General features: G+C 42.9%; 4 protein-coding genes, 1 long non-coding RNA gene and 3 other non-coding genes across 11 annotated transcripts; 4 read left to right on the top strand and 4 right to left on the bottom strand.

The window, feature by feature from the left end:
* Positions 1-13,382: 13,382 nt before the first annotated feature.
* LOC120030033 (cerebellar degeneration-related protein 2-like) lies at positions 13,383-29,067 on the top strand. The gene is made up of 6 exons (XM_038975350.1): positions 13,383-13,550; positions 23,923-24,035; positions 24,471-24,619; positions 24,793-24,957; positions 25,311-25,518; positions 25,754-29,067. The coding sequence occupies exons 1-6, from the start codon at positions 13,481-13,483 to the stop codon at positions 26,513-26,515; spliced, it is 1,467 nt and encodes a 488-aa protein (XP_038831278.1). The 5' UTR covers positions 13,383-13,480; the 3' UTR covers positions 26,516-29,067.
* Positions 29,068-29,397: 330 nt separating this feature from the next.
* trnar-ucg lies at positions 29,398-29,470 on the top strand. Its single transcript has one exon. It is a non-coding gene; the product is annotated as a tRNA-Arg (tRNA).
* Positions 29,471-29,820: 350 nt separating this feature from the next.
* Positions 29,821-29,892, top strand: trnam-cau. Its single transcript has one exon. It is a non-coding gene; the product is annotated as a tRNA-Met (tRNA).
* A 154-nt stretch (positions 29,893-30,046) lies between these two features.
* mrpl58 (mitochondrial ribosomal protein L58) lies at positions 30,047-34,416 on the bottom strand. Of its 2 annotated transcripts, XM_038975362.1 has the most exons (6): positions 33,968-34,414; positions 33,596-33,620; positions 33,428-33,487; positions 30,735-30,817; positions 30,431-30,600; positions 30,047-30,220 (listed from the first exon to the last, which is right to left on the bottom strand). In XM_038975362.1, the coding sequence occupies exons 1-6, from the start codon at positions 34,133-34,135 to the stop codon at positions 30,136-30,138; spliced, it is 591 nt and encodes a 196-aa protein (XP_038831290.1). In that variant the 5' UTR covers positions 34,136-34,414; the 3' UTR covers positions 30,047-30,135. The 2 variants fall into 2 exon arrangements, with proteins under 2 accessions (XP_038831290.1, XP_038831291.1); XM_038975363.1 differs by lacking the exon at positions 33,428-33,487 and having other exon boundaries at positions 33,968-34,416.
* A 64-nt stretch (positions 34,417-34,480) lies between these two features.
* Positions 34,481-34,553, bottom strand: trnar-ccu. Its single transcript has one exon. It is a non-coding gene; the product is annotated as a tRNA-Arg (tRNA).
* Positions 34,554-49,279: 14,726 nt separating this feature from the next.
* Positions 49,280-53,622, bottom strand: LOC120029951. The gene is made up of 3 exons (XR_005473611.1): positions 52,728-53,622; positions 49,596-49,774; positions 49,280-49,494 (listed from the first exon to the last, which is right to left on the bottom strand). It is a non-coding gene; the product is annotated as an uncharacterized LOC120029951 (long non-coding RNA).
* Positions 53,318-64,681, top strand: LOC120029950 (WD repeat domain phosphoinositide-interacting protein 3). Of its 2 annotated transcripts, XM_038975260.1 has the most exons (11): positions 53,318-53,559; positions 56,029-56,103; positions 56,338-56,367; positions 56,965-57,066; positions 57,281-57,368; positions 58,939-59,033; positions 59,416-59,606; positions 59,748-59,833; positions 61,526-61,627; positions 61,970-62,091; positions 63,967-64,681. In XM_038975260.1, exons 1-11 carry the CDS (start codon positions 53,493-53,495, stop codon positions 64,071-64,073), a joined length of 1,065 nt encoding a protein of 354 aa, XP_038831188.1. In that variant the 5' UTR covers positions 53,318-53,492; the 3' UTR covers positions 64,074-64,681. The 2 variants fall into 2 exon arrangements, with proteins under 2 accessions (XP_038831188.1, XP_038831189.1); XM_038975261.1 differs by lacking the exon at positions 56,338-56,367.
* Positions 64,682-68,995: 4,314 nt separating this feature from the next.
* On the bottom strand, positions 68,996-79,991 carry foxk2a (forkhead box K2a). Of its 2 annotated transcripts, none has more exons than XM_038974753.1 (9): positions 79,513-79,991; positions 76,866-77,060; positions 74,567-74,717; positions 73,722-73,868; positions 73,191-73,384; positions 71,324-71,526; positions 70,972-71,232; positions 70,651-70,848; positions 68,996-70,496 (listed from the first exon to the last, which is right to left on the bottom strand). In XM_038974753.1, exons 1-9 carry the CDS (start codon positions 79,791-79,793, stop codon positions 70,285-70,287), a joined length of 1,842 nt encoding a protein of 613 aa, XP_038830681.1. In that variant the 5' UTR covers positions 79,794-79,991; the 3' UTR covers positions 68,996-70,284. The 2 variants fall into 2 exon arrangements, with proteins under 2 accessions (XP_038830681.1, XP_038830682.1); XM_038974754.1 differs by having other exon boundaries at positions 68,996-70,493.
* Between the last annotated feature and the right edge of the window lie 23,615 nt (positions 79,992-103,606).

The following is a 103,606-nucleotide window of genomic DNA, read 5'->3' as shown; positions in this document are numbered from 1 at the left end:
TGTGTGTGTGTGTGTGTGTGTGTGTGTGTGTGTATTAGTTATTGATTTCATTAGTCCCCTTGCACTTCTCAATGTCAGCATGATACTTTAGTGAGTGCTGCAGTCTAGGCTACCCTGGGCGGCAGGGTAGCCTAGTGGTTAGAGCGTTGGACTAGTAACCGAAAGGTTGCAAGTTCAAATCCCTGAGCTGACAAGGTACAAATCTGTCGTTCTGCCCCTGAACAGGCAGTTAACCCACTGTTCCTAGGCCGTCATTGAAAAATAAGAATTTGTTCTTAACTGACTTGCCTAGTTAAATATAAAAATAAAAAAATAAAAACAACAAAAATAAAAGGTAGATTTGTAAGTCGCTCTGGATAAGAGCGTCTGCTAAATGACTTAAATGTAAATGTACGACCATGGATCTAACAACACCCCAGTCAACTCCAAGAAGCACAGTAAAGGTGGAACTGTTTTTCCCGAAAAATTTGTATTTTACCTCAATAAAAGCTCCCCTGTGTTCCTCCTTTATTTACTGTTCCATCTGATGTATTGGAGGTGTGGTCTCCTTCACTACGGAAGGGTTCCAGTAAGAATGGAACAGAGAACAATGTGGCTTCTCCTCTGGTCTGTTTGTGTTTGTTCTCTGTAATAGAGCCCTGAGCTACAGGGAGTGAGGGGTGTGTGTTGGTCAGTCAGAGGCAGACCTTTCAAAGAAAGTATCCAAATGTTTATTTACATCTCCTTTTACTTTCTATTGTTGTTAAATGTGGGAAAATGTGAAAGAATGTTAAGCGGGAAGGAATTCCCCATATGTCGTTTTTTATAGAATGCCTCCATTGTTCTTAAATGCCTGTTTGTTCTATGCATTTCCCTTTAAACACAGGATTACATGACCATGGTACTAATTGACGTATTACATCTTGGCACTTTCTCTGGCAAAGCCACAGTCATGGACATGAATAATGCTCTCTCCTCCTCTGCCGTTCTCATCCTTTCATAGCGTCATGTCGTTATGTCATTGTCAAACCCACTGTCATCGATAGAACAGGGAGAGGTGGTGTGAATGTGGCTATTCCAACGACGGAAGACGAACTGTATGTGAGCGTGTTTCTGCCATCCTTCATGGTAAATACTGTTTTCAGTTCTGTTTGCCTACTCACTGTACTGTTGCGTAACTAATTGGAAGACGGACACCGTAGCTCAGTGGAAAGAATAGATGGAACACTTTTCTCACAGAATAACAGCTGAAGAAGAAAGTGAAGGGAGAGAATGAGAGGTTTCAGGTAATGCTAAATACTGAAACCTCAATTCAAATTCATAGATATTACAGACAGTTGTAAGAATCTACAATGGAAAGAGTGGGGTTGAAAGGTTCAATCGAGGTAACAATAAAGATACAGAATGCTCATTCAAATTCATGGCCATCACCGACAACAACCAATTAGTTGTAACAATGCAGAGCAACAATAGGCTGATCTGCATTGACCTCTGTGTGATCAGGTCAGTTTGGGGTGAATGGAAGCCACAGCAGCAGTAGCAGCAGACTGTTGAGTTGAATCAGTATCATCCAGGCTTTTGTCTGGGCCAGACCGTGGCGGTTACACGATACCCTCTTAACTCTTTAACCTCTGACGCACTCACACACACTGGGCCTCTGAGACGTACTGCCCAGGCAGGGTGCGTGTGAGAATGGAGGGGGTGCTGGGGGGTTCTCTGTGTGTGTGTGTGTGCATGAGTGCAAGTACTAGTATGCTTCTAAGTGTGTGTGTGTGTGTGTGTGTGTGTCCAGGGTGGTAGAAGGAGGCCAGTGAGGTGGGGGCAGGGTTGTATAAAGCCTGTCTTTGTGCAGGTGGTCCCGGCCCTCTCTAGCTCCTCTGAGTTTCCAGTCTGCTCTGGACAATGCTGTCCCTGTATGTAGAGCATGAGTCCACAGTCTGGTCTATACCAGAGCCTGAGTCCACAGTCTGGTCTATACCAGAGCCTGAGTCCACAGTCTGGTCTATACCAGAGCCTGAGTCCACAGTCTGGTCTACACCAGAGCCTGAGTCTACAGTCTGGTCTATACCAGAGCCTGAGTCCACAGTCTGGTCTATACCAGAGCCTGAGTCCACAGTCTGGTCTATACCAGAGCCTGAGTCCACAGTCTGGTCTATACCAGAGCCTGAGTCCACAGTCTGGCCTATACCAGAGCCTGAGTCCAGAGTCTGGTCTATACCAGAGCCTGCTGAAGTGAATTTGGTTCCAACTGTAGCCATCATGGTGATTAATGGTAAAGAACCAAATGGGCTCAACGCTCAGGTTTCACCCAAAGTTGTGAGGATGATTTGGGACCAGACACACCCAGCCCACGTAGGCCAGAAAGTCTTCATGAAACACGGAGCATAAGGAGAAAGACAATAGTATGATCAAATGTACATACTGTATACCGTTACATCTAATAGTAGGGTAGATTCTATTGCTGACTCTTTTAGCACTTCTCTCTCCTTCCAAGTCTCCTTCCTTCCTTACTTGGGTATCCTTTCCTCTGCTGTATCGAGAAATAGGCAGAGTGGGCAGGGTACACGGATACTTAGTAAAGTTCTGTCTCATGTTGTATTAATGACGTTGTGATGACAGTCAGGGTTCAGCCAGGACTGATCGAAAGGCAGGCTATTGGTTGTATAATCTATTAATCATGTATGAATATGTAATACAGTCTGAATCATAATGTGAGGAAGTGTCACCTGTGATCTGTTTACTCATGGTGTCAGTGTGACAGTCTACCAGGCTGTTACTGAAGGAGTCATGTAGCCTGTTGGTACTGTGGGGTAGATTGGGGAAGTGCCACATCCTGTATAGCCAAGGCGCACACACATACACAGACACACAAAGACACTTCTCAAACACACATCTCCTTCCTTCCTTGCTGTGGGACCCTTTACTGGGCAGAGAGAGAGAGAGAAATGTAAAATGATGCTGCATGAAAAGACTACAAACAGAAGCTCCTCAGGAACAATACAGAAACACTAGACAAGCACCCCCCCCACCACCAGAAGGAGGAGGCACAGCGGCAGGAGAAGTTGAAAGCACTAGAGCAGATGAATGGCTCCCCAGAGAAGCCAGCAGAACAGCCCACCCAAGATCCTGTCCACAGAGCCTGGTTTCATAGACTAGACATAACATAGTAAATGTAAATCCAGGACACTCAGGGCTCTATTTTAACAAACCTAATGCAATGGTAACTATTTTGAATGAATTATTGATAAGGCCTAAAAAGACCACAAATAATTCTAATCAAAACAACTTGTTTTAAATAGGCTATGTCACACTTACGGGCACCATCATTTCTCCCCGTGGGCATGTAATATTAAAACAATGCAGACTATGGAGAGTTTAACGGACATCCACACTTTTCACAGTAGCTGGACAAAGATCCAATATAAAGAGAAAGGGAGAATGTCCGCTCACCGGTGTACTGCTCCCAAATAGGCCTGTGTTTTATGAACATAATCGGAACCATCTTACAGACCAGATTGCATTCACACATCTCCTGAAGTTGCATTGCAAGCATGGCACGGACGTTGTCACTATAATACCAGGAAAGTGAATCATTCTAATAAGATTGTTTGTAAAAAAATAAAAATAAATTAATACATGTAAAATGTAATGATATAAAATCGTCAGGATAAAAACGACACGCATTTCTGTTGAACCAGCCTTCGTTATAGCGGGCCTACGGGAGAGCTTGGGTTTGGAACATATGAAACGAAAATCCAGAAATGTTTACAGGTTACATATAACTTCGAAACACGAGTTTCATGTATTCACAGAGGTTCTCATCTCTCGTTTCATGATGGGCATGGACACGTAGCCTACATCGTGGAGGGGTTTTACACATGTCCAAAACGGGACCTGCATGGCTAAAATAAATGGGAATGCCAGCTTACTGTTTTACTCCTCTCAAACATTATATTTTAATATAGCTTTGGTGATGAAGATTTATTTCCAAGCTGTCTCCGGAGCCAAACCCTTTATCGACAGTCTTGACTACTTCGCGATTGCATTGGGCAGACAAAAAAAGCCTTCATTGAAAGGAGGGGAGGCCATGCTTGGTTTTGAATCAAATAAAACATAATGGGAAAAAACATTTGATTTATGTTTCTAAATATAAGTGTACATGCAACAAAAGCACATTAGGCTACTCTTGTTTCATGCACATATGGCCAGTGTGCATCACGGCTGGATAGGCTGCTTTTCCACTGTCAAAAAGCATGCCATAACAAACTCCGTTACCGCTAAAACTAGCTTATGTTTGGTCTTAAATATCCCTATCAGCGCCACCTGAAATGTGCACTTTGGGTCATGTTTTTAAGGACATGCCTAAAATATTTCTACCCCGCCCATTTGAGTGCCAGCGAGCTGATATAAGACAGGTAAATTGCCGAACCTGGAGTTAGGACTGGAAAATGCAAGTGTCCCAGTTTTTTACATGACGAAATTGCAAACTAACATGCGTTTGTCACCACTCACCATAACACCAACCGAAAATAGAGCCCTCAAATTAGTATGATACTTTACTTTTGGTATGGTTACACAGTGGTGTAAAAATACTTGAAAGTACTTTATGTCGTTTTTTTAGGCATCTGTACTGTACTTTACTTTTTATATGTTTGACTACTTTTACTTCCCTACATTCCTAATGAAAATTATGTACTTTTTACTCCATTTTCCCTGACACCCAAAAGTACTCGTTTTCAATGCTTAGCAGGACAGGAAAATTGTCTAATTCACACACTTATCAAGAAAACATCCCTGGTCATATCTACTGCCTCTGATCTGGCGGACTCCCTAAACACATGCTTCGTTTGTAAATTATGTCTGAGTGTTGGAGCATGCCCCTGGCTATAAAAGGACATTTTAAAAACAAGAAAATGGTGCCACTTTTACTTTTAATCAAGTATGACAATTGGGTACTTTTTCTGCCACTGTGGTTACATAAGACAGATGGTTACTTGAGGCAAAAAAATGAAAGTAGGGTGGTTGGCATATCGCAAACATCTAGCAACCCAAAGGTTGCGAGTTTGAATCTCATCACAGAGAACTTTATCATTTTAGCTAATTAGCAACTTTTCAACTACTTACTACTTTTTTTGCTACTTTGAAACTACTTAGCATGTTAGCTAACCCTTCTCCTAACCATAACATTAACCCTTCTAGCTAACCCTTCCCCTAACCTTAACCCTAACTCCTAACTCCTAAACTTAACCCTAAACTTAATGTTAGCCAGCTAGCTAGCGTTAGCCACCTAGCTAGAATTCGTAACATAACATAGGTTTTGCTAAATCGTAACATATTGTATGTTTTTGCAAATTTGCAACATTTAATGCAAATTGTCATTTGTAACATATCATACTAAATGGAGTGTCTGCTTTACTTACAGAATAATACAAAATGCTCTGAGACCAGGTTGTAGCGTAACAATACCAAACGTAACATATCCTACTAACTTGAGTGTCCCGGATTTACATGTTCTATGTTACGAATAGTCTATGAGACCAGGCTGTTGGATTGGGCTACACATAAACTATTGATCCTCTGTGGCAAAATTATAGGCCTACCCCTGTTGTAGTTTCTGAGTTCTTTAATTTATTTCTATACAGACAGCACTAATTCTATTACTGAAATGTACTGAAATGTATTTCAATTTATCAGGGGTGCCGTGGCACCCCCAACACATAGCTCTAGTACGAATAGTAGAGGAAGGTAAATAAACAGATAAATTAAAATATTTATGAAAAAATGAAGGAAAAAAAAATGTACAATGTCGTTTGTGCGCCACTGGTTGCCCTTTTCTCATGGCAATGGGCCACACATCTTGCTGCTGTGATTGCAAATTGTATTTCGCCTAACAGATATGGGAGTTTATAAATGTTAGATTTGTTTTCAAATTCTTTGTGGGTCTGTGGAAAATATGTATCTCTAATGTGGTCATACATTTGGCATGAGGTTAGGAAGTGCTGCTCAGTTTACACCACGCGTTGAAACCGGTTCAATGAACATATATATATTTTTTTAAGTAACAGAAATGGAACCAGGAACGAAAGTGATCTATACTGTTCCAGAACAGAACCTTTATTTTATAAGGATGGAAACTGGTTAATAACGTTATTTTACATTCTAGGCGGTTTTTTCTCGTCCCACAAAACAAAACAAAAAACAAAGCAACTATACAAAGCCCTCACTCGGTCACTCAAACTTATTCCAGGATCTGCCTGCAAGCTGAACATTCTTGCCAGTGTCTGCATGTTTAGGCTACCTGCCCATCCCCCCTCCGAAGCATAGGCTACTGTACTGACTTTACTAGCTTGATTCAGAAGATGGGGAGATTAGCTAGAGAAGAGATTTATTAGCTAGAGAAGAATGGATTAACTTTTTCAATGCTAGTTAAGGATACTATAGGCCTAGATGTCACTTTTCACGTTGTATTTATAAACTACAAAAAAGGCAAGATGTGTTTTTAATTCTGGTGCCACTCTGCACACAAAAGCTTGTTAGCTTGCTAGCTCAAGTTCGTTAGCTAGCTAGCTCAAAGGACATTCAATGGTCCTTCATAGAAGCCGCTCCTCGTAGGTATAATTATATGGACCTAATTCAGATAATGCATGTCATAACAAGATGCATAGCACTTCAAGACTGCTCCTCAACCCTCTCTCTCTCTCGCTCTCTCTCTCCCCAGCCTTAAAATTTCAGTTACATCTTGCACCATAGGCTACACTTGTCTGTCCATCACGCGTGTAAACAACTAGCTTGCCTGCTCTATCCGCACTGATTGGTGAAGTAATTTAATGAGATAAATGTAAAAAACTGTTGATTTCAAGAAGTTAAAAAAGGTACAGAAAGGAACAATATAAACTGGTTCTTTTTTTTTGTTTGAACCGGATTAGAACATTGGTCGGAACAGTGGAATGAAAGGAAAAAAATATTGGATCTGTTCAGAACGAAACGATTGGAAAATGATTTTGGTTCCAAGTCCTGGTTTACAGCTCTTTTTGTGGGCAGTGGGCACATAGGCAGACCTGGCTCTCGAGAGAAGACAGGCTATGGCGGCCTCTCTCAATAGCAAGGCTATGCTCACTGAGTCTATACATAGTCAAGGATTTTATTCCTTTTGGGTTAGTCACAGTGGTTAGGTATTCTGCCACTGTGTACTCTCTGTTTAGGGCCAGATAGCATTCCAATTTGTTCAGTTTTTTGGTTGATTCTTTCCAGTGTATGAAATAGTTTTATATTTTTCTCATAATTTGGTTGGGTCTAATTGTGCTGCTGTCCTGGGGCTCTGTGGGGTCTGTTTGTTTGTGAACAAAGCTCTAGAACCAGCTGGCTGAGGGGACTTCTCTAGGTTAATCTCTCTGTAGGTTAGGGTTTTGTGGTGGAATGGTCCACCACCCAAAGGACATCCAGCCAACTTGGCACAACTGTGGCCTAACTGTGGGAAGCATTGGAGTCAACATGGGCCAGCATCCCTGTAGAACGCTTTTGACAAATTGACGCTGTGCTAAGGGCAAAAGGGAGGTGTTCTTAATGTACACTCAGTGTACATGATCAACTACAAATCTTAGAATCAATTATTAAAGATGAACAGAACCCACTAGATTCTCCAATTACATTGAATGAACTACAGGACAAAATACAAACCCTCCAACCCAAAAAGGCCTGTGCTGTTAATGGTGAAATGATAAATGAAATAAAACAAATTCCAATTGGCTGTACTTAAATTCTTTAACATCATCTTCAGCTCTGGCAGGTTCCCTAATATTTGTAACCAAGGATTGATCACCCCAATCTACAAAAGTGGAGAAAAATTTGACCCCAATAATTACCGTGGAATATGCGACCCATGACGCGGTGCACATAGTAAATGTAAATCTGGGATACTCAAATTAGTATGATATGTTACGTTTGGTATTGTTACACAATTGGCCAGTGTCGTCCGGGTTAGGGGAGGGTTTAGCCGGCCGGGATGTCCTTGTGAAACGTGACAACTAGGCTTATAGTATCCTTTACTAGCATTGAAAAGGGTAATCAATTCTTCTCTAATAGAAAAACCTCTTTCCCTATCTTTTCACGCTTGTAACGTCAGTACAGAGGGTATGCTTTGGAGGGGGAGGGGCGCATAGCCTAAAAACGCGCACACACACTGGAAAAGATTTTCAGCTTGCAGGAAGATGCTGGAATAATAAGTTTCTGAGTGACAGAGTGAGGGCTTTGCATAGGTGCTTTGTTGAGTTTTTTTGTGTGACTAGAAAAGAAATGCCTGGAACATAAAATAACGTTATTAACTGGTTTCCGTGCTTTTAAAATAACAGTTCTGTTCCGGAATAGTATGGATCACTTTCGTTCCCTGTTACATTTCTGTTCCTTGAAAAATGTCATTATTTTCCGGTTTTCTGTTCTGTTCCCTGAACCGGTTCCAACGCGTGGTGGAAACTGAGCAGCACTTCCTAACCTCATGCCAAATGTATGACCACATTAGAGATACATATTTCCCACACATCACACAGACCCACAAAGAATTTGAAAACAAATCAAACATTGATAAACTCCCATATCTGTTAGGCGAAATACAATGTGCAATCACAGCAGCAATATTTGTGTCCCATTGCCATGACAAAAGGGCGAACAGTGGAGCACAAACAACATTGTAAATACCACAAATATTTATCTATTTACAGTGCCTTGCAAAAGTATTCATCCCCTTTGTCTTTTTTCCTATTTTGTTGCGTTACAACCTGTAATTTAAATTGATTTTTATTTGGATTTTATGTAATAGACATACTCAAAATAGTCCAAATTGGTGAAGTGAAATGAAAAAAATTACATAAAAATGGTGCGTGCATGTGTATTCACCCCCTTTGCTATGAAGCCCCTAAATAAGATCTGGTGCAGCCAATTACCTTCAGATGAGATAAGAGACATTACTGTGCAGCCGGATTCATCGACCTGGCCAAGGCTTTCGACTCTGTCAATTACCACATTCTTATCGGCGGCCTTGGTTTCTCAAATTATTGCCTCGCCTGGTTTACCAACTACTTCTCTGATAGAGTTCAGTGTGTCAAATCGGAGGGCCTGTTGTCCGGACCTCTGGCAGTCTCTATGGGGGTGCCACAGGGTTCAATTCTCAGGCCGACTCTCTTCTCTGTATACATCAATGATGTCGCTCTTGCTGCTGGTGATTCTCTGATCCACCTCTACGCAGACGAACACATTCTGTATACTTCTGACCCCTCTTTGGACCCTGTGTTAACTGACCTACAGACGAGCTTCAATGCCATACAACTCTCTTTCCGTGGCCTCCAACTGTTCTTAAATGCAAGTAAAACTAAATGCATGCTATTCAATCAATCACTGCCCGCACCTGCCCGCCCGACCAGCATCACTACTCTGGACGGCTCTGACTTAGAATACGTGGACAACTACAAATACCTAGGTGTCTGGTTAGACTGTAAACTCTCCTTCCAGACTCACATTAAGCATCTCCAATCCAAAATTAAATCTAGAATCGGCTTCCTATATCGCAACAAAGCCTCCTTCACTCATGCTGCCAAGCATACCCTCGTAAAACTGACCATCCTACCGATCCTCGACTTGGGCGATGTCATCGATAAAATAGCCTCCAACACTCTACTCAACAAATTGGATGCAGTCTCTCATAGTGCCATCCGTTTTGTCACCAAAGCCCCATACACTACCCACCACTGCGACCTGTACGCTCTCGTTGGTTGGCCCTCGCTTCATACTTGTCGCCAAACCCACTGGCTACAGGTTATCTACAAGTCTTTGCTAGGTAAAGCCCCGCCTTATCTCAGCTCACTGGTCACCATAGCAGCACCCACTCATAGCACGCGCTCCAGCAGGTATATCTCATTGGTCACCCCCAAAGCCAATTCCTCCTTTGGTCGCCTTTCCTTCCTTTCCTGCAAAAATCACTGAAGCTGGAGACTCATATCTCCCTCACTAGCTTTAAGCTCCAGCTGTCAGAGCAGCTCACAGATCACTGCACCTGTACATAGCCCATCTATAAACAGCCCATCTACTGTATCTACCTCATCCCCATACTATATTTATTTATTTACCTTGCCCCTTTGCACCCCAGTATCTCTACTTGCATATTCATCTTCTGCACATCTACCATTCCAGTGTTTAATTGCTATACTGTAATTACTTCGCCACGATGGCCTATTTATTGCCTTAACTCCCTTATCTTACCTCATTTGCACTCACTGTATATAGACTTTTTGTTTTCTTTTTTCTACTGTATTATTGACTGTATGTTTTGTTTATTCCATGTGTAACTCTATGTTGTTGTATGTGTCGAATTGCTATGCTTTATCTTGGCCAGGTCGCAGTTGCAAATGAGAACTTGTTCTCAACTAGCCTACCTGGTTAAATAAAGGTGAAATATATATATTTTTTAAAGAAGTCACATAATTAGTTAAATAAAGTTCACCTGTGTGCAATCTAAGTATCACATGATCGGTCACATGATCTCAGTATATATACACCTGTTCTGAAAGGCCCCAGAGTCTGCAACACCACTAAGCAAGGGGCACCACCAAGCAAGCGGCACCATGAAGACCAAGGTGCTCTCCAAACAGGTCAGGGACAAAGTTATGGAGAAGTACAGTTCAGGGTTGGGTTATAAAAAAATATCCAAAACTTTGAACATCCCACGGAGCAGCATTTGAATCCATTATTTAAAAAAATAGAAAGAATATGGCACCACAACAAACCTGCCAGGAATGGGCCGTCCAGCAAAACTCACGACCTGGCAAGGAGGGCATTAATCAGAGAGGCAACAAAGAGACCAAAGATAACCCTGAAGGAGCTGCAAAGCTCCACAGCGGAGATTTGAGTATCTGTCCATAGGACCACTTTAAGCCGTACACTCCACAGAGCTGGGCTTTACGGAAGAGTGGCCAGAAAAAAGCCATTGCATAAAGAAAAACATTAGCAAACACGTTTGGTGTTCGCCAAAAGGCATGTGAGGGACTCCCCAAACATATGGAAGAAGGTACTCTGGTCAGATGAGACTAAAATTGAGCTTTTTGACCATCAAGGAAAACGCTATGTCTGGCACAAACCCAACACCTCTCATCACCCCAAGAATACCATCCCCACAGTGAAGCATGGTGGTGGCAGCATCATTTTGTGGGGATGTTTTTCATTGGGCAGGGACTGGGAAACTGGTCAGAATTGAAGGAATGATGGATGTGCTAAATACAGGGAAATTCTTGAGGAAAACCTGTTTCAGTCTTTCAGAGATTTGAGACTGGGACGGAGGTTCACCTTCCAGCAGGACAATGACCCTAAGCATACTGCTAAAGCAACACTCGAGTGTTTTAAGGGGAAACATTTAAATGTCTTGGAACGGCCTAGTCAAAGCCCAGACCTCAATCCAATTGAGAATATATGTTGTGTAAATCAAGTGATACAAACCCACAAAAAATACATTCTAATTCCAGGTTGTAAGGCAACAAAATAGGAAAAATGCCTAGGGGGTGAATAATTTTGCAAGCCACTGTATCTTCCCCTACTAGTTGTACTACAACTATTTGTACATTGATAAAACACTGTACATAGCTGAAAATATAGCACTTGACATGTCTATCTTTTTTATGTTAAATTATAATAATTTTTTGTTGATGTTGTTTTGTGTCTTCTCACTTTTGTTCATTGTTTATTTCACTTGCTTTGGCAACGTAAACATGTTTCCCATGCCAATAAAGCCTCTTTGAATTTAATTGGAGAGAGAGGGGCCTGAGTTAGAGGGGGTAAACTATAGTTGAGAGCAGAAAGACTTGATTCAAACCAGCCTCCCTCCCTTTAGAATTCAAAGCAGCTGGATTCAGACTGGCTTTGTTGACAACAGTAGAGCAGAGCTGAGCAGCTTTGCAATTCAAATGGGTGATTTGTGTAATGAAAGCAATGTGTGTTATTTCCCGCCATGAATGTATCACTGTAGGCTCAATGATGATCTAATAATATAGCTCCCCTCTCGCAACCAATGCTGTGACCTATTGCAAACTAAAGGGTGACATCCCTACAGACAGAATCCTCAGATCTCTATTCCTAATACTGTGTAGTAAACACACATATCTATCTCTTTCTGCCATACTTACAGCACTGTGACCATATGTCCTGTCTTTACCCTGGCCTGGGGTGACCAAGCCCTTTTACTCAATCCCTCTCACACGGATAACTAGGGAGCTAGGAGTAGCCCGTATGCGTAGATCTAGGACCAGCTCCACCTCCCCCAATACTAGGGAGAAAACCGCACAACTGACCTTAGATCAGCGTCTGGGATCTATTCTCCTTTTTTCACTAAGCGAGATTAGGTACCTGTGGTCGGCTCTTGCTATCAATACTGCTGCCATAAACTCACAGAGCTAAAGCTTTCATTGGGCAAAGTGCACTGAGTAATTAGTGTTCAGAGCCTGAGAGACAGAACCACATCCAGCTGAATAGACTGTTTTGGTGGTGGTTGCTTGAAGTGAAATGTTAGATTGCCCCCTAGTGGTGCTATATGTGTGACACTCAAGCATTGCAATGAAATAGTGTCTGCTCTGCTGTATTGCCTGGGGGGGGGGGGGATGTGAATGATCTTCAATAGTGTGATTCACTGCTCCTCAATTGGCCCTCAGGCAACACAGCTACAATGGCTGTATTTCAATGCATGCATTTCATACATGTAGTGCACCGTGCATGCATAATAGTGTCTATGTAGGCCTACACTCACTTATGGAATCATAGTGAACAGAATTGTAATATTTTAATCTCTATAAGCATGGCTACCTCTACTGGAACACTTGGGAGAAATGTGAACACCATATGGACCGTCTCTACATTGCCTAATGTTTATGTGTATATGGCCAACATTTACATTCACCACAGCTTTGCCCCAGGAAGAGAAGGGAGAGAGACTATTGCGACATCTGCCACGTCTAGGCTACACAGCCTGTCTCTAGCGGTCTTTGGAACAGGATGGGACAGGGGGTGAGAGAGGTGGGAGTGACAGAGAGAGAGAGAGAGTGGGAAACACACAAGTGTCAACAACTCAGTTTTATTTTAGACCAAACAAGTCCCCTATAAGAAACAATAATTGGGCAATTAAGACGTGATGTTTTAAAGCAGTGTTCGAGTCTCTCGTATGTGTGTCATTGTGTTTCGTTTAAAAACTGTGAAACGACACACTATCTTGAGAAGGTTGTTTGGCAGTGTTTTGTGGGACTGGGTGACTGCTGCCAAGAATAAACCCACGTTGTTTGTTTATCTGCTTCATCTGCCTAGATGCGGTTAACGTCACAGCTCTCTCCTCATTCGAGTGTGGCGGCAGTTGCTAATGTTATTCCAGAGGCGGGCGGGACAGTGAGTGTATGTGTGTGTCTGACTGTGGACCTGGTTTGTAACAGAGTTTTTTTCTGGGCTGCAGGACAAGGCGGATGGGAGTATCCGTTTTTCGATGCTAGGAATGGAGGAATTTGTTACCGAGGAGGAAGAGCCATGGTACGACCAGCAAGATCTCGAATCGGGTAAGTAGCGACGCATTTCTGGGGCCGCCGTTTGCAGCCAGCCGCATCCGCAATGTCAATGCACTTTTTCGTTATTGGTGAGCTCAGCTGTTCTTCTCAAACAAAGGCCTTTTTGATGACGGGAGGCTTCTAGATCAGCTTGCGATGTTAAATTTGTCCGTGCATCTTGACAAATGAAATACCAATGCTTTCGAAATGTGTAACCGCACTTGAATCTTTTGCTACTTTCTGACAACAATACATTAAAAGGATGGATACCAAGGGCCTTTGTGACGGTGATGGGAAAAATCGTTTCCTTCTGTGGTTGTTGTCATATTGCAAGAAAAACCACATACACGATGCTGGCTGGACACAGTGTTCTGTTGGCGATCGTAAACAATGGATTACAATGTAATAAAGGAACAATAAATAGAAGACAATAGATGTCGGCTGTCATCATTGCAATGCAATTGTTCTTTGTAGGTTGCTTATGGCAAAGTCTCAAACATTGTTTGTGTGCGAAAGGCATTTATTTGTACTAACATCCATTGTCCCACAAAATGTTGTAGGCCTAATTGACATTGGCAGCATTTGCCTTTAACCTAATGCAAATTGACAAACACTTTCGGCGACTATATAACCTCTAACCCCATCTTCTTACCTCTTTTCACAACATCAACATAACAACATTAATGGGATAGTGCAGGGCTTCCTATAGCACTTAACCTTGTTTATGCAGTCAATTAGGTTGCATTGATTTCCTCATTCAATCATGACATATTATGTCTTCCTTTTAGAATGTAGTGGCTTTCACAGCCAGTAGACTGTCATGTTCACGTCTCCATAATTCAATAAACAAGGAACATATCATTTTAACAAGAAAGTGATTGGTTGGGACAAAGAACATACATGAGGGCCAACACAGACAGGAAACATGCTTGACTTGCATATCCACTGGGATAGTGTAGATAGCTATTTTCAATCACTAGGCTGTTCCCCAAAGATATTATTGCAGTAGCCTTTTCAACTACGGTCCAGGCCTTGTGCATCACCTCTGTTCCACATTAATTCTATGGGACCATACTATTTGCATAATAATAACCTACTTCGTCTGTGCCTTCATACTGTACTATATAGATTGTGTAATGCCATAATTCAGCGGAACTGCTATTAGTCTGAATTTGATTTGAATGTGGTTGGCACAATAAGCTTCATTCATTCGGTGTGGCAGGTAGCCTAGTGGTTAGAGCGTTGGGCAAGTAATGGATTGGATTGAATCCCTGAGCTGACAAGGTAAAAATCTGCCATTCTGCCACTGAACAAGGCAGTTAACCCACTGTTCCACAGAAGGCCATAATTGTAAATAAGAATGTGTTCTTAACTGAGTTGCCTAGTTAAATAAAGGTTAAAATTACACTAATTTAAATGCATATTCAATATCCCAAGCTGCTGATAATGTATCTGCTGAGCTGTAGCCAATCATAGCTTGTCAAAGTTCTTGACAGATTTAGGGCTATTTCATCTCACCCCTCTTCCCTACTCTCTCTCTCCCTTCCTCACTCCATGATTCTTTTTCTCTCTGCCTTGCTCCCTGGCTCTTACCTTCCCTCTCTCTCTGTTCCTCTCTCTCAATCTCATTTCCCTCGCTCCCTGCAATCCTTTCTTTTTCACTCCACGCTCATCCATAATCTCTCTATCACTTCATCTCTTTGTTCCAATTATTAGGATATCTGCCACAGGCTGAGAGGAGATGATGTAATGCTTTGATGCTGCTATTGATTTGACCTCATGCACACAGACACACCATACACACACTATACACACTTTACACACACTGGTACTGTGAGAGGAGAGGGGGCTGGAGGGGGAACTGAGTGTGTGGACACATCAGTAGACCTGAGGATAAAAATAATGGCTGATGTGTCTTCACTTTACTCAGAACGAGGGAGAGGGAGGGAAAGGAAGAATAAAGAGTGGTACAGAAAGAGAGACAGTGGAAGATTACAGGATAACGACAGGATGAGATATGAGAGAGAAGGGAGAAAGCTAAAATGAGCACAAGGCCCATGTCTCTCCATGTATCTCCCACTCTCTGCATCCACCATCCCGCTCTACATCTCTCTGGTGCAGCCTGTATTTTCGGTGCCCCATGGCACACAGTGTTCCTGGCCTCTCAGAGCAGTGCCAGGTGTTGTATTTTGTGTTAGCTCAGAATGCTGAGCTCACCTCTGGTAGTGATACTGTGAGGTGCCAGCAGTCTATCAGAGAGGAGAACACACCGCTGGTGTTGGATTACCCTGCAGACAGAGGCACAGGCTCCATCATCAGGGGTGCTATTTGGCCACAGGGTTTAGGCAGAATGAGATGTGGTGAAAAAAAATAAGATCAAGAAGAGAACTTCCATGCTAAGCAAGGTAGACATTTGATGATGCAATGAGGCGATTTGCTTTTCTATACTGTAAGGAATCAGCAAACATGATGCATCTACAATACACAGACTCAGACATTACCATGCATAGTAACACAGAGTAGAAAAACATATCAATGATCAGGGGTTCTTCAGCTGTCCCCATAGGAGAACCCTTTGAATAATCCTTTTTGGTTCCTGGTAGAACTAATTTGCTTCCAGTTAGAACCCTTTTAGGTTGGAACCAAAAAGGGTTCTACCTGGAACCAAAAAGTGTTCTCCTATGGCACATGTCTCAAACTCATTCCACGGAGGGCTGAGTGTCTGAGGGTTCTTTGCTCCCCCTTTGTACTTGATTGATGAATTAAGGTTACTAATTAGTAAAGAACTCGCCTCACGTGGTTGGCTTGGTCTTAATTGAAAGAAGAAGAAAAACTGCAGACACTGCGTCCTCCATGGAATGAGTTGGACACCCCTGTCCTATGGAGACAACTGAAGAACCCTTTTGAAACCCTTTTACTAAGAGTGTAAGGAACCCTTAGTAAGACAGACCAAGGCTTGCTCTAGCCCAAACTCTGTGCTCAGCTGAAGCTATGTGACCAGCCCAGCTGAATCTTTAGGCCTGTTGGGACCCATTGGTTAACAGGGCTGGACGTAATCTGATGAGAGGGTTGTTATAGAATGCACCTGCTCGTATTACATGCAGCTTAATAACACTTCAACAACCACCTCTCTGAGGCTTTAAATACACTTTGTTTCCTTGTTATCTTGCAGACAAAAAATGGTGTTGAATCATTTGTATATAGAGTTTGAGCTTTCTGTGGTATTGACTGCAGTGAAGTCGTACAGAAGGGTTTGGTCTGCTATACAGCTTATCTGCAGAAGAAGAAAGAAGGAAGGAGAGAAGGAGGAGAAAACAAGGAGAGGCCACGTTTTCCAGATTCCTGTGAATCCTATTGGAGATATGCACCTACAAAAACAACATTCACTGCTCAAAAAGGACAGGCATATTCCAAGCCAGGCATGTTTCCTTTCACAAGTGCACTGTACACATGCGCGCACACACACATAAATGCACGCACGCACGCACACACACACACACCCAGCACTAAGCCCCAACTGATTTGATGACAGGGCTCAGACAGTGGCTCTGATACCCAGACAGTACAGTATGTTCGTATGTGTGTGTGTGTGTGTGTGTGTGTGTGTGTGTGTGTGTGTGTGTGTGTGTGTGTGTGTGTGTGTGTGTGTGTGTGTGTGTGTGTGTGTGTCTGCACGCTTGTTTCTGCACTGTAAAAAAAAACACTCACAAATCTAGTTGTTTCAACTAATTATTATTAAGTAACTGGTTCCACAGACGTTTTAGTTTACTCAACTTTTCGGTGAAAGTATTACCTGACCAAACAAAAAAAATGTTGGCCCAAACTTAGCTCCAACTTCAGAAAACGTAGGCAAATCTTCTGTCAATTTAATGTGTTTTGCTCAACTTGTCTCAACTTGTCTCATATGATCATTCAACTAGAATGTATTATTTGTGCCTCTTACCTAAAATGAGCAGTGCAACCGGTTATACGTACAACATTGTCTACTTACATTTTTGCTAACATTGTGCATGTTCAATTATTTGTCAACAAGTCCACACCTGGGATTTGAACTCAGAACCTCTTGGTTCATAGTGTTCTGATCTTCCTGCTACACCACCATGTCTGTTTCAATTATCAGGTCATCTGATCATCCTCTCATCATTGATTTTAATTGACTTATTTAAGCATTTTTAGGTTTTTCTGAATAGTTGTCTGTTGGTTGGGCGTATTACTCTGTTTTAATGTTACTCCTTAAAATATTTTTTCTTTAGTGTACTTTTAGCAGAGCTGAGATTTAAGTGCAAAGTGTAGCAATACATGTGATGCCAGTCATTGACACAGACATGGTGGCGTAGCAGGAAGATTGGAATGCTGTGAACCAAGAGGTTCTGAGTTCAAATCCCAGGTGAGGATATGTTGAAAATGTAAGTTGAATGAATTGTGTTTTAAAATTGATTATGGGAGTGTGAGTAACTAGTTCCTGAGGTAAGATGCCCATATAATATTTTTTGTTGTTGAATGAACATATGAGACAATTTGAGCAAACACAGCATTTAAAGTTGACAGAATTTTTGCCTACATTTTCTCAAGTTGGAGCGTTATATTGTTGTTAGGGGAAGGGTCACACTCCTGTCACAACCCACTGACATGGCACACAGCTACAATGTACAAGAAAATCTTGGGTCAACTAAAAATGTTAAGTTCAGGTAACACTTTGAACAAAAAGTTGAGTAAATGAAAAAAAGTTTGTGGAAACAGTTACTTAATAATATGTAGTTGAAACAACTAGATTTTCTTGTACATTGTAGCTGTGTGTCATGTCAGTGGGTTGTGACAGGAGTGTGACCCTTCCTCTAACAACAATATAACGCTATTCAATCTACAAAAGCATTTCCCTCCAGTATACTTGCAGCCAATGTGTGTTCCTGCTTAGGCCCTCAAGAAGACATCCCCCAGTCAGTGTAACTGATACTGCTAAAACATGAAAAAAGAAAACCTGGAAAACTATATCCAGGAAATACACATAATCCATTCCATTGTGACTGAGTCATTGGGTCTGGGTGGTGATGTCATCCTTCATGCGTCAGTTGACTTCCTGGTTTCCTTGTTTGGAGACAATGGTCTGTAGAGGGTATTGATTGGGATGTTTGGTGCTGAGAAACAGTGCTTGCTACTCTCTCTCTCCATTAGATACCAATACCACACAGCAGTGAACAATGGTGAATGTAAACAGTGTGTCAGTGATTGGGTTCTGTGGATTTTCCAGGCGGTATTTGGTTCTGAGTTCTGTTGTTTGAAAGCTAGGAGATCTGGCGTACAGCAGCCAGCAGCAGAGCTTACATGTTTACATAATTCAATTTCCCCTCTTGGAGGATTTATGAGAGTAATGCTATCCAGGGCCCAGTTTCTCAAAACATTTCATCCAGAGCAAACTGATCCCGTGTTGTGTTAAATTCTGCTTCCCCTTTAGATGTGGTCTATCCTTGTTTGTGGAAGCAGAAAACTGAAAATCTGTAACATACAAGTGAACTGGTTTGAGTGTGTCAAGAACTGCAACGCTTCTGGGTTTTTCATGCTCAACAGTTTCTCGTGTGTTTCAAGAATGGTCCACTACCCAAAGAACATCGAGCAAATTTGACACAACTGTTGGAAGCATTGGAGTTGAAATGGGCCAGCATCCCTGTGGAACGCTTTCGACGCCTTGTAGTCCTTGCCCCGATGAATTGAGGCTGTTTTTAGAGCAAAAGGGTTTGCAACTCATATTAGGAAGGTGTTCCTAATGTTTTATACACTCAGTGTACGTCTTTCTAAAATGGCTTATTATGTTCTATAATGCTCCCTTAGCCACATTTTAACAAGCCCTATTCTATTCGACACTATTATTATTTCAGACTGCCTTATTCTAACCGAGCAGTGGGACAGCACTGAAGCTGCGTAACTACAGATTCTATTTCTATGACTGAAGCAGCCTCCTAATTTAATTAGATCAGCTTTAATATTGCAGATAGATTGTAGCTTCCATCAATGTAATTGTAAATGTAATCATTTCCAATCCCCAATATATATATTTTTGTAAATATATATATATGTTTATATACAGTACCTTCGGAAAGTATTCAGACCCCTTGACTTTTTCCACATTTTGTTACGTTACAGCCTTATTCTAAAATGCATTAAATTGTTTTTTCCCCCTCATCAATCTACACACAATACCCCTTAATGATAAAGCAAAAACTGTTTTTCAGACATTGAAATATCACATTTACATAAGTATTCAGACCCTTTACTCAGTACTTTGTTGAAGCACCTTTGGCAGCGATTACAGCCTCGAGTCTTCTTTGGTATGACGTTACAAGCTTGGCACAGCTGTATTTGGGGAGTTTCTCTCATTCTTTGCAGATCCTCTCAAGCTCTGTCAGGTTGGATGGGGAGCGTTGCTGCACAGCTATTTGCAGGTCTCTCCAGAGATGATCGATTGGGTTCAAGTCCGGACTCTAGTTGGGCCACTCGAGGACATTCAGAGATTCATCCCGAAGCCACTCCTGCGTCGTCTTGGCTGTATGCTTAGGGTCGTTGTCCTGTTAGAAGGTGAACCTTCGCCCCAGTCTGAAGTCCTGAGCGCTCCGGAGAAGGCTTTCATCAAGGATCTTGATCCTGACTAGTCTCCCAGTCCCAGCCGCTGAAAAACATCCCCACAGCATGATTCTGCCACCATCATGCTTCACCGTAGGGATGGTGCCAGGTTTCCTCCAGACGTGACGCTTGGCATTCAGCCCAAAGAGTTCAATCTTGGTTTCTCAATCTTGTTTCTCATGTTCATGTTCTGAGAATCTGAATACTTATGTAAATAAGGTATTTCTGTTTTTTGTGTTTAATAAATTAGCAAACATTTCTAAAAACCATGTTTTTGCTTTGACATTATGGGGCATTGTGTGTAGATTGCTGAGGAAATTGTTGTATTTATCCATTTTAGAATAAGGCTTTAACGTAACCAAATGTGGAAAAAGTCAAGGGGTCTGAATACTTCCCGAAGGCAATGTACGTATATATACACATACATACATACCCACAAATTTATAAATACACATTCATATACACATACATATAAATATTGTTAGCGAGTTTAACCCTTTGAGGAGTGACTTAGTGTTCTCTTCCTGGATGCTATCATTCAGAATGGATTAAATTGACCATAGAATTTATATTGGAATGGTAATTAGCAGTCATGAAATTGGTCAAAAATTGGTCAAGTAATGTTTAACAAAGGATTGAATATGATGTACATAGTCCTCAAAGTGTTAAAGCCCATTCGGTGGTACCTGTGTATTAGCAAAGGCCCCACAGGAGTTCATTTAGCTGTGAGTGCAGCAGGCAGGTCTGTGTATTAGACCATGCTGAGGAGGAGCTGGCAGCAGCTTGCTTTTCTCCTCATTAGTTTAATTGAGGCAAGACAGGACAAGACAGGACAACAAGAGAGAGGAAACAGCATGGTTGAAAAGCAAGCGCTGGAACAAAATGATGTGTGTGCAACATGTTTCAGTAACACATCCAATGTATGCATTTACTGATTGAAGAAGCAGTTCAAATTCATCCACTTTGTTTATCAGTGATCTTGATTTACAAACGAGCACATTCGGAGTCTCTGGGACGTTTCTGGACGTATTTGTGACATCACATAATTCACTTAGAACTCTGCATTCACGTGAGAGATTGTGTTTTTGGTGTGTTTTAGGTCTGTTACCTTCGATTGCGGTGCCAGTGGAGGTGCATGTTTTTTTTGTAAATCCGTAGAAAATGTGACGAGTATTCCAAAAGGTTTGTACAACACATTGTCATCAGAGCCATGCTTAATCCGTTAAAAGAGAAGGAAAGTATGCAGTGCGACAAAAAAACAACTATAAAAAACAAACATTTCAAACATTTTACCACGTTACCCTGCAGCGGCTGCCTGGAAGTGCCACTCCCTATTAAATGGATTGGTTGCAATTCATATGATATCATACAAGTGTTGCAATTTGTGTGATATGTTAAAAATCGAATTTGTGCAATATGTTACGAATTTGTTGTGTTTAAGATCACGCCTGTTCTTTCTGTTTCTGGACGCTCTTGAAAACAACAAACAGACAGTAGATCATCTCTCATTGAAGGTCAGAGGTCAGATTAGTGGAATGAACGTTTGTTATCGATCGACTGGAGTATTGATCAGTAATCACAGTGTGCATCATTCTCCTCAACCTTGTTGTCAGCTCAGCTCTGTCTCTCCATCGAGAGTGATTATATTTCCATCGAGCTGTTGTGTGTTTTCCATCTCCCAAAACGCATCTCGCTGCTGAGTCAGACATGAAAACATAGACTATGTATCCTGCTGACTCACTCTGAAATCAGAATACAGTGCAGCCCACTCCTGTTTGGGTAGGCCCCCAATGGCCCCACATCCCTTTCAATATCTCTCATTTAGTTTTTCCCTCCCACTCCGCACCAGACTAACTATACTGAACAAAAATATAAACGGAACATGCAACAGTTTCAAATATTTTACTGAGTTACAGTTCATATAAAGAAATCAGTCAACTGAAATAAATTCATTAGGCCCTAGGCTATGGATTCCACATGACTGGGAATACAGATATGCATCTGTTAGTCACAGATATCTTTAAAAAAAGGTAGGGGCGTGGATCAGAAAACCAGAAAACTGTCTCTCATCAGGACCGCCACAGGAAAGGAAGACCCAGAGTTACCTCTGCTGCAGAGGATAAGTTCATTAGAGTTACCAGCCTCAGAAAGGGTCTTCCATTCCTGTGGCGGTCCTGATGAGAGCCAGTTTCATCATAGTGCTTGATGGTTTTTGCGACTGCACTTGAAGAAACTTTCAAAGTTCTTGACATTTTCCGGATTGCCTGACCTTCAAGTCTTAAAGTAATGATGGACTGTCATTTCTATTTGCTTATTTGAGCTGTTTATGCCATAATATGGACTTGGTCTTTTACCAAATAGGGCTATCTTCTGTATACCCCACCTACCTTGTCACAACACAAGTGATTGGCTCAAACGCATTAAGAAGGAAAGAAATTCCACAAATTAACTTTTAGCAAGGCACACCTTTTAATTGAAATGCATTCCTGAGTGCAAACCCTCATACTGGCTTTCCTCAAAGAAATGAACATGACATTTTCTGTCAACATTGCTGGTAGCCATTCCTGCCGTCAGCATGCCAATTGCACGTTCCCTTAAAACTTGTGGCATTGTGTACATTTTAGAATGCCCTTTTATTGTCCCCAGCACAATGTGCACCTGTGTAACGATCATGCTGTTTAATCAGCTTATTGATATGCCACACCTTTCAGGTGGATACATTATCTTGGCAAAGGAGAAACGCTCACTAACAGGGATGTAAAGAATTTGAGAGAAATACGCTTTTTGTGCGTATGGAAAATGTTATTTTGGGACCAACACTTTACATGTTGCATTTATATTTTTGTTCAGTGTATGATTTCCATAAAATGAGAGAGTAGGGTTCTCTGTCTCGACTGAATGTCAATGCCATTTCTTTTTACACTACCAGAACAGTGGTTAACAACTCTGTTCCAGGGTGTACACGACTAGACGTTTTCATTTCAGCCCACACTCAATTTCACAACGTGTCACTTTCTACACATTCAAACCTCCTCCACCCCACTGCAGAGAGACTGCAGAACCTCTTTCTGTCATATAGTTTCTGTGGAGCGGTGGTGTATTGTCTTTTGAACTTGGCACACATATCAGTGACGTTCACTGACAGAGATACAAGGGTAAAAATAGAGGAAATACATCTTTAGAGAGCGACATGGTGCCTAGATGGGCTTTTTTTTTAAAAACATTTTATAATTCTCTCTCTCTCTCCTGAATATTCCCTTTCTCTGTCTCTCTCAGTCCCTCTTTCTTTGTCTCCCTCTCTTCTATCTAGGTCCAGGATGATCTTGTTTATCACTGTGTATCTCAGGAGGAATGTTTTCGTGTTTGATTGTCCTGCTTGCAGCTGTTCTTAAAACCCTGCTGAAAATGAGTCAGTGCATCACCATGATCGTAGATTAAAACATGTTACAATAGGAAAAGCGTTCTGCTGTGGCTGTCATGCGGACCAGTGCAGACTGAAATTCTATATTTTGTATCTTCACTGACATCACTCATAGATTTGGTTCCATCTGACTAGCAAAGAAAAACCTGTTCCTAATGCTGTCTTATTTAGATCATTTGTTACAGCTGAGCTCTCAAAACGAACCATCTCTTTTTCTCCCACCCCTCGCTCCCTCCAACCTATCTCCCTCTCCATCTCACATGCCCGTCTCCATCACTCATCTCCCTCCCTCCTTCTATCCCCCTCCTTTTCTCTCTCTCCACCTCTCCCTCCCCCCTCTCTCTCTAGACCTCCACTTGGCGGCGGAGCTGGGGAAGACTCTGTTAGAGAGGAACAAGGAGCTGGAGGATTCTCTACAGCAGATGTACATCACCAATGAGGAGCAGGTGCAGGAGATCGAGGTAAGACGAGGGCCAAGTGTCAACAGCTCCATGAATGCATCTCAATAGACTAAACTCTAACGTAACCCCTACCCATAAGTAAGGTGTAGATTGGATGATAACAACCGACCTGTCCCTCTGACTGAGTAGAGTCAGGTGATGCAGGATGTTGGCTCTGCTGGCTGATCTTAATATAGCAGTACATCACCCCATTGAAATGGTTCACTGTTCACAACCAAGGGGTATTAGAGTTAACATAGTACCATAGGCAGCGGAGTGGATAGAAGTGTCTCCCTTAACCAGTGATACTATGGTCAGAAAGTATCCATCCCCATAATGGCTTCGGTTAGGATTGGGTAGGGGACCATGACCCCAAATGTTCCTCTGTTTATGATCATGTGTATATGTATATGTGTGTACAGGATATCAACATACAGTATGTGTGTCTCTGTGCAGTACCTGGTTAAGCAGCTTGAGGTGCTGAGGGAAATGAATGAGCAGCATGCTAAGGTGTACGAGCAGCTAGACGGGACAGCCAGAGAACTAGAGCTCACCAACCATAAACTGGTTCTGGACAGCAAGGCCTCGCATCACAAGATAGAGAGGTGAGTGTCACACACACACACACACACACACACACACACACACACACACACACACACACACACACACACACACACACACACACACACACACACACACACACACACACACACACACACACACACACACACACACACACACTAACCCCCCTTTCTCTCTTCCCTGGCTCTCGCAGGTTGACAGGGACCATCGAGACCCTACAGACCCAGGTGGAGTCTCTCTCTGGGCAGGTGGAACAGCTCCACTCCCTGGAGCAGCTTAGGGTGCGGAGGGAGAAGAGGGAACGACGCAAGACCATCGCCTCCTTCCCTTGCCTTAGGGAACTCTGCACCGCACCAAAGTGAGGGCTAATAGCCTCCTACCGCTCCCTTTGTTCAGTAGCCGACTCAACAATGTTTATTTAGCTAAGCAATCACACTCAAATCTTTGTTTACTGGATCTCAAGGTCCCTAGGCTATGTTAGAGGAGCTTTATAGGTGGATGCTTGACTCTCTATCTGGCAGGTACAAGTAAGTTAGCTCATATTGTGTGTATCTGTGTGTCTCTATCTCTGTCTGTCTGTCTGTCTGTCTGTCTGTCTGTCTGTCTGTCTGTCTGTCTGTCTGTCTGTCTGTCTGTCTGTCTGTCTGTCTGTCTGTCTGTCTGTCTGTCTGTCTGTCTGTCTGTCTGTCTGTCTGTCTGTCTGTCTGTCAGGTATGAGGATGGGTTCGTGGTGGGCCGCTCAGACAGCTTCACCTCAGAGGCTAAACGGCAGCCAGCAGAGGAGGAGAACGAGCGTCTGAGAGAGGCTGTGTCGGCGCTGCGCTCGGCTGTGAGGGCTGAGCGGGGTCGCAGGGAGGGGGCGGAGAGAGAGTGTCACGTCCTCCTGGGGGAGTTCTCTCGTTTGGAGACACGCGTGCAGGTCAGAATCACTCCTATTTGAACTCCATTTAATTTTCCAAAATGAGTGCCTCAAGTTTTTTTATGGTTCCATGTTCTACTACGTTTGTTGAATCCAACGAGTGTTCTTTTTCATATTTTTTCCTGATTCAAATATAGCAGGGCTACCTTATTTTCCCTCTTTTCTGGGAGAATACAAATATTGATTGGTTTACTGACTGACTGACTGATTGACTCGTTGACTTATTGATTGACAGGGTGCGGAGAGCTGCCAGGTACGGATCCATGAACTAGAGTCAGAGCTCCAGGAACTCCAGCAGCTCCGACGGGCGAGGACCCTCCTCCTTTGCAGCGAGGATGACGGTGTGGGCTTCACCCAGACCCTCCTCAACAACACCCCCGAAACAGACACCATGGAGGGGGAGGGAGGAGAAGTGGGTGGAGGGGTCAGGGATGAGGGCGAGGGGGGAGGAGGCTTAAGCGGAGAGTCGTTACCTGCCTCCAGCCCCGTCAGGAAGAGCTGCAGCGACACGGCGCTGAACGCCATCGTGGCCAGGGACGCATCCGGGAGGAGAAGAGGGAGCTACGCGATCCACGCCAACAGCGTCCGTAAGAGAGGGATGTCCATCCTGAGGGAGGTGGACGAGCAGTACCACGCTCTGCTGGAGAAGTATGAGGAGCTGTTAGGGAAGTGCAGGCGCCACGAGGAGTCCCTGTGTCACACAGGGGTGCAGACCTCGCGCCCCGTCTCCAGGGACCCCTCCATGAAGGATTGCGCCATGGGCTCCACCCCTGCACCCCCGCCCACCCCCACCGAGTCCCCCTCCACCCCCGAGGCCATGGAGAGCATCAGTAAGCAGGTGGAGGCGGTGGATAAACGGCTGGGCCAGAACACGCCAGAGTATAAGGCTCTGTTCAAGGAGATCTTCTCCCGTATTCAGAAGAGCAAGACAGAAATCAAAACTACCAAAGCCACCAAAACCCCTAAAGCCAGCAAGTCTGGCAAGTCTAGTAAATAAGAATGATAGTGGACTGGCTTGGTAGTATAATGCTTTTTCCATGCTTAAAGCGCTTCAGATTGTATGGGGGCAACATACCTCATACACTACCGATGTGTAGCACTCGTGAGTAGGCTTCTGTATTGGGTATGGTCTCCTGTCTGCTTCTGTTACTAAGTACCAATCGACCAATATGCTACTAAAACCAATCTACTGCTAATGCTATCCGCTATTAGCGCCTGCCTACCTTTTCCCTTGAGATCTAACACATTCTTTCAGCTGCCTTTTGCTAGCTAACTCACAGGTAGGATAGCTGTCACCCACAACCTGTTGGACATGAAACATGGATTGAATAGGTGCACTAAACACCCAATGTTTCACAGTAAAAACAGTACAGTTGATTCTCCACCTCAACAATGACCTCTGAATTCTCCAAACACTGGATTATACTGAAACAAAAGTTATGTTGGACAAATAACAAGTCAACTCAAAGTTCTACCTTTAGACCCTGCTGTTCTTCCCCCCAGCCTACATAGCCTACTGTCCGCCTGAACAATGGACTTAAGATGCCAACAAAAGCGAAACAGAAAATGTATGACTTTCTGCCCAGAGGACATTGCGACCTTGTCTTGCACTGCGCTGTGACTGTATACTCATGACCTTAGTACTGTATTTTATACTCTAGAGATGCTTACCTTCCAGGTCCGGAGAGACATAAGCAATTAGTGTCTTGTCAGAATGTCACAGGGTTGGAACTGGGTTCGAGGTACACATTGACTCTTGGGGGTATCCTGAAAAAAGACCAATGTTCATATTTTATGTTTGTGGGGGTGTCCAGATTTGTTCTAGCAGTGCCCAGAGACCCCTGTAACCCTGGAATTGAATGGTATCTGGCTGGGTATGTCCACTAGCCTAGCGCTAGCTATAGCTGCAGTCTATGTACTGACAAGATGCAACAGACAATCCAAACAGATTGTTGTCTTTTCTGTTTCCTTGGGCATTATCAACACTCTCGCTATATTGTTAGGTAAAGGTACAACTGACGCATGGTCAAGTCAAATGTGATGTTATAAACTGTCAATATTTTGGGGTCTCATTCCATTTATGCAGTTTTTTGATTATCGGGTTGATGATTTTCACCCTCCACTACAAACAAAATGGGGGGGAAAGAACGCTGTGATTGTATTGCAAATTGTAACGTTAAGCCTAAGACACATTTTAACGTTATGCCTATTTAGACAAAGTTGCTTTAGACAGAAGTGATGGATAATTATATAGCCTAAACACCACCAGTATTACTAACCATTAAACCTGGTCTGTTAACACTAACCCAGCTCACTAACTAAACACTAACACTACTGCTGCTGCATCGCACCTTACAGCATACAGTAGGAACAATGCCCCTGTCTTGGCCACCAACACTCCAACCACCTTTCCTTATTATCATGAATGTTATAGTGGTTGCATTACTTTGAATCATGTACTCACATTGTAATGCCATACCATATGGGGAGGAGAAAATGTACACAACAATGCACCTGCAGTATACAGGAAACAGTATGTATTTCTTAGAGCTAACTAACTCAAGGTCTTAAACTCAACTGAAGCTTCAAACCTATTATAGCAGCCACAGCATTTGGAGAGAGATCAATGCCGGTGTGGTGTTGTACAAGTAAAGCTGTCGAGAGTGGAACCAAATGAGAAGAGAAAAGTTACAGAGAAATCAACAGAATAATTTAACCCATAAACTTATTTTTGTTTGCTCCACAGTGTTATAATGCTTTGAATGTGCCAGTTCCAAGCAGAGTTTTATTTTCCTCTCAGGGTCAATCAAGTGTTACTGAGTGAAGAAAAAGGGTATGATGTCTTGTGGAGGCTTACTGTCAGTCTGTCATAGCAATGTTCACTCCTGGTCCTGGAGGGCCGCAGTATGTGCAGGCTTTTTCCCCAGCCCTGCATTCCGTTGTACTGCTGGGCTGTAGCAAAAGCCTGCACTCCCTGTAGCTCTTCAGGGCAAGAAGATAAGGACACTATATCATAGTAATGGTAACAGATAAGGTTCCGATATATTCTAATAAGAGAGAACAATGCCAAAATGGAACCATTTGACTCTGTCCTTTGATGGCTCCTTGACTTTCTCTGTACTGTAATGTTTTACAGATTGCACTTTGGGGAAAAAATGTTTCTGCCTCCTCATTTCTTGCGTATTTATACATGGATATTTACTTACTATTACATGTGTATTTATTCCATTCTTGTGTGTGTCTGTGAGCATTGATTCACGATAACAACACTTATCTGCTATGGTGCCTATATGTGATTGTATTATTGATATACTGTATCTTTAGAATGAAAATCATATTTGGTTTTTATTTAGCTATCTACTCAACCTTTGTCATTCAGATGAGCATATTATTAGTTTTATTAGCTTATTAGTTAGCCTTTGGCGCCATAGGTTTGCCATTGTAGCAAGCCATGTTAACTCTCTCATTGAACTAAGAACCATTCGTGTTATGGCATTCTGTATCATTGACTAACTTGTCTGCTCTGCAATTAAAGCATTGGAATTTAAATATGACTCTTTGTGGCTGGTATTGTTATATTACGGTCGTAGGCCTATAAAATGTATACTAAATGTTAATTCATTGAATCACGTCAATTGCCTGTTGGAATATTTAATGCAGGTGCACACACAAGGTCAAGTCAGTCCGATTTTAATTTACCCGCCCCGATGATCCCCGATCCTTCCACCAATCGGCGCTAATGAACCGGCCAACCGCATCTACCTTTTTATATAATTATATTATTTCGCCCCGCGCCAGCCAACAAAAACAATACTATTCAAAAACCCTTTCAACAAAGTTATCCTTTATATATAAAATATGTTTCTTACTCTTCACACAGACCGCGTGGCCTAATGGATAAGGCGTCTGACTTCGAATCAGAAGATTGAGGGTTCGAGTCCCTTCGTGGTCGCTTTTTTTTCATCGAGATATTTGCACGACTCGGAAGTATTTTCGAGAGCAAAAAATGAATCGGGTTGTTTGCACGAATTATGTCTTCTTTTCACACTTATGTCTTCTTTGATAAATAACACTAACAAATATGCAGCTAGCTACGTTCGTTTGAATGCGAAAGTGTCAGGAATTGACACTGGCCTAATTCAGCCTAATAGGTAAACAAGTTAAATGTTCTTATTTCTCATGCTGTACACGGCCGCACAGCATTTATAGTTTATCTTGCAGTTGTGCTAGCTAGCAAGTGCCTTCAACCAACCAGTTATGGGTTAGTTTTATATTTGGAATGTCGCTGCACTTTTGTCAGATAGCAGAGTGGCGCAGCGGAAGCGTGCTGGGCCCATAACCCAGAGGTCGATGGATCGAAACCATCCTCTGCTAGTTTTTTCGTCCCGGTCACCACTCGCTTTTTCACGTAAAATCGACATCGTGGATCTCTTTTCTCATTCTTTGAATTGCTTTATTTTTAATTTATGCATTTTTTTTGCCACAACAATCACCTCAAATCAGCATGTCTCCAAAAACTCAACAAGTGTTTCATACTTTCAAACAAATTAAGTGTTCAATTTATTGGTTAAGCGAGAAAATAGACAACGAATGAATGTTTCCTTGTGTGTCCGGCCCTCAGTCGAAATTCACTCTTCTGGTCTGCTTGACTGCTGAATGGAGCTTCTTCTGTTTCAGTCTCTCCTTATTCCTCTTCTCTAACCTGAGCAAAACACATACAAAAATGTATTTATTTTAGTAATCATCCAGTAACGCCATCTGACATGGACATTAAATTATACACACCACAACACTGAAATAAATATAGCTAGATGAAGAAAACCAAATACAGCAGTACATTTTTTATCGATTTTGGGTTGAACCATCGTATCAACTAGGTGTGAACGTCAGCCACACATGAGTCATTCTCTACCTGGATGCTTTGAGGGCTATGTCCTCTGCTGAAGGCTCGTGGGGCTTTTCAGTGGCCTTGGCTATGATGTCAGAGATCTTCTGGATGCAGTCCCCCATGTTTCTCTGCTGGCTCCTGCTCTGCTCTGACGTCACCAGCAACTCCCCTGCCTTGTTGATACGGTTTTTATTCTGCAGTGGAGGAGAGAGTAAAATCATAATGCATTCAATATTCTACTTGGAATGCCGCGGAGGATATTGCTCAGGGAAGATAGAGGGGTACAAAACCAATCTACATTTTGACCGCTTTGGGGTAGTTAACGTACATTTAAGATGATCTTTTGTCGAACGTCTTCTGGGATCCAATCTGCTGTACAGACGTGGAAGCGGACCTCTGCTTTTGTGCTGACTATGAAGACAGACAGACAGTAAATCACAATACCATTTCAACAGACTCTCATACAGACTGTACAAAACAATCTATTCAGCGCACTCCAAGTTGCATTAGAGGGTATTGTGATGTACCAGGCTGGTCTCAGACTAGACGTAACATAAAACAAAAATCCGGGACACTCAAATTAGTAAGTTATGTTACGTTTGGTATGGCTACATAAGATAGGTTACTTATTAGTCAAAAAAAAAATGTGGCTTCCGGTTGGCGCAGTGGTCTAAAGCACTGCATCTCAGTGCTAGAGGTATCACTACAGATCCTGGTTCAATTCCAGGCTGTATCGTGATTGGCATAGAGCGGCACACAATTGATTGTATTGATTTTTGTTTGTTCACTATACATGTTGGGGGATGCTATTCACGAGGATATATTGTTCTGTCTCACGATTCCCGAGCATGAAAGGGCACTGGGGACTTTCAGTGTGCTGCATGGCTATATTGACAAAATACAGACTCCATGGGATCGAATGGTGGGCTTTTGCACAGATGGGGCTCCATCTATGGCGGGACGGCAGGCAGGCCTCTGCACTCTAGTTATGAATGTGTCTCCCTCTGCCATATGGACGCATTGTATGATGCACCGAGAGCAACTGGCGTCAAAAGAGCTGAGCATAGAACTCTGACATATACTGCAGCAGGTAACTTTGATTGTAAACTACATCAAACCACATCCACTGCGTGCTCACGCCTGTTCGCAAAACTATGTGGAGATATGGAATCAGAGCATGACAATGTTCTATTTCACACCGAGGCTTGGTGGTTATCAATGGTAGTGTTGGAAAGATTATTCTCATTGAGAGAGGAACTGTTGTCATTTACAATGATGTAAAAAAAAAAAAAATACAGACTTGGTTGACTTTCCGTATAATGAAAAGAAAATGTGTCTCCTTGTCCACGTAACAGACATATTTGGGAAACTGAACGAACTGAACGCAAGCACGCAGGGGAAATACAAAAACATTCTACAGATGAGTTACCGAATCAGTGGATTCAGAGGAAATAATTCTTATTGGAGAGAGTCTTTCAAAAGCGAACACTTCCCTCGACTGTGCATGTTTCTAACAGAAAACAGCATCATTAAGTGTCCCACACGAGTGATGACTGCTCACCTCCAACGCTTAGAAGAGCACTTTGAGACCAACTTCCCAATCCGTTTGACTGTAACCCTGGCTCAGTTGACATGACGGTAAGTGAAATCAAACAGTGCAAATCAAATTTTATTGGTCACATACACATGGTTAACCGATGTTAATTCGAGTGTAGCAAAATGCTTTTGCTTCTAGTTCCGACAGTGCTGTAATATCTAAAAGGTAATCGAACAAATTCACAATGACTACCTTATACACACAATGTAAGAGGATGAAATAAGAATATGTACGTATAAATATGTGGATGCGCGATGGCCGTGCTGCATAGGCAAGATGCAATATATGGTTTAAAATACAGTATATACAGTAAAGTCGGAAGTTTACATACACCTTGGCCAAATACATTTAAACTCAGTTTTTCACAATTCCTGACATTTAATCCTTGTAAAAATTCCCTGTCTTAAGTCAGTTAGGATCAACACTTTATTTTCAGAATTGGAAATGTCAGAATAATAGTGGAGAATGATTTATTTCAGCTTTTATTTCTTTCATCACATTCCCAGTGGGTTAGAAGTTTACATACACTCAATTAGTATTTGGTAGCATTGACTAATTGTTTAACTTTGTTCAAACGTTTCGGGTAGCCTTCCACAAGCTTCCCACAATAAGTTGGGTGAATTTTGGCCCATTCCTCCTTACAGAACTGGTGTAACTGAGTCAGGTTTGTAGGCCTCCTTGCTCGCACACGCCTTTTCCAGTTCTGCCCACACATTTTCTATAGGATTGAGGTCAGGGCTTTGTGATGGCCACTCTAATACCTTGACTTTGTTGTCCTTAAGCCATTTTGCCACAACTTTGGAAGTATGCTTGGGGTCATTGTCCATTTGGAAAACCCACCATAAAACTCATGGTACCCTTCGCCAGCTCATATCTGTGTGAAGCTGGATTCAGTGCTCTAGTCTGCATTAAAACCAAATATCGATCCAGGTTGGATGTGACAGCAGAGATGAGGTGCGTAATGCCAACCAAGCCTCCTGACTTTGAGAAACTCCGAGGTGACATGCATTAAGCACACCGATCTTATTAGTGGTGGTAAGATATGATACATTAGGTCAGACTAATTTGAAATTGATGGTGAGTTGAGATGACAATCTGAAATAATTGTCTGCCATTGCAAAAAAAATAAAGAAGTTAACACTGGCTACTTTTTTTCACATGGTTGAGTCGAGAGAATGTTAAGATATCAAAATGGGATTGTGGGCCAAACAAGTTTGGGAACCCCTGCCCTAACCCTTTTAACCTAGCTAATATAAGCCACTTACCTAACGTTAACAACAACACATTTGAATTATTAACGTATAATAGGTAATGTAATCATACCATATGTAACATATAATATTTCCCGGATTTTCGTTAACTATGTTACTTCTACCCCCGAGTCCAGGTTGCAGGCACAGGTATGAGAATAGTAATGATGATACCTTTGTTAACATGCTGACCACCTGGACCACTGCTTCGGCTGTAGGATACTGTGAGACGGTCTATAAGACCGACAGCATAAAATAAAAAACATCTATGTACATGCATATTGGTGAAAAGGTAAATAACCATTACATTTCTCTAATATATATTTTGGTATTTATACTTACCGACTGGAATGTTCACATGTCCATCCTGCATCAGATATAGACATGAATTTTAAATCGAATTGATCAGTCCCTGCATACGAACTACTCAACATCACTTCAAGCACTTCCACAACACAACACAACTAGCTACAGCTTGTGACGTGTAGGCTACTTTCCAGCTAGCTGCTCTTAGCGTTGTTAAAAGCAGCACATTTCCTGCAAGACATCTTGATAATTCGTTACTGGTACTTGTTACAACTTCATTTGTAGACAGCTCAATGTATTTACACTTGATACATTCAGCTAGCTAGTACGACAGTAGCTCTATATCGTGTTGAACTCTCAGCTTGTACGAGCTATATGATTGTGTGTAGCGTTGCTAAATCCACTAACCTGTGGGTTGTTGTCAGACGCTCTGTTACCATAACTAAAACTTGGACATTGGCCGAGGAGGTTTCTGTTTCTTATACACACAGGGGGCAATTTCCCTTGTAGAGTAACGGACCGAATGATTCCTGAACATCGAGAGAGTAAAAAATATTTAGCTACGGAGGTCGCCATGTTGGTTTAACCCTTTGGTTAACAGTCTGGTTACGAAGTGTTGATATTGCACAGCTAATGAAAATCGAACGAGCAAGAATGCACTGACACCGCGCAAATGTAGGTAGGACAACTGTCTATGATGGTGACAAAATGTTACGTTCTATCGAGATTTGAACTCGGATCGCTTGATTCAGAGTGCTAATCATTGCGCCATACGTCTCTAATTGTATTGCAACATTAAATGAATGTTGAATGATCTATGCTACGATTCTCTGTGAAAAAAAACAGCATGTTCACAGTTGAGAGATGGCCCACGTGATTATTTTCATACCCAATGATAACGGTTAGTTCGAAAAAGGACTTCACCCCAGATGGGACTCGAACCCACAATCCCTGGCTTAGGAGGCCAGTGCCTTATCCATTAGGCCACTGGGGCTCGACAAAATAGGAGGAAAAATGTGCATATAAATTAAAAGTACAAACGGTTAGCTATTAGTGTTGAACTAATTGTCTTCAATTAACGATTTCCATAAAGAATGGAAATTGTAGATTTTTTACGAACGGCGTAACAATTTTACCAAGGAAAGCGAGAGTTGGCTAAACCTTTTCAGGTTTGCCTGTGGTAGCAATTTTTCTTAAATCTCGAAATACACTAAATTACCAAAAGTATGTGGACCCCTGCTCGTCGAACATCTCATTCCAAAATCATGAGCATTAATATGGAGTTGGTCCCCCCTTTGCTGCTATAATAGCCTCCACTATTCTGGGAAGGCTTTCCACTAGATGTTGGGACATTGCTGCAGGGACTTGCTTCCATTCAGCCACGCGTTAGGTAGGGCACTGGTGTTGGGCGATTAGGCCTGGCTGGCAGTCAGCAATCCAATTCATCGCAAAGGTGTTCGATTGGGTTGAGGTCAGGGCTCTGTGCAGGCCAGTCAAGTTCTTCCACACTGATCTCAACAAACCATTCCTGTATGGACCTCGCTTTGTGCACGGGGGCATTGCATGCTGAAACAGGAAAGGGCCTTCCCCAAATTATAGCCACAAAGTTGGAAGCACAGAATCATCGAAAACATCATTGTATGCTGTAGCGTTAAGATATCGCGTCATTGGAACTAAGGGACCTAGCCCAAAAACAGCCTCAGACGATTATTCTTCCGCCACCAAACTTTACAGTTGGCACTATACTTTCGGCCAGATTCGTCTGTCGGACTGCCAGACGGTGAAGCATGATTCATCACTCCAGAGAACGCGACATTGCAAGCTTTACACCCCTCCAGCTGACGCTTGGCATTGCACATGGTGATCTTAAGCTTGTGTGCATCTGCTCAGCCATGGAAACCCATTTCATGAAGGTCCCAACTAACAGTTCTTTTGCTGAGGTTGCTTCCAGAGGCAGTTTGGAACTCGGTAGTAATTGTTGCAACCGAGGATAGATAATTATTATGCGCTACGGGCTTCAGGTTCTAAACGATATCATAACCTCCATCGATAAAAGACAGTACTGTGCAGCCGTATTCATCGATTGGCCAAGGCTTTCGACTCTGTCAATCACCACATTCTTATCGGCAGACTCAATAGCCTTGGTTTCTCAAATGACTGCCTCACCTGGTTCACCAACTACTTCTCAGATAGAGTTCAGTGTGTCAAATCGGAGGGCCTGTTGTCTGGACCTTTGGCAGTTTCTATGGGGGTGCCACAGGGTTCAATTCTCGGGCCAACTCTTTTCTCTGTATATATCAATGATGTCGCTCTTGCTGCTGGTAATTCTCTGATCCACCTCTACGCAGACGACACCATTCTCTATACATCTGGCCCTTCTTTGGACACTGTGTTAACAAACCTCCAAACGAGCTTCAATGCCATACAACACTCCTTCCGTGACCTCCAACTGCTTTTAAATGCTAGTAAAACTAAATGCATGCTCTTCAACCGATTGCTGCCCGCACCCGCCCGCCCGACTAGCATCACTACTCTGGACGGTTCTGACTTAGAATATGTGGACAACTACAAATACCTAGGTGTCTGGTTAGACTGTAAACTCTCCTTCCAGACTCACATCAAGCATACGAAATGCTTCAGTCTGGTTTTAGACCCCATCATAGCACTGAGACTGCACTTGTGAAGGTGGTAAATGACCTTTTAATGGCGTCAGACCGAGGCTCTGCATCTGTCCTCGTGCTCCTAGACCTTAGTGCTGCTTTTGATACCATCGATCACCACATTCTTTTGGAGAGATTGGAAACCCAAATTGGTCTACACGGACAAGTTCTGGCCTGGTTTAGATCTTATCTGTCGGAAAGATATCAGTTTGTCTCTGTGAATGGTTTGTCTTCTGACAAATCAACTGTAAATGTTGGTGTTCCTCAAGGTTCCGTTTTAGGACCACTATTGTTTTCACTATATATTTTACCTCTTGGGGATGTCATTCGAAAACATAATGTTAACTTTCACTGCTATGCGGATGACAAACAGCTGTACATTTCAATGAAACATGGTGAAGCCCCAAAATTGCCCTTGCTAGAAGCCTGTGTTTCAGACATAAGGAAGAGGATGGCTGCAAACTTTCTACTTTTAAACTCGGACAAAACAGAGATGCTTGTTCTAGGTCCCAAGAAACAAAGAGATCTTCTATTGAATCTGACAATTAATCTTGATGGTTGTACAGTCATCTCAAATAAAACTGTGAAGGACCTCGGCGTTACTCTGGACCCTGATCTCTCTTTTGACGAACATATCAAGACTGTTTCAAGGACAGCTTTTTTCCATCTACGTAACATTGCAAAAATGTGAAACTTTCTGTCCAAAAATGATGCAGAAAAATTAATCCATGCTTTTGTTACTTCTAGGTTAGACTACTGCAATGTTCTACTTTCCGGCTACCCGGATAAAGCATTAAATACACTTCAGTTAGTGCTAAATACGGCTGCTAGAATCCTGACTAGAACCCCAAAATGTGATTATATTACTCCAGTGCTAGCCTCCCTACACTGGCTTCCTGTTAAGGCAAGGGCTGATTTCAAGGTTTTACTGCTAACCTACAAAGCATTACATGGGCTTGCTCCTACCTATCTTTCCGATTTGGTCCTGCCGTACATACCTACACGTACGCTACGGTCACAAGACGCAGGCCTCCTAATTGTCCCTAGAATTTCTAAGCAAACAGCTGGAGGCAGGGCTTTCTCCTATAGAGCTCAATTTTTATGGAATGGTCTGCCTACCCATGTGAGAGACGCTTACTCGGTCTCAACCTTTAAGTCTTTACTGAAGACTCATCTCTTCAGTAGGTCATATGATTGAGTGTAGTCTGGCCCAGGAGTGAGAAGGTGAACGGAAAGGTTCTGGAGCAACGAACCGCCCTTGCTGTCTCTGCCTGGCCGGTTCCCCTCTCTCCACTGGGATTCTCTGCCTCTAACCCTATTACAGGGGCTGAGTCACTGGCTTACTGGTGCTCTAAAAATGCGCATATAAATTAAAAGTACAAACGGTTAGCTATTAGTGTTGAACTAATTGTCTTCAATTAACGATTTCCATAAAGAATGGAAATTGTAGATTTTTTACGAACGGCGTAACAATTTTACCAAGGAAAGCGAGAGTTTGCTAAACCTTTTCAGGTTTGCCTGTGGTAGCAATTTTTCTTAAATCTCGAAATACACTAAATTACCAAAAGTATGTGGACCCCTGCTCGTGGAACATCTCATTCCAAAATCATGAGCATTAATATGGAGTTGGTCCCCCCTTTGCTGCTATAATAGCCTCCACTATTCTGGGAAGGCTTTCCACTAGATGTTGGGACATTGCTGCAGGGACTTGCTTCCATTCAGCCACGCGTTAGGTAGGGCACTGGTGTTGGGCGATTAGGCCTGGCTGGCAGTCAGCAATCCAATTCATCGCAAAGGTGTTCGATTGGGTTGAGGTCAGGGCTCTGTGCAGGCCAGTCAAGTTCTTCCACACTGATCTCAACAAACCATTCCTGTATGGACCTCGCTTTGTGCACGGGGGCATTGCATGCTGAAACAGGAAAGGGCCTTCCCCAAATTATAGCCACAAAGTTGGAAGCACAGAATCATCGAAAACATCATTGTATGCTGTAGCGTTAAGATATCGCGTCATTGGAACTAAGGGACCTAGCCCAAAAACAGCCTCAGACGATTATTCTTCCGCCACCAAACTTTACAGTTGGCACTATACTTTCGGCCAGATTCGTCTGTCGGACTGCCAGACGGTGAAGCATGATTCATCACTCCAGAGAACGCGACATTGCAAGCTTTACACCCCTCCAGCTAACGCTTGGCATTGCACATGGTGATCTTAAGCTTGTGTGCATCTGCTCAGCCATGGAAACCCATTTCATGAAGGTCCCAACTAACAGTTCTTTTGCTGAGGTTGCTTCCAGAGGCAGTTTGGAACTCGGTAGTAATTGTTGCAACCGAGGATAGATAATTATTATGCGCTACGGGCTTCAGGTCCTAAACGATATCATAACCTCCATCGATAAAAGACAGTACTGTGCAGCCGTATTCATCGATTGGCCAAGGCTTTCGACTCTGTCAATCACCACATTCTTATCGGCAGACTCAATAGCCTTGGTTTCTCAAATGACTGCCTCACCTGGTTCACCAACTACTTCTCAGATAGAGTTCAGTGTGTCAAATCGGAGGGCCTGTTGTCTGGACCTTTGGCAGTTTCTATGGGGGTGCCACAGGGTTCAATTCTCGGGCCAACTCTTTTCTCTGTATATATCAATGATGTCGCTCTTGCTGCTGGTAATTCTCTGATCCACCTCTACGCAGACGACACCATTCTCTATACATCTGGCCCTTCTTTGGACACTGTGTTAACAAACCTCCAAACGAGCTTCAATGCCATACAACACTCCTTCCGTGGCCTCCAACTGCTTTTAAATGCTAGTAAAACTAAATGCATGCTCTTCAACCGATTGCTGCCCGCACCCGCCCGCCCGACTAGCATCACTACTCTGGACGGTTCTGACTTAGAATATGTGGACAACTACAAATACCTAGGTGTCTGGTTAGACTGTAAACTCTCCTTCCAGACTCACATCAAGCATACGAAATGCTTCAGTCCTTGCTGTCCCCAGTCCACCTGGCCGTGCTGCTGCTCCAGTTTCAACTGTTCTGCCTGCGGCTATGGAACCCTGACCTGTTCACCGGACGTGCTACCTGTCCCAGACCTGCTGTTTTCAACTCTCTAGAGACAGCAGGAGCGGTAGAGATACTCTTAATGATCGGCTATGAAAAGCCAACTGACATTTACTCCTGAGGTGCTGACTTGTTGCTCCCTCGACAACTACTGTGATTATTATTATTTGACCATGCTGGTCATTTATGAACATTTGAACATCTTGGCCATGTTCTGTTATAATCTCCACCCGGCACAGACAGAAGAGGACTGGCCACCCCTCATAGCCTGGTTCCTCTCTAGGTTTCTTCCTAGGTTTTGGCCTTTCTAGGGAGTTTTTCCTAGCCACCGTGCTTCTACACCTGCATTGCTTGCTGTTTGGGGTTTTAGGCTGGGTTTCTGTACAGCACTTTGAGATATCAGCTGATGTAAGAAGCGCTATATAAATACATTTGATTTGATTTGATTTCCAATCTAAAATTAATCTAGAATCGGCCTCCTATTTCGCAACAAATCCTCCTTCATGCTGCCAAACATACCCTCGTAAAACTGACTATCCTACCGATCCTTGACTTCGGCGATGTCATTTACAAAATAGCCTCCAAAACTCTACTCAGCAAACTGGATGTAGTCTATCACAGTTCCATCCGTTTTGTTACCAAAGCCCCATATACTACCCACCACTGCAACCTGCATGCTCTCGTTGGCTGGCCCTCACTACATATTCGTCGCCAAACCCACTGGCTCCAGGTCATCTATAAGTCTTTGCTAGGTAAAGCCCCGTCTTATCTCAGCTCACTGGTCACCATACCAACACGCGCTCCAGCAGGTTTATTTCACTCGTCATCCCCAAAGCCAACACTTCCTTTGGCCGCCTTTCCTTCCAGTTCTCTGCTGCCAATGACTGGAACGAATTGCAAAAATCACTGAAGCTGGAGTCTTATATCTCCCTCTCTAACTTTAAGCATCAGCTGTCAGAGCAGCTTACCGATCACTGTACCTGTACACAGCCAATCTGTAAATGGCACACCCAACTACCTCATCCCCATATTTTTATTTATCCTCTTGCTCTTTTGCACCCCAGTATCTCTACTTGCACATCATCATCTGCACATCTATCACTGGAGTGTTAATGCTAAATTGTAATTATTTCACCTCTATAGCCTATTTATTGCCTTACCTTCATTGCCCTACTCTTCTACATTTGCCACACTGTACATAGATTTTTCTATTGTGTTATTGACTGTATGTTTGTTTATGTGTAACTCTGTGTTGTTGTTTTTGTTGCACTGCTTTGCCGTATCTTGGCCAGGTCGCAGTTGTAAATGAGAACTTGTTCTCAACTGGCCTACCTGGTTAAATAAAGGTGAAATACAAATACATTTTTAAAAACTTGGCGGTCCTGTTCTGTGGGCTTATATGGCCTACCACTTCGCGGCTGAGCCGTTGTTGCTCCTACTCATTTTCACTTCACAATAACAGCACTTACCAGGAAGATCTCTTTGACCGAGGCAGCTCTAGCAGGGCAGAAATCTGAAGAACTGACTTGTTGGAAAGGTGGCATCCCATGATGGTGCCACATTGAAAGTCACTGAGCTAAGGCTATTTATTATTATTAGTTATTATTATTATTATATATTTTTTTACCCCTATTTCTCCACAATTTCGTGGTATCCAGTTGGCAGTTACAGTCTTGTCCCATCACTGCAACTCCCGTACGGACTCGGGAGAGGTGAAGGTCGAGAGCCATGTGTCCTCCGAAACACAACCCAGCCGAGCTGCACTGCTTCTTGACACAATGCCCGCTTAACCCAGAAACCAGTGTTGGAGGAAACACCGTACACCTGGCGACCGTGTCAGCGCGCATTGCGCCTGGCCCGCCACAGGAGTTGCTAGAGCGCGATGGGACAAGAACATCCCTGACGGCCTACCCCGGACACCGCTGGGCCAATTGTGTGCCACCCCATGGGTCTCCCGGTCGTGGCCGGCTGCAACAGAGCAACAGATCAACAGAGCAACAGATCTCGAGTGGCCCAGTGGTCTGTTTGTCTATGGCGATAGCATGGCTTTGTGATCAATTTTATACACCTGTCAGTAACAGGTGTGGTTTAAATAGCCAAATCCACTCATTTGAATGGGTGTCCACATACTTTTGGCCATGTTGTGTAGCAACCTACATGGTTAGCTAAATGTAATCTAATGAAGCTCAAAGTCTGTCTCTGGTGGATACTAATAATAATGCAGTTATGTCTGTCATACACTCGGGTTGCGGCTAGCATTCCTCTTTTTTTGGAAAAATGTCTTAATACTGTAGTGACCCTCAGGAGGTAGGGTGGGAAGACCCTGCCCCAACCTGGTAAAACCAGTCACTTTCATTGTTTATGCGGTTGTCATGGTAATAGAAGGGGGGCTGCACCTAGTTTTGGGGGCAATAATTAGTGGGGAGGGACCCATTTTCTCTCTCTGGTGTTTATCTCTCTGGGGAGATACCTCCTGCTGGACCGTGATTTATGGCTAGGCAGTTCAGGCTAGGTTTGTTGTTTTGTGCAGCTCCCCATTACCCTGTCCAGTGTAATATTAAAACGTTATTTCCCTCTTGGTCGGTTTGTTGTTGAATCTAATGAAGTTAAAAGATCAGAAAACCCGCAAACGCCAGAATAGAATTGAATCGCCACCTGTCAGTCACTGGCAACAGCTAGCTAGCGAACTAGCTATTTGCAACCGAATAGATCGTCATTTGGCGGCAAGCGCGTTTAAAGCTCAAAATAATCAATATTCTCTTATTGATCGTGATGATAAGCTTACCTCCAAATGAATAATGCAATACAAGCTAATGCGCTTTTCATCTCACACCTATGTCTAAATTGTTTACATTTGTTTTATTAATAATTTTGACAGTAACCATACTTTTTTATTTCCACACGTAGCAAGTCAAGTGTTTGTGTTGTCCAATCTACATGGTTAGTAGGTGAGTCAGACAGTATCGTTTTCAAGAATCTAATTAGGCTTTCTCTCAGTTAGGTGAATCAGGTCAGACTAGGATTGAGAGTGAGCTCACTGCCCGGGCCTGGCACTGGCCTTGTTCCAACTGCTCGGCATCCGACCGCAAGGCGCTACCGACGGTAGTGCGTACGGCCCAGTGCATCACTGGGGCCGAACTCCCTGCACTCCAGGATCTCTATACCAGGAAGTGTCAGTGGAAGGACTGAAAAATTGTCTAAGACTTAAGCCACCCAAGTCATTCTCTCTGCTACCGCACAGCAACGTTACAAGGTTATAACATTTACAGAAAATATAAAGGCGCTTTCTCACAGATCCCCTGTTTTGACTTCAATAACTCACACATCTCTCAGACCGTTTCTTATAAGAGGCAGAGACTAGAAAAGACTGTGGAACAAGTCTTACATCTATAAATGTAGTGGGGGAGGGGTCTTATAGCCCTTCCCCTTCTATTAATACAACATAAGCATAATCAATCATTATAATACGTCAAACATTTGGTGCAGCCCCTATCATGACCCCAAGTTGACCCCATCAATATTCCTGTAAAGATTAGAGAGGATCTCATGTTAAATACTGTTGAAGTAATATGGCTACAGGTTCATCTGCCTCACCTAAAGCCCATTCAAATCAAATCAAAGCAAGTTTATTTTATATAGCCCTTCGTACATCAGCTAATATCTCGAAGTGCTGTACAGAAACCCAGCCTAAAACCCCAAACAGCAAGCAATGCAGGTGTAGAAGCACGGTGGCTAGGAAAAACTCCCTAGAAAGGCCAAAACCTCAGAAGAAACCTAGAGAGGAACCAGGCTATGAGGGGTGGCCAATCCTCTTCTGGCTGTGCCGGGTGGAGATTATAACAGAACATGGTCAAGATGTTCAAAATGTTCATAAGTGACAAGCATGGTCAAATAATAATCAGGAATAAATGTCAGTTGGCTTTTCATAGCCGATCATTAAGAGTTGAAAACAGCAGGTCTGGGACAGGTAGGGGTTCCATAACCGCAGGCAGAACAGTTGAAACTGGAATAGCAGCAAGGCCAGGTGGACTGGGGACAGCAAGGAGTCATCATGCCCGGTAGTCCTGACGTATGGTCCTAGGGCTCAGGTCCTCCGAGAGAGAGAAAGAAAGAGAGAAGGAGAGCTGCTATAGACCACCAAGTGCTAACAGTAAGTATCTGGATAACATGTGTGAAATGTTTGATAATGAATGTGATATCAACAGAGAGGTGTATATTCTGGGTGATTTAAATATTGACTGGCTTTCATCAAGCTGCCCACTCAAGAAAAAGCTTCAAACTGTAACCAGTGCCTGCAACCTGGTTCAGGTTATCAGTCAACCTACCAGGGTTGTTACAAACAGCCCAGGAATGAAATGATCAACATGTATTGATCACATCTTTACTAATGCTGCAGAAATTAGCTTGAAAGCAGTATCCAGATCCATCGGATGTGTCACGTTCCTGACCTGTTTTCTGTTGTTTTTGTATGTGTTTGACGGTCAGGGCGTGAGTTTGGGTGGGCAGTCTATGTTTTCTGTTTCTATGTTGGTTTAATGGGTTGCCTGGTATGGCTCTCAATTAGAGGCAGGTGGTTTTCATTTCCTCTAATTGAGAGTCATATTAAGGTAGGTGTTTTCACACTGTTTGTTTGTGGGTGGTTGTCTCCTGTGTCAGTGTTTGTCGCGCCACACGGGACTGTCTCGGTTTATGTAGTCTGTTCCTGTTCGTGAGTTCTTCGTGTATTTATGTAAGTTCCATGTCCAGGTCTGTCTACTCCGTTTTGTTATTTTGTTAATCATTCAAGTGTATTTCGTTTCGTGTTTTTTTCGTCTTGTTCATTAAAACCATGTCATTTCACAACGCTGCGTTTTGGTCGAATCCCTGCTCCTCCTCTTCGGATGAAGAGGAGGAGGAAAGCCGTTACAGGATGTAGTGATCACAATATAGTAGCCATATCAAGGAAAACCAAAGTTCCAAAGGCTGGGCCTAATATAGTGTATAAGAGGACATAAAATAAGTTTTGTGGTGATTCCTATGTTATTGATGTAAATAATATCTATTGGTCCGTGGTGTGTAATGAGCAAACAGACACTGCACTTGTCACATTTATGAAATTACTTATTCCAGTTGCTAATAAGCATTCACCCATTAACAAAATGGCTGTAAAAACTTATTTCCCTGTGGATTGATTAGGAATTGAAAAAGTGTATGGTTGAGAGGGATGAGGCAAAAAGAATGACAAATAAGTCTGGCTGCACAACCGATTGGCAAACTTATTGCAAATTGACAAATCATGTGACTAAACTGAACACAACAAAAAGAAGAACTACACTATGAAACAAAGATAAATGAAATAAAGAATGATGGTAAAAAGCTTTGGAGCACCTTAAATGAAATTCTGGGAAAAAAGGCAAACTCAGCTCCATCATTCATTGAATCAGATGGCTCATTCATCACAAAACCAACTGATATTGCCAACTACTTAAATGATTTTGTTCATTGGTAAGATTAGCAAACTTAGGCATGACATGCCGGCAACAAATGCTTACACTGCACATCCAAGTATGTCTGACCAGATTATGAAAGACAAGTATTGTCATTTTAAATTCCGTAAAGTGAGTGTGGAAGAGGTGAAAACAATGACAAGCCACCAGGGTCTGACAACTTGGATGGATAATTACTGAGGATAATAGCGGACGATATTGCCGCTCCTATTTGTCATATCTTCAATTTAAGCCTACCAGAATGTGTGCCCCCAGGCTTGGAGGGAAGCAAAAGTCATTCCTCTACCTAAGAATAGTAAAGCCCCCTTTACTGGCAAAAATAGCCAACCAATCAGCCTGTTACCAACCCAGTACAGTAAACAGACTTTCAGCACACTTATAGGGAAGGACATTCAACAAGCACAGCACTTCCAGAAATGACTGATGATTGGCTGAGAGAAATTGATGATAAAAAGATTATGGGGGCTGTTTTGTTAGACTTCAGTCCGACTTCTGACATTATCAATCATAGTCTGTTGCTGGAAAAACTTATGCGTTATGGCTTTACACCCCCTGCTAAATTGTGGATAAAGAGTTACCTGTCTAACAGAACACAGAGGTTGTTCTTTAATGGAAGCCTCTCCAACATAATCCAGGTAGAATCAGGAATTGATTCTTGATTTATAGGATCCTTCCCACTATATTATTGATATGTCAAGTTATCAATTAAAAGTTTATGGAAAACGCACCTTTCCTCGTGAAAAAGTTTATTAAATATTCTACAGCTTTAATGTCATCAATCAAATCAAACTTGATTTATATAGAACATTTCTTACATCAAATTTTCAAAGTCATGTATGGAAAGGCATGTGGCATTTAACATCCTTCCTTTTAGCAGGTCTCTATAGGTGACCAGGGGATTCTCTCTAACACATGCGAATGCCTCCATGGAGCTCATAAGTGTAGCCACGCTGCCTATTTTGGCGGTTCACAATATCAGCAGTACGGTGGAGGAAGCAAGCCGTGCCCAACCAGGTACACTCAGTGGAGGACCTGTACCCAGCCGAAGAGCCCAGAGGAGTGGTTAAGGAACTGTCTCTGGGGAAGGTTCAGTGGATTGGCATGACTCCTTGAACCTGAGCCAGAACAACCACTACCCTCCCTGTCATCCCTGTCTGTAGCGGACATTATTAAAAAACAAGGGCAATTGTCTGGCATGGCGCTGTGGATGGAGCAGCAGGAGGCTATAGGGTAGGCAACAGTTGGACAGCGCACCAACCCCAACTGGCACAACATTAGGAGAGGGAGGTTGACTGCCAGCAATTATGGAGCAATGGTTAGGGCCAAGCTCATTTCTCCCTCGCTGCTAAAAAGGGTCCTCAGATCAGTCAATGAATGGGGTGTTGTCTGTAAAGTGGGGCACAGATAACGAAGAGGAGGGCATCAAGGCATTCAAATGGCTACAGGGATGGATGTACAGGAGTCAGGGCTTTGGGTCACTGGGTCTGGGATCCTGGGTGTCTCAACAGATGGTCTGGTTGGCACCACAGCAGTGGTGGAAGTCAAGTGTCCCTATGCTGCAAGGGTCCTTGCCATTGAATAGGCAGTGAAGTCAAAGGATTTCTATATCAAGGAGGGAGGGTATTACTGCCTCTGTGAAGACCATCCTTACTGGCACCAGGTCAGCTCCTAATCACTGGAAGGGACACCTTCTTCATTGTGTGGACCACCAAAACCTCCATCACCGTCCCAATCCAGTGTGTTGACCTCTGACAGACTCATATCGCTTCTCTGGTCAGTACCTATTTTCAGGGAAGCCAATGGTAGCGCGCAGTTGCGTCCCCGATGTGTCTGTCTTCACTTGTAGCCTGTGAGAAAGACACGATCACATGGTGGAGAGGGATGTGAGTGAGCAGTGATTCAGAGTGCTCAGCACTCAGGGAGAAGGACACAACGGCCACTGGCCGTAAAAGGCATAGATTTTTTTAGGGTGCATTTCGGCCACACAAAGGGGCTGCCGCTGTGAAATTCTAGGCATTATCAAGTGCTTGTCAAACTGTGAACGAGTGACTGCTGTAGTGTGTACAGCCTGCGCAAAAAAACTAAGCGGAGCTCATGCCTTTCAAGTGACTTTTTTCAAATCATCATTAGAGTCACATCATGCAGCCTTACAATGTATTAAACATCTAAACATACAGCCCAATGTTTGTAGAGCTACTAAAGTTATATTAATGATTCTAAATTAAGTAAAAATAGGAATGCCTATTTCTTTGTTAACCACTCAACACAGAATAGCCGTAAGTGCGCACTCCCTCAAATCGTTTGGAGAAAATATCCTTTCAGCTTTGTTCAATTGTATTCTTCATACTATTAAATAATGCGACAGAATTCTAATTCTAGTGTAGCCCACAGCCATTTGGCATAGCCAGATAAGGACCTAACAACTCAGAGTATGCTACTATGTTCTTCTGAAATAGACTACATTTTCTTCATATTTTTTTATTTCACCTTTATTTAACCAGGTAGGCAAGTTGAGAACACGTTCTCATTTACAATTGCGACCTGGCCAAGATAAAGCAAAGCAGTTCAACACATACAACAACACAGAGTTACACATGGAGTAAAACTAACATACCGTCAATAATACAGTAGAAAAATAAGTCTATATACAATGTGAGCAAATGAGGTGAGATAAGGGAGGTAAAGGCAAAAAAAAGGCCATGGTGGCGAAGTAAATACAATATAGCAAGTAAAACACTGGAATGGTAGATTTGCAGTGGAAGAATGTGCAAAGTAGAGATAGAAATAATGGGGTGCAAAATAAATAAATAAATACAGTAGGGGGAGAGGTAGTTGTTTGGGCTAAATTATAGATGGGCTATGTACAGGTGCAGTAATCTGTGAGCTGCTCTGACAGCTGGTGCTTAAAGCTAGTGAGGGAGATAAGTGTTTCCATTTTCAGAGATTTTTGTAGTTCATTCCAGTCATTGGCAGCAGAGAACTGGAACGAGCGTCGGCCAAAGGAAGAATTGGTTTTGGGGGTGACCAGAGAGATATACCTGCTGGAGCGCGTGCTACAGGTGGGTGCTGCTATGGTGACCAGTGAGCTGAGATAAGGGGGGACTTTACGTAGCAGGGTCTTGTAGATGACCTGGAGCCAGTGGGTTTGGCGACGGGTAAGAAGCAAGGGCCATTGATCATCATTGATGTATACAGAGAAGAGAGTCGGTCCAAGAATTGAACCCTGTGGCACCCCCATAGAGACTGCCAGAGGCCCGGACAACAGGCCCTCCGATTTGACACACTGAACATTTACATTTAAGTCATTTAGCAGACGCTCTTATCCAGAGCGACTTACAAATTGGAAAGTTCATACATATTCATCCTGGTCCCCCCGTGGGAATTGAACCCACAACCCTGGCGTTGCAAGCGCCATGCTCTACCAACTGAGCCACACGGGACCACCAGAACTATCAGAGAAGTAGTTGGTGAACCAGGCGAGGCAATCATTTGAAAAACCAAGGCTATCGAGTCTGCCGATGAGGATGTGGTGATTGACAGAGTCGAAAGCCTTGGCCAGGTCAATGAATACAGCTGCACAGTATTGTTTCTTATCGATGGCGGTTAAGATATCGTTTAGGACCTTGAGCGTGGCTGAGGTGCACCCATGACCAGCTCTGAAACCAGATTGCATAGCGGAGAAGGTATGGTGGGATTCGAAATGATCGGTAATCTGTTTGTTGACTTGGCTTTCGAAGACCTTAGAAAGGCAGGGTAGGATGGATATAGGTCTGTAGCAGTTTGGGTCAAGAGTGTCCCCCCCTTTGAAGAGGGGGATGACCGCAGCTGCTTTCCAATCTTTGGGAATCTCAGACGACACGAAAGAGAGGTTGAACAGGCTAGTAATAGCGGTTGCAACAATTTCGGCAGATCATTTTAGAAATAAAGGGTCCAGATTGTCTAGCCCGGCTGATTTGTAGGGGTCCAGATTTTGCAGCTCTTTCAGAACATCAGCTGACTGGATTTGGGAGAAGGAGAAATGGGGAAGGCTTGGGCGAGTTGCTGTGGGGGGTGCAGTGCTGTTGACCGGGGTAGGGGTAGCCAGGTGGAAAGCATAGCCAGCCGTAGAAAAATGCTTATTGAAATTCTCAATTATAGTGGATTTATCGGTGGTGACAGTGTTTCCTGTCCTCAGCGCAGTGGGCAGCTGGGAGGAGGTGTTCTTATTCTCCATGGACTTTACAGTGTCCCAGAACTTTTTTGAGTTTGTGTTGCAGGAAGCAAATTTCTGCTTGAAAAAGCTAGCCTTGGCTTTTCTAACTGCCTGTGTATATTGGTTTCTAGCTTCCCTGAAAAGTTGCATATCACGGGGGCTGTTCGATGCTAATATCATGCTTCTTTAGACCTGTCTAATATAAATCATGGATTTATTGTGAAGGTGTAGGCTATATTACATGGATTTATTAGACTTTTTAAAATGTAGATGTTCCAAAGGTCTGCATCAGTGGCTTGTGTAGCCAGGAGATGCTAAATGTGTTTATGTTAATTAACAGTAAATTACTGTGACCGCCACAGCCCTAGATGCATCTACAAATTCAATGTTTTACACAATATTGTATCATATTTGATGAGTTATTGGCTTGTCCGTCCACAGGGTCAATGTGCTGTAGTCTCTACAACCGGACGCTCGGATCACACTGGCCTAAGATGTCTATGCACTGGATGGTCTGAGGGATGCACTCCTGTTGGACTGATAAACAAAACATTTGGTCAGTGGTAGGTCTTTTTCAATGCTGTATCATCATCTTTATCTGGACAGAAAACACATTGATTATCATAACATAAGCACACATTGGACAATGTGGCAAGTGGTCCCTCAACACCCAATCCTCATGCCTCATTGTTTGTTCTTGTTCCCCATTCAACAGTGTGGCTTTTCCTCTTCTGCCATGGTGGATCCTTTCCTAGTAAATACATGGCCATTTCTCTTTCCCACCGGAAAATGGCAGCTGCAGACACGGTCCGCCCATCTGAAAGAAAAAAAAAAGAAAAATTAATTTTACTAGCTAGCTAAGTTGATTCCTAAAATGGTAACATGTACAGTATATTAAAATACAATAACCCACAGACTTGTAGTGACCAAAAAAGTGTTAAATCAAAATATATTTTGTATTTGAGATGATTCAAAGTAGCCACCCTTTGCCTTTATGACAGCTTTGCACACTCTTGGCATTCTCTCAACCAGCTTCACCTAAAATGCTTTTCCAACAGTCTTGAAGGAGTTCCCACATATGCTGAGCACTTTTTTGCTGTTTTTCCTTCACTCTGTGGTCCAACTCATCCCAAACCATCTCATTTGGGTTGAGGTTGGGTGACTGTGGAGGCCATGTCATCTGATGCAGCAATCACTCTCCTTGGTCAAATAGCCCTTACACAGCCTGGAGGTGTGTTGGGTCATTTTCCTGATGAAAAGCAAATGATAGTCCAAATAAGCGCAAACCAGATGGGATGGCGTATCGCTGCAGAATGCTGTGGTAGCCATGCTGGTTAAGTGTGCCTTGAATTCTAAATAAATCACAGACAGTGTCACCAGCAAAGCACCCCCATACCATCACACCTCCTCCTCCATTCTTCACAGTGGGAACCACACATGCAAAGATCATCCGTTCACCTACTCTGCGTCTCACAAAACACACAGCGGTTGGAACCAAAAATCTAACATTTGGACTCATCAGACCAAAGGATAGATTTCCACCGGTCTAATGACCGTTGCTCGTGTTTCTTGGCCCAAGCAAGTCTCTTCTTCTTCTATTGCTGTCCTTTAGTAGTGGTTTCTTTGCAGCAATTCAACAATGAGGACCATCAGTCTCCTCTGAACAGTTGATGTTGAGATGTGTCTGTTACCTGAACTCTGTGAAGCATTTATTTTGAGCTGCAATTTCTGAGGCTTGTAACTCTAATGAAATGTTATCTTCTGCAGCAAAGGTAACCCTGGGTCTTCCTTTCCTTTGGCGGTCCTCATGAGAGCCAGTTTTATCATAGTGCTTGATGGTTTTTGCGACTGCACTTGAAGAAACTTTCTAAGTTCTTGAAATTTTCTGGATTGACTGATCTTCATGTCTTAAAGTAATGATGGACTGTCATTTCTCTTCGCACCATAATATGGACTTGGTCTTTTACCATATAGGGCTATCTTCTGTATACCACCCCTACCTTGTCACAACAACTGATTGGCTCAAAAACATTAAGAAGGAATGAAATTCCACAAATTAACTTTTAACAAGGCACACCTGTTATTTGAAATGCATTCCAGGTGACTACCTCATGAAGCTAGTTGAGAGAATGCCAAGAGTGTGCAAAGCTGTCATCAAGTCAAAGGGTGGCTACTTTGACTAATCTAAAATATGTTTAACACTTTTTTGATTACTACACGATTCCATATTGCTATTTCATAGTTTTGATGTCTTCACTATTATTAAGCAATTTAGAAAATAGTAAAAATAAAGAAAAACCCTTGAATGAGTAGGTGTGTTCAAACGTTTGACTGGTACTGTATACTACTGTATTTCTGATTCTGATTCTCAAGAGGAAAGTTAAAACCCTCAGCCGTGAGGTCACTGAGGAGGACCAACAGTGATAAGGGAGGTTGTATGAAAGGGACTGACATGCAGGGATGGAACATAACATTTTGGGCACTGTCCAGCAGACCAAGATTTCTACTAGCCAGGGTAACATTCAAGTCCTAAATCTGTGGCATGTGAAAATGTCACTGCTATGTCAGTCTAGTTTGGCAGATTGTCTACTAGCCCAGTGTGAAAAGTACTGGACTCGGGCTAGCTTAATCCATCCCTGCTGACATGTATAACTGACTTCACAGGTCATTTGATTAGTCATGCACAACAGATGCACTCGTGGAACAAAACCATTTGTTTTCTATGTCAAAATATTGAGCCCACAAGTCCTTTGTGAGCTAGCTAGCCAGCTAGTTAACCTTAGCTCACTGTTCGTGTGGTCAGACTTTTCCCCAGACCCCACATGATAGCTAGTGAATATTTAACATTAGCTAGTTAGCGCTAATCACTAACGTTAGGCACATTCGCTAGCATGTCGCCGCCTGTCAGGGAAGTCCAACAACACCACGTTAGCTATATCCTGGCAAGCGGTACCAGAGTGCCAAGTCTAGGACAAAAAGGCTTCTCAACAGTTTTAACCCCCAAGCCATAAGACTCCTGAACAGGTAATCAAATAGCTACCCGGACTATTTACATTGTGTGCCCCCCCAACCCCTCTTTTACACTGCTGCTACTCTGTTTATCATATATGCATAGTCACTTTAACTATACATTCATGTACATATGACCTCAATTGGCCCGACCAACCAGTGCTCCCGCACATTGGCTAACCGGGCTATCTGCATTGAGTCCCGCCACCCACCACCACCTCTTTACGCTACTGCTACTCTCTGTTCATCATATATGCATAGTCACTTTAACCATATCTACATACTACCTCAATCAGCCTGACTAACCGGTGTCTGTATGTAGCCTCGCTACTTTTATAGCCTCGCTACTGTATATAGCCTCGCTACTGTTTTTCACTGTCTTTTCATTTCTTTACTTACCTATTGTTCACCTAATACCTTTTTTGCACTATTGGTTAGAGCCTGTAAGTAAGCATTTCACTGTAAGGTTTACACCTGTTGTATTCGGTGCATTAGACAAAAACTTTATTTGATTTGACATCATGACTACACAAACCGTGAACTAACATTAACTAGCTGGCTAACTCACAAAGGACTTGTCAAAATTAAAAAGGCCATTATGCTAGCCTATGCTGATTTTCTTTTTACTTGTAAGGATAGTAACGTGTGTTGTACACGTAACTAGTCGGGGGATATCTAGACAATTTTTAAAAGCATCTAGTTAACCACAGATCTTTAACCTAACCAAAATAGCTTGTTAGCAGCTAGCAAACAGGGCTTACCATATCCCACAGCTCCAGCAAAGCCTCTGTGTGGAAGATTTTCCCACCTTGGGCTTTGAGTGTGTAGTACTTTCTTTCTGTATGATAGCCACATTAGCATTTCATTTTTGTGGGTAATTACAGGCAAATATATTGATAAAAGTTACCTTGCCCAAGAGAAATTTGCTCAGTTATCAAAACGTCACGCCAGGGTAAGCCTACACAAAACACTGCCCTTATTTTAAGTGTTTCTAAAATCCCCTATGGGAAAAATGAATGTTGGAAAAACGATTGAAACCATTTTCCTGTTTGACCGCTAGATTTTATGGGAATTATGACACCTACACTGTGGGTCTCTATTACACACGTTAAACTTATTCCATGGATCCCTTGGCCAAAAGTAGTTTAATCTGTTGTTAGTATTATTAATAAAAAAATTACATGTAAAACATATTTTGAGATATGGCCGCGGACCCCCTGCAGTACCTCCACGGACCTCTCCCAACTTTGAGAACCTCTGAAAGCTGACTGCTATCGCATTGGTGTCTATGGGAGTGCCATCCCCTTAAGCAGACAACGGTAAACGGCCTGATTGAACTATCTTTATTTATCCACCATCTTTGATGAAACTCACACTCGATTACTCGGTGCTCTTTTGAGCGTCCTGGATGAACCAAGAGCTGTGTTGTTTTTCCTAACTGGCTGTCTGGCACAGGAGAAATGGTAGCTAGCTAGCATTCTGTGAAAAATTGTCTAACGTACGACTGTGATCATCTGATCGAAATAATGAATCTACTACCATCAAACGCACATGGGAACGGACTACTGTACGCGGGATTCAACCAGGATCACGGTGAGAAATTGTTTCTTCATCGAAATCTTCTTTGGTTGCCAGTTCTGTCGTCGATGCCATGCTAACGACGTTTTGAGGCTGGGCTGTAATGCTGCATTCATAACCAAGTGGGAAGGTGGTTATTACCAGTTGTGACGTCGTAAAGCAAGCTAGATCTACTTTAAACATTTTTTTACCTTTATTTAACTAGGCAAGTCAGTTAAGAACAAATTATTATTTACAATGACGCCCTACCCCGGCCAAATCCTAACGACACTGGGCCAATTGTGCGCCGCCCTATGGGACTCTGAATCACGGCCGGTTGTGATACATCCTGGAATCGAACCAGGGTCTGTAGTGATGCCTCTAGCACTAATATGCGCCATTCAGAGTTTCCTAAAGCTAACTAATTTCAGTTAGCTTCACATTCCAGCTCAGGATTCATCCATACTACGACGGTGGATATTGCATCTCCGCCTGCCGCTAACTCTAGCAGGCTTGTAACTGCCTGTACATGTCGCACATGGCTAGTCGAATGCCGAACTCTTCATTGAGACAATGCTAAAATATCAATTATTGGGTGAGTCAGTGCCACATTTTCATTTGTGCCTAAATACAAATGAAATAAAAGTTATCTTGCAAGTTCAGGAGGCTATGGTGTGAAATAGACATTTAGAAGCACTGTCTTCATTTTATTACTTATCGCTGGTGCCATCTTTGTATTTATTATGATCCCCATTAGTTGCTGCCAAGGCAAAAACTATATTTAATGATGATGCAATCTTTGCAAGAGGGAGGGAATCTGATTTAATTGCTCCTCAACTCACAGCTCAATCATTTCATTCAGGGTAAGTGGAGTTAGCAATGAGTTAGCCTGCCCTGGAGCAGGTTTGTTTACCTGGCTAAAAGGTGATCCACTTTCGTATGGCCGGCTATCCCGAGTTGAACTCAGTTGACCAAAGTTACCTCGCCAGCTCCTCAAACCTGCTTCTTGGATAACCCTCTGTTGGATGCATTCACGTGCATTGACTCGTTAATAAACTCAGATTTGCTAATGGCCAACAATCTGTGTCAACCATAAACTAAAAGTACAGCTGTCATGCTTGTAAACTTATTATATGTTCAAAAAACGTATTAATATATTGCTTTTTATAAATAATGTTTTATTTAACCTGCCAAAAATTCTGTTCTCAATGTAATTTCCTGACTAGGTAAGGTCAGCATGTGGAGCTCAGGGATGATAGACGAGTTTCCCACTAGTAATTACCAGTAGGAGGGGCGTTCAATTTGGGGTGTCAGTCGTGTGTGGTAAATACCACCTTCCCACTTGGTTATGAACGCAGCATTACACCTAGCCTAAGCTAGTTTGCTAGTTAGTTATGTCTAGCTAACGTTAGCAGTATTCAGTTGTTGTGAAATACAAGTGATTGGATTATCATTTGAGCAAACTAAATGGTATTACATGTAACTCTGATCTTTAATCATATTAAGAGCTAAATATCATGGATATGTTGGGCTCTCACGTTTAGATTTTAATAATACGCTAGCATCAGCTAACAACGAAACGTTAGCTAGCCGGAAATACAGCTGTGGGGGGTTCTACTGTTCCACAAGATAGCGCTAATGTTGTGGCTAACGTCAAATAAACATATATTCATTTACAGTTACAGTAGCTATATCCTTGCAGGGTTGTAACATTTTATAATTTTTATCTCTATGGTTAGCTAGCTAGCTAATTTAGCTACATATTTAACGTTATATGGAACAAATCATGGTTATAACAAATCTAGACCTGCCCCCTTTATCTGTGGTTAGAACTTTAGTTTGACAACTGCTAAGATACTACTAAATAGATTACTGTACATCAAAAGCTAGCTCAAGCTGTGAGTATGATGATCCATTGTTTAGTTAGTGAGTGTAGCCCTAGACTTGGCAGGGGAAAGACTAATTATGTTTTACACATCAAACTTGGTCAAGTGCACCACATACCTTCCTTTTTAAACTCATAACATATAAATAATTTAAATTTTTTGGGGGGGGATTTAGATGCAGAATCAGATAGTACAATTTCATAACAGTCTAGGCAGACAGACATGTGACAGGTACAAGCTTGGTACCAGTGTGTGTGGGTCGGGTGTAGGAGTGGGTGGGTGGCCCTAGTCAGCTTATCTTCACTGAGCAGGGAATGAATGGGTCTCCCTCCAAACAAAGCAATGACCGTTAGCTAATATTCAAACACTGCTCAATGTTCACTGTGTGCGCATTCCTCGCAGGCAACTTCAGGTTACTGGAGTAGTAGGACATGCTCCAAATCTGATAGGAAAGAGAGAACCTGACTGGAAGCATAGACTGTCCTTAGTTTATCTCCCTCATAATCATGATGTCTTTGAAGATGGATAAATATTGTGGTTATTCATTCACTGTGAATTTGGACCTAGCTTTGATCAGGGTTTTAACCACTGGTATTGTCTGTCTGTCTCCTCCTTTCAGGATGCTTTGCTTGCGGAATGGAGAATGGGTTTAGAGTGTACAACACAGATCCACTCAAAGAGAAAGAAAAACAAGGTAAATATATGTTTAAAAAAATAATGACTGTACAGCAAATATGAAACATAACATCATAATTAGAAGTGTATCAAACATATCCTTTTTGATAATCATGATTCATCATAATGTGCTTTTTTCCACGGTTTACTGTTAATCAAAAGTTATTGTGTAGCCATTTTGTTGATATGTAAATAAACTCAATGGGTCACTAGCATTGCTTGCAGTAAATCGAGGCCATTCTGCTGCACACAGGGACACAGCATTGTGACAGCGAGAGCCAAGGTACTTCCTTCCTGCTCCTGCTGTGTGTGAGATGAGATGGATCTGTCTGTCTATGGCTGGGTTGATGCTCGGGTTGGATGAGGAGGGCTATATGAGGAAGTTAATCATTCCGCCACTGAGCCCTGCACATGTGACTCCTCACATGACCTGTCCAAAGTCACAATAGGAAATTACTCACTGTCTTTAGTACTGTAGGGAAAGGATTAGCCTATAGTATAGGCCAGGGATGGCCTAACCTGGTTCTGGAGGGTTGCTGCAGGATGTGCAGGCTTTTGTTGATATGGGTCTAAATAACACCAGGACTACAGTCATTTTTATTACAGTGATGCATCATGCATGCTGGAAAGGTTTGCTTTAATATGCAGATGGAGTGAGGAGTTGTTTGCTATTTAGTAAAACTTTGAGATATTAAAACTATTTAAATTCTTATCAGGGACGGATCTTTCTAGTAACATTTATAGATCTTATTGGAATAATGGTTTGGATAATTGTGGTGGTTTTTGAGGCGACACCCTTGATTCTCATTGGCTCAGTTTACTCGCCACCCACCAGATTGACAGCTTAATGGCCAATGAGGTGATTGTATGTGTCTTCCAGAGTTCATGGAGGGCGGGGTCGGGCATGTGGAGATGCTGTTCAGGTGTAACTACCTAGCGCTGGTTGGAGGAGGGAAAAAGCCAAAATACCCACCTAACAAAGGTATGGCGTTTACTGTGTGTGTGTGGTTCTTGTGTTGAACTTTCCGTCACATATGTAATATGAGCATTAGAAATAATATATTTTGGAACCCCCAAAATGATCTCCTAGTGATAGACTTTTCCATCACAGTGACCTTATCTAGTTATTTCCTTTCATTGGTCTGGCACTAGAGACAAACGTCATCATGTCATGTTGGTCTGATGCTTTCCTCTAGTGATGATCTGGGATGACCTGAAGAAAAAGACGGTTATAGAAATTGAGTTCTCCACTGAAGTCAAAGCAGTGAAGCTTCGAAGGGACAGGTACGAACACTTCCCACCCTTTTTCTTCCCTTAATGTGTCTCTATCAGCAGTGTTGCGTGCCAGTACAAATTAAGTAAGAAGTTAGTACCACTTTAACTCCCTCTTGAAGCATTTACGACCAACCAGGAATGCAATCTTTGTGTTTCACACTGCCGGGATTGATTTCATCATCAATGGCTGCTCCTTCAGGAGAATTTTGACACAATGACACAGCAATCTGGTTGGAAGTATTGTAATGCACGGTATAGGGAACAGTGGTGTAAAGTACTTAAGTAAAAATACTTTAAAGTACTACTTATGTAGTTTTTTGGGGTATCTACTTTACTATTTATATTTTTGCCTACTTTTACTCCACTACATTCCTAAGGAAAATAATGTACTTTTTACTCCTTACATTTTCCCTGACACCCAAAAGTACTACTTACATTTTGAATGCTTAGCAGGACAGGAAATAGTCTAATTCACACATTTATCAAGAGAACATCCCTGGTCATCCCTACTGCCTCTGATCTGGCAGACTCACTAAACACAATATAAGGAATGTGAAATTATTTATACTTTTACTTTTAATAAAGTATATTTCAGCGATTACATTTACTTTTGATACTTACAGTTGAAGTCGAAGTTTACATACACTTAGGTTGGAGTCATTAAAACTAGTTTTTCAACCACTCCACAAATTTCTTGTTTTAACAAACTATAGTTTTGGCAAGTCGGTTAGGACATCTACTTTGTACATGTCACAAGTAATTTTTCCAACAATTGTTTACAAACAGATTATTACACTTATAATTCACTGTATCACAATTCCAGTGGGTCAGAAGTTTAGATACACTAAGTTGACTGTGCCTTTAAACAGCTTGGAAAATTCCGGAAAATGATGTCATGGCTTTAGAAGCTTCTGATAGCCTAATTGACATAATTTGAGTCAATTGGAGGTGTACCTGTGGATGTATTTCAAGGCCTACCTTCAAACTCAGTGCCTCTTTGATTGACATAATGGGAAAATCAAAAGAAATCAGCCAAGACCTCAGAAGAAAAATTGTAGACCACAAGTCTGGTTCATCCTTACTTTTACTGAAGTATGACAATTGGGTACTTTTTCTACAACTGATAGGGAATAGGATATCATATGATATTTAGCTTAAGTTACATCACAGAGAGGGTGGAGATGGTACGAGTTTGCAACGCTCGCGCACTTAACGTGAGCGGTGTGGTCAGCATGTTAGGCACAGAACCTGTTAGACTGGCAGTAATTGCATAGTACTGTATCGTTTCCAACCAGTTACTATGTCATAATCCAGTAATGGTATACATTATAGCTCCTTGGTGCATTGAGATGGCTGAATTATCGGACTACTCAGGAATTGTTTGAACAGTAATGAATGTTAAGATGTTCACCTTTTAGGTAACATTAAAGGGAATGTCAGAAGGTAATATGTTGGTGTCAGGAGTAGTGAAATGTTTTCTTACCAATGTTTCCCCATTAGTTTGCTGTATGTTAGTGGGCCAGATCTCTCCCTTTTCTCAGTCTTGAGCCTAATGTCTGCATCTCTCTGATGTCCTCAGGATCGTGGTGGTCCTGGACTCTATGATCAAAGTGTTCACGTTCACCCACAACCCTCATCAGCTGCATGTGTTTGAGACCTGCTATAACCCCAAAGGTCAGTACTACTACACAGACAGTCCAACTACTGTCTACTGCAGCTCTCAGATTCCTATCCAGCCTGCTAGATGCATTAGACACACCCATCATTTAAGTAAACAAACCATTTTCACAAGAATGTTAAATGGTTGTAATGTGTCCTAGCTTCTCTCTCTCTCTCCCTTTCTCTCCGCTAAATAGATTGGACACACTCATAATTGATGTAAACACACAACCCTCACAAGAGTGTTACATGGTTGTAATGTGTAGCCATCGACACATTCGCTCTCTCTCTCTCTTGCTCTCCTCTTTTCTTTCCTCTCTCTCTCTCTCTTGCTCTCTCTGTCTCTCTCTTTCTCTCTCCATGACTGTATCCATAACTTCTCTCCCTCCTCCCCCAGGTCTGTGTGTGCTCTGTCCCAATAGTAACAACTCTCTGCTGGCGTTCCCGGGGACCCACTCTGGGCACGTGCAGATCGTAGACCTTGCCAACACAGAGAAGCCTCCAGTGGACATCCCCGCCCACGAGGGGGCGCTGTGCTGCATCGCCCTCAACCTGCAGGGAACCAGGATAGCCACTGCCTCCGAGAAAGTAACCCTTTTAACACTACTCCTGGGCTTAGACAGTGCCTTAAGCTTTTTAGATCTAGCATTGGTTGTCCTTGTTGCTTGTAGATTAGGGGTGACCAACTCCCAACGCTGTGTCTCGGTGCCTTTGTTTATTTCTCTCCAGGGGACCCTGATCAGAATATTTGACACCATGGCAGGCCACCTGATTCAGGAGTTGAGGCGAGGGTCACAGGCTGCTAACATCTACTGGTGAGAACAACCAACCTGGGTCTTTTCTTCATCTGGAGTTAGATGTGAGAAATGCTCTAAAGCCGGGTGGACGCTACACGACTTTCTAAATCCTGACATTAAACAACCGTCTTTCCTTTCGTTTTTTTGTGTTGCCAACATAGTGGTGGGCACACTAAACCATGTGGCTTGGTCTTGAGGTTTCTCGCTCCCGCGCTGTCTCGCGAAAACAATGATGTGGTTAGATTTAACGTAGCTACGAACTGTGGCTCAAAGCAGCCTCAAAAACGTTCAGTCAGACATTCACGCTTGCCATACAGAGTTGAAATATCGAGCTAACACTTTGAATTGAATAACATTGCTTGTGAACTTCAGAGCTGTAACGATTTGACACTTTGGCTTTTAGTAAAGGCGAGTACAAATGTATACTAGTAGTAGTCATCGCTCTGCTTGAGAGTACGTACACATTCTGGGTGATGCAAAACAACGTCATCATCTCACTGGCTACTTCTCTGGTGAGCTCTCATTGGCTGTTGCTGAATACCGCTCTCAAAACGCGTTGTTGCACATCTCACACTACAAGAGCAATGGAGATTTTGTGTAGATAAAATCAAACATCTGCCCACCGCCCAACGCATCACCGGGGGCAAACTACCCGCCCTCCAGGACACCTACAGCACCTGATGTCACAGGAAGGCCAAAAAGATCATCAAGGACAACAACCACCCAAGCCACTGCCTGTTCACCCCGCTATCATCCAGAAGGCGAGGTCAGTACAAGTGCATCAAAGCTGGGACCGAGAGACTGAAAAACAGCTTCTATCTCAAGGCCATCAGACTGTTAAACAGCGATCACTAACACAGAGGCTGCTGCTTATAGGCATAGACTAGAAATCACTGGCCACTTTAAGGAATGGAACACTAGTCACTTTAATAATGTTTACATATCTGGCATTACTCATCTCATATGTATATACTGTATTATATACTATTCTACGGTATCTTAGTCACTTAATAATGTTTACATATCTGGCATTACTCATCTCATATGTATATACTGTATTATATACTATTCTACGGTATCTTAGTCACTTAATAATGTTTACATATCTGGCATTACTCATCTCATATGTATATACTGTTTTCTATACTATTCTACTATATCTTAGTCCGTTCCGCTCTGACATTGCTCATCCATATGTATATAGTCTTAATTCATTCCTACTTAGAGTTGTGTGTATTGGGTATATGTTGTGTCATTTTTGAGATATTACTGCACTGTCGGAGCTAGAAGCACAAGCAATTCGCTACACCCGCAATAACATCTGCTAATCACGTGTAAAATTTGATTACGACATGTCTGAAAATATAAGGACGTCTGAAACTGTTCAGAGACGAGGTCGGTAGCCTTCAGATTGCGTCTTTGACCCGCTCACATTAAACAAGCATCGATGACGGTCGCGTGCCCCGAGTAGGCAACGACATGGCGATTTTGTCTCCCCGATCTCAAACTTGTCTGGGACAGCTAAATCGTAGCCAAAATCGTGTAGTGTACACCCGGCTTAATGTTTACATTTTAGTCATTTAGCAGACGCTCTGATCCAGAGTGACTGACAGTTAGTGTACCTGTTTTAAGGTTGCTAGGTACGATAACTACATTAAGTAAGTAGGTTGCTGTGATAGTCCTGTTTGGTAACTTATTTCCCCTCCCCAGCATCAATTTCAACCAGGATGCGTCCCTCATCTGTGTGTCTAGTGACCACGGTACAGTCCACATATTCGCTGCAGAGGACCCCAAGAGAAACAAACAGTCCAGGTCGGTCTGAGACAAACATTTAACCTTTCTCGGCACTGTCAACTTGATCTCTTAACCGAAGTCCAAATTCTGCAACATTGATCAAAAGTGTATGTCGTGCCTTGTTGCACATGTGGTCAGAGATGAGTGGCAGTGGTGATGAAGCTCTTTTTGAGAGAGCTGTCTTATTGACTGTTCTAGGATATACACCCTGTTTGGAGGAATGTCTTCAGTGAGCACATTGTTTTTCAATGTTAATCTTTAAACCAGCCACCATTCCAAACCCATTCTCGAATCCTTACCAGTGCTTCCTGTAATTCCAAACCCATCCCTGAATCATCTGTTGTTTCCTTTTATTCTTAGCTTAGCCTCGGCCAGTTTCCTTCCTAAGTACTTCAGCTCCAAGTGGAGCTTCTCCAAGTTCCAGGTTCCATCAAACTCGCCGTGTGTGTGTGCCTTCGGAACAGAACCCAACTCTGTCATAGGTGAGTAATGTGTGTGTGTATGCGAGGTAGTATCTCTCTCCGAGTACTTGTTTGTGTTGGCAGACCTCTGGAACAGAGCCCAGTGCAGTCATGAGCTATACATACTCCAGCTACTTCCTGCCAAGTGTTTATAGACAGATTCAGAGTGACATTTCTTCCATATTGACACATACAGTACCAGTCAAAAGTTTGGACACACCTACTCATTCCAGGGTTTTGCTTGATTTTGACTATTTTCTACATTGTAGAATAGTAGTGAAGACATCAAAACTATGAAATAACATATATGGAATCATGTAGTACCCCCAAAAAAGTGTTAAACAAATCAAAATATTTTTTACATTTGAGATTCTTCAAAGTAGCCACCCTTTGCCTTGACAATTTTGCACACTCTTTGCATTCTCTCAACCAGCTTCATGAGGCAGTCACCTGGAATGCATTTTAATTAACAGGTGTGCGTTGATTTGTGGAATTTCTTAATGCGTTTCAGACAATCAGTTCTGTTGTGACAAGAGTGTGGTGGTATACAGATGATGGCCCTATTTGGTAAAAGACCAAGTCCATATTATGGCAAGAACAGCTCAAATAAGCAAAGAGAAAAGACATGAAGGTCAGTCAATCCAGAAAATGTCAAGAACTTTGAAAGTTTCTTCAAGTACAGTTGCAAAAACCATCAAGAGCTATGATGAAACTGGCTCTCATGAGGACCGCCACAGGAAAGGAAGACCCAGAGTTACCTTTGCTGCAGAGGATAAGTTCATTAGAGTTACCTGCACCTCAGATTGCAGCCCAAGTAAATGCTTCAGAGTTCAAGTAACAGACACATCTCAACATCAACTGTTCAGAGGAGACTGTGTGAATCAGGCCTTCATGGTCATATTGCTGCAAAGAAACCACTACTAAAGGACACCAATAAGAAGAAGAGACTTGCTTGGGCCAAGAAACACGAGCAATGGACATTAGACCAGTGGAAATCTGTCCTTTGGTCCGTTGAGTTCAAATTTTTGATTTTTGATTCCAACCGCCGTGTCTTTTGTGAGATGCAGAGTAGGTGAACAGATGATCTCTGCATGTGTGGTTCCCACCATGAAGTATGGAGGAGGAGGTGTGGGAGTACTTTGCTGGTGACACTGTCAGTGATTTATTTAGAATTCAAGGCACACTTAACCAGCATGGCTACCACAGCATTCTGCAGCGATACGCCATCCCATCTGGTTTGCACTTAGTTGGACTTTCAACTGATTTTCGACAGGACAATGACCCAACACACCTTCAGGCTGTGTAAGGGCTATTTGACCAAGAAGGAGAGTGATGGAGTGCTGCATCAGATGACCTGGCCTCCACAATCACCCAACCTCAACCCAATTGAGATGGTTTGGGATGAGTTGGATCGCAGAGTGAAGGAAAAGCAGCCAACAATTGCTCCGCAAATGTGGAAACTCCTTCAAGACTGTTGGAAAAGCATTCCAGGTGAAGCTGGTTGAGAGAATGCCAAGACTGTGCAAAGCTGTCAAGGCAAAGGGTGGCTATTTTGAATTATCGAAAATATATCTTTTTGTTTTTACACTTTTTTTGGTTACAACATGAGTTACAACATGAGTTATGTGTTATTTCATAGTTTTGACGTCTTCACTATTATTCTACAATGTAGAAAATTAGTCAAAATAAAGAAAAGCCCTTGAATGAGTAGGTGTGTCCAAACTTTTGACTGGTAGTGTATATTATTGTTGACTTGACACCACTTATTTGATTGTTTTATTGTTGACACCATTGACTCATTTTAAACTGAGCGGGAAATTGTGTTAAATTTATGGATACTTTTCTATAAAAAAAAGTTTATTTTGGTCTCTTATTGTGACCTCTCTCTCTCCTCAGCCATTTGTGCTGATGGCAGCTACTACAAGTTCCTGTTCAATCAGAAGGGGGAGTGTTCCCGAGACGTCTACGCACAGTTCCTGGAGATGACAGACGAGAAGATCTGACCTTTCACCCTACCACCTCCTGCAAACGGACAGACGTGTACATGGCGGATGGGTTTATTTTCTGGAGCAGGAGGACGAGGGGGATGGACAGAAGGAGGAGGAGATGATGTCTCTGCTCACCCAGTGCTGATGGACTCTACATGGAGGAGCGTCAGAGGGAAGGTGAGAGAGACACCATCTCGGAAACAACAGAGGAATGAAAGATGGACCGAGAGAAATCAGGACTGAGTGCCCTCTGACAACCTACTTAAAGACTCCCTGTACAACTACAGAAAGACAGGGGGACGAGAACACTCTAACGGATGTCACCTGGGCCTCCTTGTCCTGCTAGTCCGAGGACGAAAGAGGGAGACTTTCTTTTTAAAGATGTCTTCCGTGAAATGTACGATCAGGCGGTTATTTTTTAAAGGTGTATAGCGTTGATTCTAATAGGTAGATGCATAGAAAACAGATCTTGTCAACTAACACCACCTAATCTAACTATAGGGAGTGCCTCTGAGCTGAATCGAGAGTGGAGTGTGTGTATATACTCACATATATACAGAGTGCATTCAGAAAGTTTTCAGACCCCTTCACTTTTTCTATATTTTGTTACGTTACAGCCTTATTCTAAAATGTATTAAGTAATTTTTCCCCATATTATAATCTACACACAATACCCCATAATGACAAAGTGAAAACAGGTTTTTAGAAATACCTTATTTACATAAGTATTCAGACCCTTTGCTATGAGACTCAATCAAGCTCAGGTGCATGCTGGTTCCATTGATCATCCTTGAGCTGTTTCTACAACTTTATTGGAGTCCACCTGTGGTAAATTCAAATGATTGGACATGATTTGGAAAGGCACACACCTGTTTTATATATTGTCCCACAGTTGAGGGTGCATGTCAGCAAAAATCAAGCCATGAGGTCGATGGAATTGTTTGTAGAGCTCTGAGACAGGATTGTGTCGAGGCACAGATCTGAGGAAGAGTACCAACACATTTCTGCTGCATTGAAGGTCCCAAGAACACAGTGGCCTCCATCATTCTTAAATGGAAGAAGTTTGGAACCACCAAGACTCTTCCTAGAGCTGGTCGCCCGGACAGACTGAGCAATCGGGTGAAAAGGGCCTTGGTCAGGGAGGTGACCAAGAACCTGATGGTCACTCTGACAGAGCTCCTCTGTGGAGATGGGAAAACCTTCCAGAAGACAACCATCTCTGCAGCACTCCACCAATCAGGTCTTTATGGTAGAGTGGCCAGACGGAAGCCACTCTTCAGTAAAAGGCACATGACAGCCCGCTTGGAGTTTGCCTAAAGGCACAAGATTTTCTGGTCTGATGAAACCAAGATTGAACTCTTTGGTCTGAATGGCAAGTGTCACATCTGGATAAAACCAGGCACCATCCCAATGGTGAAGCATGGTGGTGGCAGCATCATGCTGTGGGGATGTTTTTCAGGGACAGGGAGACTAGTCAGGATCGAAGGAAAGATGAACGGAGCAAAGTACAGAGAGATCCTTGATGAAAACTTGCTCCAGAGCGCTCAAGACAGACTGGGGAGAAGGTTCACCTTCCAACAGGACAACGACCCTAAGCACACAGCCAAGACAATGCAGAATTGGCTTCGGGACAAGTCTTTGAATATCTTTGAGTGGCCCAGCCAGAGCCCGGACTTGAACCTGATCGAACATCTCTGGAGAGACCTGAAAATAGCTGTGCAGCGACGCTCCCCATCCAACCTGACAGAGCTTGAGAGGATCTGCAGAGAAGAATGGGAGAAACTCCCCAAATACAGGTGTGCCAAGCTTGTAGCATCATATCCAAGAAGACTTGAGGCTGTAATCTCTGCTAACAAAGTACTGAGTAAAGGGTCTGAACACTTATGTAAATGTGATATTTTGTTTTATTTTTAATACATTTGCAAAATGTGTGTAGATTGAGGGGGAATGATTTAATCTATTTTGGAATAAAGCTGTAATGTAACAAAATGTGGAAAAAGTCAAGGGGTCTGAATACTTTTCAAATGCACTGTGTGTATATATACAAATTGCATGGGTGGGGTTTCACAAGGTAAGGCCATTGAGTTGGTAAGAAAAGTTTGAAATAAATATTTATTTCAATCTTCATACAGTTGAAGAATTTAGTCAGTTTAAAAGTTCCTATTTTTATATGAACTTGATATTAAAAGGCTTTTCAGAGTATTTCCGGTGGTTATCTGGGTAACCTCAGTAACCTCTTGGTGAAACACCACCCTGGTAGAGCTAGGTTTAGCTTTTACTCACTTTATAAACACAATGAATACGCCAGACTGAACATATGTAACTTACTGCATAGACTGTACAGAATAGAAGACATTTTCTGATTAACAAGTGTTATTGTTTCACTCTTCCTGCCATTTTCATGTTGCTGTGTGTGTGTGTATGTATGTGCAATATTCTTTACAGTACGAGTCTCTACATGAGGATGAGGTGAATTAGTTACAACTCCTAATTAGTACCTATAAGCCGAACCAAAAACACTGATTTTGGGCTAGATTCAATCCGATTGCCCCTATTCGGCTATGAACCTTTTAAAAGCAAGATTTCCGTGTTCGCAGAGACTGCATTCACGGTAAACGCTACATATGTCGGCTCAATCGGAAATGAATGTCAATCACGCTATAATGCAGCTCTTCCGTGGTCCGGATTGAATCTAGGCCCAAGTACTTTGATTAGGATGAAAACTCAATGTAAAGCTCAAACTCAGAAACTTGATCAGTCTCCGATGAGATTTTGAATAACGTACATCTTCTTAACGGATACTCACAGACAAGCTTAATTTCGTTCAGGTTTATCATACATCCGTTCATGAATTAATACAACCGTTTTCCCAGAGCCTTCCCAAGTCATTGTGTGAACTGATTGACTGTTCTGCCATGATCACAGTGAATAGAAAATACAGTTTCCACACCCTTTGCTTACATAAAAATATATGATTTCAAGATTAAGGGCTCGATTCAATCAGATCCGCTTTAGCCGACATCTGCGTAGTGGTTGTTTTGGGGGTGGGACTGCGATAGAGCTGTCAAATCCACAAGCGTCTCCTGCCATTATACTTAAAGCGGACATGAACATTGGCTGCATGGTTTAAAAGTTCTAACAGTGGAATGTGAAATACGCCTTGATTAGGATGATAGAAATCCTCATGATTTAGTTTTCAATTTGAGCGTGTATAGCCTACACTTTCCTGTTCTGAACTTCTATCGTGAATGGAGCGGTGGGCTTCGTGACAATGATCGTAAGAGCAGCTGCTCAAAGTTTTGACGGCTCCGACTCAGCTCCACCGTCAAAACATCCGCTGTGCGGGTGTCTGCTATCGCAGGTTGACGCTTGATCTGATTGAATCTAGGCCTAAATTTCAATCTGAATTAAACCAAAATCCACCTTCTCTTTGTGTGACAATGTACACCCATTCCTTTCTGGTGAGGTTTAGTTGGCTGGTGTAGTTTGCCCATGAAGAGAACTCTTCTGCTTGTTCACCATGATCAGCTTAAGCAAATTTCTAGCATAAATTCTAATCTACATATGACTTAATGTGTGGATCTACAAGCAGTATTAACTTTAGAAGCCATCTTATGTTTGTCACAGCATCAGCTCAAGCTTATTGGGACATGTGCATGACCTTACAATGTATTGTTTAGTGTATTTGTCATTTGTTCCGTTAAATCTTAACTTTGTACCAATGTACATTTCTCTGTGTTCAATGGGAACCACTCTGAATGCATTTCATGTGTTGCTTCCTGCTCTGATTGTGCAAGTGGAATTCACTCACTACATGATTGTAAAATCCTGCATTTAAATTTGTGAATAAAACATCAGTTAGTGTAGGTGACTTAGTTTGGGGTAGTGTGATCTGTTTGTGTGTGAAGGCTACTTTAGAAGGAAACATGCTTGCTCCATAAACTTCAAGACAGCTCTTATCCCTTATAGTGTTTTTTTCTTTGACCTTTTATTTAACTAGGCAAGTCAGTTCAGAACAAATTCTTATTTTCAATGACGGCCTAGGAACAGTGGGTTAACTGCCTTGTTCAGGGGCAGAACGACAGAGTTTACCTTACCTCGGGGATTCGATCTTGCAACCTTTCTGTTACTAGTCCAACACTAACCACTAGGCTACCTGCCACCCCGTGTTTGCAGCTCTAAAGTAGTAGTAGTACTATGGTAAAGGATAGGGTTTTCAGGCAGTTAAAATGTCAGCATATGGACATAAGTGATCCAGTTGGTTCTGTTATCCATTACATGAGAGCTCCATGTGGGGGAAGTTTGTTGCCAGATCCAAATGGCTCCCTATACGGTGCACTACTCTAAACCAAGGCCATAGACTCTGGTCATAAGTAGTGCACTATATAATGAATAGGGTGCCCTTTCAGATGCAGCCTTGTTTCATAGAGAAAGTGTTCTCCCCGTTTCCCACACATCTGGCCCGTAGTAACTTCCTGGAACACTAAACTCCCAGGAATGCAGCTTGCAGTGTCATGGTGACTCAATCAACAGCACTGTCCTCCCTACTTCCCTAGAACTAGATTAGTATTCCCTAATCTCAACACCAGGCAGAGATGTCAACTATCTGCTTAGCAGCTGTTTCTCTCCAGTGTTACAGAACATACCGTGGGCCCCTAAAGGACCACTGCATTAGGAGTTGAAATAAGATTCACCAATGTTACATGGTGATGTTTCCAGCATTGTCACCCAGAGATGCCTTGCAAAAGGATGGTTGATCTCACTGTGGCTGGCTGCTGAAACTAACATCGCCCCCTCTTCAAGGCATCTCAGGTTGAAAACAATGTTCTTTGACTGCTTGACAAGGCAACAAACATTCCGTATCTGTCTCTGGGAATGAGCCTTTACCAGTCTAGCAGAGCCGAAAATACAAAGACAGAAGCGGTACGACACAGGACGAAGGTTTAAATTAATTTATATATATATAAAAAAGAAAAAAAGAAGCATTTTACTGAAGCCAAAACAAACATCTATCACTTGTTTTTCCTCATGGAAACATAGAATACCATCTGAACAGAAACAGCCATTGATGACAAGGAAAACAGAAGAAAGGAGGGAAAGAAATAACTCAAATGAAGAGGGTAAGTGCAGCACTGTTCAGAATCATACAGTATAGCATTGAGTCAGGCTTATTTTCTTCAGTTATCTGCTCATGTACATTCTCTAAATTCGGTAACATGCAAGCATTGATGAAGCATACAGTCAAACACGCATGGAAATATACTTTTATCTTATAGGATATTTTGTTAAAATATGAAAAATCTAGATGTACAGTGATAAAGAAACTTAAGAGTTTGACAATAGAAAAACAATTCACTCCATAGTGTTTTCTTGAAGGAAAAGGGGACTACATTCATTTCACTGAACAAAGAGTCCACGCCCTCCCCCAAAAAATACAGGATTCCACAATATCAGGTGACGTAAGATGTTTTTGACCCCACTTCTAGTTTTTAGAATGGTTATTACTAAATAAGTGTGTGTGCCTTGAGAAACGGGTGGTACACTCAAAGAAGATCCTAGGATTCACGTGTACATCTACTCACGACTGCATTAGATAGGTTGACATGAAGGCTAGCTGCCAGAAATATAGGGAATGGTTCCCCACACAGTTTCCTTTACAGAATACACTACTGTTAACTGTCTTAAGTAATTTCTTCCCAAAAATTAAGTGCTTGCCTATAATGCTGCCATTGGCTACTTCCCTCTCTTGGGGTTGTGTCCTGTATAAAAAATAAAAGAAAAAACAATAAAAAACGAGGAACTTTCCAATCAGCAGTGGAAGGCTTGGTGATTCTGGTGGTCAAAGTCCAGAGGTCTGTTTTGATCTCATTTACATTTTAACTTTATCAAGACTTACTGTGCTTCACTTAAGGTTTAGTTGTCATTTGTATCTCCAAAACAGGGTCACCTCTAACAACTTCTAATTTTCTTTTTTGTTGTTGTTGCTTGTCCTTGTTTTGGTCTTTTAGTTTTTGCATCATATTATTTTCTGCTTTTTATACCAATGGGTGGGTGGTGGTCTGTCTACTGCTCACACATACTGTAGTCCGGAGGTGGATCCATACCTCGTTTTCTTTTGGCACCTTGGAGTAGAGGATAAACGTGGTTTCGAGTGGGAGTCAGGTCGTGGGGGTGAGAACAGAGGGGGCGGGATAGTAGAGCTCATTGAGGAGAGGGGTCAGGACCTCTACTTATCGCCGGCCTTTTCACTAACCCCAGTGTCCCCGTCTCCGCTTGTGCACGAGTTGGTTACAGCGGTGGCTATGCTCTTGCCCCCCTCCTCAGTTTTGACCCTCTTGGGTTCGGGGTGGTCGGCCAGCTCCCCGTTTTGCCTCTTGGTGGGCAGCGATGCAGAGGCCGAGGCATGGGCTGCCAACAGGTGGAGGGGGTTCACCACTGCTGAGAGAGGGGATAGAGGGATTTTCACTACTGGATTCCTGGCAGGCCTGACATAAACAAGCACTACGGAGTGAAAAGGCTGGTAAAGTAATTTTAATCATCTGCCATTTTTAAAGCTTCATGAGTGTTGGGTGCCCTTTTGAAAATGTCTCACCTGTGTTAGCAGCAGTAGTGATGGGGACCAGGTGAGTCCCGTTCTGTGTGATGGTCTTGATAGGAAGCCGATGCTGACCCAGGGGAGGTTGTTGCACGATGGTAACTGTTGTTAGGGGTGTGGCCTGGGTGGTCTGGATTATGCGATTGGCCCCGCCTATAGAGGAAGTAGTGATGGCTGGGACCGACTCCACTTTGACTGAGAAAGAGCGACAAACACTTTGCAATATAAGACTACAATTCTTCATTTATAAAAGGGACTGTTACAGCAAAGAATGGAAAAATGTACTGTAAATCTATACGCCAAACTCAGTCTCCCCACCTTTGACCCCATTGTGGTCTCCCCCTCCGTTCTCCTGCGGTTCTGTTTTCAGCGTAACAACTGAATTCTGTGTGGCAGCGACGGTAGCCATGGTGACCATCGGAATCTGTTGAAGTACGTGCACCGTCTGCATGATGGGGGCAGAGCTTACAGCTGTTGTCATGACAGGCGTTGCCATGGTGTAGGTAACAGGCTTCATTGTCGTCTGAGGCAACTGTCGCTGCATGGCGATCAGCACCGGCTGGCTGTTCAGAGGGGAGCCTGTCAGAAACAAGTGTCAGAGGTCAGACAGGAAATGGAGTGGTTTACCACCCACCACCAGAGTTGAAAAAACAACTTCCAACAAACTCACCAGTAGCACTCTTAGCGAATTGGGCCTCCTGGATGACAGCTAGTTTGGGCTGTAGGGCAGTGGCCGTGGTGGGAGCTGTGGCCCGAGCTGGCTCTGGGTCCATGGGGACAGGGGAGCCCTCCCTGGATAGGCTTTCTGGGGTCTGCACACCACTGGAGTGGGCCGACAGCCCCCCTGTGTGGCTAGGAGAGGCCGGGGCACTCCTGAAGGGAAGACAGCAGGAAGACTATTAGAATGATGCAAACGTGAAAGTGTGTGCTGTCATCTGTGTGCGCATACCAATAAGAAACATCCTCCCCAGAGCCCATTGACTAATTTAGAGCTCAGTAGCCTTTGCAGATTCCCCAAAAACCTGATGTTCCGGTTTTCAGAGGAAATGGAAAGAGCCTTCCGCTTTTAGAGTTAACAAGGCGACACCACATCTTTTTTTCAGTTTTCGTCAAGACAAGCATCTAGGGGATCTGGCTTCAAATGTTTATTTTACACCTGGTATGTTAGGTTAAGAGCTCAGTGTCCCAGACAGACAAATCTACCTGCAGTGCCTAACTGAGCCCACAGGGGGCATGCCATTTCAAACTACAGTATATATACACAGTGCATTTTTAAAGTATTCAGACCCCTTGACTTTTTCCACATTTTGGTACGTTACAGCCTTATTCTAAAATGGATGAAATAGTTTTCCCTCCCTCAATCTACACACAATTCTTTAATGAGTCGGACGGGAAGGATATACTCCAAACACCCGAACAGGCCCTCATCCCCGTCATTCGCTGGAGAAAGAAACAGATTTTGCGGAAAGAGATCGGGGTACCTTGTGAGGATCAGGCGATGAGTGGCTAATCTGCCTTTGCCATCCGTACTGTCAGCTAACATTCAATCGCTGGAAAATAAATGGGACGAACTGAAAGCAAGTATATCCTACCAACGGGACATCAACTGTAAATCTTATGTTTCACAGAGTCATGGCTAACCGACGTCATTAAGAACATACAGCTGGAGGGTTATACACTCCATCGGCAGGACAGAACAGCAGCCTCTGGTAAGACACGGGGCGGGGGTCTATGCATATATGTGAACAACAGCTTGTGCACGATATCTAAGGAAGTCTCGAGGTTTTGCTCGCCTGAGGTAGAGTATCTCATGATAAGCTGTAGACCACACTATCTACCTAGAGAGTTTATCTGTATTTTTCGTAGCTGTCTACATACCACCACAGACCGATGCTGGAATTAAAACCGCACTCAATAAGCAAACAGGAAAACACTCATCCAGAGGCGGCGCTTATATGAGGGAAATATACACTGAGTGTATAAAACATTAGGAAAACCTCCCTAATATTGAGTTGCACCCCCTTTTGCCCTCAGAACAGCCTCAATTTGTCAGGGCATGGACTCTACAAGGCGTTGAAAGCGTTCCACAGGGATGCTGGCCCATGTTGACTCCAATGCTTTCCACAGCTGTGTCCAGTTGGCTGGATGTCCTTTGGGTGGTGGGCCATTCTTGATACACATGGGAAACTGTTGAGTGTGAAAAACCCAAATGCGTTGCAGTTCTTCACACTCAAAATGGTGTGCCTGGCACCTACTACCATACCCCATTCAAAGGCACTTAAATATTTTGTCTTGCCCATTCACCCTCTGAATGGCACATATGCACTATCCATGTCTCAAGGCTTAAAAATTATTCTTTAACTTGTCTCCTTCCCTTCATCTACACTGTCTGAAGTGGATTTAACAGGTGACAATCAACAAGGGGTCATAGCCTTCACCTGGTCAGTCTATGTCATGGAAAGAGCAGGTGTTCCTAATGTTTTGTACACTCAGTGTACATGGAAATATAGGCGTATCTGAGTTATAGTGAGTATTACCTAGATGAGAGGGGCCCTAGCGGGGTCCTGAAGCAGGGTACCCCCCTGGCCCTGCGTTTCCTGAACGCCTGTTCACACAACTTGCCCTCTGATGAGGGGTCGATCCTCCAGAACGATCCCTTACCCGGTTCCTCCTGAGACCGAGCCACTTTGATGAAGTAGCGGTTCAGAGACAAGTTGTGACGGATCGAGTTCTAGAACACAAAAGAGAGAGACAGTATTCATTACTATGGAAAGGTTATGGCGGATTGAGATTCTGGAACAAGACAGAAATGAGACTGATGGAATTGTAGAACACCAGGAAGAGAGACAGAAGGGAGGGGAGCGGGAGAAACAACGGATCAGTTTCTAGAACACAAGGGAGGAAGATGTAAGCAATAGAGTTCAGTTCAAAAACACATGAACGAAAGATTGCGATGGATAAAGTGAGACAGGATAACTTAAAAAGAAGCTGTATACTTAGATGTCAGTTTGTCTCTCATTCTAAGAGAAATACCACAGCAGCATGAAATACAGGGTGGATTCACCAACCTGCCAGCCTTTGTCTGCGGTCCTGTAGTAGGGGTAGTTCTTGGTGATGTGTGTGTAAATCCCATTCAGAGTCAGCTGCTTGTCGGGGGCCATGGTGATGGCCTGGACTATTAGTTGGGCATAGGAATACGGGGGCTTGGAGTCATCCTGAGGACAGAACAAATGGAGAAATGGGCTTTATTTCATGCTACAGATATGGCAGCATTTAGACTTTTACTATAATTGCATGTGCTTATCTGGGTAAAAAAAAAGAAAAGAAAGAAAAGGGTTTGGTTTTGTGGGAACTTGTGTGAGGAACATGAAACTGAAAACATGTTGGAAAACAAGTAGAGCCCCACCCTCAACCCTATTTTACTAGCGTTCACCAGGGTTCCTCACTCAAGTTTATATTTTCCCGAACGTTTCAACGGATTTCAATGAGTAACACACCCCAGAGAACCAAAACAAATCCAATGTGTTCCGTCACCCTGGGCTCAGGGATGTATTCAAGAGGGTGCAACAGAACGCTGAGACAGAAACGTATTGTGTAGAACATATACCACTGTCTGTCAGGTAGAACAGGGAATAGTTTAGCTCTTTTAGTCTCATTTCTATTTGCACCGTTCTGAACGCTTCACTTTGCCGACTCACCCCAGGACTAGGAGTGCATTTCAACAGTCTACTGAGGAATCCTCTTCTCATATACCTTCCTTCATCAGTACTGGTCTGTCAGACGTGGCCTGGTCTCTCATTTAGCTTCCATTATACTGCCTTGACTGATCTTCTCTTTTTCATAACAGTGTAAAGGAAAGGAGACAAGGAGAGGAAGCCACTTCAGATGCATCCCTGGGTTGCTGGTGTCTCACCTTGGGGCTGTCTCCTCCCGAGCCGTCCTTGTCGTCTGTTTGGGAGTTCTCGTTGACGAGGTCAGCGGTCAGCACGCGGCCCATCCTATAGCCAGACAGCCCCGCCCCTCGGGGACTTGACGGACAGGAGTTTGGACAGGAGTTGGCGGCACTGTGGGGGACGAGAAACAATTTAACAGTGAGACAGTGGGAGAGAGCATGGTAATCCTGTGATGGCAAAAAAAATGAAAATGAAAATGAAATATCTAATAAATAATGAAACATGTTTAAATAATGCAAAAACAAAGTGTTGGAGAAGAAAGTAAAAGTGCAATATGTGCCATGTTAGCGTTTTTTTTACGTTTAAGTTCCTTGCTCAGAACATGAAAACATATGAAAGCTGGTGGTTCCTTTTAACATGAGTCTTCAATATTCCCAGGTAAGAAGTTTTAGGTTGTAGTTATTATAGGACTATTTCTCTCTATACCATTTGTATTTCATAGACCTTTGGATGTTCTTATAGGCACTTTAGTATTGCCAGTGTAACAGTATAGCTTCCGTCTCTCTCCTTGCCCCTACCTAGGCTCGAACCAGGAACACATAGACAACAGCCACCCTCGAAGCATCGTTACCCATCGCTCCACAAAAGCCGTGGTTGTTCCAAGGGGAACAACTACTTCAAGGTCTCAGAGCGAGTGACGTCACCAATTGAAACGCAATTAGAGCGCACCCCGCTAACTAGCTAGCCATTTCACATCGGTTACACCAGCCTAATCTCGGGAGTTGATAGGCTTGAAGTCATAAACAGCTCAATGCTTGAAGCACAGCGAAGAGCTGCTGGCAAACGCATGAAAGTGAAGAGCTGCTGGCAAACGCATGAAAGCATGCTGTTTGAATGAATGCTTACGAGCCTGCTGCTGCTTACCACAGCTGTCAGACTGCTCTATCAAATCATAGACTTAATTATAACATAATAACACACAGAAATACGAGCCTTAGGTCATTAATATGGTCAAATCCGGAAACTATAATTTTGAAAACAAAACGTTTATTATTTCAGTGAAATACGGAACCGTTCCGTATTTTATCTAATGGGTGGCATCCATAAGTGTAAATATTGCTGTTACATTGCACAACCTTCAATGTTATGTCATTATTACGTAAAATTCTGGCAAATTAGTTCGCAACGAGCCAGGTGTCCCAAACTATTGCATATAACCTGACTCTGCGTGCAATGAACGCAAGAGAAGTGACACAATTTCCCTAGTTTAATATTGTCTGCTAACCTGGATTTCTTTTAACTAAATATGCAGGTTTAAAAATATATATACTTCTGTGTATTGATTTTAAGAAAGGCATTGATGTTCATGGTTAGGTACATTCGTGCAACGATTGTGCTTTTTCCCCCGCAAATGCACTTTTGTTAAATCATCCCCCGTTTGGCGAAGTTGGCTGTCTTTGTTAGGAAGAAATAGTCTTCACACAGTTCGCAACGAGCCAGGCGGCCCAAACTGCTGCATATACCCTGACTCTGTTGCACAGAACACAAGTGCAACAATTTCCCTAGTTAAAAAAAAATCATGTTAGCAGGCAATATTAGCTAAATATGCAGGTTAAAAAATATATACTTATGTATTGATTTTAAGAAAAGCATTGATGTTTATGGTTAGGTACATTGGTGCAACGACAGTGCTTTTTTCGCGAATGCGCTCGTTAAATCACCCGTTTGGTGAAGTAGGCTATGATTCAATGATAAATTAACAGGCACCGCATCTATTATATGCAATGCAGGACAAGCTAGATAAACTAGTAATATCAACCATGTGTAGTTAACTAGTGATTATGTTAAGATTGATTGTTTTTTATAAGATACGATTAATGCTAGCTAGCACCTTACCTTGGCTTCTAGCTGCACTCGCATGACAGGGAGTCAGCCTGCCACGCAGTCTCCTCGTGGAGTGCAATGTAATCGGCCATGATCGGTGTCCAAAAATGCTGATTACCGATTGTTATGAAAACTTGAAATCGGCCCCAATTAATCGTTCATTCCGATTAAATCGGTCGACCTCTAATACATACATACATACACACACCAGGAGTGTTCAAATCTAAGCCTGGGGGTCCGGTAGTGCTGGTTCTGTTCTACCGGATAATTAATTGCACCCACCAAGTGAGAAAGGTCTAAATCCATCCCTGATTAGAGGGGAAGAATAAAAATCAGCATTGGAACTCGCTTCGAGGTCCAGATTTGAATAACCATGCTATCTGCACCATGCTATCTGCTCTGACCGTTTCATGGCTCCAACTTCACTCGTCTCACCTGATGGTGCCAGTGGGTGAGGGCAGCGGGCTTATGAGGTGGGCGATGTTGTCTGGAATGTTGATGGTCAGCGGCGCCATCTGGTGCTGGACGGGCTTGACAGGTGACTCCGACACGTTCCTACGCTCCTTCTTATCGCTGGACAGGGCTGTGAACGTGATCTTGATGTTGGTGCTGGGGAACCGGAAACAGCACCTAGAGAACAAAGAGAGGGAGGAGAGTCAGATAATATTAGGACATGACAAGTGCAGGCCATCCAGACTCACTCAATTGTGAGAATGTCTCTTTAATTATGCATATTGACTGCTACACACCAGCAGTGTTGCTATGGGCATCTTTGCACATATCCAAAACAAGCAGAGCAGCTCTAATAAACCAGTACGGGCCAGAAGAGTTAGCCATTAAACTGGGTTTATAAATGGATGGCCATCATGACACTTACATAACAGGTCTTATTATTACATGGGGGTATATTTGGACCATATCATCTGCTCTGGGACCAGCTGACTGGCCTGCTGTGACATAGGCCTATTTGATATTTCAGACCTCATAGAATCAGAGTTGTAAACAGGTCTACTAATCAAGACTATTATTTCCAACCCCCTACTTCTATTGGCCATTTCCTACAGGTAACATTTGGAAAAGTTAGCAATCCAGCTTGATCTACAAACCATGCTGACGATAAAAGCATGGGGTAGGCATAGTTTGTTTCTACACGATGCTGCGCAAACATTGCAACACACCCGACTTGAAATAATGCTGAGATTGAGTCAAAGCACGGCCCATCGCAAAAGTACAGATAACTAGCCGGAGAGCCTTCAGAAAGTATTCAAACCTGTTGACTTATTCCACATGTTGTTGTGTTACAGCTTGAATTCAGGGTGGATAATAATATATCCACACACAATACCCCATAATGGCAAAGTGAAAACATGTTTTTAGACATTTTTGAAAATTAAACACAGATATCAAATTTACATAAGTATTCACACCCCTTTGCTATGACACTAACTTCAGCTCAGGTTCAAGTTCACCTGCGGCCAATTCAATTGTTTGGACACGATTTAGAAAACAACACACCTGCCAATGTAAGGTCCCACAGTTGATAGTGCATGTCAGAGCAGAAAATATACCATTAAGTCCAAGGAACTGGCCGTAGAATGATTTGTGATGTGGCATATATTTGGGGAAGGGTATAAAACTATTTATTGAGTGTTGAAAGTTTCCAAGAGCACAGTGGTCTCCATCATTGGGAAATGGAACAAATATGTTACTACTCAGACTCTGCCTAGAGCTGGCTGTCTGACCGACCAAACTGAGTAACCAGGCAAGAAGGACCTTGGTCAGGGAGGTGACCAAGAACTCAATGATCCCTCTGACATTACTACAGAGTTCCTTGGCTGAAATGGGAGAACCTGCCAGAAGGACAACAGTCTCTACAGCACTTTACCAATCTGGGCTTTACGGGAGAGTGGCCACTCCCGAGCTGAGAAAAAGGCACATGACCGCATGTGATGGGTTTGCAAAAAGGCACGTGAAAAACTCAGAGCATAAGGCAAAATATTCTGTGGTCTAATGAGACAAATGTAACGCTTTGGTCTGAATGCAAAGCTCTACATCTGGAAAAAAAACCAGGCACAGCTCATCACCCATCTAACACCATCCCTCCCGTGAAGCATGGTGGGGGCGGCATCATGCTATGGGGATGCTTTTCAGTGGCATGGACTGGGAGACTGGTAAGGATAGAAGGAACAATGAATGGAGCCAAACAAATGCATATCCTTGATGAGAACCTGCATCAGTGCAAATGACATTTGACTGGGGTGAAGATTTACGTTTCAACAGGACAATGACCCCAAGCATACAGCCAAAGCAACGCTGGAATGGCTTCAGAACAAGAATGTGAAAGTCCTTGAGTGGCCCAGCCAAAGCCCAGACTTTAATCCCATTAAATATGTTGAAAGACTTGAAGATTGCTGTTCAACACCACTCCCCATGTAATTTAACAGAGCTTGAGAACGTCTGCAAGAAAGAATGGGAGAAAATCCCCAAATCCAGAGGTGCAAAGCTGATAGACATACCCAAGATGACTCAATGCTGTAATCACCACCAAAGGTGCTTCTACAAAGCATTGACTCAGGGGTGTGAATACTTATGTACACGAGATATTTCACTTTCAATACATTTGAAAACATTTTCACTTTGTCATTATCGGGTATCTAGATGGGTGATTGAAAAAATATTAATTTAATTCAGGATGTAACAACAATGTAGGATAAATCAAGGGGTACAAATACGTTCTGAAGGCACTGTACATATTCCCCCAAACACTGTGCTAGTAATGCACGGCCCAGTAAGAGATATTCACACAAAGATATGCACGCTTAGCAATTGCATTAATGTTAAATTACAACATTTTCAGGTTGTTTCGCGAAACCATTCTATACAAAGAAAACAAGCGTCGCCAGTCAACATTAGCTAGCGGCTCACTAACGTTTGGTGGGGACAGGCGCTGTGTGTTGCTTGACACAACACGTGCCGCGGCGGGGGAACAAAACAATAACAAAGCGGAGGTCAGAATATAGTCACATTTATGTAAGCTAGCAGTTCTACCTCGACATAAAATGTAAAATACTACCCATCTTACATTCGTGGGAGTTGCAGAGGTGGAGCCCCTCGTCTCTGGAACACCCCATCCACAAACACCCCGTTTTTGCCGAGGCATCGGAGGTAGAATTCCCCGCTGCCGGTGCCGTCTTCACCAGCAGTGAAAATTTCGAGGTGCCGGCGAGAGATGAAACTGGAGTGGCCCATGCTAACGTCCACCGAGCCCTGCGATGAGTTCCGTCCGATGGTCGCCGACCTCTTCTTCATCAGGTATTCGAATTCTCGGCCCTCAAGCCGGGCGACTGCCGACCCCATCGCCATCTTCTTGGGGGTTCTAATGTTGAGGCTGTGTGCGGAAAAATTTAATTGGAGAGCACTTTAAATTTGGCAGAGTTGAGAATTTCAGAGATTTCGTAAAAGGGAATACAATTTTAAACCGAGAATAATTTGGACAGGAACGTGCCAGATCGGGGACACAGCGGCTCCAACCCACCGCCGCGACAGAGAGAAAGAGAAGGGACAACAGCCAACCAAAGGAGGCCAAATGGGCGGAAATGAGATTACTGAAGGCTCAACGATCCAATCACTTCAAAGATTGGGTAGGCGAATAACCGTGCTTACCAATGACAATCACATATAAATACATGGTAAAAAACAAGGTTGATTGCACTGTAGGCTGACACGCAAATCGATGGCTGAATGTAAACTATGGTATCCGAAAATTACGGATTGGACTGAAGTTTTGTAAATGGGTAGTTGATATACAGTATTGCTAAAACAAAAGTTATAATAAATAAATACACTTCTAAAATTGAATTAAAAAACATATAGTTGCAATAAATTATGTCTTAACAACTCAAAATATTGTGGCCACCGTGGATTTGAAATGTATATACAATTTAACGAACCATTTCATGTCGGTGCTTTGAATTTGTCCTCTGGTGTGACTATAGCATCACTATAAATGTTAATATAAAGGTTTAATTATTCCCAAATAGAAAATACAAAATATTTTCACTCATTATTAGTTACTTCTGTATTTAAAATCGGTCTCACCTGCCCTCCTGGACAACTACAGCACCCAATGTCACAGGAAGGCCTAAAAGATCACCAAGGACAAGATCCACTCAAGCCACTGCCTGTTCACCATGCTACCATTCAGAAGGTGAGGTCAGTACAGGTGCATCAAAGCTGGGACCGAGAGACTGAAAAATAACTTATATCTCAAGGCCATCAGACTGTTAAACAGCCATCACTAACACAGAGAGGCTGCTGCCTACATAAAGACTTGAAATCATTGGCCACTTGAATAAATGAATCACTAGTCACTCTAATAATGCCACTTTAATAATGTTTACAGATCTTACATTACTCATCCCATATGTACACTACCGTTCAAAAGTTTGGGGTCACTTAGAAATGTCCTTGTTTTTTAAATAAAAGCATTTTTTTTTGTCCATTAAAATAACATCAAATTGATCAGAAATACAGTGTCGACATTGTTAATGTTGTAAATGACAATTGTAGCTGGAAATGGCAGATTTTTTATGAAATATCTACATAGGCGTACAGAGGCCCATTATCAGCAACCATCACTCCTGTGTTCCAATGGCACTTTGTGTTAGCTAATCCAAGTTTATCATTTTATAAGGCTAATTGGTCATTAGAAAACCCTTTTGCTATTATGTTAGCACAGCTGAAAACTGTTGTGCTGATTTAATAAGCAATAAAACTGACCTTCTTTAGACTAGTTGAGTATCTGGAGCATCAGCCTTTGGGTTCGATTACAGGCTCAGTCTATTCTTGTTCTGAGAAATGAAGGATATTCCATGCGAGAAATTGACAAGAAACTGAAGATCTCGTACAACGCTGTGTACTGCTCCCTTCACAGAACAGCGCAAACTGGCTCTAACCAGAATAGAAAGAGGAGTGGGAGGCCCCAGTGCACAACTGAGCAAGAGGACAAGTACATTAGAGTGTCTAGTTTGAGAAAACACTCACAAGTCCTCAACTGGCAGCTTCATTAAATAGTACCCGGAAAACACCAGTCTCAACGTCAACAGCGAAGAGGCGACTCCGGGATGCTGGCTTTCTAGGCAGAGTTGCAAAGAAAAAGCCATATCTCAGACTGGCCAATAAAAAGAAAAGATTAAGATGGGCAAAAGAACACAGACACTGGACAGAGGTCGCCTCTTCACTGTTGACATTGAGACTGGTGTTTGCGGGTACTATTTAATGAAGCTGCCAGTTGAGGACTTGTGAGGCGTCTGTAATAGACAAAAACATTTGCTTTTCTTTCAAAAACAATGGACATTTCTAAGTGACCCCAAATTTTATACCATCTATTTCATCTAGCCTATGCCACTCGGTCATTGCTCATCCATATATTTATATGTATATATTCTTATTCCATCCCTTTACTTAGATTTGTGTGTATTAGGTAGTTGTGGAATTGTTAGATTACTTGTTAGATATTTCTGCACTGCTAACCATGTGTATGTGACCAATAAAATTTGATTTGATTTGTAATTTCAATTGAAAAACACATAATTCCCTTGTATGTTGATGATAACCAATTTTTAAATTTACTTGTGTATTATGATCACGTTACCTGCCACATGCTTAACAATTATTTTTACATTTTGTCCAAGACAACACGTTTTTTCCTTTCATTTATGAGCATCACCCCATAGGACATTATGTCACACCTTGGGACAATACATAGGCAGTCAAATGTTATGGTTAAAACATGAATTACACTTTCAGAGGTTTCTGACCACTGTAAAACGCAACTTTTAAACATTAGCAATGGATCCTTGTAAAATAATTTAATGTGTACTCATTCCAATTACAGGGCCTCGAGAGAGTCCTGTTTTGTTATTTTTGGTATACCTCCCAGAGTCAGCAGTGGGTAATTTGCGCGCCTGCTGCCTTAATCCTTGGCTACGGTAGCTGTTTCTTAGGCTCCCTCTCCAGGATCAAACCCTGATTCCCTATTACCCGTGGTCACCATGGTAGACACAGAAAGTACCGTCGAAAGTTGATAGGACATACATTCGAATGAGACATCACTGCCACAAAGGGCGCACAAATGGCTCAAGGTCATCTAGACTCACCAAAAGCGACACCCGATAGTACCCCACATGGGTTTTGGGTTTGATAAATGCACCCATCCCCAAAGGTCAATGCTCATTGACATGTATTAGCTCTAGAATTGACAGTTATTCAAGTAACATTGGAGCGATCAAGGAACCATAACTGATGAGCCATTCACAGTTTCACTGTACTAGTCAAGTGTACTTAGACTTGCATGGCCTAATCTTTGAGTCAGGCATATACTACTAGGAGGATCAACCAGGTAGCCCCCCACAACATTGCGGTTAACCTGGCTGCACAGTGAGGCGCAGGGGCGGCTCCGACCTACCTCCAGTTGAAGCTGCAGGAGCCGAGACGCCCTGCAGAGGTGTTCTGTTTGAGAGTTGGTAAAGCAGTATACCACACTATGGAGACAATGACTAGGTTTGACAAACACAACATGTCTCTGACACCATGCCCCGCACAGAATTACCATCGGAGGACGGGTCGACTGCGTCTCACTCGGAGTGAGGTCAGCCAGGGTTATTGGAAAATTGCTAAATAATATAAATAGGTATCATACCAATGAGTGTTATTTGACGATAAATAAGCCGTAAAAGGAAATTCTAATAGTGTATTAATGGATTATGTCCCCCGGAGTGACAGCTATTTCCTCTGGTGTGACTCCTATCTTAATCTTAGTCTGTTCAGACCATGTGCTCCATCAATGGCTTTTGTACTTCCCAGTGGCGACCCATCATTCAGGGCAGGTGGGAGCAGAGCCCCATCTTTTTAGCTAAAAAAACCCAAAACAATAACATATATTTTTAAACTATGTAAAAAAAAATATAAAAATCAAAGCTGCATACACACTTGGTCTCTGTTTTGTTTTCTTGGGTAAGTCAGCTCCAAAATGCAGGTGTTTCAGCCTAGCCTATTGGTTAACTATTTAACTAACTATTTAGCAGTCTTATAGCTTGGTGGTAGAAGCTGTTCAGGGTCCTGTTGGTTTCAGACTTGGTGCATCAGTACCGCTTGCCATGCGGTAGCAGGGCGAACAGTTTCTGACTTGGGTGGCTGGAGTCTTTGACAATGTTTAGGGCCTTCCTCTGACACTGCCTGGTATAGAGGTCCTGGATGGCAGGGAGCTTGGCCCCAGTGATGTACTGGGCCGCACGCACTACCCTCTGTAGCGCCTTGCGGTCAGATGCCAAGCAGTTGCTTTACCAAGCAGTGATGCAGCCAGTTAAGATACTCTCAATGATGCAGCTGTAGAACTCTGTTCAGTGGGTGTGCCGTGATGTGGCTTGAAGTGACTAATGACATATTTAATGGACAGCGGTGGATTTTGAACACACAACTCAACCCTTCCCCGTTTTTCCCAGTTTGGGTTTGGTAAAGTTAGGTAGGTCCTGATCAAAATGCTCCTTCTTGGAACGGATGATTTCTTCTTGGACATTTTAAACATAATGAATTGACATCCTCTAGTAGTACTCTTTGCTATTCTGTTGTTGGGTCACATGATTCAAATTCAAATAGTCGATCCTGCCGACAGTCGATCCTGCCGTGTCTTCTATGCAGCCGAGCAGCCTTTTAGTTTACAAATCGTAGTACCCACAATGCTTCAGGCGACTCGAAATGTTATGGAGGTCAAATACAAAGGTGTGGATATTAGAAATTAGCTTCGATAGTCCATATTTATTAGCCTATTAATTCACAAGACGTGTAAATGGCCGACTTGACAAGGTGTCATCGTTGAATGCCCGGTGCTTAACTCTTTATGAACAAGCGTGGCGCATAGAGAACATTCCATGTGGCATGCATGCGCTTTCGTTTATCGATGACATCATCACATAGTGGCGTTGCATTCAAGATCTAATCTGTCTCTAAACGTTTTACTGAAATGTACAATTTGGGAAAACCAGCTGACTACCTTCTTTTGAATTTCACCGTTAGAAATCTCTAGATAAACAAGATGTGGAGTTGAGTCAGTTTTCCCTTTTTATGTCACTGAAAATATTTGTACACGTATGTGTGTGTGCGCAGAGACGGGTACTTGTTCATGAATAATGACAACTCACTGTTCACATTCATCCATAATTATCTCTGCACTGCTGTGATCAAGACTAGATAGCTTGGGGGTGCATGCATCTCAATAGTCTACTAAAGTAGGTGCTGTTTATAATCTCCTACTTCCTTTGCACTGATTTGAAAACAAAGGAGTGAAAGCAGAACATTTGATGCTCTTTCAGATCTGCGCAAGTGAATGAGGGGTCATCAGGTGCAAGCAAGCAGCTAGATGTTGTACATTGCAGCAACTTCAGTCTGTTTTAGAGACAACACTGCCATCTAGTGTATATAGTAGTGCATGTGGTGTCACTAAAGTCTACTTTCTCTGAGGGCCAGACATGGAAAAAGACTGAACAAAGTATTTTATAGTGTGGAATAATTAACCTCTTATTTGTTAATATTATTCAGAACCATCACTTGTGTTTATAATGCAGTAAAGCATAAGCCAGGTGCTTGGCAAGGTCTGAGGTTTTGGCATGGATCAATGAAATGGCATCACCACAGGGGACACCAGAGGGCCACAGAAGTGTCAACTGTTGGCAGAGTGGTGGGCTGACTGTAGTCAGGTAGAACTGAATCCCAGCTCTCTTTGTTAACACGGATGTGCAACACGGTGTTAAGTTCTCTTGCTGCAGTGGTTTAGCACTTTATTCAGTGGTTGTTGGCACCGGATATTGGAAAGACTCGGCGGTATACACATGCTTGGTGTGAACTGGAAACTTAACCCCCGGGGAACAATAGGGGCATTTCAACACCTGAGTGACATGTCAACTGCAGCCTTGATTCTGTGTAACTAGCCTCCAGAGATGAATTAGTAATGCATGCCTGACACATTTACAAATTGCAGTTCAGCTAAACACAATGCCTAAGTGTCCTATGGCCATTATAAGCAAGCTGGGCCTTTATGGCACAGGAAGTAGAGGTATGTTGTCTTTGGCACACTGTTAGGCTGAAGTTAAATACTTTTTATAACATGGCCATTGATATTTACCATCAATATCCATCCACTTTTTTTTTTTTTTTTCTTCTCTCTTTCAGATGACAATCCCAAATGCCCCCCAAAATTGTGGGTGATTAGAAATGCTCTGCTTAATATCACCAAAGTAACATTTTCAATCATATAAAATAGCTGAAGGAAACTGAACTAAAAACGACTAGGCCTACATTATTTCCCCCTTTATTAGTTATCTTAAACAATTTCTCTGAGTTGTTGGCAGTGATCATGGTTATTTCTCCAGCCTCCATTGTTCATGTACAGAGAGAGATTATCACCCAGCACATGGGTGTGTCTGTGTTTGCCACCCTAAACCAGTTGTGTCACGTACACGGAAGGTTTACTTTGGTACATGGCTAGCAACATTTATGTCCATAAAATCTAGTAAATATTTGATCAGACCAAGGCAGAAGAACTTCCTTGTCATTGTGACTTTTCTTGGTGGGAAACTCCTTAGTTGTTTAAAGGTAATAAGGAAACAATTCATCCTTTTTTCCATTACACAGACCCATTCTTGTAGGGAGCATTCACTGCCCCAGTCCAGGCAACGTTACATTTCAGTAATTTAGCAGAAGCTCTTATCCAGAGCGATTTACAATTATGGTTACGTGCCTTGCTCAAGGGCACATTGTCACATTTTTCACCTAATTGGCTCAGAGATTGGAACCAGCGACCTGTTGGTTACTGGCCCAACGCTCTTAACTGCTAGGCTACCTGCTACCCTCCTGACAAACTGGACATACCCAGTTGGTTTATATTGGGCAGAGTAACTGGACATACCCAGTTGGTTTATATTGGGCAGAGTAACTGAACTCTCAGATTTAACAATAGAATAAATCACAAGAACAACTCATTTAAAAATGTAAAGTAAGTGCTTTAAAAAAACAAACATTTATCTACAATGTCAAATGCGACTGTACAATTTAATTCAGTGTAATCTTTTTAACAGTTGATAAACAAACAAAATGCACAGCCTCAAAAACAAAACCGTATCGACATTATACAAAGCGAGGAGTCCCAGGAAACCAAAAAACAAGCTAATCTCGCACGTTTAGGTGAAAGTCTTCACCTTGTTGAGTCGGTGTAAACGTCACCTAATGATCCATTATTCAGTACTGCAGTTCCAGCAAAGAATGATCACGTGAAAGAGAACATAATACATTAAAGTATTGAAGTACTTACTCCAAAACAAAGGTTTATACACTAAGCTTTTTGACATTGTAGACTTCATTTAAACCAAGAAGTCCTATCGAGATGATATATAAGACAGACCTGAGCAGAAGGAAACTGTTAGCAAATCTAGAATTCTCTCTTTATGGAGCAACAATGTCAGAATAACACACCTAGCTCTAGCAGAGATTGAGTAATTGATGTCCAGGGTGGATCCTCTGTCTTCAAAAGTTCTCTGTTGTAAATACTACATTTTCACTCCATGTCCATTTCTGCCCCACTGGCTAGAATCTCATCACCAGTCCACACCCCCACCACCGTCTCTCTCTAATCCCCAGAAGTAAGTCACTTGGGCAGAAAGTCATCCACAGCAACCTCCAGGTTGCCTACGTACCAGAAGATCCAGAAGAACAGGCTGAGGAAGATGATGATGGGCCCAGAGAAGACCAAAAAGTCCCAGAAGCTGAAGGGTGCAAAGATGCCCAGGAAGAACAGGATGAAGCCCACAGCATCCAGGAAGATGGCGATGAAGAAGAAGAGAAGGCAGCGGCCCAGGTACTGAGTGTAGCCCATGGTGGAGAGAGTGTCTGTCGTGAAGGTATTTCTCCTCCTACCACTATGTAAATACCACTTCTAATGATTCTATGGCTGCTAGCTATTTTCCCTTGCATTCACTGTAACAAGACTATTTCAATGTTTACACGAGGATAACTACTCATACATATATCCCTGTACTTTCTCTGCATTGTTCAGGTAATCTACCCTACAGTGCATCTGACTGAATAATGAGGAAGCAAGGAAGAGTTGTTTTAAAAAGGCCCGGGTAGGCTACATTCCAGTGAGCTTGATCTATCACACTTCACATCTCACATAGTTCCCATAGCGGGACTGCTGCCAGGGGGAATGTGCGTTAGTCTCACTAATGATGACAAAAAGGTTCAATGTTCTTCTTCTTCCTCCATCTCTGTTGTGGGGGTTTTGGACACATTTCCAGTTCATAAAACATACCACATTCCAACACTAGGGGTTGGTTGGGCGCTTATCGTATGCCCTACAGTTGGCTTCAAAGGTTGGGGAATATTCATGTTTGATAGACATGAGAAACATCTTTGCAAACTAACACTCCAATAACTAACGGAGTGTTCATTTTTTATTTTTACAGGTAACAAGCCAGTAACCGAAAGGTTGCTAGATCGAATCCCCAAACTGACAAGGTAAAAATCTGTCGTTCTGCCCCTGAACAAGGCAGTTAACCCACTGTTCCTAGGCCGTCATTGTAAATAAGAAATTCTTAGCTGACTTGCCTAGTTAAATGAAGGTTAAATTAAAAATCAAATATGGAATGGAGATGCAGCCCTTGTGCCAGTGTGTATTCCGCAAGGTTCAGAATGTTCCAGATAAAAAATATAGTTCTACACGATACATTCTCTACCGTGTGTGTATATATAGGGATCTATCAGTATAACCAGTGGTAGACAGCCAGCATAGTGCTATCAACACACCTGCTCTTACACACCCCAAACAGAGCAGTCAGATAGTATTGATATGCTACCTACCTAACCAGATACAAACATACACTATACATTAATAAATCATAGGATCTGAGCTTTGGAAGATTTGTTTATGTCCCTCATGGATTTTGAAGTATAATGTTTTTGTTGTTGGAGATGTCTAACTGTGAGCTATCCAGTCAATGATGTCTGATTAACAACTCAGAGATATGACGTTAGAAAAAAATAAGAAACTTTATTTAAAGAAAATATCTTCAAAATGAACCATGTAAAATTCAGGACATAAAAAAAAGTAGTTATTTAGCTAATTACAAGTAAAATTCTGCCATTTCTATCCTCAGTGCAGGGCCCGGACATTGTGTCAGACGGCCTCTTCCTGAACAAAAATAGTATTCTCTATTGAAAGTGTCTTTGGTTCATATAGGCTAAAAAGGTATTCAGTCGGTTGGGATTTGAAAAGCAGCGCTTGGGGTAGGCATACGTTTTTCAAACTGGAGAATCCGAGATCACCTGCAACAGAGGAAAAATGAGTGAGAATGAGAACACCAAGATGACAAAAACATCTGTGAGAAAATGTTTGACACCTCTTTATTTCCTAGTATTGTGTTACTTCCACAACATCCTGTGTTGTTATGCAATGTGCTGCAAACTAATTTCCCTTCTGAGACAATAATGTTTTATTCATTCAAATGTTTTAGTCCCTAGAACACGACGTTCTACCACATGGGCGGAGGGCATTTGTATTAATGAGCCTGCTATAGCAAGGAAAACCACATGATTTGATTAATCTGGTCTTTTGCAGAGAGAGAATCACAGCAAACCATCAAATCAAGCTTTATTTATACAGCACATTTCAGACATGGAATGCAACACAATGTGCTTCACATGAAAAAAAAACCAGAATAAAAACAATGAAAATAAAAAACTGAAATATTTACTACACAACATACATAAGAAACACAAATGAAATAATGACAAACTGAATGAGTAAAAAGCACCCTAAGGAAAAGCAAAGCTAAAAAGATGCCCACACTTTTGGCCCCCCTCAGATTCTCTGGCAGGCTATTCCTGAGGCTGGGGGCATAGAACTAAATGCTGCCTCTTGGTCGGGTAGGGATAGGAACGAGAAGGCAGGTAGTTGTGAAGTTGTGATATCACTTTCCTGAGGATGTCGGTGTCAACCAGGGAAAATAAATCCATATTAACTTTGCGTGGTAAGCTAGGACACAAATCTAACTTCTCATCAGGTCTTACATGACTGATAACCAACATTAGGCTGGGTATCTTATCCCTGAAATGTGGAGGAAAGTTCACATACTGTATGTTTGAGGGGGTAGGATTTATCAGGTCATCAATGGTCAAGAAGAGCACTCTCAAATTATTAGTCAGGGAGGTGACCAAGAACCCAATGGTCACTCTGATAGAGCTCCAGAGTTCCTCTATGGAGATAGAAGGACAACCATCTCTGCAGCATTCCACCAATCAGGCCTTTATGTTAGAGTGGCCAGACAGAAGCCACACCCCAGTAAAAGGCACATGATAGCTTGCTTGGAGTTTACCAAAAGGCACCAAAGTACAGAGAGATCCTTGATGAAAACCTGCTCCAGAGCGCTCAGGACCTCAGAATGGGGCGAAGACTCACCTTCCAATAGGACAACGACCCTAAGCACACAGCCAAGGCTTCGGGACAAGTCTCGATGTCCTTGAGTGGTCCAGCCAGAGCCCGGACTTGAACCAGATCGAACATCTGTGAAGAGGCCTAAAAAGATATCTGTGCAGCGACTCTCCCCATTCAACCTGACAGAGCTTATGAGGATCTGCAGAGAAGAATGGGAGAAACTCCCCAAATACAGGTGTGCCAAGCTTGTAGCGTCATACCCAATAAGACTCAAGGCTGTAATCGCTGCCAAAGGTGCTTCAACAAAGTACTGAGTAAAGGGTCTGAATACTTATGTAATGTGATATTCCCGTTTTTTATTTTGTAATAAATTTGCAAATATTTCTAAAAACCTGTTTTTGCTTTGTTATTTAGGGGTATTGTGTGTAGATTGATGAGCGGAAAAAATGTAATCCATTTTAGAATAAGGCTGTAACATAACACTTTGGGGGGAAAAGTCAAGGGGTCTGAATACTTTCTGAATGCACTGTATCATAATGGACCTGCAACTTTGACTTTCTCCACTTCTGCTTTGCCTTTCAGCAATTTCTCTTTAATTGATTAGTTCTCACTCATCCAAGGGGCATTCCGTTTTGAGGTGGCCTTTTTCAACTTTATTGGAGCTATGGCATCAATGGTTGCCCTTAATTTGCTATTAAAACACATCAACTAAATCATCACAAGAGGAAGGTAGAATAGGTGATGGAGTATTGTTCATACACAAAATCTGTAGCAACTTCAGAGGTAAGATAGTGTTTTTTAATAATGCATTCAGTATTACCTTGTGCAACAAGGTAGTAAAAAATACAGTGTTGATCAGATAAAGCAACATCAACAAGAGAGGATATGCCAATAGAAAGCCCCTTGGTAATAACCAGGTCCAGAGTATGGCCGCGGTTATGGGTGGGCCCAGTAGAAAGCCCCTTGGTAATAACCAGGTCCAGAGTATGGCCGCGGTTATGGGTGGGCCCAGTAGAAAGCCCCTTGGTAATAACCAGGTCCAGAGTATGGCCGCGGTTATGGGTGGGCCCAGTAGAAAGCCCCTTGGTAATAACCAGGTCCAGAGTATGGCCGCGGTTATGGGTGGGCCCAGTAGAAAGCCCCTTGGTAATAACCAGGTCCAGAGTATGGCCGCGGTTATGGGTGGGCCCAGTAACATGTTGGAAAATATTCAATTCAATGGCCTTGGTGTCAGTCACTTTGTCAACATGAATATACAAATGATCCAACACAATGATTTTATCATAGTTCTCAAGGACAATAGACAAGTGAAATCAGTAAAGGAAGCGAGGCAGTGCTTTGGTGGCCTATACAGGGTTACGGCCAGCACTGGTGGCTGACATTTAAACAGTATGATGCTTAAGACCCCCTTTTCTGATAGATTATGAAAAGCTGTAGTCCTGGGGGGGGGGGGGCTTTTATAAAGAGCTGCACTACAGTCTGATGACTGCATGTTTCGCACGGAAATATAGCTATCAACTTTGAGCTCAGTAATGAGGTAATTCACGAGAAAGGTTTTCCTAGTGATTGCTTTAACATTTAAAAGCGCCATATTCAATGAGTGTGGGCTACTCTGCCCCTGGGATATCTGCCTCGAGGTAACCAATGGAATAACAACCAAATTATTAACGTTACAACCACGTTTTCTGACAGTCTCCAATCTAACAGAATGGTAGATGGCGGTTTGTATAAACTCACTAGAAGGCAGAGTTAAAGGAACATAAATTAGGTTACTCACAATAACCATACTGCCATTTGTACAGGAGTTGATATCCTTTCCAAGTCCTCTGTTGCTTATTCTGACAGGGAGAACTGGAGCACTGCCAGACCCTGTCTGTCAGTCTGTAAAACAGTTTGATGTTGCTGGAAATAATCCTGGAACCCTGCGGTTAGGGTGAATCCAGCCTCTTTTAAAAAGTGCTGGTTGCTCACAGCAAATCAAAGTTGTCACAAAAGGAGACATTCCTGCCGTTTACAAAGTGTATTTTAGGTACTCATTCAGGGCAACGAGTTAGCCAAAACTGTCCCAACCCCTTCTGTAGCACGGGAGGCCAGAGATAATTATTCTCTTCCCTGTGCTAGCGAGGATCTTACATTGTTTTGTAGTCCTTCAGTTCGCCTAAAACGAAGGTTGTTAAAACCTACGTGAGTGATGGTGTCAATATTGGAGTAGGTGGCCAGAACAGTGGATAGGAGGGAGTTGATGTCATGGACACAAGAATCAAAGTATACTAGTTTTATTAATGATAGTATGCACCTGTATGCACCTACATGACCGGTTTCCTAAAGCTACTATATTAAACACTATAGAATGGCAGTGTGCCTCAAAGTGATAAGGTAACAGGCCTAGACTCTCTGTTCCGCTAGAAGGATTACATGAGAACATTTCAATAAAATCAAGCCAACGTCACTGGATACATACACTGTTGGCAGGACAATGAATGAGACATACTGTGCAGTAATAGGCCCATTGGCAAACATTCCATAATCATAAACCTAAAATCGGTTTCTATTGCTCAATACTGCCTGGAATCACTGAACGTACACAGAGAAAATGTTGTTTGTTTACAATATCAGCGCTGTTAAGTTATCCACAGCCAATATTATTTCGTCATTTGCTGCCAAACATTATCAATAACAGTCAAACTGTTGGTCATAATTGGTGTGCAACAGGTGGCTTGTACAATAGCCGTGTTGTCCCTTGGTGGTGGCCTGAATGTTCATTGGAGGAATGTATACATTGAGAAAAACAGATCATCCTTAAGTCTAAATGGGATGGGGTGAGGGGGGGTAACATATATAATTGTTTTAAGATGGTCATACCAAAGATCATTTAGCCATTTGATTTAGAATTTTAGAACACCTTTAGGTATCAAAAAAATTATGTAAAAAAAGTAGTTAATGAAACATTGAATTTGGCCTTAGTGCCATTAGGCCATTAAAACACATTGGATAACAAGTTAATATATGGAATAACAGTCAAAATGTATCAAAAGGAAGTTAAAAGTGTCTGTCCTATATCTGAGAAATATAAGATCAGGAAATCATTATAATTGTGTACTAATATTTAACCCCCTTTTTTTGGCACTAAACTACTTCCATATACAGTACACCGAGTACACAAAACATTAAGAACTCTGCTCTTTCCGTGACAGACTGACCAGGTGAATCCAGGGGGAAGCTAGGATCCCTTATTGATGTCACTTGTTAAATCCACTTCAAATCAGTGCAGATGAAGGGGAGGAGACATGTTAAAGAAGGATTTTTAAACCCTGAGATTGTGTATGTGTGCCATTCAGAGGGTGAATGGGCAAGACAAAAGATTGAAGTGCCTTTGAACAGGGTATTGTAGTAGGTGCCAGGGGCACCGGTTTGTGTCAAGAACGTTTTCGTGAGAAGACCGATTTTCGGGATGTCTCCTGGTCTGACAAACACCCCTGTAGCTCGGCCACCTTCCACCACAGATGGTGGACGTGGTGGATTGAGACGCCGATACTGTATCTCTAGCTCAAAAACAGACACATTTTTATTGGGATTTTTTATTATGCAAATTCGATTTCAGTGTGAGCACAGACATCGACTAGGCATTAATGTTCATATCCTTAAAGTTTATATGAACAATTGTCATTTGTAAGGAATCATGTGACCAGTTCATGGCCTGTATGAGAGTACGACTTCTACATTAATGTTTTCTCTGTTGTCTGTTCAGTGCAATGCAGTTGAATTGCCCAGAAAGATGACGATAGACTTCTGAATCCATCTCAAAAAGTCCTATGGTTTATTGTCACTTTTATTCTAAAATCAATCCCCTATTAGACCCATTGAGATAACTCCTACAACCATTTTAAGGAGTTATACCGTATAATCTGCATCATGTAGGGTGAATGTACTACGATGGCACCGGAGGGGAAGTCTTATCGGCTCTTAACCAACCATGCTATTTTGTTAGTTTTTTCACGATGTTCGTAACTTGTTTTGTTAATAATGTTGCTGCTACCGTCTCTTATGACCGAAAAGAGCTTCTGGACATCAGAACTGTGATTGCTCACCTCAAACTGGACGAAGAGTTCTCCTTCAATGAGTCGGACGGGAGGGATATACTACTACAGACACCCAACCAGGCCCAGATCCCCGTGATTCCCTGGAGAAAGAAACAGAGATTTTGTGGAAAAAGATCAGGGTGCCTTGTGAAGATCAGGCGGCGAGTGGCTAATCTGCCCTTACCTTCCGTCCTGCTAGCTAATGTTCAATCGCTGGAAAAGAAATGGGACGAGCTGAAAGCACATATATCCTACCAACGGGACATAAAAAAAACTGTAAAATCTTATGTTTCACAGAGTCATGGCTAACCGACGTCATTAAGAACATACAGCTGGAGGGTTATACACTCCATCGGCAGGACAGAACAGCAGCCTCTGGTAAGACACGGGGCGGGGGTCTATGCATATATGTGAACAACAGCTGGTGCACGATATCTAAGGAAGTCTCGAGGTTTTGCTCGCTTGAGGTAGAGTATCTCATGATAAGCTGTAGACCACACTATCTACCTAGAGAGTTTCTGTATTTTTCGTAGCCGTCTACGTACCATCACAGACCGATGCTGGCACTAAAACCGCGCTCAATGAGCTGTATAACGCCATAAGCAAACAGGAAAACGCTCAGTGGCCGGGGACTTTAATGCAGGGAAACTTAAATCAGTTTTTACACAATTTCTATCAACATGTTAAATGTGCAATCCACACACAGAGACGCATACAAAGCTCTCCCTCGCCCTCCATTTGGCAAATCTGACCATAATTCTATCATCCTGATTCCTGCTTAAAAGCAAAAAGTAAAGCAGGAAGCACCAGTGACTCAGCCTATAGAAAAGAAGTGGTCAGATGAAGCAGATACTAAACTTCAGGACTGTGTTGCTAGCACAGACTGGAATATGTTACGGGATTCTTCCGATGGCATTGAGGAGTACACCACCTCAGTCACTGGCTTTATCAATAAGTGCGTCGAGGACGTCGTCCCCACAGTGACTGTACATACATACCCCAACTAGAAGCCATGGATTACAGGCAACATTCACACTGAGCTAAAGGGTAGAGCTGCCGCTTTCAAAGAGCTTATAAGAAATCCCACTATAGCCTCCGACGAACCATCAAACAGGCAAAGCATTAATACAGGACCAAGATCGAATCGTACTACACCGGCTCCGACGCTCGTCATGTGTGGCAGGGCTTGCAAACTATTAGACTACAAAAGGGATGCACAGCCGAGAGCTGCCCAGTGACACGAGCCTACCAGACGAGCAAAATAACTTCTATGCTCTATTCGAGGCAAGTAACACTGAAACATGCATGAGAGCATCAGCTGTTCCGGACGACTGTGTGACCACAATCTCCGCAGCCGATGTGAGTAAGAGCTTCAAACAGGTCAACATTCACAAGGCTGCAGGGCCAGACGGTTACCAGGATGTGTACTCCAAGCGTGTGCTGACCAACTGGCAAGTGTCTTTCACTGACATTTTTAACCTCTCCCTGTCTGAGTCTAATACCAACATGTTTCAAGCAGACCACCATAGTCCCTGTGCCCAAGAACACTAAGGTAATCTGCCTAAATTACTACTGACCCATAGGACTCACATCTGTAGCCATGAAATGCTTTAAAAGGCTGGTCATGGCTCACATCAACACCATTATCCCAGACACCCTAGACCCACTCCAATTTGCATACTGCACCAAAAGATCTGCAGATGATGCAATCTCTATTACACTCCACACTGCCCTTTCCCACCTGGACAAAAGGAACACCTATGTAAGAATGCTATTCATTAACTACAGCTCAGCGTTGACTACATTAACTACAGCTCAGACTAAACACCTCCCTCTGCAACTGGATCCTGGACTTCCTGACGGGCCGCCTCCAGGTGGTAAGGGTAGGTAACAACACATCCGCCACGCTGATCCCCAACACGGGGGCCCCTCAGGGGTGCATGCTCAGCCCCCTCCTGTACTCCCGGTTCACTCATGATTGCACGGCCAGGCATGACTCAAATGGCATCAATAAGTTTGCTGATGACACAACAGTGGTAGGCCTGATCACCGACAACGATGAGACAGCCTATAGGGAGGTCAGAGACCTGACCGTGTGGTGCCAGGACAACAACCTCTCCCTCAACGTGATCAAGACTAAGGAGCTGATTGTGTACTACAGGAAAATGAGGACAGAGCACACCCCCATTCTCATTGACGGGGCTGTAGTGGAGCAGGTTGAGAGCTTCAAGTTCCTTGGCGTCCACATCACCAACAAACTAACATGGTCCAAGCACACCAAGACAGTTGTGAAGAGGGCACAACAAAACCTATTTCCCCCCCCCCCCCCCCCAGGAGACTGAAATGATTTGGCATGGGTCCTCAGATCCTCAAAAGGTTTTACAGCTGCACCATCGAGAGAATCCTGACGGGTTGCATCACTGCCTGGTATGGCAACTGCTCGGCCTCCGACCACAGGGCACTACAGAGGGTAGCGTGTACGGCCCAGGACATCACCGGGGCCAAGCTTCCTGCCATCCAGGACCTCTATACCAGGCGGTGTCAGAGGAAGGCCCTAAAAATTGTCAGACTCCAGCCACCCCAGTCATAGACTGTTCTCTCTGCTACCACACGGCAAGCGGTACTGGAGCACTAAGTCTAGGTCCATGAGGCTCCTAAACAGCTTCTACCCCCAAGCCATTAGACTCCTGAACAGCTAATCAAAATGGCTACACAAACTACTTGCATTGCCCCCCCCCCTCTGGAATATTGCTGCTACTCTGTTATTATCTATGCAGTCACTTTAATAACTCTACCTACATGTACACATTACCTAAATTACCCCCGACACCAGTGACCCTGCAACATTGACTCTGTACCCCCATATATAGCCCCGCTATTGTTATTTACTGCTGCTCTTTAATTGAGTTATTCTTCTCTTTTTTGGGGGGCATTTTCTTCAAACTGCACTGTTGGTTAAAGTAAATAAACATTTCACTGTAAGGTCTACTACACCTGTTGTAGTCGGCGCATGTGACAAATAAAATTTGATGTAGAGAGTAGAGGTGATTTAAGGACTACCCAACTCCATCCAATATAATCAATAAGCACTGCTGCTGGTGCTCTGAAGCCCATTAAGACGCATTGCAGGCTGCGCCCCAAGGGTGTCTAGAGTAGACTGAAACCTGACCCACCCGCCATCCCTGTTAGACGCACTGCTTTAAACTACCAGGTAAAAAAAGCCTATCAAATGTGAGGTTGTGAAGCTGAATAGGAATGGCCAAAGGCCACTGAAGCTCTTTATATTGTAGCAGCCAGTATAGAAAGATAATTCATTATTACATTCCTTAGCAAAGTGAAGTGTGCAATCAGGGCCTGGGGCATGATGGAGGGTTCTGTGAGGGGCATCTATTCTAAAGGACTGGACTTTACACTAGTTGTTGTATTGCATCCATTAGATGTGACGTTTCATAGTCTTCTCAAAAAGAGAAGATTGTTGTCATATGAGCTGTTTCATGGAAACATGCATCTGTACACTATTGGAGTGGGAGACAGCAGAAATGGGTCAGTGTTGTTGACAATGATGTTGTAGCAGGGTTAATTAACCTCATACCCACTATAGGCTTTCCCAACTGATCATTAAAATGTGGCATAATGAGGTTTCATAATCCCTTCAAGGCAAGAGGGCAGAAAGAACATTTCCATTAAAAGAGATTCCCTGGTACATTTGTATACTTTTAGCCAGTAGTTCTGAAAGTAGCGCTCACGAGCCAATGGTGGTCCCCGAAAATGGCGTACTACGTCACATACTGTATGTGCACCCAAGCCGTGCTTCTACACCTGCATTGCTTGCTGTTTGGGGTTTTAGGCTGGGTTTCTGTACAGCACTTTGTGACATCAGCTGATGTAAGAAGGGCTTTAGAAATACATTTGATTGATTGGGGGTCATATTAAGGTCATTTTGACCATAGTCCAGTGGCTATGGGAACAATTGTGGACTTTGTGATAGAGCAACCACATTTCACACAGCTGGGGCATGTCTAAATAAGTAGTTCTGGATATATATATATATATTTATATTTATTTTGCCCATTACCCCCACTGGAAGTAATTTCCAATATGGCCACCGACCAGCTGCATGGGTCCATAATTGGACTAAATTCACTTGGACATATCTCCATAAATAATTGGTACATACAGCCCAAACATGTTTGAGGTGGTCTGGAGAACACAATATAAATGGCCCAGTAAGCCATATATACTGTATGTATCCTTTAAATACACTGCTCAAAAAAATAAAGGGAACACTTAAACAACACAATGTAACTCCAAGTCAATCACACTTCTGTGAAATCAAACTGTCCACTTAGGAAGCAACACTGATTGACAATAAATGTCACATGCTGTTGTGCAAATGGAATAGACAAAAGGTGGAAATTATAGGCAATTAGCAAGACACCCCCAATAAAGGAGTGATTCTGCAGGTGGTGACCACAGACCACTTCTCAGTTCCTATACTTCCTGGCTGATGTTTTGGTCACTTTTGAATGCTGGCGGTGCTCTCACTCTAGTGGTAGCATGAGACGGAGTCTACAACCCACACAAGTAGTGCAGCTCATCCAGGATTGCACATCAATGCGAGCTGTGGCAAGAAGGTTTGCTGTATCTGTCAGCGTAGTGTCCAGAGCATGGAGGCACTACCAGGAGACAGGCCAGTACATCAGGAGACGTGGAGGAGGCCGTAGGAGGGCAACAACCCAGCAGCAGGACCGCTACCTCCGCCTTTGTGCAAGGAGGAGCACTGCCAGAGCCCTGCAAAATGACCTCCAGCAGGCCACAAATGTGCATGTGTCTGCTCAAACGGTCAGAAACAGACTCCATGAGGGTGGAATGAGGGCCCGACGTCCACAGGTGGGGGTTGTGCTTACAGCCCAACACCGTGCAGGACGTTTGGCATTTGCCAGAGAACACCAAGATTGGCAAATTCGCCACTGGCGCCCTGTGCTCTTCACAGATGAAAGCAGGTTCACACTGAGCACATGTGACAGACGTGACAGAGTCTGGAGACGCCGTGGAGAACGTTCTGCTGCCTGCAACATCCTCCAGCATGACCGGTTTGGCGGTGGGTCAGTCATGGTGTGGGGTGGCATTTCTTTGTGGGGCCGCACAGCCCTCCATGTGCTCGCCAGAGGTAGCCTGACTGCCATTAGGTACCGAGATGAGATCCTCAGAGCCCTTGTGAGACCATATGCTGACACATGCACATTTGTGGCCTGCTGGAGGTCATTTTGCAGGGCTCTGGCAGTGCTCCTCCTTGCACAAAGGCGGAGGTAGCGGTCCTGCTGCTGGGTTGTTGCCCTCCTACGGCCTCCTCCACGTCTCCTGATGTACTGGCCTGTCTCCTGGTAGCGCCTCCATGCTCTGGACACTACGCTGACAGACACAGCAAACCTTCTTGCCACAGCTCGCATTGATGTGCCATCCTGGATGAGCTGCACTACCTGAGCCACTTGTGTGGGTTGTAGACTCCGTCTCATGCTACCACTAGAGTGAAAGCACCGCCAGCATTCAAAAGTGACCAAAACATCAGCCAGGAAGCATAGGAACTGAGAAGTGGTCTGTGGTCACCACCTGCAGAATCACTCCTTTATTGGGGGTGTCTTGCTAATTGCCTATAATTTCCACCTTTTGTCTATTCCATTTGCACAACAGCATGTGAAATTTATTGTCAATCAGTGTTGCTTCCTAAGTGGACAGTTTGATTTCACAGAAGTGTGATTGACTTGGAGTTACATTGGGTTGTTTAAGTGTTCCCTTTATTTTTTTGAGCAGTGTATTTTGTAGAAAAATCTACCAAAATTACTGATTCCTGAACATACATCCTCATTTTTATTATGTTACATTTACAGTGCATTTGGAAAGACCCCTTGACTTTCCCCCCAAAGTGTTATGTTACAGCCTTATTATAAAATGGATTGTTTTTTTTCCGCTCATCAATCTACACACAATACCCCATAATGACAAAGCAAAAACAGGTTTTTGGAAATGTATTCAACATAAAATAACAGAAGTATCCCATTTACATACATTTTCCCCTTGATCCTGACTCCCAGTCCCTCCCGATGAAAAACAACCCTACAGCATGATGCTGCCACCAACATGCTTCACCGTAGGGATGGTGCCAGGTGACTACCTTATGAAGGTGGTTGAGAGAAGGCCAAAGGGTGGCTACTTTGAAGAATTTCCTAAACAAAATGCGGGATATCGGTAACAGAACTTTTCAGTCAGAAATGGCTGTAATTATGCTGCAGCTTCAGCAACAGGGACGGCGCGATAAACACTGCTGATGTTCTGTGGTGGTCGCTGCAGCAGAGAGGAGAGAGAGCCAACGGATGCTAGTCACACAGTCACTCGCTGTCATTTTATGTTTAAACACAGTGCCACAAGTTTGAGCCGGCCCGGCACAATCAAATCAATTGCAATCGGACTCCCTCTACTCATGTATGTCTGAATGATTTGATCAAACAGTGTGCATAAACCATCAGACAAGCTCAATGCATATGGTTGATTTGATTAAAACACATTGGATGTGTCTATATATTAACAAATCTTTCCCCCACGTAGCCACTGGACTAGGGTCAAAATGACCTCAATACAACCTCTATTAAAAAGGTCTCAATAGTACTTTACGATCAGAATTATTATCTATATTATCTGTGGGGTTTATTTAGTGGGTAGATAATGTTAGTCATGTTTATGTTGTTTGGAATGACTTAACCCTATTTTCTTCTGAAAGGAAACCCGGTTGGCAGCCATTTTATTAGAATGTCCACCCTGGTTGACTGACAGGCAGGCTTCCCAGACTGCCTCCAATCTTTAAAATGTTCCTCAAGGCATCTGGAATTAGTGTACCAAGTTCGATCCTTGTATCGTACAATGGAACAATGATTTCATCTATCTGCTGGACTATTGGGAGGATAGAGTTTCCACCCAGAGCCAAATTGACAGCTTTAAAGTCCCAAAACAATTGACATGATCCAATAGGGAAGATTGTCTACTGTTTGTGTCAGATTTTGGCTAGTTAGAAATTATGAGTGTGATAAAAGTAAATATTATGACAATATTTGTCAATCACTAATTGAGGCATGACCTACAACAGATTGAGATGTCGTGGAGGAGATTATAGGTTGAGGAAATGGAGCCGGGTGGGAAAATCTGATCTAACAATAGAATGAGCCAAAAATTATAGCGGATGTTCACCTAAATAGAGCCACTGGTAAATGAGTTGTTATTGCTTTTGAGAAACACCTACCAGCTCTGTCAGAGAAGCCTCTCTGCTTTGCTATCCACGATGCTTTGCAATAACACTTCACTGTTCTTCAGAATCCCCAACTCGACCGTTTTCTCCGTCGGCGGGTTGTCAAAACTTCGGTCGTATCCTCCATTGTCGTGTCCTGTCACGCTGATGCTGTGTTCCCACGTAATTCGTGATGGAGCGTGAACAGGCACTGTTCTGTTGACCGATTCCTTCCTATTCACCATGCACTTCTCCCCGGCTTCCAGAGTTTTTATCCCGCTCTTCGAGAGCCGCTCCGAAAACTTTGTCGCCCAGTGCGCAAAGTTTTCCAGGGTGCTTTTCTCAGAGTCCTCGGAGTAAACCTTTATGTTTCCCGTGTACCACAAAATCCACCAACCCAGACTTAGGAAGATGATGAGTGTACCCGTGTAGATGAGGAAATCACCGTAGAAATGACCGTCCAACTTTAGATCCGCGAAAATACCGACTAAAAGCAATGTCAAACCGCCGACGTCAAAAGCGATGGCTAGGAAAAATAACGGCGCACAGTTCCCCAGGCAGTTTTGAGCCATGCCTAAGCTGTGATGAGGTCAAATGACTTCAGTGAAGAGTTTAACTTGTTTTTCATGAAGCACCATTTTAATTTCCTCGCCATCACCTGTGGAGAACACCTGTGCGCGCAGAGAGCCGTCTTCCTGTGACGTCAATGTAAACTAGAGGCTTTTAAGACCATCCCCTATCCTTGGTATACCACTCAGATACCGCTCAGGTTAAGTTTCCCTTATGCACAGATCTGGGACCACTTTACAGAACACCACATTTATAGCCTTTATCATTTGTGAGAGAAACGCAAAATTGATGTTAGATCAGTGTCATTTGTAAAAACAGCGAGTAATGAAACAAACAAATAAATACACAAATACGATGTGTTCCAAAATGCGCTGGATTTTTAGCATTCCTCCACACCCACCCAGGTCATGTCACACTTCAAGTGTTTATGTTGGTTGTAACCTGAGAATTGTCTCAGAAACCCATGCTGGCTTTGGGAGGAATATCTATCTTGCAGCTTCTTTTTGTTTTGAGATTAACAGACATACAGTATGTTGAACAAGAGCATAGAGTCACATTGTAGGCTATCATCACACAGGCAGTATTTGGTGGGTGGGTTGATCAAAGGTTGAATATGATTCTCATGTTTTAAATGCTATGATTGCTTGTTTTAATTGGTAAAAGCAAGGTTGACCAACCCTCCTGGAGAGCCGTACTACTACTGCAGTGGCTAGATTTCTCTGGAGAGAACCATCAAGCACCAATTTAGAAGAAACTATAGAGCAGTTGCTCCCAAAACATATTCTGTGACGCCCATCAAAGACACCAGTTTCTGGCCACATCAACCCAAAACTATTCAGCCTGAGCCGTTCCCGACCATCAATAGCGAAACACCCGTTTATGCAACGTGGCCTCAGAGCATTTCATATTATTCTTTGCGTTAATTTGAGACACCCCATTTAGTATGATACACTCCATGACCAAAAGTATGTGGACACCTGCTCGTTAAACATCTTCCCCTTTGCTGCTATAACAGCCTCCACTCTTCTGGCAAGGCTTTCCACTAGATGTTGGAACATTGCTGTGCAGCCACAAGAGCATTAGTGAGGTTGGGTTCTTATATTGGGCGATTAGGCCTGGCTCGCAGTCAGCGTTCCAATTCATCGCAAAGGTGTTCGGTCGAGTTGAGGTCAGGGCTGTGCAGACCAGTCACGCTCTTCCACACCGATCTCGACAAACCATTTCTCAATGGACCTCACTTTGTGCATGGGGGCATTGTCATGCTGAAACAGGAAAGGACCTTCCCCAAACTCTTGCCACAAAGTTAGAAGCACAGAATCGTCTAGAATGTCATTGTATGCTGTAGCGTTAAGATTTCCCTTCACTGGGCCTAGCCCGAACCATGAAAAACAACCTCAGATCATTATTCCTCCTCCACTAAACTTTTCAGTTGGCACTATGTATTCCAGCAGGTAGTGTTCACCTGGCATCTGCCAAACCCAGATTAGTCCGTCAGACTGCCAGATGGTGAGGCATGATTCATCACTCAAGAGAACGGATTTCCACTGCTCCAGTCCAATGGCTGCGAGCTTTACACCCCTCCAGCCGGCTCTTGGCATTGCGTATGGTGATCTTAGGCTTGTGTGCGTCTGATCGGCCATGGAAACCCATTTCATGAAGCCCCCAAGGAATAGTTATTGTGCTGACGTTGCTTCCAGAGGCAGTTCGGAACTTGGTAGTGAGTGTTGCAACCGAGGACAGATGATTTTTACTCTCTACGCACTTCAGCAAT

This window comes from Salvelinus namaycush, chromosome 35 (genome assembly GCF_016432855.1).
Source record: "Salvelinus namaycush isolate Seneca chromosome 35, SaNama_1.0, whole genome shotgun sequence".
Classification (NCBI taxonomy): Eukaryota; Metazoa; Chordata; class Actinopteri; order Salmoniformes; family Salmonidae; genus Salvelinus; species Salvelinus namaycush.
The sequence above is the reverse complement of the archived record's forward strand: the minus strand, read 5'-3'. Positions and strand labels throughout refer to the sequence as shown.

Excerpts from the sequence above, each read along its gene's own strand:
- mrpl58 (XM_038975362.1), bottom strand. The coding sequence starts at position 34,135 with ATGGCGACCTCCGTAGCTAAATATTTTTTACTCTCTCGATGTTCAGGA. Across the intron at positions 33,488-33,595 it reads ACATGTGAACATTCCAGTCG|ACCGTCTCACAGTATCCTAC; the intron begins GTAAGTATAAAT and ends TCGGTCTTATAG. Across the intron at positions 30,221-30,430 it reads ATAGCCCTCAAAGCATCCAG|GTTAGAGAAGAGGAATAAGG; the intron begins GTAGAGAATGAC and ends TGTTTTGCTCAG.
- LOC120030033 (XM_038975350.1), top strand. The coding sequence starts at position 13,481 with ATGCTAGGAATGGAGGAATTTGTTACCGAGGAGGAAGAGCCATGGTAC. Across the intron at positions 24,036-24,470 it reads AGCAGGTGCAGGAGATCGAG|TACCTGGTTAAGCAGCTTGA; the intron begins GTAAGACGAGGG and ends GTCTCTGTGCAG. Across the intron at positions 25,519-25,753 it reads GTTTGGAGACACGCGTGCAG|GGTGCGGAGAGCTGCCAGGT; the intron begins GTCAGAATCACT and ends ATTGATTGACAG.
- LOC120029950 (XM_038975260.1), top strand. The coding sequence starts at position 53,493 with ATGAATCTACTACCATCAAACGCACATGGGAACGGACTACTGTACGCG. Across the intron at positions 57,067-57,280 it reads AAAATACCCACCTAACAAAG|TGATGATCTGGGATGACCTG; the intron begins GTATGGCGTTTA and ends GCTTTCCTCTAG. Across the intron at positions 61,628-61,969 it reads AAGAGAAACAAACAGTCCAG|CTTAGCCTCGGCCAGTTTCC; the intron begins GTCGGTCTGAGA and ends TTTTATTCTTAG.
- foxk2a (XM_038974753.1), bottom strand. The coding sequence starts at position 79,793 with ATGGCGATGGGGTCGGCAGTCGCCCGGCTTGAGGGCCGAGAATTCGAA. Across the intron at positions 74,718-76,865 it reads TCACCCACTGGCACCATCAG|TGCCGCCAACTCCTGTCCAA; the intron begins GTGAGACGAGTG and ends CGTCCCCCACAG. Across the intron at positions 70,849-70,971 it reads AGACCACAATGGGGTCAAAG|TCAAAGTGGAGTCGGTCCCA; the intron begins GTGGGGAGACTG and ends GCTCTTTCTCAG.